The sequence below is a fragment of the Vipera berus genome (assembly GCF_964194415.1).
Source record: "Vipera berus genome assembly, chromosome: 6".
Taxonomy (NCBI): Eukaryota; Metazoa; Chordata; class Lepidosauria; order Squamata; family Viperidae; genus Vipera; species Vipera berus.
In genome coordinates, this window is record NC_138208.1 from 60271036 (window position 1) to 60415214 (window position 144179).

Consider the following 144179-nt stretch of genomic DNA (forward strand, 5'->3'; position numbering starts at 1 on the left):
TTGATTTCCTCTTCTTCCAATAATATTCTCTTTTGCCAATCTTAAATTAATACAGTTCTTATTTAAATAAATAACAATTGAATATAAATATTTTTCTCATGTTTCTGCAAATAATAACCACATCAATATAAAGTTTCTTTTCATTGATCATCTTGATTACCTCATCATAAATCCTGTTTACATTCTTATTTAAATTTGTTTTCCCCACAATATTCAAAACATTCTAACTGGTTAAGATTTTCTCAAAATTAGTTACACTTAAGTATTTAAGTCTTTTTTCTCATACAAGCCACCACATTTTTACATTTCTCATATCTTAAACAAAAATAAGAGAGAGAAAGAGAAAAAGACAAAACAGAGAAAACATTTCTTTTATGTAAACCATCCCAACATTTGCATATTTTTCATGTCAAAAAACCAAACACAAAAGAAAGAAGAAAGAAGGCATACTATGTTACTTGAGGGATTCATCTCTCTTAAACTTACCTTTATTTATATTCAAAATCTTTCTATTTCTTTAACCATATTCAAACAAATGTTTAATTTTTAAATACTCCCTGTATTCCCATCATGTAATTTCTTAATTCTCACTTTAGCCCCTTTTTTGCCCAACATCTTCCCTTTTTAATATGCTTCGATGAATCAAAGAATCTTCCCATAATCTTATAAATGTTGTTGCAGGTACAAAAGACAAAACAGGTAAGATGTTTTAATAGGAAGGTTTCGTCCCTTCATATTCATTGAAAATCTTTTCCTTTTTTTCTTTCTTGATTTTCTTTATTATTTTTTGTCTCTCAAGTTCTTGTAATTCTTCTGGCAAAATCCATTTTGCCAAATCTTTTTTCTTGTCCTCAAACTGGTTTTGTAATCTTAAAGTATAATTTGTCTTTTCCATGTCCAGAGTTTCCTGTAATTTTTTTCCCATCTGGGTTAAGTCATACTTCCTTGTATTGTTAAAGTCCATCTCTCTCCTCTGTCTCGTATTCAGTTACCTGTTTTTTCTGATCACTCTCTATTTTTATTTTCTGAGAATTTTTATGTTGTAAAGTTAAATTGGAGATGTGTTCATTTATGTTTTCAAGGTTATGTTTAATTTCCTCATGGTTTGAAATTGTTGTTTGGATTAGTTGCAACATAGCATAGATCTCCTTCTGGAAAGTATTTGTTTTTTCTTGGTATATTCTTTCTGCAGATCTCTGGTTTTCCATGATAGCCAAAAATCAGGGTTTTCCTTTCTCTGCAAACAGCTTTAGAGTCACAGTTGAGTTAGTATTTGTAATTCAGAAAGGTCAATTTTTTTTAGAGTTTATAATTCTCACTTTATAGAAAGCCCAAGATGTTTTCTTTTTTCACAGCTGTTCTCTGTTATTAAGACATTGAAGGGAGCACCTATGAATCCCAAACTCTTCCTTCCCCCTTCCCCATAACTATTGGCAAATTAGTAGCATTACGGTGGTCCTAAAGACAGTAAGGTTCATAGTTTGACAGGCTGGCTCCCTAAAAGGGAAAAGGTACCTGGGAAACAAAAGGAATACACATTATTGCTTGTTAGTTCCCCCTTGCGTTGGCCCCAGCTTCCAGAGATACTTCCAAATGATCTGCTTATACATGCTGGGCTTTTACCCATCTATCTTCTGACATCGGGTAACCTTCCCATTGGATTAAGTACTGCAACTTTCTTTTGTGGGTTCTAGAATCAAGGTTTTGCTTGACCTCATAGTGTGTTTTCCTTTCTACCACTATTGTGGCTAAGGGTGCTTCCTCTATTGGTCTCATTGTGAACCCCCTGTGTGGCTTCAGTAAGCTGCAATGAAATACTGGGTGCATTTTACCTAACAGCCTTGGTAGTTTTAATTCTACTGTCACTGGGTTTATGACTTTTGCGATAGGGAAAGGACCTATGAACTTTGGTCCTAACTTCTTGCAACTTTGTTTCAACTTAAGATACTTAGTAGACAGATATAGTTTATCTCCTACATGTAATGTCTCCTGTGGAGCTTGTTTCTTACCCGCTTGTTTTTTCTGGCTTTCAGCTGCCTTATTCAAAGCCTTCTTCACATCACTCCAAACACTTCGGAAAGAACACACCCAGTCACTTGGGATGATTGAGGATGGGGGGGGGTTTCTTGTGAGCACTCTGAAATGGGCACAAACTTCACCCATGTGGCTACCTTAAGTGGAGTGAAACCAGCACTACTGTGCACTGTGTTGTTACACACTACTTTTGCAAATGGCAAAAGCTCTGACCAGTTTGTTTGTTGATAATTGACAAAGCAATGCAGGTACTGCTCCACTATTGTGTTAGCTCATTCTGCAGATCCATTCGTACTTGGATGAAAAGCAGAGCTGAGCCCCTGGGAATACTCAATCATCTTTACGAACTCCCTCCAAAACTTAGCGGTAAATTGGACCCCCCAGTCTGAAATGATGCATTTAAGTGCCCCATGTAGCTGGTCCAGCACACACAATGAAATGGGCTTGCTTGGAAAATAGGTCTATCACAGTCCATATTACAGTATTTCCCCCACTTTCTGGTAGCTCCACTATAAAATCCATGGCTATCTCCTCCCAGCGTCTGGTTGGGTCAGCCACCTGCTGCAACAGTCCTGGACTTTTCCCTGGTAACCTTTTGCTGGCTTCACAGACAGCAAGCTCCCCACATAGTCCTCAATGTCCTTCTTCATCTTTGGCCCCCAGAACTGATGATTAGTGAGATGTAGTGTTTTCTGCTGGCTTGGCATTATGGCTGCATTACAGGACTTGCAGTTGCAGATGGTGTGGGATATACATATGTCCCCTTTCCACGCCAACCCCTCCCTCATAGTCAATTCTTTCTGAGGAGCCACAAACCATGTGGCGGTTTGCCGCTCTTGCTTCAGCTGCTGTGCAAATGCATCAGTGTGTGTGGTGTGAGCTTCTCTTTTTCTCCTGCCATCTGTTTGTTGCTTGCCCCACTTGATATCTATCAAGAACAACAGAAATCACCACCTCCTATCAGGTGTTTTTGTATTGGAGCATGAGGGACAGGGCATCATGTAGGAAGTTTTTTCCCTCCTGGGATGTCTTTTAGTTCAAACTCAAACCTTTTGAAATATTGCGCCCATCTAACTTGCTTAGGAGAAAGCTTGCAGGAGGGTTGAGGGCTTCTAAGTTTTTATGGTCAGTCCACACTTCAAACGGGGCTTTGCTTCCCTCCAGGAATTGCCTCCAATTCAGTAGCGCCCACCACACTGCAAAAGCCTCTTTCTTCCACAGCGCCCATCTCCGTTCTGTTTCATTAAGTTTGTGAGATGTGTACACGCATGGATGTAAGTTCCCCTCCCCATTCCGCTGGAAGAGGATGGCTCCCACAGCCACATTACTGGCATCTCCTTGGATCATGAAATGCTCTTTGGGGTTTGGGTGCTTTAGCAAGGGTTCAGCAGCAAACAGCAGCCCCTTGAATTTTTTGAATGCCGCCTGGCACTCCAGAGTCCAGTTCAAGGGCTGATTTGGCTGTGGCTTCTTCCCCCCACCTTTCCAGTTTTCAATAACTCAGGTAAGGCAATCATGACTAAAGAAGGGATAAATTGCCGGTAAAAGTTTGCAGAACTCAGGAAGCTCTGCAGCTGATAACCTTTTCAGTACTTGTCGTACGAGTTTCACATGCTCGTCCATGGTCTCAGTGTAAATGATGATGTCATCAAGATACACTAGAACCCCCTTATAAAGATGCTCATGCAGCACTTCATTTATGAGTTGCATGAATACAGCAGGGGCTCCTTGTAGTCCAAATGGCATAACTTTGAATTGGTAGCTACAAGGGGGCAGTTGAAGGCTGTCTTCTATCGTCACCTTCCTTGATCCTCACTCAGTAGTATGTGTCCCTCAGGTCCAATTTCTTGAACACTTTTCCTGTGGCTAAATGGCCTAGAGAATGTTCTTCATAAGAGGGAGAAGATACATGTACTCCACACACACACTGTTGATCCCACGAAAATCCATGGATAATGTCAGCGACCCATCTTCCTTTCTTTAAATAGCACAGGGGCCACTATTCGGGATTTTTCTGCTTGAATAAACTCCCTTGCTAAATTTTTGTCAATGTACTCCCTCAGCTCCTTCATCCTTCAGAGTCATGGAGTACATCTTTGGCTTAGGAAGTTTTGCCCTGGGCAGGATCTCAATAGCAGAGTCTGTGGGGCAGTGAGGGGGTAGGACATCACACTTCTCACTGAATGCTTCCATGAGGTCTCGATACTCCCTCGGGATGGACTGCTGCTCTTCTCTCTCCTCCAATGCTCCCTGCTGCATTCAGGGTCTTTGACTTTGACTTTGAGGGGGTCGGTTCTGGGGAAGCCATCCAAGGGTTTGACGCTGGACACATCACTACCCAGTGTCCCTCTTGGCCGCAGCAAAAGCACATGATAAGAGTGTGGTCGGACAGTCTTGCAGGAACAGCCATTGGCTAATTTCTCCCCAGCATATGCTTCTCCTGGCTCTTCTTCGATTGTAGTCTGAAGCTCTTGCAGTCCTTGTATACTGCAAGGTCTAGCTCTATGGTGGTGACTATACTAAGCCAGGCTAGGAACATGTGAAATAGATCGTGGCTCAGCCCTTCTTGGAAGTACTGGGTCAAGAGCTGCTCTGGCTAGTGCCTCAGCTTCCCCGCAATCCTCCTGAAGTCTCTAATGTATTCAATCACAGGTCTACACCCCTGCTTGACCTTCTGAACCTCTACCTCCACCCATTGGATCTATGCGGAGTCCCCGAATCAGTCTCTGAAACCACAGAGAAATGTGTCTGGGTCTGCCAGCCCAGGGGCACCTTCATCATGGAGAATTATTACCCACTCCTCCGCCTCTCCTTCAAGGTTGGCCACCATGACTTCCACTTGGCCCTTGTCATCAGGATAGTCTTCTCCATGTTGGTCAAGGTGGGTCCAGACTTGATTGAGGAACAACGCCAGCTCCTTGGGGTTTCCCTCAAATGTTGCCCTGGCTCTTCTCCACAAACCTCTAGGCTGCTAAACTTCTGCCTCAGTTGCTTCACAAACTGGCTGCTGCACCTTGGCAAGGAGCACTCCTTAGGGGCTGTTCACTTCGAGGTTCCTTGCTCCCACCACTCCAGCTCTCTGCCCAATTCAGGCTAAGGACAGTACAATGAGAATTCGGCTTCGGAGGCTCTCTGTAACTCCTCTCACCACTTTTCCAAATCAGGCCAGTTGAACGTCACTGCTCCACCCATCAATTCCAGGGTCGGGGTTGGCTCCTCACGTTCAACTTGCTTCTTAGGACGTGTCGAGGCCAGTGGGGTTACAAAGCTGCTTTCAGCCCCAGCCAGAGTCTCGCTGGTCAATCCCGACCCGGCTCCAACCAGCTTCTCTATTTCAGGCATCTTTTCCTAAGTCTTCACCATCCCTGTGGAGGCCTCCAGAAAGGCATAGGGGCTCCAAACTTCCACTACTCTTTCTGTGAATATATAATTATTTTTCTGATAATATAGACATTAACTCTCTAATTAAAACTCTCAAAAGAGTCAATATCCATGTGCCCAAATTAGCTGACCTCCCAATCCTTTTTTTCTCTCTTACCTACCCATAGGTAAGAAATGGGCTCTAAGAACTCTGTAATCTTATTGTAAAGAACATTAGGTAAAGGTAAAGGTTCCCCCGCACATGTGTGCTAGTCGTTTCCAACTCTAGGGGCCGGTGCTCATCTCCATTTCAAAGCTGAAGAGCCAGCACTTGTCCGAGGACGTCTCCGTGGTCATGTGGCTGGCATGACTAGACGCCAAAAGCGCACGGAACGCTGTTACCTTCCCACTGTAGTGGTCCCTATTTTTCTACTTGCATTTTTATGTGCTTTCGAACTGCTAGGTTGGCAGAAGCTGGGACGAGTAACAGGCGCTCACTCTGTTATGCGGCACTTGGGATTCGACCCACCAAACTGCCGACCCTCTGACCGACAAGCTCAACGTCCTAACCCACTGAGCCACCGCGTCCCTTACAAAAGAACATTAATAGTCATCAATTACAATAAATCCAAACTTTTAGATTTTTCCAAGAAAAGACAATGGCATAGGTGCATAATTGATTCTTATAAACTAGAGCAAGTTCAATGTTTTAAATATTTGGAAATACTCTTTCAGGTTCCTAGGACACTACCATCTCTGAATAATTCTGCCACATCCCAGTGACAATTAAATTGTTTATTGCTAAAATAAAGTTGCTCAGCTATTTTATGTTATATAATTTGGTCCCTTCACAAATCTATGGGCATATGAAATTGTTTAATTGAGCTTCCTTAGAACTCCTTTTGTTTCTTCAAAATGTGACCCTAATGCAGTTCTGAGGCTTTTTCCAAGATTTTATCTTCATGGCTCTGAATCCTGTTTGATCCTAATGGGCTGTTACCTCTGCTGTTTACAAAAAGTAACTGATCTTATTGGTAACAAACGTGTATGAAGAAATTATGCAATCTCAGTCTTTCTTCATAAAATATAGGTCAATCAACCCTTATGGGAACCAAATCAGTGGTGAAGCAATAAACTAGAACACTGATCATCAGAATAACCTCACCTTCCTGAATGTCATCATCAAATGTTAAGATTACTGCAAGCCTTCTATTGTGGGGTATTTATACTGTCTGACACTGAGTAAATATACATGGTCTTTTTCTAGAGCCCATGTTAATGCTTTTCCTTCTGTGTGTTGTGGGGAAGGTAGATTTCATGAGCTCCTTATTCTTAGAAACTTGCACTTGTGTCTGTAAAGAGGTAGAAACACTTGGTCAAATGTTCTTACAGTGTCCCTTATATGAAGATACACTTTACCATGTTCAATTATTTCCATTTTTGGGGGTCATATAGATCGATTTTATGTTCAATATCCTTTAAAAGATGTTAACTATATACTCACATTCTAAATTGCTAAATGCCTTTACTGAGTTACAGAACTGCACAAACCTTTGTTTTGATGCGTCGTCCTATCATTTTATAATTTTCTAGGTAATGGATTTGCTATAGCAATCTATTAATTTTGTCTTATTTATAATACAGGTCAAAGTCAAAAGGTCAAATTTTAATTTCCAATTTCTTTTTGCTAAATCTCACAGGCATTTTGTATGTGTTTGGTGAATAAACAGTTCAAGCTACTATTCAGAATGAAGATCTTGATGGAGCATGCTCTTTGGTGCTCTGCTTCAAGACTTCAATCATTTAGCATCGACAGGATTTTCAGTTCATCTTGACCTCACAAAGGTGATCCAAGGAGAAGAGGACTTGTCAGAAAGGAAAAAAAAATTCATCCATCATCTGTCTCTATTGATATTCCAATAAAAAACTTGAATTAGTTTACCGTAGAATTAAAAAAGTAGTTTAAATCATTGGTAAAAGCATATATTAAACAAAATGCAAATACAATAAAAATAGCATAGGTAAACCAACAATAGGGAAGCTAAAAATATAAGAATGGCATTAACACATTTCCCATAAAGAAAAACTGCCACACATCCTTAATCCATACTCATTCCTTTTCCTATCCCATTTAATCTTACTTATGCTATTTTTCTCAAAAACAGTTCATAAAGGATTTCTCTTTCTCCTCAATTAAGAATTGCTGGTGCAGATGCTCATTAACTTAGAACCATTTGTTTAGTGACCGTTTGAAGTTAGAATGGCACTGAAAAAACGGAATTATGACTGTTTTTCACATTTACAACCTTTGCAGCATCCCCATGGTAACGTGATCAAAATTTGGACATTTGCTCATATTTATGATGGTTTCAGTGTCCTAGGGGTAATATGATCACCTTTGGTGACTTTCTGACAAGCAAAGTCATTGGGGAAGCAAGATTCACTTAACAACCATGTTACTAACTTAATAACTGCAGCAGTACATTTAACAACTGTGGCAAGAAAGATAAAATATCACTTTTTTCAGTGCAATGGCAACTTCAAACAATCACTAAAAGAACGGTTGTAAGTCGAGGAGTACCTTTATACAGTTCTGATAGTCACACTGGAATTAAATAATATGTGTGTTCAGGTGTGTGTGAATGTATATATGAATATACATTCTGTGTTTTTTTTAAAAAAAACAGCATTAATCATAATCATAATAATAAAGTTGGAAGGTACCTTGGAGGTCATTTAGTCCAACCCTCTGCTCAGGCAGGAAACCCTATACCATTTCAGACAAATGGCTGTCCGGTCTCTTCTTAAAAACTTCCACTGTTGGAGCATTCAGAGCTTCTGGAGGCAGGTTGTTCCACTGATTAATTGTTCTGTCAGGAAATTTCTCCTTAGTTCTAGGTTGCTTCTCTCTTTGGTTAGTTTCCATCCATTGCTTCTTGTCCTGCCTTCAGGAGCTTTGGAGAATAGCTTGACTCCCTCTTCTTTGTGGCAGCCCCTAAGATATTGGAACACTGCTATCATGTCACCCCTCGTCCTTCTCTTCATTAAACTAGACATACTCAATTCCAGCAACCATTCCTTATGTGTTTTAACCTCCAGTCGCCTAATCATCTTTATTGCTCTTCTCTGTACTCTTTCTACAATCAACATCTTTTTTACATCGTGGTGGCCAAAACTGGATGCAGTATTCCAAGTGTGGCCTTACCAAGGCGTTGTATTAACACTTCACGGTATTAACACTTCACGTTATCTTGATTCTATCCCTCTGTTAATGCAGCCTAACATTGTGTTGGCTTTTGTGGCAGCTGCAGCACACTGCTGGCTCTTATTTAAGTGATTGTCCACTAGGACTCTGAGATCCATTTCACAGTTGCTACTATTGAGCAAGGTACCACCTACTATACCTTGGTTTTTCCTTGCCTAAATGTAGAACCTTATTTTTTTCACCATTGAATTTCATTTTGTTAGATAGCGCCCAGTGTTCAAGTCTGTCAAGATACTTCTGTATCTTAAGCCTATCTTCTGGAAAGTTGGCTATTCCTGCCAGCTTGATGTCATCTGCAAATTTGATGAATACCCCATTTATCCCCTTATCCAAATCATTGATGAAGATGTTGAAGAGCACTGGGCCCAAAACAGAGCCCTGGGGCACTCCACTACACACTTCCCTCCATGTAGATGTAGTTCCATTGAGGACCACACGCTGAGTATGGCTGGTCAGCCAGCTACGAATCTATCTGGTGGTGATGCTGTCTAACTCACATTTTTCTATCTTATCAAGTAGTAGGTTGTGGTCTACTTTATCAAATGTCTTACCGAAGTCCAAGTAAATTATATCCACAACATTCCTCTGGTCCACTAATTTTGTCACCTGGTCAAAGAATGCAATAAGATTTGTCTGGCATGATCTGTTTTTGACAAACCCATGTTGCCTTTTGGTAACGACTTTCTAGGTATTTGCTGATTTGTTGCTTGATTATCTTTTCCAAGATCTGCCCAGGTATTGAATTCAAGCTGATAGGTCTGTAGTTTCCTGGATCCATTTTTCCCCCCCTTTTTTGAAGATGGGAACTACATCAGCTTTTTCCCAGTCCTCTGGTAGTTCCCCAGTGCTCCAGGATCTTTGAAAGATATAGTTCAGTGTTTCTGAGATCACATCTGCCAGTTCCTTCAGAACCTTGGGGTATAATCCATCTGGTCCTGGTGATTTGAACTCATCTTGTGTGGACAGGTGCTCACTTACCATTTTCTTGCCTATCTTAACTTGTGTTTCTATTCTGTTTTTTACAGTACTGATTTTGATAGGTTGGACTGTTTTTCCCCCTTTGTGTAAATATGGATGCAAATAGAATTGGAAAATGCAGAAGAGGACAACCAAAATTATTAGAGGTGGTTTTAATATCTTCTTTATGAGAAAGGCCTAGAAGGATTGGGATTTTTTGGGGAAAAAGGAGTATTGTTGTGATTCAGGGTCAGCCTGTGGGTTCGGCAGTTGGGTCGGACGACTCAGAGGAGGAGGAGGGGGGTGTTGAAGACCTTGCTGAGGGGGTTGAAGATCTTGCTGATGAGAGCCCTCAGCCAGGCCCCTCCCACTTGGTCACCACGGAGACCCAGCTGCGTGAGCCTGACAGCGTGGATGAAGATGACCCACAGCTGGCCCTGTTCAAGGACGCCCGACGCAGGAGGCAGTCAATTAGGAGTAAACAGAGGAAGGCAGTGGGGCTCCTTGGAAGGAGGCAGAGAGAAGCCACGCCCTGAACTCTATATAAGGGGAATGTGTTGGAGGGCTGGTTTGCTGAAGGCAACCGCTTGGATAGTTCCTGTTTCTTAAAGCTCCTGTTTCTTGGTTTGTCTTGTTCCGTTTGTTTTTGTAGCAATAAATTTGGCAGGCGTAATTTCAGCCTCTTGCCTTCTTGTAAAAGGGGTTGTCCCTGCCTTTTCTGCAGGGCCGGTAGCAGGCTGGTACAGAACAAGTATAACAGAGAATAATGATTGAAAGACATAAAATAATGCATAGCATGGAGAAAGTAGACAGGGAAACAGTTTTTTTTCTGTCACAGATCATTAGGACCAGGATCATCCAATTAAAAGCAAATTGAAAATTGAAAAAGAACCACTTCTTTACACAGTGCATAATTTTTAACATGCCACCACAAAATATAGTGATAGCCACTAACTTGGATGACTTCACAAGGAGATTTGATAAATTCATGGAGGATAGGTGTATTGAGGGCTATTGATCTTGCAGATCCTATGTTACTTGCATGTCTGATCCAGCAAGATTGCTCTTATATAACAAGAAGGTATAATACATGTACAAGATTTCATGTTATAGAAAAGAAAAGAAAGCATTACATCTATTTTAAATTAACGTCCAGTTTATAAAACCAAGAAGAGGGGGAAGCTACACCTAAGGAAAAAAGCTTCAGGGGGAGGATGGGCTGTGATAGAGAAGTCATGAGCTACTAACAGACTTTGAAATGTTCACTTCCATTCAAAGTGTGGGAAGAATCCAGAGAAAGAAATATTTTGGGAAATATTAAAAAGGCAGAATATATTTCCCCAAAGGAATAATGGAGAAGATCTTTTAAAAAAAGACAGAAACCAGCCCCCCAAAATCAGCCCAGTCCCCTAGGCAGAAGCCAGCTTTCAGAAATGAAAATTCAATAATCCCTTCAGAAAGGTTGGAGCCTTCCAGCTAGAAACTGAAGAAATTAGGAAGACAAAGACCCTTAAGATCTACATACTCTACCCAAACTTTAAGGACAGGAGACATAATAGGATTATCCTACCAATACCAAAAGGGCACACTCAGACTCAGGTCAAAGTACATGACACAGGAAATACAAAGCTTCAGGAAAGAACCTCAAGAGCCATGGGTCAGTTGTTTTTCCAGAGTCATTTTTCTGTCTGGCTCTCCTCTTCAATAAACTGCAACCTTCTTTCTAAAGCAGTCTCCATTTTGATTATTCCCAGTTTGGACTGGACCCTGGTGAAGATTTTTCCCTCAACAATTGCTTTGTTTATTTTGAGAAGAGGAATTCATTACAACATAGGCAGCATCTAATTCTTTTTAGGATGCAAAGAACTAAGGGGCTGAAAGTTGTTAAAACATCTCTAGGGGCAGCAGGCCACTCAAGGCAGAGCAGATAGTACATCTTTTTCATATGTGTTGTCCTCCTAAGAATATTTTGCTTTGGTTTGTGTTGGGATTCTTTTGAGCAGCAATGTAACATAAGCATTTGACTAGTGATAACACAATAGGTTCCAGTAGCTACTAGTCTCCCTTTAATCTCTCTGTCTCTTCAGTAGAATACTTGCCTTGGTTATTGGATGATAGCAGGGAACTATGTCAGCTTAATCCTCTATTAAGAAACCTACCATAAGTTATTAGGATGCTTACAGCAAATCATTCCATCATTAATGTCCTTATACACATCTTTGTTACATTTGCATCTGGAGTAATATATACAGTTCCCTGATTCATCGTACTATATTCTCTACATTATTTATTACAAATGTTTTAGTCACTGGGTCTGCATTAGTTCCTCCATTAATTGTTTTAATTTGTGTTGTAGGCCTCATCTTCTATAAGAATATTTACCAGCTATAAACTTGTGCACAATGGACCCTTGATCTTACACCAGGAGTATTTACATCTTCCATAATCTTTTTATTGTTTGTAATTTCTGCTGCTGACATTTAAATGCTGGTCTGCATGTATGAATCTAATTCAATATTTCGCAGGCAACATCGTGAGCCAATTAATGCTCACTTTTAGAAGATCAGTAGGAGAGTGTGAAATGTTTTAATCTAATCAGAGCCCTTCTCCTGAGCTATTTATTTATTTAGCATATGGCAAAAATGTTAAAAAGCACATCACAATTACAACACCATCATGTATTGAATATGTAAATAGTCTACCTTTAAATTTATAAATAGAATAAATAGTTTCATATTTGAGCTATCAGTGGAATGGAGTAACAAAATTGCTGACCCTCCTCTATGATCCATGCTTTTCTAAATTTCTATTTTGGAAAACTCATCAGTGACTGGTTTATGATAGATTATAAAAATAATAAAAATAAATTGTAAGTTTCTAAAGTTTATATTGTGCTATGGCACCAGTACTTTTGTTACTTTCAAAAGCCCTTGTATAATTTGCAAAGTAGTGTGTGAGCAGTTTTGCAAATAAATGTTTTCCCAGCAGTTGTGACCATGATTATATATTGCTAAAGATTTGGGAAGGGAGGGGAAAGATAAACAATGCATACCTGAAAAGAGAAGCTCTGTTAATAGAACACTAAACCTCTGTTGAGAGAGAGGAAGGGAAAAAGGTTTATTGCAGCAGAGTGTAATGTCTGAGCTAAAATGTGGCAAGAATTCAAAATAAACAGGAATAAACAAGTCCAGAAATTGTCATAAAAATACTCAAAAATACTCAAAAACTGTCAGTATATGATAGTATCTGTAATAAATTACGATGACATCAAAATGGCAAGTTTGTGATATCAAACAAATGCTGCAGTTGCATATTTGTATTGTATCTGACACAAGTACATAAAGCACAGCATTTGTGATTTATGACATGTGTTGTCATTCACAGTTCAATAGATGTTCACATTTTGTGTAACTTAATATGGTGTTATAAAAATAATTACATTATTCAGTAGTTGTAGCTTTGACTGATCTACTAATACATTTCCCTTTCATAAAGTTTTATAAAAAGGAGTACTTTTTTCATGGAATTTTATTCCCTTCTGTTTGTGAACATGCTCCTTGGTTCTTGGACAGGCCCTTATGGCTTTAAATAATTGCTGCCATAGAGAAATGTTAGTTTCTCGGGACTTACTTTCTTCCCACATCAAAAAGAAAAAAGTGGGTGGTAGGCAAATCAATTTGCTAAATGTTGTCTTCTAAATCCCATTCCTAGTTCTGAATTGGTATCAAACCCAATACAGTTTGCTGCCTGAAGCAGAGCTCCCACATGCCCTTCCTTTAGAGCCATGGTGGCGAACCTATGGCATTTATGCAAAAAAAAGGTTCAATCAATCAATCAATTTCAACTTCTCGCAGGGGGAAAAAAGATCTTGCAAAGTTGGAATTGATTGATTGAACTTTTTAGTCCCACCCAGTCTGCCGTTACCACCGCAGCCACACCCACCCAATGGGACATGCCTACCCAATTGGCCATGCCCACCCATTGGCCACACCCACCCAATGGGCCATGCCCACCCAGCACCCGACGATACATAAGTGGGTTTTGGGTTGCAGTTTGGGCACTCGGTCTCTAAAAGGTTTGCCATCACTGCTTTAGAGCATTGCTAATGATCTGTTCACCTACCAGCCCATCCTTCAAAGCGGATCCTTTCATCCTACTACATAACAGAGTTACCAGTTAATTGGCTGAAAAATATACTTTACCTGTTCACATATACACAGAGACGCTTTCTGTAGTAGGTCTGTAGTAGGCTATTAGATTTGAAAAAATGACTTATCCAGTCAATCTGAGGTTTTTTTTTCTTGCTTAGCTTAGATCAAGCACTGATTGTTTGAATGGTTAGATAGGAAAATTAAACAAAAAGACTACAATATTTTCTATTAAATTTTAATTGGTGGCAAGTAAGTATCCTTTGTTTTTAGATTTGGGTTATGAGTATTGTCTCTTCTGGATAGTGAATGTAGGGTTATTCCTATCGTGCAAAGAGTATGCAAAATCTTTATCTTAAAATAACATAATTATATAAATTTACTCTATGCCAAAAATCAGATGTGAAGAATCAGCAAAGAAGTTGCAGCAGTTTTCAAGTTATAAATGTCACTCTAAATATCCCACAACTCCTAATCATTTATGTCTCTTTCTGCTCCATACGTGTTTATCAGCATCATATAATTAAACTCCTTTCAGAAAGCTTAAGAATTTCCTGTTTTAATAGGAAAGAGAGTAGACACTGGTAGAAAAGCAAAATTGGCTGGTGACAAGTTTTTCCAATCCTAACTGTATATTGCACTTCAGATTGTATTGTATACTGCATTTCTTAAAGTGGCACATGGAAATGACATGCCAAAAGTGCTACAAGAATGTGGCAATAGAAAGGTACAATTATTGCATGCTCTTGCAATGTATTGTAATAATTTTATATCATATAGTTTGTCTCATGACTTTGCATTTATATAACAAACAACAGGACTGCCTGCCAAAATAATACATTAAACTAGCATTTCTTGAAGTCTTCTAAAATATTAAATTATCCTTTAGTGATTGAGTAAGGATGAAAGCATAAGCATGTTTTATAAATGCATTCAGCAGTAGATATACTTTCAAGTAAAGATTTTTAATCTTCAGGGTGGAGACAGAATTGTTTTTTGCTAGATTCCTGCTGTATTTTAAGAGATATATGAGAAGATCCTTCACATCCCCTTTTATATCAATTCTAGTATTTCTGAATTGAAAACATAGCTATTGTTATAAATGATATCTTGCAATGTTTCTGTCTTTTAGTGGCAGTCATTAAAAACATCACTGTGTCCGTCCCCCTGTGCGGTGGAGAAAGAGAAATTTATAGGACTAATACAAATACTTAGTCAACACAGTTGCTACTGATTCATGTTTTGAGATGGAGAGGAGGAAGATTAAACACGTATCTCCTATTTTCAGTTCTCATCATGTTAGGTTCATCCAAATATTTTTGGTCTTCCTCCTGCTCTGAAACCAATCATAGTTCCTTTATATATACTGTATTTTCCAATTTAATTTTTCATTCATTCTGTATATATCCAAACCACCTCAGTGTACTTTTTACATATTTATCACCTATGTTTATTCTTTACTCTAACACTTCCTGTTTTTACTATATATATTTCTTAAGTACTGTATCAGATTTCTACAGGATATTCTTAAAACATCTAATTGTCACTTCTATCAATAAATATTTATTTCTTGTAGCAGGGGTATTCCACACCCCAGATTCAAACCAGAAAGGTCTTTTGGAATGGTAATTAATACCTTCCAAAGATATATTTATGTAGAACTATTGAAAATTCAAAAGGGTTTAGGAATTTTAAGCATCACTGTATAAAACTGCATATGGCCCAGCAAAAACTAAGCTTCTCAGTTTTGAATTCATTCTGATAACTCACTTCAAAGATGATGAAAATGGTGCTGGTGGCAAATAAAACATAGAAACATAGTAGAGTGGACAATATGGTTAAAAAAATTGCATCCAAAAGCAGTAATGAATAACAAAGACTGACACTGTTCTAATTTGTAAGGTTTATGCAAAGTATACACTCACACCCAAGAATTATATGTGTACCAAATGTAAACTAATAGAAACACTTGAGGAAAACATTAAAAGTCTAATGGAAAAATTTCTTAAACCACAGAAAAAACAAAGATTGGAGACCAGCATACAGCATGATCTAAAAATCAGTAAGGTTTGTTTGATTGGAATGGCTTAAAGGCATTTGTAATAAATAAAACATTCCATGAAATATTAGTCATTGTTGCAAATCTTTTTTCACTTCTCACCAGGTAATCACATCAATGCATAGGCCCATGGAGACCAATAAAACATGACTAAATTAGTGCAGGGCTTTTCAACCTTTTCACCTATTGTACCACTTTTAGGATATGGCAACATCCGAGTACCACCAGTCGCCTAGCAAGGTGTCAAAAACAAAAAAAGGAAAAAAGTGATGAAGTACAGGTAGTCCTCGACTGAGAACAGTTCACTTAGTGACTGATGTTACAATGGCACTGAAAAAAGTATCCTCGAAGCCACAGCCAAGCAAGACACCTGCCCGCCCAGTGGCGCTCTTCCTCCTGTCCGAGGTTTTCATTGTTGTGAGCATTTCTGTGGAGGATTAGCAGCAAGGGTGGGGTGGGGGGTGTTTGGTTTTTATTCCCCGCATCTGCTGGGTGGTTGCAGCAGGTTTTGGTCACTTCACATGAGCCTAGGACACTGTGACCATCATAAATATGAATCGGTTGCCAAGCATCTGAATGTAAATCACAAGACCCTGGAGATGCTGCAACATTCCAGCAGATCGGCGCTTCTTCTGGGCTTAATAGACGCATTGGGATCAGCGCTGAGCTCCAGCTGGATCCTGGCGCTGATCCTGGCGCTTCTGCTGAACCCTGACAGCCCTGCAACTCCAGCTATCTGTCGCTCAGGCTTGTGCAGTGCTGCCACCGGTTCAGCTCATTCCCCTCCCTCGCTACCACTTTTCTAGGATGGTTGCATACCACCTGCCAGGTGCCAATGTACCACAGGTGATACCGTACCACTGGTTGAAAAGCCCTGAATTAGTGGATCAGGAAAATGCTATGGATATAATTTATTGGACTTCAGTAAGACATTTGATGAAATAGACCAAACGTACTACTTGATAAGATAGAAAAATGTGGATTAGACATCACCACATGGATTAGTTATTGGCTGACCAAATATATTCAATGTGTAGTTCTTAATGGAACTGCATCTATATGGAGTGTAGTTTGCAGTGGGGTACCTCAAGGCTCTGTCTTAGGCCCAGTACTTTTCAATGTCTTCACAAACATTTTAGGTGAAGGGATAAAAGGGGAATACATCAAATTTGCAGATGACACCAAGTTTGCAAGAATAGCCAATACTCCAGAAGATAGTCTCAAGATACAGAAGGATCTCAATAGACTTGAACATTGATCCCATCTAACAAAATACAATTCAGTGGTGAGAAAAGAAAGGTTCTACATTTAGGCAAGAAAAGCCAATATAGAATATACAGTAAAGAATAGGTGTACCTGGCTCTCTGGTAGTAACTGAAAAGAATCTTGGAGTCCTAGTGGAGAATCACTTAAATATGAGTCTGCAGTGTGCTGCAGCTGCCAAAAAAAGCTAACATAGTCCTAGGATGCATTAACAGAGGGATAAAAGCAAGATCACATGGAGTGTTAGTACCACTTTTAGTGCCTTGGTAAGACTACACTTGAAATATTGCATCCAGTTTTGGTTGCTCTAATATAAAAAGATGTTGAGACTCTAGAAAGAGTATAGAGAACAGCAACAAAGATGATTAGGGGACTACAAATTAAAACATGAAGAATGATTGCAGGAATTGGCTATGTCTAGTTTAATGAAAAGAAGGATAGGAATGACATGATAGTAGTATTCTTGTATCTAATGGGCTACCACAAAGAAGAAGGGGTCAACCTATTCTCCAAAGCAGAACAAGAAACAATGAATGGAAATTAATCAAGGAGAGAACCAACCTAGAAATAAGAAGAAATTTTATAATAGTTAAAACAATCATTGGAAACAGCTTGCCCTCAGAAGTTGTGGCACTCCATCACTGGAGGTTTCTAACCAGAGATTCAATAGCTATTTTTCTGAAATGGTATAGGGTCTCCTGCTGGAGCAGAGTGTTGGACTGGAAGACCTCCATGGTCCCTTCTATCTATATTCTATTCTGCTCTGTTCTACTCTACTCTACTCTACTCTATTTTTTCTTTTTCCTTTTGAATGGGAAGAACATTCAGCATCAGCAGGTCACAATTCTTTGTTTTCCTTTTATTTCTACTTAGAGCACAACATTCTTTTCTCTGCTTTCCCCTTCAAAGAACCCTACCCGTGGCACAGTGTCTTCAAACCTTCTGCAATATTAGCTAGGCCTTCAGCTAGGCCTACTTCCTGTGAGAAAGGCACCAGATAGAGTGGAGCAGCTAGTCTCTCATGGCCAGAGAAGCATGATTTCTTCATAAGCCACCCATCCTAACAGTAAGTGAAACATTGCCTTACAGTTGATCTTCTACTGGGAAAAGTGCCTGAAGAAGTGGAAATCTCTCATCTTTGTTTCTACCTACGAAAGAAAAGGATGCAGACAGTAATAAATTCCAGCTGGTACTGATTTGGCATTATTCAGAATGCTTCCAATAGAAGCTCAGTATTTGGTCTGAGAAGAATTCATGCATTTATTGAAATATTGTCATTATGACAGACAATTTCAGTAACCTGGTAAACCAAATAAGCACATCTTTAGAAAGGTAAATGGAAAAGCATCTTATGCAAGCCAAATCACCAGGTAATAAGGACCTCAAGATGAAAACAGAGTTGTCTGTAGCATTAGATCTATTTCACCGTCTTTTAAAATGCAAACTATTTCCTGTGGTTTCTGGTTGTGGGCTTGGAATCAGAGAATGCCATATTTTAGCAAATGGTGAATGGCAATGTGTAAACCTTGAATATCAGATTTGATCTCCCAAAGTGACTAATTCTGGATTTCATTCCTGTGAAGAGTCAGATTATTGTTACATAGAAAAGTAACTATAAGCCAAAGGATCCTGTTTAGAGGAATTATGTTCTTTCTTTAATAATGTTTAAGCTAAACCAACAGATGGTCCTGTGAATGAGTAAAAAGATGCCAAAGGAATATTATTGCCTCTAATATAATAATAATAATAATAATAATAATAATAATAATAATAATAATAATAATAATAATAATAATAATAATAATAATAATAATAATAAAGTTGGAAGGGACCTTGGAGGTCATCTAGTCCAACCCCCTGCTCAGGCAGGAAACCTTATACCATTTCAGGCAAATGGCTGTCCAGTCTCTTCTTAAAAACTTCCAGTGTTGGAGCATTCACCACCTCTGGAGGCAGGTTGTTCCACTGGTTAATTGTTCTAACTGTCAGGAAGTTTCTGGAGCAGAGTGTTGGACTGGAAGACCTCCAAGGTCCCTTCTATCTATATTCTATTCTGCTCTGTTCTACTCTACTCTACTCTACTCTATTTTTTCTTTTTCTTTTTGAATGGGAAGAACATTCAGCATCAGCAGGTCACAATTCTTTGTTTTCCTTTTATTTCTCCTGACATATAGTTGAGTGGTGCCGTAGATATAGCATCAGGTATGTATCCAACATTGTATTAGAGAAAAGTGAGCACTATGTTCCTGAATTTAAGATTTCTATATTTCACTTTTCGTTATAAGTGGGTTTATTTTGTCTTCTGTGCATAAATATATTTTCCTTCTATATTAATTGCGAACTTATGTTTAAGGAAGGGAGTGGGACAGGTAGAACCTTTGCATAAGAAAGAGGTACCCTGAAACTTACCTCTTGAGCCATTGTTGAATTGATATAGGTTTAACAGACACTGCTGCAGTGGATTTATATTAAACTTGCTTTAAGTTAAGCAGTGTGTTAATTGCAAAAGGAGGTGAATAATGTGACAGTAAAAGGAAAGGAATGATGAGCTCTCCAAGTATTGATATATGATCTGAAAGAAATTTACACCACTCAATCAAACAGCTGTTTGGAAAATTTTCCAAGCATAATTCTATCATAGTTGCTGCCCAACTTTAATGCCCACTATATTTTTAGAAATACACAATCTAGAAATATTAATATATATGTCTGTGAATGTTCCTACTTCTATAAATATATAGTTTTCTATACACTGTATCTGTTGATATAGAGGTAAATTCTTAAATGACTTCAGCGTTCATTAGATTTTTGAAATGAGAGACAAGATTACATTTTTATTCAGCAATATTCATTTTCTGGAAAGGAAATGGATCTGATAATTCAAACATAAAAAATACATATAGTTTATCAATAGTGGGCTGACGTATATGACAGATTCAGGTATTTTACTGGATTTCTGTTCAGGAAAGAACTAATGATAAAGGCAAAGAGGGAGCAGGCAATGATTGTGGTTCAGTGCTCACATGAATGTTCCAGTCACGTCCTGGAAGTCTAAACATGGAATTAAACTCTGACGTTAATTTCTCAGTGGCTCTTTCTTTTCCAGTTACCTATTCATTATTAACTTTGGTGAAATCCAATAGTAATATACCCACCGTGGGAGTGAGATTTCCATATATGAATGTTTTCTGTGTGCATTTCATTTTATGGTAACTTTTAACTTTTATTGCTTGTTAGCTTCTTTTTTCTTTATTTTTATTGCTTTGATGTGGAGAAAGAAAGAAAAAGGAGAAAGAGGGGAAAAAAGGAAAGAAAAAGAAAAAAAGCAAGGTCATTTTTATACTACATGTTAGATTGGAGGAGCATATAAATCCGACAAATAAATTATATATCTATCTAAAAATAAATCTTTTATCATATGTGTATGCAGGTGTGTGAATGTATACATGAATATACATTCTGTGGTTTTTTAAAAAAACAGCATTAAACCTTGTACACACAGAATAATAGCAATTGGGTTCTTTTGTTAGGCTGATAAAACAAATACATATCATTAAATGAGAAATGTACATTTGGTTGGTACTTTTTCCATTGTAAAGTGTTTTTTTTAAACTAGGCTTCAGATTCAATGAATACATAGTTCAACATATATTAATGCCTCCCAAATTTTTGCTATATAATTCACATTCACATCTTTCAATCATGTTACTCTTTCCAAACCATATTAAGAAGTTTACAGATAAAACAGTAGTGAAGCAGGTCCATATCATATGAATAAGCATACTCCAATTTACAGTACTCTTTCAGTGTAATGAATTTAATAGACAATTCTTTTTAAACATTTGCTGAAGTGGGTAACAAATACGAAAATGTTTTGTTAATAAAATTCATGTGTAATCATTGAAGTTAATAAGAGGCGTTTTAACTTTTTATTCCAGTGTTCTTGCAAATAATTTATATCCATGTTAACGGTATCTTTTAACTGCTTTTAAAAATGCTGTAAATTTAGAATAATCCAAAACATATTTTAATGTTGATGGTAATTCAAAAGTTTTAGCAATTACTAATATATCTGGACTGAAATTGTAAAATCAAAAGATATTTTAATTAATTATACTATTCTGCAGTTTTAGAACAATCCAAATTCCTTTGGCAATAACTCAAGTAGTTTGAAAATGTGATTGACATAAGCTGATCTAAAGTATTAATAACCCTATTAGCCCATGGGTAGGTGGGAATATTTAATATCTTTTTCCACATGCTAATTGGTATTTTAACTACCATTTTATATTTATATTAGTCTGAGATTATCAGTTTGAAATATTTATATCTACAAATATTGTTCCTTTGGAATAAATATTCAAATACCAAACAAAGCTCTAACTTTTACAGATTAACACCTTTAAGGGCATAGGCTTTTACATTTTCACTTCCTGTGATATATTGATGGCTAACAATTTTAATGTGCAGTTTTCAATGGTGAGTATAGAACAGGGGTGTCAAACTTGTCACGTCACGTGACGTGTTGCGATGTATCACGACTTTTTTCCCCTGGCTGGAGCTGGGGTAGGTCTGGCTTCTGCATGACGTATCCAGCCTGTGGGCCGGCACTTTGACACCCCTGGTATAGAAGGACATATTTCAATAAATAAATTCAATAAATTAATGATGTTATCTCCATATAAAGAACATAGCCAGTTATTTACTATTTCTGCAAATCAACACAAATGCCTCAACTACAGGCCACTATTATATTATATAAACAGTATTAGGTTTTTTTTTAACTTAGTGGTGCTATCAGTAAGTATTGTGTATGTATGTATGTATATCCTGAATTGGGTTTTATTTGGATGGGTGTGTGTGTTGGAAATGAGGAGAGAGAATAAGGACAGAAGAAACTATAGGAAAATAGAAAATTACAAGTGGATGAGGAGGAGAAGGATATATAAATGTTATATGTATATGTATAAATGCATATGATACATACTGTATATACAATTAATTATACATATACATATACATACATACATACATACATACATACATACATACATACACACACACACACATACATATACATGACCTTATATAAAATATAAAATAAACAAAGGACAACTGCACTATATACATCACTGGTACTAAAAATTCCTTTCTGTCTATTAGTACTGACTAGAAAGGATGCATATCTACTGCACCTACATCAATTTTGGGGGAAGGAAGACTTTCATCTTTATGATCTCTACAAAATCACATTTTAAATATTTACATAATAGACACATGTCCTCATTTAGTGACTGACTCAACTGGTCACAGTTGTTGCTAAATGAGGACTACGTGTATCTATGACAGTACTTGTTGAATCCCAGAGAGCCATTTGGAAGATAGCAATTTTCATCTCATAAATTATTTTAGCATGTTATCATTTATTATTTTGTGCCATTTTAAAATGAGGAAAGAAGGAATGTGATAGATAGTTGGGGTTCTATCTCCTAAAAGCAATTGTGTGCTTCTGCAAAAGCAACTTGTGCTGTGTTTCTCTATAGCACCACTGCATTGAAATGCCTTTCATTGCTGCTCTTGTTCTCTCTCTTTCTCTCTGTATATACAGTATGTATATTTTGCTTTGAAAAAGGGGAATTTAGAGATAAAGGACTAAAAGTGAAAGGGATTTTGTCTCAAGTGCATAACAATGGTTACAATCTGGAGGAAGGCTAAGTAGGCATATTATCACAGACAGACTTCCCAACTACCGCTAAGATTGTGTTTCAGCTCAGTATGGAACAGTGCCAGTTTATATTACTTACTGCAGAATCTGGAATGGTTGAGAAATAGTATGGATGCAAGAAGAAGACAAGATAGGAAAATGGAAGGAGACATATGAAATGGAGACTTTTTAAGAACGAATGGGGAAAAGCAGGAACTATGGCCAGGAGCTATACCTTGTGTGATTCTGGCCAAGAGGAAAAAGTAGGCAAATACTGTAGAAATCATGCTGGTCAAAGAATGTGGACAGCCACACAGTTTAAATCGTACCAGAGATATAGTTTTAGTGACTATGCCTGCTGTGCCTAAGGAAGTGTCACCATTTAGACACCAGTCAGTAGGCAAAATGAGAAAGGCAGAGACCAGCATGAGGAGCAGCAGAAATAGTAATGGAAAATTAGCAGGTATTGTTAATTTTCATCTAGGAGGCTAGAGCAGGGGTTTTCAACTTTTTCACCCATTGTACCACTTTTAGGATATGGCAACATCCGAGTACCACCAGTCCCCTAGCAAGGTGTCAAAAACTTGATGACCAAAAAAAAAAAGGAAAAAAGTGGTCAAGTACAGGTAGTCCTCGACTTACAATAGTTCTCTTAGTAACTGTTCGAAGTTACAATGGCACTGAAAAAAGTGCCCCCCAAGCCACAGCCAAGCAAGACACCTGCCTGCCTGCCTGGCGGCGGTCTTCCTCCTGTCCAAGGTTTTCATTGTTGTGAGCATTTCTGTTGAGGATTGGCAATGGGGCTGAGGTGGGGTGTCATTTGGTTTTTATTCCCTCCCCCTCTGCTGGGTGGTTGCAGCAGGTTTTGGTCACTTCTCCTGACCCTGGGACACTGTGACCATCATAAATATGAATCAGTTTCCAAGCATCTGAATGTAAATCACAAGACCATGGAGATGCTGCAACATTCCAGCTGATTGGCGCTTCTTCTGGGCTCAGCAGAAGCACCAGAATCAGTGCCGAGCTCCAGCTGGAGCCTGGTGCTGATCTTGGCGCTTCCGCTGAGCCCTGACAGCCCTGCAGCTGCAGCCATCTCTCGCTCTGGCTTGTGCGGTGCTACCACATTCCCCTCCCCCGCTACCACTTTTCTAGGATGGTCGCGTACCACCTGCTAGGTGCCAATGTACCACAGGTGGTACCCGTACCACTTGTTGAAAAGCCTGGGGCTAGAGTACAAGAAACCACATAAGAAACAATAAGAACACAAAGAACTGTCTTTGTGAACTGACCACACAAGAAGGCAAATAAGCATGAATGGATAACATTTTGCATCATCTAAAATATGAATTCCTGTTTGTGTGGTCAGATTAAGGGATAGGTTAGCTACAGTGTATAGTATTCCAGCCATACAGTGGCATCCCTCTCTTAACTGCTTGACTTTATTGCCAGAGTGACAGTTTGCAAATTATTTTTTGCTGAGGCTGGATCTTGGGAATTCATGACCACTATTACAATGATGGGCCTGCTTCAGGTTATTATGGGCCTCCCTCAAACAGGAAGCTACATATTAGATATAGTAATATATTGAAATAGGTGAGTTGCAATCTGTGGGTGGAAGGCATTTCTATTGGCTCTTATCATGGGCAGATTATTTTTTTATAACTATAAAGTGCCGGAACTATCAATCTCTGAGGCTGGGGGAATGTCTGCCTCACATGTCTGGTATACATTATGAACTTCAAAGGGCACTTAGTAAATTTCACAATATTTTGCCAGAGAGCTGTTACGCCCGTAGTCAAAATCTGGAATACAAAAGACATGGAAGTACCTGATACAATTATTCCCAGATAATCTTCTCTTTTTTTGCTGATCCCAGGGGCTCCTTGGTATACAGATTCTGGAAGGCAGTCAACAATGGAAAATTTCTAAGTTCCAAGGAAACATCCACAACAGTGAGTTATAGCAGAAAAACAATTGTTGCCAGTCTTGTTCTCTATTACCTCAAAAAAGTAGGGAATTATCAACAGTTTTTCCCAGGATGGGAATAGGATAGGTCAACTTTGTCTGGAGAAAGCAGTCCCAAAAATATTTTGGTGCCAACTATATAGGACTTTTTAAGTTAAGCACTTTGAGTTATATCCGGAAAGCTACTGCAAGCAGTGCAGGGCCCACAGTAATATGTTTCTAGCAACTATGATCAGTGAATAGTGGGACTACCATATTTTTGTACCACCTGAAGTTTTTGAGTGAACTTCTGAGGTAATTCCATTTAGACTGCATTTCTGTATTCTATCTGGCTTGATGAGAGCCTGATTTAACACGGCAAGATCCTCCCACTTTTACCTAAAAAGGACTACCTGGTACATTAGATACCTACAGCAGTTGTGAGTCCAAGAGGAACAGGTCATGGACCTATTTCTTTGATGGCAGTGCTTCTTTGAGACACAACATGGAAACTGACATAAAGCCCCAGAAAACAAACAGCAACTCCATCTTGCTTGAGTTCAGTGTAAGAGTACATTGATATAAGAAAGTTCTGAGAATGTGGGGGTATTAATAGGTTTGAAAGGAATGTATATATAATGGTATTTTATTGCAGTTTTGGTTTTGATTATTTTCCCAGTTGTAAATCTTAGAGTGGGTCCAACCATAAGCATCAATGTTACAACAACTAAATGCAAAAATAATGGATATGACCTATTTCTAAAGCTTTCTTGTACTTAAGAAAGTTTTAGAAATATGTCCTATCTTTTAGTTTTATATTATCATTGCCATAATTTTAAAACAGCTATATTTCTCACAACAATTTTCAAGTAGAATAGTTTTCTCCTGAATAACATTGTTACATCCCAATCCACAATCTTTACTCTTTGAAACAAGAATCATTGCTTTTTAAATGTTATTGTAAAAATGTGCACAGGGGGAACACTTTTTTTGAGTCTTGGAAGAACTCAAGGGCTTAGCTTTTAAATAAGTAGAACAGCAGGCCCAATATCAGTATCACTCAATAAGAGGTGGTAACGATAATTCTATACCGGAGAGAATTAGGATAGTAAATGTTACCTGAGGAACTGTCTTCTTCCAGTTGCTTCTACCTGGTCAGTTCAGTCTAGCAGGATGGCTATGTCCCATCAGCTGAAGAATGTTGTCTGGCAGGACCAAGAGATGTATTGTCTTTGCTGTAGTCCCTGCCCTCTGGAACATTTTCCCTCCAGAAATTAGGATGGTCCCGACCCTGCTGAACTTTCAGAAGGCATTGAAGACCTAGCTATGTACTTGCACCTGGGATCCTGAGTATGTGTAAGGCTACCATTTCCTGGTTATGTTGACACCAACAGATTATAATGTTGCTCAGCTGCTATTTGAATTTAATTTCTTTCTTGCATTGTGTTTTAACTGTTTTTATTGTTTTTATGATTTTTCCACTGCCCAGAGTCATTGGTTTGAGATGGGTGGCTATACAAATTGAATTAATAAACAAACCCAAAAGCGAGTAACCAAACTACTTTACTATCTACAACACACATTAAACATATGGATTTGGTAACTTAAGGGGCAGCTAAACACCATCTACCATCCTGTTACACAATCTTCCAGACATACAAGCTTGCATTTGGAGGGTGTTAAACTCATCTGGAAAAGCACCGACCTGGAGCAGATTAGGGTCTTTCAAATGTACAAAGTTGTCATGGGTGGGAGGAAACAGAAATGAAAATGACCTGCTGAGCTGGCAAAAAAGCAATTTAGAAAAGATGATGATAGTTAGCAAACTATGCAGTAATTTTGCTTCTGAAGATTTGCAGTTTCCTGGGTATGCTGAAAGAGTTCCTGGATGATGAGAAGATCAGCATGGCTTTAAAGGAAGCCCACAATCTTGAAGGGGAGAAAAGGATTTCTCTTTAGCCATGAAAGATTCCCAGATAAAACATAATTAAAGCCCTTGATTGACTCTAAGAAGGTGACTTTAGTTATAATTGCACACATACCGGTAGCTGTACTTTAACAATAGATGCCATGACATAGTAGCAGATGTGTGCCTCTTGAAGGCAGAGATAAAACTGGACTTGGATTGTCATGAATGCTTTTTATTTCTTGATTATGTGCCCACCCTCTTTTTCTAACCTAAATAAATTTAAAGAATACAGCTATAAATCAAGTTGCTATATTCCAGCCTGTCTTTGTGGGCTAGGAAAAAAGATGGGGATTTGTTTGCTTAAGCTAAATGCTGCTTATGTGATTAGCCTTGAAGCCTGAAAGAAACCATTTTTTTCTGTATTTCAGTATTACAAATAAATAAAAAATAGTAATTCGCAAGGAGGTCTCTGTGTGCTGTAGTTTGTCTAATTAGATCTTGGGAAATTATACACACACATACACATGACGTTGAATATGCTGAGTATGGCTTAGTATTAGTCATAAATAATTTCCTTAAAGAATGCCTAACAAATAATGTAGCAAACAGTATAATAATGTTTTAATTTAGATTTGCTTGTCCTAATCCCTTAGTAAGGTTTGGTCTGGATTTGTTTTTGTTTGAGTAAATGAAAAAAGTAAAAGATACATAATAGCCAAATTGGGGGTGGAAACTTAGCTCACATGTGGCACAAGTTTTGTTTGGTTAAATATCTTCCCATAGGGCAGGGGTGTCAAGCTGCTGGCCCGCGGGCTGGTTTCATCATACCGAAGCTGTGCCCACCCCATTGCTGGCAATGCAAAAGGAGTCGCCATACGTCACGTCACATGATGTGGCAAGCTTGACACCTGTGCCATAGGGAATGAAAACAAAGCCAGAGTAGCAGGGACACCATACTTTATGGTCTCTCCTGTTATTACGTCTATGTTGGAAGGCCAGAAAGGAGTCAACCATTTCCTACCTGAATTGGATTGCATGTCAGATTGTGATTAAGGTAAGATCATTTAAGTTAATTAACGTGGGCTGTAATTAAAGAAGTCTACTTTGATCATAGTCCGAGTCCAGAGTCAGGTTCAGATGATACGTTAAGCCAGACCAAATGGCTTTGCATGTTGTGTGACCACACTAATTGATACTTCACCTTAATCAGATTGTTTCACTGAATAGCAGTGAAGTTAATTGAAGGACATCTGTAAGAAAACAGGTGGTGTTTAAAAATATGCTAAAATGAAAAGTCTAATTAAAGGATTGATAACAGGATTCAGCTGAGCATTTTTAAACTGACAGAAAATGAGAGAGGAAGTCTTTAGATTACTGTTTAATAGTCCTTTTCTAACAAATTCTATGTTTATTTGGAAAAACCTCGCAAAAAAAGAGAAAACCTTTCTCTGTCCTCTGTCCTCCCCTCTTAATATGTGCATATTTTCTCTTATTTTGCACTGAAAGTTTATACTGAGTGTGACCTTCTGTTCTATAGTGCTGGCCTCCACAGTTCCCCCCCAAAGCTGCTGTTTTATATTTAGTGTGTCAGAAGGTGACATGTCTTAAAGTAACAAGAAATGATTACCTCAATTTACTTTTTCTTCTTGCTTGTACCACTTTTTCAAGTGTGGCTCCTGGTACACCACTGAAAGATTAAGTGCTGCCCTTAGCCTGAAATAATTTGTATACCCATGTACTATAGAGCTATTAAATATTATTGGAAAATGCTGTTGTCTCTGTTTTCCGCTTAGCATCAGTGCCACTAGCCAATACAGTACAAGAATGTCACTTAGTAAATAGCAAATTGAAGCTGTTTGCTTTTTTCTTTCCTTGGTTCATTTCTACATTTTCTGTTGAGGACAAATCTCTTTGCAGTCTTTTTTGATGGCAACATTCCACAGATAGACCTGAGCCTTGGAATTTAGAACCCTGGTATGTACATGACTTTAGTCCTTCTGGTAGCAGCAGATTGGTTTTCATGTATCTTTGACCTTCAAAAAAATCCACCTTTTATTGTCATTTATATGCCTTCTGCACTGTTACAATAGTTGTTACAGCAACTATTCTAGTCATCTAACATGTTCTGCTGATTTTAATATGTTCTCCGATTCTCTTTGTCCAATTCTTCCTACCCCTCAATGTTTACCGATGTTGACTGCTACAGTAATCTAGACTTACTCTTGAAGATGGGAGGAGACATAGACACAGTAAAATGTTTCCCTTAATTATGATGACTTTTGGGGGCTTTTTCTTTCTATTTTTCCTTCATCCACTTTTGAATTACTGTTTTTTTCATAATTATTTTTTTTCTAGTGCAAATGTGTTTTGTGTGTATTATTTACATCAACATATTTTGCTAGCATTTCTTCTTGTGATCCTTTGTTACTCTTGCAGATATGTGTTTGAATAAGAGCCTTTTCCCCCCTCCCCTTTCCTTTTTTAAAAAATCCTCCCTGCTCCATCCTGCAGTGAAGTCACAATCCAGTGTTTGTAGACTTCGTGTGATGTCACAGAATCAGTCTTGTGACTTCACTTGCAGTCTCAAACAGAAGGTGCAAGACGGTTTAGAAGAGAGGGGAGGAAAAAAAAAAAGCACGTCTTCCTTTGCCCTCACTCTCTTCCGTCGTAAATCCAGGAGCTGAGATAAATCGGGTGGGGAGAAGCAGCAGGAAAAACAGCTGAGAATGATGCCTGAAAACAGGTACAGTAGAACTGGTTTTACGTTCGGCTTCTGGTTGGAAGTTCCAGTTGCCCCGCAGAGGCCAGATTTTGCAGACCATGCGCACGTGGGGGAGGGGGGTGGTGCTGCTGGGGGTAATGTGTGTGTGTGTGCGCGCGTGTCACCCAGTGACGCTCTGGCTGTACGGTGCCATCGGCTGCAGGGTGTTTGTGTGTGTGTGAGAGAGAGAGAGAGAGAGAGAGAGTGCGCGCACGGGGAAGAAGGCAGTGAGCGATGGCAGGCGAGCGAGCCGCTTTAGACCATTTCTCAGAAGCAGGCAGCTAGCGTCCTATTGGGCTGGCCGCGACGAGCCTCCTCCTTGTCCGTTGCAAAAGGCCGCAGCTGCTCGCTGCAGTCTGTCTTGCGGCTTTGCGCATGTGACAAAAATGGGTTATTGCGCTTGGGCGCCTCTTAGGTTGATGTCGTATTTTCTGTTTTACTTTTGCTTTGCAGGCTACTTAGGGCCAGGGTGGCAACAATTTGCCAAAAGCAAAGAGAACACAGGGAAAGAGAGGGGGTCATATTCCTCAAATCTTCGGTTTGGGGAGAGGGGGGTGATGATTTGGGTGTGTGTGTGTGTGTGTCTGTGTGTGTGATGATTCTTTGGCGATAAAGCAAAAAAAAACCAACACCATTCGTTCTCCATCTTTTGACTGACGACATTATAATAGCAATGCGGATGCATTAGCAGCAGCGGCAACTGCCATCAAGGCACATTCGGTTTCCCTCCCCTGCCGGCGGGTGCGTTTGCTTAAGCTTTCACCGCCCCTCCTCGTTTTTAGCTCCGTTTTTTGTCATTTGTAACAAGAAGAGGTTTGGATTTGCACGGACAGCAGATGGGTGGCTTACCCTGAGCGTTCTAGTAATAACCAGACTCAGATAAGAGAATCAAACCACAGGCATTTAAGGGACACAGCAAGGTGTGTGTGCGTGTGCGTGTGTGTGTTCTTTTGGGGTTGCCTAGAAAAAAACCGTCATTTTCTATTACCATTTTGTGCTTTGCTTGAGAAAGACGGAGAGGGAGCACAAGGCGGAAGGATGCGCTACGTTCTTTTATCTCTCCGCATCTGCTAAAGGCATGGCTCCGGAGGAAGGATTTTAAAGGCTAGTGTTTCAGTGAAGGGGGCTCTCCTGAAGAGGACCCTGTCCTTTCTTAACATCTAGGAAGGTGTTTACTGATAAAAAAAAATAGTCGTGTTGTTGATTTTCATACTAATCTGTCAATATTTTGTGCTTTATCTTCATAACATCCAGAAAGTCACTCTGTCCTTTTGTTTGCTTCCTGGTAACAGGCCATAGGGACGCGGTGGCTCAGTGGGTTAGGACGCTGAGCTTGTCGATCGGAAGGTCGGCAGTTTGGCGGGTCGAATCCCGAGTGCCGCATAACAGAGTGAGCGCCTGTTACTCGTCCCAGCTTCTGCCAACCTAGCAGTTCGAATGCAAGTAGAAAAATAGGGACCACTGCGGTGGGAAGGTAACAGCGTTCCGTGCGCCTTTGGCGTCTAGTCATGCCGGCCACATGACCACGGAGACGTCCTCGGACAAGCGCTGGCTCTTCGGCTTTGAAACGGAGATGAGCACCGGCCCCTAGAGTCGGAAACGACTAGCACGCATGTGCGGGGGAACCTTTACCTTTACCTTTACCTTTAACAGGCCAAAAAAGAAAAAAGAAAAAAGAAAAAATAGGATAGCAGCTGGGATGACTTTGGTTTTAACTAGATTGAAGTGAGATCCTCCAGGATAACTGATTTCTGGCTGTCCTTACTCTGCCACTTATTATTCTTCCTTTAATATTTTCTGCAATTTTGCCAGTATATTGAAGATTGATGCAGAAAGACAGCTTTGCCAGCATTGACCTGGTTTTTAAGGGCAAATAATATTCATTGCATAAACTTAACTCAAGGTAGTAATATTGATGATAGGGGATTCCAAATAAATAGAGAGGTCTTATGTGGATCCCAGACTTGCCTGGAAGTTACTTTCAAACTGAGTCTAATTTTAGTTCCAAATGTATGAATGACAGAACAAGAGGCATTGTGGGGTAATGAAAACAGTGATTCTGAATTATGGGTTGCCTACATATTTTAGTCCAAAAGTGGAGCCATCATAATATAGTACTTGATACTATCATACTGAGTTAGTGCATTGTCATCTGAATCTCTCTGAATCATTACAGCAGAAAGATGGAGATGCAAGTTTTCTATGATAGCATATATTGTAAGTTAAATGTTATCTATCCTTTCAGACTTTAAACATCTTCCTTTAGAAACCCTTAAAGCAGGAATCCCCAATCTGTGGCCCACTATCAGGCCGTGGCCTAATTGCCATTAGGCTGCATGAGTGGCTGGCCAGTGCATGTTCACAACCCCACTCATGCGTGCCTTGTTGCAGGTGCTCGTGCCCGACTTGTGCGAGCCTCGTTGCAAGTGATTGTGGCCCCGCTCGCTCAAGCCTCATTGTGGGTGATTGCTGTCTCACGTGAGGTCCCATAAACATTGCAGGTGGGCGTGCATGCACACACACATGCACCTGCCCCATGCATAAAATCATCCTTCCCCCCCTCCCCTTGCTCCAGGCCACCAACCCAGAAAGGTTGACAAACTCTGCCCTAGATCAGGGCTTTTCAACCAGTGGTATGGGTACCACCTGTGGTACATTGGCACCTGGCAGGCGGCACACGACCATCCCAGAAAAGGGATAGTGGGGGAGGGAAATAAACTGAACCAGTGGCAGCACTGCACAAGCCTGAGCGAGAGATAGCTGGAGCTGCAGGGCTGTCAGGGCTCAGTGGAAGCACCAGGATCAGTGCCGCTTTCCAGCTGATCGGTGCTTCGGGGCTGTCAGGGATCAGTGGAAGCGCCAGGATCAGCGCCAGGCTCCAGCTGGAGCTCCGCCCTGATCCTGGAGCTTCTGAGCCTAGAAGAAGCACCGATCAGCTAGAATATTGCAGCATCTCCAAGGTCTTGTGATTTACATTCAGATGCTGGGCAACTGATTCATATTTATGATGGTCACAGTGTCCCAGGGTCATGTGAAGTGACCAAAACCTGCTGCAATCACCCAGCAGATGGGGGGGGAATAAAAACCAAACTCCCACCCTCCACCCCTGCTGCCACTCCTCAACAGAAATGCTCACAACAATGAAAACCTCGGACAGGAGGAAGAGCGCGGCCGGGCGGGCTGGCAGGTGTCTTGCTCGGCTGTGGCTTGGGGGGCTTAGTACTCCTGCCGAAAGTTCCAACCATTGCAACCTCTTGTGGTCATGTGATTGAAGTTTGGGCACTTGGCAGTGTGCCTGTCTTTACAACAGGGGTGTCAAACTGCCAGCCCACTGGCCAGATGCATCATGGCAAAACCGCGCCCACCCCATTGCCAGCAATGGAAAAAACGTTGCGATACGTCACAAAACGTCATGTGATGTTGCTAGTTTGACACCCCTGCTTTACAACAATGAGGATTGCAACACACACACACACACACACACACACTGCAGCATGGGTCAGGAGGCCTCAACCGGGTAAGCCCAATGGTGCACAAAAACCTGCTGCAAGCCAGAAATCCTCAGCCAGCTAAGTCCAGTAGCATGTGGGCCTCCTGCCTCTCCACTACTACTCACATGAACTTTTAATGTCATAACTTGTCGACAGACTTAAACATAGTCCCAACTGGGAAACTGTGGTGATCCTAGCCCAAGCCAAGTCCAAAAATGCTATGTAATTTCTAGAAGCCTGGTACTCTTACAAATTAGCCATCACTAGACACATAGACATAATACCTAGATATTATGCAAAAGAGACAATCAACAAGCCAAAAAGGAAACAAAAAGATCAAAACACCTCCCCACCAGCAGTCAGCACCCATATGAACATAAATTAACACCAAGATTAACATCAGGCCAACAGTCAAGAAGTAAACAATAGCTCAATCAAGGAATTGCCAAACAAGTTAACAATAAACAGCCCAACCAAAGAACCTCCAAGATCACTGCCACCCAACACTCACAGGGCAAGCCACTAGAATATAAACTGAGAGTAAACCCCACTCCTTACTACCAGGTTTCCCCGAAAATAAGCTAGGCTTATTTTCGGGGTAGGCCTTACTTTTGGGGAAACGGTAGCATTGAGATGTTACCTACTTTGGGTAATGAAACATCGGCAAGAAAACAACCAAACTGAAGAGAGCACCCAGGACCCATCATTCCCATGAAGCCTGGCCTACTCCCTCCCCCACCACCACTTGCCCCTCTGCTCCACCATACCCAAGCAGGTAACCTTTTTATGCAGCTGCTAACAAGTTCACGCAGCCAATGCAAGACTCAGCTAGAAAGCTACAAAGGCAAATCTATATTTAAATAATATATCTAAAATATATCTAACAAACCAAGAGAATGTATTATTTTCCCATATTAGCTTTACAAAAGAGGTGGTTAAAGGTTTAAAGAATTTTGTCAGAAAGGACGAAGAAAAAATGAAAAGAAATTAAGTTCTAGGACATTATTTGAAAGAAGTTCAAAATTGTTACAGAGGAAGGAATATAAGGTTGGTTTATTTGTTTGTAGTTAAAATAGATGTAGCTTTAATGGAGTTTGCTGACATAAAGACTGAAACAACAAAGCTTTTAAAGATTTGTTTATAGATAAGGGATGGAATACGGGAGGAGGATATAATTTGTTGCATTTTAAAAGGAAATAATGAGTTACTAAAATGTTTATACTTGTGATGAAGAAGGAAGTAATTTCTTTGTCTTTTGTTTTTCTTTAGTATATTCTTATTTTCTGTTTTACTTACTTTTTTCTTTTCTGTACCTTGTGTTTTTCTTTTTTCCTCTTCATTTTATATTTGTATTGTAATGGTGATTTTTAATAAAATTACTATTAAAAAGTTCCAGTAGATTAGTTAGACAAAACTTTCCCTTAGTGCAGCCATATTGAGTATGTCAGAGCAAGGTCTGGATCTCCAAATTTTGGGTAATATTACATTTTATAAAAGTTTCCACTTTCTTCCTCAGGACAAATCTTAAACTGAAGGGCCCTGTAATTTCCCAGATCTCCCTGTGAGCCATTCTGAAATTGGCGTTATGCCTGTCACCTTCCAGTCCTCAACTTCAAAGGTGGAGGGTAGAGGCAGACTACCTATTCTAGTTAGGAGTACACAATGTTAGCTTTAATGGGTGGATGCCATCAGGGTCTGGTGATTGGTTGATGCCCAGTTTTGTCAATAAGGCCTAGTACTTTTCTCGTCACCATTATATGGCTCAGGGATCTGCCCCAATTTTTCTCCTGTGAAGAAAGAAATGAGGAATTTGTTCAGCTTCTCTGCAATTTCCTTTTCTCCTCTTAACATGCCCTTGACTCCATCCAGAAAACCAATGATCTCCCTGACAGGTTGCTGCTTCTAATGTATTTGAAAAATCTTTTATCATCCATCTTCACAGCATGGATTTTCTTTTTGCCTCCCTTGCGAACTCTGTGCATTTATTTGGCCAGAGTTTATGTTTCCTTTTGTGTTCTTCATTAGACCGGGCTTTCTACTTTCTTAATGTATGTGGAGATTCTCAACCATTCACATCATGGTTGTCCGAAAAGTGCTTTTCAAAAGACAACTTGACTTTCTTGGTTTTTTTCCTTGAAAATGTTTCACTTCTCATCCAAAAAGGTGAGAACTGAAGAGGCTTCAGTTTTCAGCAGTCCAGTTGCCTTTTGAAAAGCACTTTTGCCACACTTTCTTAATGCTTTCTTTTGCAATGCTGGTAAACCATGCAGGCCTCTTCTTGGACTTTGGGGCTATTTTCCTAAAAAAAAACCAAAAAAACCCCAACCCGCTATTATTGTGGTTTTAAACCACAGTAAAGGTTATGGAATGAGTTTGCACTTTCAACCTTTCCTTTGATTTTTCTTTTTTACTAGTCTTCTTGATGTTGTTCTGAACCAGCCTGCTACCGGCCTTGCAATAAGGCAAACCCCTGTTCAAACAGTAGAGACTGGAGAGCGTCTAAGGCTGGAAAGCGTCTGCCAAGATTTATTACTCAAACAACAGAACAAGAAACAAAAACACTGGAACTTGAATCCTCAAACGGAAGGGTTGCTTTCAGCAACCAGCCCTTCCCCAAACACTCCTTTTATTTAGAGTTCAGGGCGTGGCCTCCCTGTGCCTCCTCCCGAGGAGTCCCACAGCCTTTCTCTGTTTGTTCCTGCTCGACTGCCTCCTGCGTCGGGCGTCCTTGAACAGGGCCAGCTGTGGGTCATCATCCTCCGCACTATCGGGCTCACGCAGCTGAGAAGAGGGCCCCGGCTGGGGGCTCTGCGAAGCCTCCAAGCCATCATCAGCCAGTTCGTCTTCCACACCCTCCTCCTCCCCCTCATCTGAGTCATCCGAGACATCTGAGCCGGCTGCCGGACCCACAGGCTGGCCCTGAGTCACAACAGATGTTGAGGTTCCCTTTTTTGAAGTCAAATAATAACTATGTGGAACGTGTATAGGTTATTGCTTCTTTGTATATTAATTTTATTGCATCATGATTACTATTCCCAATTAGATGGACTACATAAATATCCTACAACCAACTGGTCCAGTGCAGTCATTTATAGTATCTTTAGAATTTTACTTGTCAAGGTTTAAATATATATTCACTCAGTCAATTGGGTACCGTATATACTTGAGTATAAGCCGACTCGAGTATAAGCCGAGACCCCCAATTTCACCCCCAAAAACTGGGAAAAGTTGTTGACTCGAGTATAAGCCGATCCGCCGTTCTGCATGCCTCGGAGGCTGGATCCGCGCTCTGCAAGCCTCTGGGATCCTGGGAGGCCTAATGCAAGCACCAGCCCGCCTGCCTCAGGTCTCCCCCACCCCCAGATACTGGGCTTCAGCACAGCTGGCTGTCTTGCCAAAGAGAAACATCTGGGAAGGAAAACCCTGTCTTACCTCTTTCCCAATTCTGCCTCTGCCCTTCCTCCTACCAAGGTGTTCTGGGACTAGTTCCCTAGCCTTTTGGAGCTTTTGGTGTTCGCCCATCAGCTGTCTACGGGGAGGCAACAAAGCTGCCTCTCTAGGCTTTGAGAAAAGGCCCCTTGCACAAAAGGCAGCTTCAGGACGAGCTTCCAAAAACCCTTTCCTTCCTTAACGCCCTCCCCACCTTCCCCCAGAAAGCCATATTTCTTTTTTTTTTATTGAAATTTTTTATTGAAGTTACAATATTATCCCCTCCCCAACCCACCCCAGAACCCCTCCCCCTCCCCCATATTTCTTCAATAACAAAAACATAAAAAGCTGGTTGGGATGTACTCGCTGATTTCCCCCCCCCCTTTTTTTTAGATGCTAAAACTAAACTCTCCCTCTGCCTTCCAACCAATATCCCTTTTTAAAATCTTACCTTGGCTCCAGATGGAAGAGTAGAGGAACTAAGCTAGTAAGGAGAGAATTTTTTTCTGCAACTTTTTACTCCTGAAGTAGTAGTAGTAGTAATAGTAGTAGTAGGAATAATAATAATAAATCCCTAAAAGTTGTGCCAGAAAATGGAGGACGCTGGGTCTTTGCAAGTTTTAGCTGTCTGTCAGACTGCCTGAAAAGGGCGGCCTTCAGGCAGCCAGGCGGACAGCTAAAGCTTGCAAAGACCCAGCGTCCTCCATTTTCTGGCATAACCTTCGGAGATTACTTTAAAAAAAAACAACAAAAAAAACCTTCAGAGGAAAAACAGCTGCAGAAACATTTTGTCTCCTTGCTGGCTTGGTTCATCTACTCTTCAGCCAGGAGGGAGTCCAAGGCCTAGAGAAGGAGAGCTTTGCAGCATCCCTATGGACAGCTGATGGGCAGACAGCTGAAAGAAGCAGGCAGGCAGGGCGCGGAGGAACGGAGACCTGCAGGTCTCGGACTGCGGTGGCTTGGGAGAGGTGCGCGCGATCCCGGAAGCACCAAAGCCTCGGCCGCGCACAAGTCCTCGGTAAGTTTTTTTGTTGACTGGAGTATAAGCCGAAGTGGAATTTTTCAGCCCAAAAAGTGGGCTGAAAAATTCGGCTTATACTCAAGTATATACGGTAATTGAAATCTAGAATTACAAGTCATGTTTTTGGGGATGCTTCTCTGATTTCCTTCTTCATTTCCAGATCTTATTGAACATCTTGGTTAGGGGACAATCATACAACCCCAGTGTTAAGCCTATTTTCTGACTTGAGGTTTCTACCCAGAGCAATTCCACAATTGGTGTGCTCTAAGGAATTAACCGTAGCTTTCAAACTAGTGGCTGAATTTCTCCAATAGACCGAGCCAAAATCAAACAAATCTTCTAATAGCACAGTGTATGAACCCATCTTCCTTTTAATTAATCATATGGGAAAGTAGAAAGACGTTTGGAGTTCTCTTCTCAGTAATAAATGTTGTAACTTTAAAAAAATGCTTTGCTGTTGCAGACCTAATTAAACAGTAGCATTTTGAGTTCTTAGCTAGTGTACCAGAATTATAGAACACAGCATTGTATCAGTTTAAGTGCATGTTGAAGACAGCTAGGTCTTTTCCACAATGTTAGGAAGCTTTGTTAGTGCAAAATGTTTCAGTTAACATAAATTCTATGACTACAACTGTTCAAGTCTCCATAATAAATTTAAGTTTAGTCACAACCTATCTCATTTAAGTCAATGGAAAAGAGATGGTTGAAAAAACTCATGGAATTGCCTGTTTATTTTATTAGGAGATTTTTAAATTTTAAAAGTTCCATTACTTTTTTACAGGCTTAGAGCTCTTCTTCATAGCAATGTTAATGTGTTTTTCTCCCAACCTCTGAGTCAGGAAGAGTATAGCCCAGGGGTAGGCAACCTTGGTTCTGGGACTTGAAGTCCACGAGTCATAAAAGAGCCAAGGTTCCCTACCCCTGGTATAGCCACATAAATTGTGCTGCCCCCATAGTCTGCTATTGTATACAGGTAGTCCTCAACTTACAACCGTAATGGAGCCTGCCTATCACAGTCATAAAACTGATCACCCACATGACTAAATACAATCTTATGATTTTTTTGTGGCAATAGTTAAGTAAACAGAATGGTCACTATCGGCCAGTTTTGCCAAAAAACTGAGGTAAATGCTGGTTTTCAGCAAAAACATCAAAACCAGGTTCATGTCACTTTGGGATGCTGCAAACGGCTGTAAATGTGGACTGGTTGCCAAGTGTCCAAAGTGCAATCATGTGACTGTGTGTGGGGGGGGGAGGGTGGCAGTCAGAACTTCAGAGTTGAGTGCTAAGTATCCACAAGGAGTTCCATTGTAATTTCAAAACAACCAGTCATGAGTTGAGGACTTAAGCAATATAGCCAGGGAGTGTTGGTGCCTTCAAAGTAATTGGGGGTGTGTGTGGGGGTGTTTTAGGGCAGCAATTAGGTGATTTCCTATTATTTTTTCCAATCATACCCAGTGTTACCTACCCTTAGGAAAACTAGCATCAACCACTTTCCTAGAGGTGGACAGGCAGGACAGCCATATTATTTTAGTTAGTCATTATTATTAATTACTTCATTCCTCTTCTAACAGGCTACCAATTTCATATGAGATCATTAGTCTATGAATATTTCATAAGTTATGCGTTTAGCAGGCATTTGGATTACAAGTGGGCCTTGACTTACAATCGGTCACTTAACGGAAGTTTGAAGTTATTGCAGACCCCCTAAAAGTTACTAACAACCCAGTCTTGAATTTATGGTTGCTGTAGTACCACCACATTCATTCACCCTTACAGCTGACCACAGAGATGCTGCAGCATCACTCTGCAACTATTTCTTTTCCCCACACACACCGGCTCCTGCTGGCCTTAGGCCTGATTCCTACCCCCACCAGGTCCTGCACACCCCTCCTAACTCAATTTTTGAAGAGCTCTGAAGCCTTCCATAGCAATGGAGTGGGTTGCTTTGTCATTTTGCTGTAGGGTGGGATTCTAGAATTGTGCTGTGCAGCCCAGGGATAGGCTGCTCCATTTTGTCATCTTAATGTGGTTGCACAGTGCTACAAAAGCTTTCTACAGCTTTTGGAAGCTTTCCTTATACTGTGCAACCTCCACTTTATGACCCGCATTTTGAATTGAATTGAATTGAATTGAATTTATTAAATTTATATGCCGCCCTTCTCCCTAAGGACTCAGGGCAGCTCACAACAATAAAAAGTTAAAAAACATAAAATACAAAATTTAAAAAAGAATTAAACCATAAATGTAATAAATACATACGGTAACAATTAACCCAATAAAACCAAATTTAAAACTATAGACAGTCCAGGCCCGATTGTTGGAACATCCATGTCTTCAGGTCACGGCGGAAGGACCGAAGGTCAGGGGCCATCTGCAGCTCCGGAGGCAACTCATTCCAGAGGGTCGGCACGCCCACAGAGAATGCTCTCCCCCTGGGGGCCACCAGCCAACATTGCTTAGCCAACGGAAGCCCGAGGAGGCTGACTCTGTGGGAGCAAACCGGGCGATGGGAGGTTGACAATGGCAGCAGGTGGTCTTGCAAGTACCCCGGGCCTAAGCCATGTAGGGCTTTAAAGGTAATTACCAGCACCTTGAATTGCACCCAGAGGGCAACCGGAAGCTAATGCAGCTCACGCAGGAGTGGTGTAACATGGGAGTATTGAGAAACTCCCATAAGCACCTGCGCGGCCGCATTCTGCACCAGCTGAAGCCTCCGGGTGCACGTCAAGGGCAGCCCCATGTAGAGAGCATTGCAGTAATCCAGGCGAGAAGTGACAAGGGCGTGGGTGACCATGCATAGGGCATCTTGGTCCAAAAAGGGGCGCAACTGGCGCACCAGGCGAACCTGTGCAAAGGACCCCTGGTCACAGCAATTAGATGATCCTCCAAGTTAAGCCGTGAATCCAGGAGGACACCCAAGTTGCGGGCCCTTTCTGAGGGGGGCAATACCTTCCCCCCATTAAAAGAAATGGAACTTGTTGGACAATATGAGATGCCGGTATCCACAGCCACTCGGTCTTGGAGGGGTTCAGCCTGAGCCTGTTCCTTCCCATCCAGACCCGCACCGCCTCCAGGCACCGGGACATCACATCAAGGGCATCACTGGGTTGGCTCGGGGTGGAGATGAACAACTGGGTATCATCCGCATATTGGTGATACCTCACCCCAAGCCACAGATGATCTCACCCAGCGGCTTCATATAGATGTTAAACAGGAGGGGGGAGAGAACCGACCCCTGAGGCACCCCACAAGTGAGGGGCCTCAGGGTAGATCTCTGCCCCCCTGCCAATACAAACTGCGAGCGGCCCGAGAGGTAGGAGGAGAACCACCGTAGAATAGTGCCTCCCACTACTAACCCCCCAAGCCGTCGCAGCAGGATACCGTTTAGCAATTGCATTGGGGAGAGCAGGAATGGAAAGTTTGTTAACTGAGATGCTTCACAACAACCATCACGACATGACTAATGGGCAGGCTCCATTATGGTTGTATCTGGAGTACTACTTGTACTTGTAGCATCCCTGTCCTTTCTCTTCCTTTGCTCTTACTCAAGAAGATGCATTGCAGGCAGTCCCAGTAGGAGAAACAAAAGGACATAATTTTCCCCTTTGCAGGGCCTTTTCCTCTCCTTTCCTTACAAAATTGCATATGCTGGGACCCTTCACAGAGAGAAAAGTAACAAAATCAACTTATAAAATTGGGGTGGGAGTTCCAGATGATACCCTTACGTGTTTCAGAGTGCAAAATATGTTTGGAGAATTGTGGGATTGTAGCAGTTAGCAAAGTGCTTCTTGAGTTATCAGGAACCTTCACAGGCAAAAGCGTACTGAGAATAGTAAGAGTCACACAGTAACCACACAGATACACTGAGTTGTGATAAACAGAAAAATACTTTACTATTAGGTGTAAAACCCCTTCATGGATTACTGCCTTGTCGTGGCGAAGGGGCTTGCGTAATTCAATGAAGCTATGAGCTATGCCGTGCAGGGCCACCCAAGATGGACAGGTCATAGCCGAGAGTTCTGACAAAACGTGATCCACTGGAGAAGGAAATGGCAACCCACTCCAGTATCTTTGCCATGAAAACCCCATGGACAGTACCAAAAGGCAAAACGATATGACGCTGGAAGATGAGCCCCTCAGGTCGGAAGGCGTCCAATATGCTACTGAGGAAGAGCAGAGGGCTAGTACTAGTAGCGCCAGAAAGAATGAAGCGACTGGGCCAAAGCCGAAAGGACGCTCAGCTGTGGATGTGTCTGGTGGTGAAAGGAAAGGAACGCTTTTGCCTGTGAAGGTTCCTGATAACTCAAGAAGCACTTTGCTAACTGCTACAATCCCACAATTCTCCAAACATATTTTGCACTCTGAAACACGTAAGGGTATCAGTGAAAGTTGGACCATAAGAAAGGCTGAGCGCCAAAGAATTGAGGCCTTTGAACTCTGGTGCTGGAGAAGACTCCTGCGAGTCCCTTGGACTGCAAGGCGATCAAACCGGTCAGTCCTAGAGGAGATCAATCCTGACTGCTTTTTAGAAGGCCAGATCCTGAAGCTAAAACTCAAATACTTTGGCCACCTAATGAGAAGGAAGGACTCACTGGAGAAGAGCCTAATGCTGGGAAAGATCGAGGGCAATAGAAGAAGGGGACGACAGAGAATGAGGTGGCTGGATGGAGTCACTGAAGCAGTAGGCGTGAGCTTAAATGGACTCCAGAAGATGGTAGAAGACAGGAAGGCCTGGAGGAATGTTGTCCATAGGGTCGCGATGAGTCGGACACGACTTCGCAGCTAACAACAACAACAACATTAGGTGTAAAAACAAAAACACAATCTGAATAAACAGCCCAGGTCATACACGAATAACAACAGATAAGCAACAGCAACAGTCCAGAGAGTATCCAAAATACAATGTCTTCTTACTGGTCTGAAGGTCAAGTACACAGTTCCTAAGGTTTAAGACAGTAGTAAGCCAAAAAGCAAAAACAATGAGAGCAAAACCTAGCTCCCTCTTATGGCCGTTGGAAAAACTTACACACCCATTGGCCAATTAGCACCTTAAGGTTATAACATCATGGTTTATATATTTCCAACCCAACCAGGTAGGCTATAACCATATGCCTAACAGTAGCTTTAGTGTGTCTTAAATGAGCAACTGGTTAGCAGGTATTTTTTGGCATACTGTAGGGGAAAAAAAATCTCCCTTTCCACTTGGGTTGCAATATGCTTCTGATTTAGTGACTGTGAGTTTGTGTGTGTGTGTGTGTGTGTGTGTGTGTGTGTGTGTGTGTCTGTCTGTCTGTCTGTCTGTCTGTCTGTCTGTCTGTCTGTCTCTGTGTCTGTATGTATGTGTTGTTCAGGACTGCTATTGTTGAACTTTGTCAGTGTGCATGCAAGGCTTGACTGTAGAAAATTAATCTGAATGATCTCTAGATGGCAGCATTTATTAAATTTAATAGGACGATCTCTTGAAAGACTGACACTCCTAATTCTGCCACAAAAATAGGTGTGGTCTGTTTAGAAAACTTTTCTCTTTTCCCAGTTATCTAGCCATTACAGATAGTCCTCGACTTACAACAGTTCATTTAGTGACCATTTGAAGTTACAAAAGCACTGAAAAAAGTGACTTATGAATTATGAGATCCAAGTCTTTTCTGAATTAGAAAAGCAGTCAGGGAGTTAATCTGTATTTGGATCCACACTGTAGTAACTGCTTTGCGGGGAGGGGCGAGGAAGGTAGGTGCCTCCAGCCATAAAGAGGTGGTAATAATCTTCCTTCTCAAAGGCTGTCCTTGGACCCAACTGTTTTAGGTAATTACTGCCTTGTGTCCAGTCTTCCCCTTTTGGGGAACATTGTTGAGAAAGTAATTGGAGTGCACTATAGAGAACCCTGGAGGAAGCAGATTATCTGGATCCATTTCAGGCAGGTATTTAGTACATATAAGTCTTGGTTTTGCTTGTAGATAAGCTGTGGTGGAGTTAGGATGGAGTCGGTGCATCTTGATCTCAGTGGCTTTTGCTTTTCATACCACCAACCGTGGTATCCTTCTGGATCAGCTTCTGGAATTGGGAATGGGAGGTACTGTTTTACAGTGGTTGACTTATTTCAGGGCCAGTTCCAGTTGTATTGGTTTGAGGAGAGGTTATTCCCTAGCTCCATTCTCTGTGTGGTGCCATAGGGTTTGACTCTGTCCCTTTGTATTCAATATCTACATTAAAATGATGGGTGAAGTCAATGGCTTAACTGTTGTAATGCATACTACATTAGATTGACCTTGAAGACCACTTGGAAGCTTCAGCTGGTCCTGGTAAGCAATTATGTGGATGCCTTGGTATGTCCATGTAATACCTATGTTCTCAGAGCTGATTTTAGCCTTACAAGGTAGTCCAGACAAGGAGCACAACCAGGAATACTTAGAAGGTACCCCTCATATCCTTCACTATCCTGGAAATTAGGCAGGGCTCCTTCTAACCTAATTGTTCTCCCAGACTTTCGCCTAGGATGGTTGTTACCCTTTTGATGGATGTTGTTGGTAAGATGTTTTGGAGTTTGCCATCTTACTCTTCTTTTCTTTTGTGTTGAGTCTGGTTTGTTGGCTGTTGTTTCTCTATTTTCTCTGTGAGCTACCCAGAGTCAGGAGTTGGGCAAAATGTATGCTCTTTTGGTGTGATACCTAGATAAGAATTTTGAATTATAATCCTCGTTTATAAAAGGAATTGCCCCATGTGGATGCTATATTTGATTATGTACTAACTAAAATTCAGATTTATGCTAAGAGGCAGCTAAATAACTACAGTAGGCTTTTATTACTGGAAAACATATCTAGTAGTTGTCTCTAGTCTAGTTTGTGCCCTTCAAATATTGTCTGTAAAATGTCCACTCTTTAAGCAGAACTTTAAATATCAGTAATATAAACACTTCCTTTATTATGCATTCCAAATGCACCCAAGTGATCAGCTGTTCCTTCAGAATATAATTATACAGCTATTTCCAAGTAGCAAGTTATGAGATACTACAATACAGTCAAACAATGTATCTTATAAGGCAGACTGAATAACAAAAGCTTTTAAAATCTAATAATAGATTGGCTTTAAATAATGGAAAGATTCATTAGAGGATCCTACTACTATTAAGGGACGCGGTGGCTCAGTGGGTTAGGACGCTGAGCTTGTCGATCAGAAGGTCGGCAGTTTGGCGGGTCGAATCCCGAGTGCCGCGTAGCAGAGTGAGCGTCTGTTACTCGTCCCAGCTTCTGCCCACCTAGCAGTTCGAAAGCACGTAAAAATGCAAGTAGAAAAAGAGGGACCACTCCGGTGGGAAGGTAACAGCGTTCCATGCGCCTTTGGCGTCTAGTCATGCCGGCCACATGACCACGGAGACGTCCTCGGACAAGCGCTGGCTCTTCGGCTTTGAAACGGAGATGAGCACCGGCCCCTAGAGTCGGAAACGACTAGCACGCATGTGCGGGGGAACCTTTACCTTTTACCTTACTAGTATTATTTTATCTGATGTAGCTGATAACCCATATTTTCATGCTGTAAAACACTTCAGTTGGTGAATCAACAACTCAAATTGCTCTTAAGAGAAACTAGTTGTGTTTTCTCCCATAATCGGTGGACAATATTAGATGTATTTCTGAACCACTGGCTTAAATCCCACATGAACATTTCAATTCTTGCCTAGTTTATATAATTCACATTTAAATTATCAAACTACCTAAGGGGGAAAAAGTGTTACATTTAAGTGTAGGATGAACATGTGACCCAGGAAAAGAGCCTTTTTTTTACATGGCACCTTCCATCTGAAACATCAGTTCCGCCAGAGATTAGACTTGCTCTGATCCTTCTGGCCTTTCATAAGGCCTGGTGCCCCAAATGTGTGGTTAAGTGTTATCATGTGTTAATTATGTGTTGGGTGTTTTTTTTTATCTCAACTGCCATATATGTTATTTACTGATTTATTGTAAAACCCAATGTTTCATTTTAAATCATTATTAGCTATCCAGGCATTTCAGATTGGCTTACATGCACTCTATAAACTAAATGAGTAAATATATAAAGAGATGATAGATAGATAGATAGATAGATAGATAGATAGATAGATAGATAGATAGATAGATAGATAGATCGATCAATAACTTCATTGTTGTTACAGACCCTGATTATGGAACAAGGCAGTACCTACCCCTGTTACATTTTAGCAAGAGGCCTGAAAGTACAGTTAATCCTCAACTGATGACCACAATTGAGCTCAGAGTTTATGTTGCTAAGTAAAACATTTGTTAAGTGAGTTTTGCCCATTTTACGACTTTTCTTGCCACTGTTGTTAAATGAATCATTGCAAGTGTTAAGTTAGTAACAGGGTTGTTAAGTGAATCTGACTTTCCCATTGGCTTTGGAAAAAGAGGCATAAGTCACTTTTTTCAGTGGCATGTTACTTTGAATGGTCACTAAATGAACTGTTATAAGTCAAGGACTATCTATATTCATTTTATTCATATCTTTAGAGTTTTTAATAATTTGTATTATGTGTGTTTGTAAGTTACCTAGTCCATTAATGAAAATGAGTGGCATATAGCTTTTTAAAATAAATAGAATATTGTAGATATGAATGGAAATATTATTACAAAATATATTGTGCTTTCAGCAGTTGTTCCAATGTACCATTTAAGTCACTTGATTTTTTTAAAATTAGAATATTACCATTGCTTGTGGGTTTCTATTCAGTTCAGGTATGATTTCAGGAGAAAGCTGATTGCTCAGCTTCTGTGAAACTCTCACAACAGAGAATTTCTTTTTCCCCGTTCCTCACTAAAGGAAATAAACATGAAGTCTGGTTGTACCTTTAAGACTAACCAAGTTTATATAACAACAACAATGATGATGATGATGTTGGAAGGGATTTGGAGGTCATCTAATCCAATCCCCTGCTCAGGCAGGAAACCCTATACCCAGTGCTTTTTTTGTAAAAGAAAAAGGTGCCAGAACTCACACATGTCATACAACCCGCCTTGCCTACGCTACAAGGTTCCATCCTAAAAAGGTGCCGGAACTCCGTTCTGAGCGTTCTATGAGAAAAAAAGCCCTGCCTATACCATTTCAAACAAATGGCTGTCGAGTCTCTTCTTTAAAACTTCCAGTGTTGGAGCATTCACAGCTTCTGGAGGCAGGTTGTTTCACTGATTAATTGATCTAACCGTCAGGAAATTTCTCCTTAGTTCTAGGTTGTTTCTCTCTTTGGTTAGTTTCTATCCGTTGTTTCTTGTCCTGCCTTCAGGTGCTTTGGAGAATAGCTTGACTCCCTCTTCTTTGTGGCAGCCCCTGAGATATTGGAACATTTAGATTTAGATTTTATTAGATTTATATACCGCCCTTTCCCGAAGGACTCAGGGCGGTTTACAGGGCATTTTAAAATCACATCAATATAAAATACAAAGTTAAAAGAGAATTAAAAGATTAAATTATCCCTGAAAATAAAACCCCAGTTAAAATTCTCAGCCTGCTATCATGTCACCCCTCATCTTTCTCTTCATTAAACTAGATATACCCAATTCCAGCAACTGCTCCTTATATGTTTTAGCCCCCAGTCCCCTAATCATCTTTGTTGCTCTTCTCTGTACTCTTTCTTAGAGTCTCAACATCTTTTTTACATTGTGGTGACCAAAACTGGATGCAGTATTCCAAGTGTGGCCTTACCAAGGCATTGTCCTTCACGTGATCTTGATTCTGTCCCTCTGTTAATGCAGCCTAGCACTGTGTTGGCTTTTTTGGCAGCTGCAGCACACTCTTGGCTCATATTTAAGTGATTGTCCACCAGGACTCCGAGATCCCTCTCACAGTTACTACTATTGAGCAAGGTACCACCTATACTATACATGGGCATTTGATTTTTCTTTCCTAAATGTAGAATCTTACTTTTTTCACCATTCAATTTCATTTTGTTAGATACCGCCCAATGTTCAAATCTGTCAAGATCCTTCTGTATCTTAAGTCTTATCTTCTGGAGTGTTGGCTATTCCTGCCAGCTTGGTGTCGTCTGCAAATTTGATAAGTTCCCCATTTATCCCCTCATCCAAATAATTGATGAAGATGTTGAAGAGCACTGGGCCCAAAACAGAGCCCTGGGGCACCCCACTACACACTTCCCTCCATGTAGATGTGGTTCCATGGAGGACTACACGCTGAGTACGGCCGGTCAGCCAGCTACGAATCCATCTGGTGGTGACGCTGTCTAGCCCACATTTTTCTATCTTTTCAAATAGTAGGTTGTGGTCTACTTTATCAAATGCCTTACTGAAGTCCAAGTAAATTATATCCACAGCATTCCTCTGGTCCACTAATTTTGTCACCTGGTCAAAGAATGCAGTAAGATTTGTCTGGCATGATCTGTTTTTAACAAACCCATGTTGGCTTTTGGTAATGACTTTGTTTGCCTCTAGGTGTTCACTGATTTGTTGTTCGATTATCTTTTCCAGGATCTTCCCAGGTATTGAGGTCAGACTGATAGGTCTGTAGTTTCCTGGATCCATTTTTTTCCCTTTTTTGAAAATGGGAACTACATTAGCCCTTTTCCAGTTCTCTGAAGTTCCCCAGTGCTCCAGGATCTTTGAAAGATAGTTCAGTGGTTCTGAGATCATATCTGCCAGCTCCTTCAGAACCTTGGTCCTGGTGATTTGAACTCATCTAGGGTGGACAGGTGCTCACTTACCATTTTCTTGCCTATCTAACTTGTGTTTCTAATCTGTTTTTATGGTACTGATTTTGATAGGTTGGACTGTTTTTCCCTTTGTGTAAAGACAGATGCAAAAATTGAGTAGTTCTGCTTTCTCTATGTTGCTTGTCACCTTCTTGCCACTTTTTCCTACTAGTGGACCAATCATCTCCTTAACCTTTTTCTTGTTTTTTACATGTTGAAAGAAGCTTTTTTTGTTATTTTTGACTTTTGTTGCAAACCTTAGTTTATGTTGAGCCTTAGCTTTCCTCACTTTTCTTTGCAAGTCATAAGGTAGTGTGTGAGTTAGTGTGAGCTACTGCTCAGTTTCTGTTTATTTTCTTGTCACAGATTAACAAAACCTTTCATCCACTCTCCCTGATGGAGTTATTCTGCTCTAAAATTATATTTAAGATAACCATGACTTGATTACTTTTGCTTTTTAAAAAAGCTTAAATCTCCAAAACAATGTTTGCATAAAAACATATTGTAATTAAGCATACCTTTAAAAGAGACAGTATAAAAAGATGAAGTATTCATAATAATAACATTTTTGTATACTGCCAACTAGGGATGCTACTAATGATTTCGATAATGGAGATTTATTGACTTAGTGCCCTCTTTTGCCATTCTGAGGACAATTTTTGCCAGGTAACTATAAATCTTGGGTGAAAAAATTATTGCTGGTCTGGCAACTGTTCGAGAAGAGAAAGTTTCTCATTTCAACTTGTGATACTTTTTTTGGTGTGTGTTCAAGTTAGCCAGTATCTATCTAGTGGTATTTGTTACTCTAATACCAATCATGTGATTAAAGAAAAAAGGAAATTAGGATAGAAAAAAAATGTAGTATCACCCCTTCTGCACATTATCGTAGTTACGAAGCATAAAATGTAGTGTGTTTCTATACACCTCTCCTTTGTATGAAATTGCTAAGTCACTAGGTAAATTAATATTTTGTTTTATAACCCTCAGATTCTGACAACAAAATTACAAATGACTGATTACATGAATTATGCTTGCAGTTTTTTCTTCAAGCTAAACCTATTCATAATAAACACATTCCTGGAAACATAAAAAATATCCCAGAAACAAATTCCTAAAACAAAGCTCAAAGAACTTATTCAGTCCTAAAACTTGCAAAACAGAAAAACAAAAAACGAAGCACTCAGCAGGGTATTTACTGTAGTTTACTCCACGCATGATGCAATACAGGTACTAGGTTGTGATTTTCTTCTTTGGGTCTTAGGTCTTGATCTCCCATATTGTTATTATTGAGTGATCCAAATTCATGAACCATTACAGGTCCTACACAGATATTACTAGTCCTTCTGCTATTAAGGAAATTCTGATTTTATTCTTTTGGAGATATTTTGATCAATTATGCTAACTTAATCATTATATTGTACAATCATATTTATCATGATCTTAGTACATGTTTTGGAGAGATTCCTTTTACATATTAATGAATGAATGAACCTTTATTGTCAAAGTACAACATGTATACATTGAGATTGGCTGAGCCTCCCTTCATGCTTCCCCCCCCACACACACACAACTCACAGTGACAACAAACTCATCATCTTATTACACCATGTGAGCCAATTGCACAACACACCGGCCTCACAAGTCTATCATACATAAAGCTATTTCCCGTTCAAGAGCCTGACAGCCCATGACAGAAGCTGTTCTTCAGCCTGTTGGTATGGCTGGCTATACTCCTGTATCTCTTACCCGATGGTAGGAGAGTAAAGAGCTACTGACCAGGGTGTGAGTCGTCACTAATAACTAAGTTATTAGCAAACTATGCATCTCGGGAATTTGAAATGTTGGTGTATTAGGCCTGTTTTTCAAATAATTTGTGCTGTTTAAACAAAACACTGCATAATGTATGCAGTTTACCATGGGACCAATCTTATAAAGTTTACTGGTCTGAATAAATAATTCTAGGATTAGGATACAAGTATAAAAAATATTCTGATGGTAGAATGTTTTCTGCAGGTCTTGCTTAGTGGACAGAATGAAAAGCTGGGTTTGCCTCACGAAAATTCCTGAAACTTCTCAAAATAGTTTCAAAATAGGACCTCAGCAAAATGTGTTTTTATCATGAATACTGTAATATAGTCCTCACTTAATGACCAATCGCTTAACAACGGTTTGAGATTACAACAGATCCCCAGAACGTATCTATGACCCAGTTCTGGAGTGCTAACAGACAGACAGACAGACAGACACACACACACACACACACACCCATCCATGCAGTCACATGACTGCACTTTTGATGCTTAGCAATTGGCTCCCTTTTACAGCCAATTGAAGCATTCCATGGTCATCTAACACAATTTACATTTCCAGAAAAAAATGCTCATAGCAATGTATCGACTTACTTAATGACCATGGTGTTCATTTAATGACTGGCACATTCTCTTTAGCACCGGGGTGTTCAGTTAACTACTGGTACTACTGCAAAACAGGTTGTAAAATCAGGTCAGTCACATGAGTGCTTCAACTTATGACCATCATGACTTACAACAGAAAGTCCAGACTCCATTATGGTGCTAAGTCAAGGAATAACTCTGTATACTCATATCTGCCAAAAAGGTGTTACCTGATTCCTTTTCATTTTTAACTACTGTATCATATATTATTACAGGTCCCCTATAACTTGTACATCAACTTTCCAATTGAAAAGCTACCATTATGGACAAAGTTCTAAGTTTAGATCTTAGGGAAGACAGTATATTTGGTACATCAATAATAATTAACGTTCACAGTTGTTGTTAGTTGCAAAGTCGTGTCCGACCCCTCGCGACCCCATGGACAACGTTCCTCCAGACCTTCCTGTCCTCTATCATCTTCTGGAGTCCATTTAGGCTCACGCCTACTGCTTCAGTGACTCCATCCAGCCACCTCGTTCTCTGTCCGTCCCCTTCTTCTCTTGCCCTCAACCTTTCCCAGCATTAGGCTCTTCTCCAGTGAGTCCTTCCTTCTCACTAGGTGGCCAAAGTATTTGAGTTTCAAACGTTCACAGTAAATGTTTGCAAAATAGAAACTTGGAAATGTGAGTGGCCTCCAAGAACATGTCCCATTTGTACACCAGCCTTTTTCAGTGTAACTGTCCATTGCTATTTTCCATAGTTGTATGTATGTATGTTGAACTTAGCAAAAGAATACTGTAATACCTTATTTGGCCGCATACTTCTGAGGGCATCCAACAAATCCCAAAGTTTACCTTCCTGTGGTTTCAAATGTAGGTTAGATGAACCACACATTTTAATGTTCTGTTCACAACTTCTCGGTGGTGTGAAGTTATTGAGTGGGAAGCAGCAATTTCAGCTATATAATTCTTGTCCACACTTGCAGCTTCATTCTCTAAAGCCGTCGTTGAAAGCTTTGCTTTCAAGCAATTCCGCGCGGAATAGAAAACGAAAAGCATTACAGCCTTAAGGTATCTGCAGAGGCGACAAAATGCCACGTTTTCACAGCGTTTCGTGACAAGCAACTACTAGCACGACTTGTAAGCTTTACTGACTGAGGCGCGCTTAACTGGCGCTGCCTCTTTAAATCCTTGATCTAGAGCAGGGGTAGGCAACCTCGGCTCTTTTATGACTCGTGGACTTCAACTCCCAGAATTCCTGAGCCAGCATAGCTGGCTCAGGAATTCTGGGAGTTGAAGTCCATGAGTCATAAAAGAGCCGAGGTTGCCTACCCCTGCTCTAGAGGGAGGTGCCTGCCGCTGACTTTTTTTATGCGCCTCTGAGGCACGCACGAACGCATGCACGCACAACTCCACCCCTGCATCGCCCGCTGTCTTGTACTCCTCCTCCCTTTTGCGCGCGCTGTCCCGTCCCGCCGTCATTGGCTGGGCTTTGTCAGCTGACCCCGTGTTATTTCCTGCGTGTGTGTGTCTGTGTGAGCGGAGAATGGGGAGACAAACCTTCGGTCTGTTACTGCGGAGCCGCTTCCGGACAGAAGCAGATCCCTGCAGCCCCACGCGCCACTGAAAAAAATCTTGTCCACTCCGCGCTCCCCTCTGGGGGGAGCGGGGAGGAGAACGAGGCTTGGGTAATGACTTCCATACGTTTCAAGCCGTCCTGCGGGCCTTGATGGAAGGGGCGGGGTGGGAGAAGGAGACGGTGCCAGGCAGTTTCTGGGCCTCAGCATCGGTGTTCTTCCCCCAGCCTGTATAGATGCCTGGACCAGAAACGCGGGCTACTAAGAGAAGGGAACACTTCGAGTGGATCGGAAGTGGGGAGACAGCAGAAAAGTCCTTTATTTCGGCTAAATCCGCCCCTCGGGAGTTCCTTTACAGACCTTTCAGTTCCCTGTCATACTTCCGTGCTTGGTTCCTTAACGTATGTACATCTCTAGGGAAGAAAGGTGTCTTGAGAGGAAAGTATAATGAAGGGATTCAAGGATTTCATGGGGGAGAAGGAATAGTAAAATAGCGTTCCTTTCAATAGTTGGGTCTCATTACTCTTCCTAATCTTTTTTTTCCCCCTAAGGCAATAGTCCTAGTCTGAATGCACCAATTGTAAATGAAGCACTTGTATTGTACTTCTGTAGAAATATTTGTGGATGTTTTTATAACGGCATTTGCTGATTATTAGTTAAAAATACTAACTTCAAAAATAGTTTACTGACGTAAATTAAAGTAAAGTTACCCCCTCACATTTAGTTGCTTACCTGAGCCATTATAACTACAGATTTGGTTTTTTTTCAGACTGTTCTGCATTGTTCGAACTAATAATATATTCCATGACTTTTGACACTACCACCAATCTGCCTAAGATGAGTCCTATTAAAGATTTAATGATTTAGTGTTGATACAGCAGAAAATATAGAGATACAGTTGGATGAGGGTTCATGAATGGTAAAATAGCTTTTAGGTGGTAGATGTTTGTGTACGCAGTTTTTTATGAGATTTAATAGCAATGGCACTTAGATTTATATACAGCTTCACAGTGCTTTACAGCCCTCTCTAGGCAGTTTACAGAGTCAGCATATGGCCCCCAACAATCTGGGTCCTCATTTTACCAACTTTGGAAGGGTGGAAGGCTGAGTCAATCTGGAGCTGGTGAGAATTGAACCCCTGGCAGTTGGCAGACTTAGCCTGCAGTACTGCATTCTAACCATTGCACCATCATGGCTGCTGCTGCTATTGTTGCTGTTGTTGCTGTTGTTGTTATTGCTTCACTTTATAAAATTATAAAAATATTATATATGCTCTCTTTGGTGAAGTAATATAACACTTTAATTGTACATACTGTAATTATATAATTGAGAACATACCGGTAATTGACAATGGCAGATTGTCCTAACCAAAGTGTGACTTCAGTTTCTGTTCAGCCATTAAGCTGTGTTAGTGGTATGTTTGCCATAACTATCTTGCAGTGGTTATATTTGGTGATTATAGTTGAACTATGTACATTGAATTTTTTAATGAAAAGCAGAATATCTACAACCTACGTATCATATATATAATGCTGCAGTTTTTGTTGAACTGACTCTACTTAATCTTGCATGATGATGTCTTCAGCAGTTTGCTTGGTACTTTTTCCCTTAGTCACATCATCTTCCAAATTCCTGACCTGTAGCATGTGGCGCCTTCCAAAAATTACTTTTTCCTTCCCTTTTGGATTTTGAGTTACCGAAAACGATATAACATGCTTCACATTTTCCATCTAAGTAAGAAAGTCTGTGAATCCATTAAGGTCCAGAATCAATTTGTAAAGGAAGAAGACACTACAGTACTCTTGGGGACCTAGAGGGTCAGCCTCCTGGGGAGGAGGCTGAATCACAATATCATTATCAGTAGTTTACACTTTTGCCACATTGAGAGGTGTCCATTACTTCCATGTTGCCTATTCCCAGTTCGCTTAATAGGTTTCAGTTAGACTGAAACCTGTTAAGGTTTGTCTTTGTTCTAGAATCTAGATAAAGAAATAGCAGAGACAGCAGGACTAAGAATCAGCTCATATAGTAGCTATAAACAACCTTGATCCCCAGTGGCAGTGTTAGTTATGTATTTTGACACCACTGTTATGGAAAGTGTGTTCTTGTCAGAAATATTGTTGCTATCATCACTGAGAGGCTAAGTACCTAGCTTAAAACTAGAGACTGCAAATCAGAGGAGGCTGAGAAGTAATTGTGGTGAGATTGTTGCTGTTCTAAGTATATGTAGAGAATGATAAAATTCATATTTGCTGCAATTACGTAGCTGCAGGTGGTTTTTATTTTAACATGTGAGGTTGGTTATGTTTTTGTGCATGTCCGTGCTTTGACTTATTGTTGATTCCTGGTGACTGCTTGGACAAATTCCTGCAATTTTTTTGGCAAGGTTTCAGAAATAGTTTGCCATTGCTTGCTTCCTAGGGCTGAGAGAGAGTGGGCAAAGGTCACTCTCAGCTGGCTTTGTGCCAAAAGCAGGCTTCTAATTTCTAGCCTGCAGTTCTAACCACTATGCCAGACTGGGTCTTGGAAGTTGGTTCATAGCCACCTCTTAAATTTTCTTAGAAAATATATGTTGCTGGATATTTTTTATTTGTACTTTTTCATCTGAATAATAACATATTTGTTTGTATTTTCTGGGTTTTCTCCTGTGTAGAGTGAATTCCTGTTTAATAGATCACTTTTATTCATTGCGGTACTTTTAAGATATTTTCTCTGATGTTTTAGTTACTATATAACTCCGTAGTCTGTAAATTATTTTTACTATTATATGTAGTATTTGACTTACGACCATAGTTGGACTGCAATCTCAGTTGTTGAGGAAAGCAGTGATTAATGAAATACCCATGTAAGTGTTTCACACAATGACCATAATCACAAAACTCCCTGTTGCAGTTGTTAAGCAGTGTCCCAGACCATTAAATGGATGGAGCGAAGGGCTGCTTGCTGGCAGGATTTCAGCTTCATGTGAATTTGAAATCTTCCTGGCAGGCAGCCTTTTCACTTTCAAACATTCCTGCAGCCCATCAAAGGGTTTCTTCCATGCACAGAAGGGAAATCCTTCATGGGACTTCAGGAATGGAGCTGAAATCTTCATGATTTTGACCCCATTCCTGGAGCTCACCAAGGGATTTGCGTTCCCCTTCATCCTCTTTTTGCGTCCTTCTCTGCTGGCTTCCCCATTGACTTTCTAATGACTTAGCAACCAGTTTTAAATGCAAGCCAATTACCAAGCACCTGAAATACAGTCATGTGAGGTAGGGTGATGTTTTATGACAGCCAGGTGGTAAAACACTCTTTTTGAGGCTCTTAGCTCTGGATTGTTGAGGACTACCTGTATGTGAACGAATCGAAAACTGGAATTTCATATTTGCAACATTTCCACTAAAATTTGGCCGACCTATTTCACAACAGTGGCACATACCGTATTTTCCGGCGTATAAGACAACTTTTTAACCCATGAAAATCATCTCAAAAGTTGGGGGGTCGTCTTATACGCCCAGTCGTCTTATACGCCGGAAAATCAGCGAGCCCGGGAAGGCATGCCCTCCCCTCTCACTGTGGAGGAAGCAGGGCAGGCTGGCGTCTGGCGGGAGCCAGCAGGGCAGTCCTGCGCACGCGCGCGCTCCCCGACTGTTAAGGAGCACTCCTTAGCAGCCGGGGAGTGCGCGCGTGTGCAGGACTGCCCTGCCGGCTCCCGCCTGACGCTCTTCCCTCCTTAGGAGCCGGGGAGCGATGCTGCCTCAAGAGGGAAGAGCGTCGGGCGGGAGCCGGCAGGGCAGTCCTGCACACGTGCGCACTCCCCGGCTGCTAAGGACTGCTTCCTCCACAGTGAGAGGGGAGGGCATGCCTTCCCGGGCTTGCTGATTTTCCGGCGTATAAGACGAAAAATCTTGAAAATCCTCTCAAAAGTTGGGGGGTCGTCTTATACGCCCAGTCGTCTTATACGCCGGAAAATATGGTAATCAACTCAGGCATGTTTTGTTTGCTCAGTATGGACCAGATCTTTTGGTTACTTCTAAGAAACCTGAAGTGCTTTTGTTTTTGATGGGAGTTGATGTCTAAAACTTAATCCACATTATATTTCTATCAAAAACTAAAGAATAATTCCAGAGTTGATATAATGGCATTTACAGTTTGGGTTTAAAGTATTGAATGTTATATAGTGATTGCTGGTCTTAAAGATAATTAAATTGGTTTCAGTGGATTCCAGTTTAAAATTGATTCATTAAAGGTTTGCCATGTAATTTGGTTGTCAATGTAAAAAATATGAGGAGTCATTGACTCATATGATTTGGTCTTGTTAGTCATTGACATTTTTTTGAAATGACATTAATATATGTGACTAAATTTGTAGAGAAATCTTTTAATGTTAAAGATGTTAATGTGTTGAATTATTCCATATTCACATATATACACACAAGTGTGTGTGTATCTAATGCAGCAACATGGTGGAGATTTTAATAAGTAATTTAAGAATGAAACTGTAAAATAAATGATATTTTTGTTCAGTTTTTTTACCAGTTACAATTATTTATTGCTGTTGTTGCAATATAGAGGGGTTTTTTTTTGCATGCATGCATAGATGATGTACTAGATCTTTTTGCTGACATGATACGCCCAAAACAGTGCTATCAGAGAGGTCTGAAATGGTATGAGAATGATGACATAAGCTTATATTTTGAGAATGGACCATCCCAAACAATAGGAGTCAGTGTGGTCAATATTATAGAGTACTTGTTTAATATTATAGGGTACAAGTACTAATAAAAGTGAATCACTTTTATTAAACTGCATTAAATTATGATACTGCAATAACTTTTGTTCAAAAATGAAAATTGTACAATAGTAACTTGAACAGTATTTTCTTTTTTGCATATTCATTTTTACCTTTTTTGCTGGATGTTTGAAGCTTATATGGAGATTAGGATCTTTACCATTTAGCATATTACTTTATTTCTTGGTTTGGTGTATTTCAATTTCCCCCTCATTTTATATATGATTTAAAATTGAGGAAGAGGAAGGACGGTATGTGTGTGTCTCTATAGCGGGTTTAGTTGTGCATTCCAGGAACTTGAATAATAATAAAAGAGCTCTTACATGTTTTTAAAAATATAACCTCTTCCATGTGTATCCAATAATTTTTCAAGTGTGACTCTGAAAGGCCTTTTGATAAAGGGAATAACCTTTGGTTTTTGATAATTTATAGTTATTCCTCTATACAGCAATAGACCAAGGGATGAAAATTATCTTTGCTGAAGCTAGTTAAGATTATTGAGGTATTTGCAACATTGTTCGCATAAAGAAATATTGCAGTGGATAAACCTTCCAGTTTAGGAGATGAATGTTTTTTTAAATCAAAATTGGCCAATATATTGATCTGGAATTTATCCACATGTTCTATCTCTAAAGGGACGCGGTGGCTCAGTGGGTTAGGACGCTGAGCTTGTCGATCGGAAGGTCAGCAGTTTGGCGGGTCGAATCCCGAGTGCCGCGTAGCAGAGTGAGCGCCTGTTACTCGTCCCAGCTTCTGCCCACCTAGCAGTTCGAAAGCATGTAAAAATGCAAGTAGAAAAATAGGGACCACTGCGGTGGGAAGGTAACAGCGTTCCGTGCGCCTTTGGCGTCTAGTCATGCCGGCCACATGACCACGGAGATGTCCTCGGACAAGCGCTGGCTCTTCGGCTATGAAACGGAGATGAGCACCGGCCCCTAGAGTCGGAAACGACTAGCACACATGTGCGGGGGAACCTTTACCTTTACCTTACCTCTATCTCTAATTTGTTTTGTTGTCCCTTTCTTTCTGGCTTGGTGTTACAGTTTACACATCACACTAACTTTTGTATTCTGATTTGTCATAGCATGTGAGGTAAGCTAGGGAGATTTCCCTAGATTCTTAGAAGCTAAGTATACTTTTCTTCTGATTTCTCTTCATCAATTGTAATCAGTTCCTTCTAGTCCCTGTCTTCCACTTTTCTTCTTTTTTCCTTTCTTTTCCTTTCTCAAGTTTTATTTTTTTTAAAATCTCACCTTTATTATTGCTCTCCTTCCTGCACCTTCTATTCCACCTTTTTGTTCCTCCAGGGAAAACAGTGTCACTGATAATAGACTATTGGGAGAATGGTAAAAAGTGTTTTTCCTCCCAGTGGCAACAGTGATAAAAGCAGCCATATTAAACTGACACTTCAATAAACAGTAGTAACTGGAAGAATATCATCATTTAAAGCAGTAACGTAAAAAAGTCAATAGTAGCCTCTAGTTGTATTGGATGAAGTAGATCAGTGTGTATGTGTGAGGGGAGTAGTAGTGATGTTTAGAGTTCATATTTTTTACTTGCAAAAAGTGTGATCTGTGTATTGCCTGATTAGGAATATTAAAATCTCAAGCAATCTTGTTGCTTTTATCTTCTTACTGCTGAATTTTTAAAATAAAATTATGCAGTCCGTTGTAACTTTAGGAAGTATTATTTATTTGTGCAAGCAAGTGTTTTACCTCTAGTCTTAGCTGCTTATAAGAATTCAAATACATTATTTCAACAATGAAACATTTAATGAAGATAATTGGAACTGGAATTTATTTCACTCAAAAAGTAAATATGACTGAATCTACATATTCTTGCTGGGTAGTATAACTGATAGACGGGCAGTCTAGGTAGTCCTCAACTTAAGCCCACAGCTGTGACCAAAATTGTTTCTGCTGATATTTCTCAAGGCAGTTTTTAAGTAACTCATTCCTGATTTTGCAACACTTTTTGCCATGTTTGTTAAGCAAATCACTGCACTTAACTGAATTACATAGTCAGTTCCCCCATTGACTTTCCTTGTCAGACGCAAGGTGGGAAGGTCACAAATGGTGATCCCGGGATACTACAACTGTCATCAGTACATGCCGTTTTCCAAGCGCTTGTGGCACAGTGGTTAGAATGCAGTACTGTAGGCTGACTCCTGGCTACCAGCAGTTTGGCAATTCGAGTCTCATTGGCTCAAGGTTGACTCAGCCTTCCATCCTTCTGAGGTCTGTAAAATGAGGACCCAGATTGTTGGGGACAGTATGCTGACTCTGTAAACCACGTAGAGAGGGCTGTAAAGCACTGTGAAGTGATATATAAGTATGTGCTACTGCTATTGCTCAAATTTTGATCACACGCCATTGTGTTAATAGATTTGTTAATATATTCTTGTGTAGTAAGGGTGAGCTTAATTCCAACTAACTATATCCATTCAAAGTTATTGGCAAAATTACTTAAGAGTTTGTTTTAGGATATTTTCTTTACTGTTTTACTCTTGCCTGAGTATATGTCATTAAATCATTTCAACTGTTAGTTACCACATAGGCAGATTTTCAACACTATGATCTTCCCTAACTTGGTTTTTCCAATTTACCAGTGGAGCACCCGTTGTCGCTGTAACCAAGTCCATTCATTTTGCTACTGGTCATCTTCTTCTCTTTCCTTCCACCTTTCCTAGCATTGGAACTTTCTCAAGAGAACTACATCTTTGCATAATGTACCCAAAGTAGGTTAATTTCAGCTTAGTCATTTGTGCTTTAAGTGAGAATTCAGCATTTATTTGTTTGATAACCCATTTGCTTATTTTCTTGCCTCTCCATGCTATTCTTGGGAGTCCTCTCCAGCACCAGCTTTCAGAAACATATATTCTGTTTTATTATAGTCAACAGCTCTGGAATTGTCAAGTATCTCCCATCCAAGTGTTAACGATCTTAGTTTCTAGAAGCAGCCAAGCTTGGTTAAGTTCTGGTCCCTAAAGATTGTTGACGAAGTAAATTAATTAGTTTATTCAGTTACTTATTTGACGATTGATTTGGTTTCACTAGCAAGTCTTAGAACAATGTAATTGTTTAATACTTGCTTCAACTTTTGGTGATTTAAAACAAATTATAGTTTTTGATGAACATATGCTTAAATCATTCATATGATTTCATATATTTGAAGATAGACATAACTATAGTAAATACAAAGTCATTTGTTGTTGTTAGTTGCGAAGTCGTGTCCGACCCATCGCGACCCTATGGACAATGTTCCTCCAGGCCTTCCTGTCCTCTACCATCTTCTGGAGTCCATTTAAGCTCACGCCTACTGCTTCAGTGACTCCATCCAGCCACCTCATTCTTTGTCGTCCCCTTCTTCCATTGCCCTCAATCTTTCCCAGCATTAGGCTCTTCTCCAGTGAGTCCTTCCTTCTCATTAGGTGGCCAAAGGATTTGAGTTTTAGCTTCAGGATCTGGCCTTCTAAAGAGCAGTCAGGGTTGATCTCCTCTAGGACTGACCGGTTTGATCGCCTTGCAGTCCAAGGAACTCGCAGGAGTCGTCTCCAGCACCATAGTTCAAAGGCTTCAATTCTTTGGCGCTCAGCCTTTCTTATGGTCCAACTTTCACTGCCATACATTGCAACTGGGAAGACCATAGCCTTGACTATACGCACTTTTGTTGACAGGGTGATGTCTCTGCTTTTTAGTGTGCTGTCTAGATTTGCCATGGCTTTCCTCCCGAGGAGCAAGCGTCTTTTAAATTCTTGGCTACAGTCCCCATCTGCAGTGATCTTGGAGCCCAGGAAAATAAAATCTGTCACTACCTCCATTTCTTCCCCATCTATTTGCCAGGAATTGAGAGCGCCAGATGCCGTGATCTTGGTTTTCTTAATGTTTAGTTTCAACCCAAGTTTTGCACTCTCCTTCTTCACTCGCAACAAGAGGCTCTTTAGTTCCTCTTCACTTTCTGCCATTAGAGTGGTATCATCTGCATATCTTAGGTTGTTGATGTTTCTTCCGGCAATCTTAATTCCAACTTTTGATTCATCTAGCCCTGCCTTTCTCATGATGTGCTCTGCATATAAGTTAAATAGGCAAGGCGACAGTATACAGCCTTGCCGGATTCCTTTCCCAATTTTGAACCAATCAGTGGTTCTGTGTCCAGTTCTCACTGTTGCTTCTTGGCCCGCATATAGGTTTCTCAAGAGACAAATAAGATGGTCTGGTATGCCCATCTCTTTAAGGACTTGCCACAGTTTGTTATGATCCACACAATCAAAGGCTTTAGCATAGTCAATGAAGCAGAAGTAGATGTTTTTCTGGAACTCTCTAGCTTTCTCCATGATCCAGCGTATGTTAGCAATTTGATCTCTAGTTCCTCTGCCTCTTCGAAATCCTGCCTGTACGTCTGGTAGTTCTCGATCCACATACTGCTGGAGTCTAGCTTGTAGAATTTTAAGCATAACTTTACTAGCATGAGAAATGAGTGCAATGGTGCGATAGTTTGAACATTCTTTGGCACTGCCTTTCTTTGGAATTGGAATGTAAACTGATCTTTTCCAATCCTGTGGCCACTGTTGAGTTTTCCAAATTTGCTGGCAAATTGAGTGTAGCACTTTTACTGCATCGTCTTTTAAGATTTTGAATAGCTCAGCTGGAATACTGTCACCTCCACTAGCTTTGTTGTTGCTCAGCTTTTCTAAGGCCCACTTCACTTCACATTCTAGGATGTCATAGGGAAGGAATTTTGGGAGTATCCAGCTATTTTACATTAAATTTGTTTTGCTTAAATTTAAATTTGATTTACATGTTCCACTTTTTATATTCAGATTTTTAACTGTGCTAGATGCATGAATGTGCACAAATATTAATATTGGTGCTTATGTGATATTATTTGAATTTTGGGACAGTGGGAAAATGGGAATATAGCAATCTTTCATAAAATCCAAAAGCACCATTGGTGACTTCTCACTTGTGATTTTAAGTTATGCTCAACTTATTGATTATTTTTCTGAAGCTGAAATTGTCTTCATAGAACATGGTATTTGCTTCTTGATTAATATTGATGTACATTTTGTATTTTTCACATCACAGATACTTGTGTTTTCAAATCAGATAAATATTTTAAAACTATTTCAAAGTTTCTCCAGTTCAAATATCCTTTGGTGTGACATATTATTGTAAGCAATATAGAACTGCTGTTGGGGCTGGGGTCATCTTGGTATCTGTCACAGCAGCACTAACATGGAGTAGGTGGAAAATTACTAATAAAAACATTCTTATAAAATGTTCTTATAAAATACAGTCATTGGCATCCTGTCCTATTTTTATAACAGAAATTCATGCTCTTAGTTTTCTGAGGGGAAAACAATACTAGGTCAGTTAGTTGAAAATATGTACATTTCTGTGACTTAGGGGACGGGAACTGTTTTGCTCATTTATTTATCTTTTTTTCTCTTTCAGGCAGGCTGTTAAGCTGTCAATACGCAGCTGAACAGCATGCAGTCCTTTCGGGAGCAGAGCAGTTACCACGGAAACCAACAGAACTACCCACAGGAAGTACATGGTACATCCCGGCTAGAGGAATTTAGCACTCGCCAGCAAGCTCAGATGTTTCAGAGCTTTGGAGGAGGTAGCAGCACTAGTGGACGCCGTGAAGCAACAGGAAACTCTGCATCTATGGGTAGTGAAAGCTCTGGACATCAGAGTTATCAAGGTTTCAGAAAAGAAGCAGGAGAATTCTATTATATGGCTTCCGGTAAGGATCCTGTAGCCGGAGGAGGACAACAGCTTCCTCAGCGTAGGCCTTCTGGACCAGTACAGAGCTATGGACCACCCCAAGGCAGCAGCTTTGGGAGTCAGTATGGAAGTGAAAGTCACGTGACCCAGTTTCAAACACAACATTCATCACTTAGTGGAGTAACACATTATCAGCAGGACTATACTGGTCCTTTTTCGCCTAGCACTGCTCAGTACCAGCAGCCAACATCTAGCCAACAACAGCAACAAGTGCAGCAAATAAGGCAGCAGCTTTATCAATCTCATCAGCCTTTACCACAGGCCTCTAACCAATCTGCCTCTAACACGCCTCATTTGCAGTCAATTCAACGCCCTTCAAATCTGCCTTCATCTGCTTCTAGCTATCCGTTAAGAATAGGTCAGTATAGTCAGCACTATCAGCCTCCTGTTTCTTCCTCTTCTTCATTTCCTTCTTCACAACGGTTTGGTCAATCTGGACAGAACTATGATGGTAATTATACTGTGAATACTGGTTCACAGTATGAAGGACATGCTGTTGGTTCAAGTGCACAAGCTTATGGGACTCAGTCAACTTACAGCTTTCAGACACAGCCAATGAAAAACTTTGAGCAGTCAAAGTTGACCCAAGGGAGTCAACAGGCACAAGGACAGGGACAACAGTCACAACAACAGCAGGCTTCTTCACAACATGTAATGCAGTATTCAAATACTACTTCCAAACTGTCTCTTCAAAGTCAAGTGGGGCAATACAATCAAGCTGAGGTCCCTGTAAGATCACCCATGCAATTCCATCAGAATTTTAGTCCCATATCTAACCCGTCACCAGCTGCCTCTGTGGTTCAGTCTCCAAGCTGCAGTTCCACACCATCTCCTCTCATGCCAAGTGCTGAGAATCTTCAATGTGGACAAAGCAACATTCCAGTAGCATCTAGAAACCGCATTTTACAAATGATGCCTCAGCTTAGTCCAACACCATCCATGATGCCAAGCCCCAGTGCTCAGAGTGCAGGATTCAAAGGATTTGGGCTTGAAGGCTTGCAGGAAAAACGACTTACAGATCCAGGACTAAGCAGTTTAAGTGCCCTGAGTAGTCAAGTAGCTAATCTACCCAATACAGTTCAGCACATGTTACTCTCAGATGCTTTGGTGCCTCAGAAGAAAAGCTCAAAAAAATCATCAAAAAAACCAGAGAGCTGCACAAACTCAGAAGGTTCCTCTCAGGCAGAGGAACAGCTTAAGTCTCCACTAGCAGAGTCCATTGATGGTGGTTGTTCCAGTAGTTCAGAAGATCAAGGAGAAAGGGTGAGACAATTGAGTGGTCAGAGCACCAGTTCTGACACCACTTATAAGGGGGGTAATTTAGAAAAAACTCAGTCATCACCAGCACCGCCATCTCAGAATGAACCTGCAAAAATCACTACCAGCTCTGCAGTTGAAGAAGAAGCGGCCTCCCCTCCTGATGGAAAAGAAGCCTTGATTTCTGTGGAGGTCCCCCCAAAGATCAATGAAAAGACAGTTGGCGTGATAGTCTCCAGAGAAGCTATGTCAGGAAGAGTGGAAAAATCAAGTGGACAGGATAAATCCCAGCAAGATGATACTTCTACAAGTGATCAAGTACTGCCATCTGCCTCTGCAGTGAAAGAGACTAGTCTTGTAGGAGCGCAGCAAGAGCCACAAGGTGGAAATAAAGGGAGCAGAACTGGGGACAGCACCACTAATCATAATGAAGATGGAAATAATCCACCTGGTCATGCTGCTATTGGCTCTAGCTTTTCAAGCAGAACAGAGCCTTCTAAATCCCCTGGTAGTTTGAGGTACAGCTTCAAAGATAGTATTGGGGTTAATATGCAAAAAAATTCTGGTACCTTTTCACAATATCCTTCAGGTCAGGATAAAGGGGAATTTTCAGTGCATAGTGAGCGAAAGGGCAGGAATGAAAAATTTCCCAGTCTGTTGCAGGAAGTTCTACAAGGCTATCACCATCATCCTGACAGGAGATATTCTAGAAATGCCCAAGATCAGCATGGAATCAGTGGAAGTTTAGAAAGTAGCATGAGACCCAATGTTCTGGTTAATCAAACAAATGAACTGAGTAACAGAGGTCTTTTAAATAAAAGTATTGGATCTCTTATGGAAAGTTCACACTGGGGACACTGGGATAGAAAATTAAGCGGCAGTACAGCTGAGATGAAACAGATAAATTTGGTAGACTATCCTATGCCTAGAAAATTTGACTTAGATTCTACAGCTCATGAAGGTGGAGGAGTCTCTGAGAGAAGATCAGTTATTTGTGATATATCACCTTTGAGGCAGATTGCTAGAGATTCCGGGCCACATTCTGGAGGGCATATGAGTGCTGATGGCAGGAGTGGAAGAAGTGACCGCCTGACTTCTGGTTTAAATCAATCAGTCATCCTCCCTGGTGGCCTTGTAGCCATAGAAGCCAAGCTAAAGTCTCACAGTGGGCAGATTAAGGAGGAGGATTTTGAACCTAAGACCTCTGCCAATGTTAACAACAAAAAATCGGGAGATCATTGTCACCATGCCAGTTTTAAACATGAATCTTACCGAGGGAATGCTAGTCCTGGAGCTGCAACATTTGATTCTGCATCGGACTACCTGCTACAACAGGATAGCCGAACAACACAGATGAGACGAGGACCTAGCAGAATAGGAAGCAGCCGGGAAGGAATGAGAGGTAAATCTCCCTCTCAATTTCACGATCTGGCAGAAAAGTTAAAGATGTCACCTGGAAGAAACAGAGGCCCGGGGACAGATCTTCACCAGATGAATCCACATATGGTGCTTTCTGACAGGGTCAACCGAAGTTCCTTACATACTTCTTTCTCTTCAAATTCTGAAAGTTCATCTTTGGCTTCAGCATATCATGGTAATTCTCGATCCCATGTTTATGGTGATCCTAATCAAGGACTGAATTCTCAGTATCACTATAAAAGACAGCTATACCATCAACAGCAAGAAGATTATAAAGATTGGAGTAGCAGCTCTGCTCAGGGTGTGATTGCTGCAGCTCAGCATAGGCAGGAAACGGCTAGAAAGAGCCCAAGACAGCAACAATTCTTAGATAGAGTAAGGAGTCCTTTAAAAAATGACAAGGATGGCATGATGTATCTCCATTCTGGTTCTTACCATGATGCGGGGTGCCAAGAAACCAGCCGTTGTTTATTGGGGGGTGAAAGCACTCTTCAGAATAAGTGTGTGGAAATTAAACACATGAATCAAAAGATCCAGCAACATGAATCAGGTTGGGATCTTTCCCGTCAGGTAACCCCTGGAAAGAGCAGTGGCTCTCTAGGGACAAGTCAGAAGAGATTTATTTCACAAAATAGTGATGCACATAGGCGTGATGATGTTGGTGATGTACTTAAATCTGCTAATGCCATGGTAAGAATTCCTGGCCAAGAAGATCAGTCTCCTCAAAATCCTTTAATAATGAGAAGGCGAGTCCGCTCATTCATTTCTCCTATTCCAAGCAAGAGGCAGTTGCAGGAAATGAAAACTAGTGGCATTGATGACAAAGGACGCGTGCTCCCTTCATCAAAGGATGGAGTTGATAAAACTCTCAATTCTTATGCCCATTCCTCTCAAAACCAAGATGTTGGTAGATCATTCTCAAAAGGAGAATCATCTAGGAATCTTCCAAGTCCTGATAATAGAAACTGTTCTGGTGTTTCCATCACAAGCCCAGCTAAAACAAAAATTCTTCCCCCACGAAAGGGTCGTGGATTAAAGTTGGAAGCTATTGTTCAAAAAATCACCTCTCCCAGTGTTAGGAGGAGTGCATCTTCAAATTGTGCTGAGGCTGGTGCAGATGCAGTCACTCTTGATGACATTCTGTCCCTGAAGAGTGGCCGCCCAGACAGTGGGAATGTGGCCAATCATGAGATAGAAGCAGAAAATATAAAAGAAGAAGTTGTGTTAGATCGAGAAATTCAAGTACTGCCCAATGAAATTTCTCGGACAATATCTTCTGAAGATTGGCATGATGATGGAGATGAGATTGTGAAAAAAGAGGTTTCTGACCATGCCACTGTTGGCAAAGACGGTTCAATGCCTGTCTTGATTCCAGCATCTTCACAGAAATCTGTTGGTCAAGTAAGAATTGATGGATCTGTAAGTTTTTCTGAATCAAAATCAATTCCCCCAACCAATATTTTGGCTCCTGAAACAAGTGCAAAACCAGAAGAAAAAGATGGAGGTACAATTACGACACCCAAGCCAGATCCTTTTCCTCCAAAGGGATATTTTCCTTCTGGTAAGAAAAAGGGAAGACCTATCGGTAGTGTAAACAAGCAAAAGAAGCAACAACAATTACCACTTCCATTAGTGCCAGAAGCAGTGCAGCTATCAGAGGAGGCAGTAGATGGTGAACCAAAACCTAAGAGACAGCGAAGAGAGAGGAGGAAAACTACAGCACAGCCACGAAAACGGAAACCAAGACGAGCTGCTCCCATTGTGGAGCCTCAAGAACCAGAAATCAAACTAAAATATGCTATTCAATCTCTTGATAAAACTGATACTAGGAATAAATCTTTTTTCCCTTACATTCATGTGGTAAACAAATGTGAGCTGGGTGCTGTATGCACAATAATTAATGCAGAGGAAGAAGAGCAGAATAAATTGATGAGGGGTCGAAAAGGACAGAGATCATCAACGCCACCTCCTAGCAATGCTGAGAGTAAAGTACTGCCTATTTCCTCTTTTATGCTACAAGGCCCTGTTGTAACAGAGTCATCTATTATGGGCCATCTTGTCTGTTGCCTTTGTGGCAAATGGGCCAGCTATCGCAACATGGGTGATCTCTTTGGACCTTTCTATCCACAAGATTATGCAGCCACACTGCCTAAGAATCCCCCTCCTAAGAAGTCCACAGAGATGCAAAACAAGATCAAAGTACGACATAAAAGTCTTTCTAATGGTTCCAAGACTGACACAGAGGAAGAAGAGGAGGAGCAACAGCAAAAAGAACAGAGAAGCCTGGCTGCCCACCCACGTTTTAAAAGACGACATCGCTCTGAGGACTGTGCTGGGGCTTCTCGGTCACTTTCAAGAGGTGCTGCTTGTAAAAAAACAACCATGGAGGGTGGCAGTGTTGGTGAAAATACTTCCTCAGACTCTAAACCCCCCATACCTACTTCTGAAGGTGGTCCTGAGTTGGAGCTACAAATTCCTGAACTACCTCTTGATAGCAATGAATTTTGGGTCCATGAGGGCTGTATTCTCTGGGCCAATGGGATTTACCTAGTCTGTGGCAGGCTTTATGGGCTGCAAGAAGCTGTGGAAATAGCTAAAGAGATGGTGAGTATTCTAATATATACACAATCTAATGTCTCTTTTACAAATGTCATGATATTTATTGCATTCTGATTTTCTTTTGCCATGTCTTAAACATATTTGTCCCACTGTAATTTTATGGATTCTTTATGTGAGCAAATATCGTAATTTTACATCATTCAGAATTATTTTGGATTGAAATTCATAGAATCATTGTATGCTGTGATAATTGTTTTCCTATTAGGCTATACATTTCCTTAAACAAATGCAGGGCTTAATGCTTGTAAAAGATAACATTTCATTTTGGACAGGTTGAATTTTTGTTCATATGATATGATAATGATATGTCCATGTACTGTACAGGTAGTCCTCATCTTACAACCACAATTGGACCCAAAGTTTCTGTTGCTAAGTGAGACAAGTGATTTTTGCCCCATTTTATGACCTTTCTTGCCATAATAGTTAAGTGAATCACTGCAGTTGTTAAGTTAGTAACATGGTTGTTAAATGAATCTGGCTTCCTCATTGACTTTGCTTGTCAGAAGGTCAAAAATGGGGATCGCATGACCCCAGGACACTGCAACCGTCATAAATATGAGTCAGTTGCCAAAAGTCTGAATTTTGATCCTGTGACTATGGGGATGCTGCAGTGGCCATAAGTGTGAAAAATGATCATGTCACCTTTTTCAGTGCCGTAACTTTGAACAGTCACTAAATGAACTGTTGTAAGTCAAGGACTACCTATACTCAAAAAAGGTATAGATATGATTGCCTTCTTCCAAGATATTTTTTTCACTTCTTAGTCTACCTTGCAGCTCTGTAATTTCTTGGTAGTCTTACATCTTAATAATAAGCAGGACTGGTCCTATTTAGTTTAGATCAGCCAAATTTAGTTAATGGGAATCACTTAACTGGTCTTAATAATCTGATATACAAAGAAGCATTTGTTGTTGGCATATTAAAACATCTTCATTATTTCTCAGACTGGTAAATCTGTGAAAGAAGTACATTTTAAAAGATAAAGTTTAGATCAAATATAAGGATTAGAAGGAAAAGCAAATTATTTGCCAGAAGATACCTTTAGATTGTTAACAAAATTATTCAACTATCTTCTATATAATGCTAACATTTCAGGGTAATTTTGCATTTTTAATTACTTGAAATTAAGCTTGGATGACTTTGTGAGTCTGTGTGTATACAGCCACATGCTTTATCTTCTCCAGAGGGTTGGGTTTTTTTTTAAATTCCATATGTTCATTGATCTGCAGAAGATAGACTTTATTAGCTTTGTTCCTTGCAGAAATACTTTTTTCAGATTCTAGATCTAACAGATATTAGCCAAGGTGGAAGAGAGAATATATTTAAAAATCACATAATGCAAATAACTTCTGACATCTTGACATAATAAAGGCAAACTTGTAAGGACTTCTGAACTCTTGTGCTGTGAAGCTGTTGTTTTCCACAGAAGGTGAATGGGAGGTCATTGTGCCAATTGCTGTAGCTGTTTCTTGGTTTGTCTAGATAATTTATGCTTTAGAAGCAAATAGATTTTTGTTGCATGTTTTAAGAGGTCTTAAGACATCTTAACAGATTGCTAAGTAATTTCTTCCATTCCTACTCAGACATTTTTGTCTGAGGGAAGTTAGATTTAGTATTTTCCGGCGTATAAGATGACTTTTTAAGCCATGAAAATCACCTCAAAAGTTGGGGGGTCGTCTTATACGCCGGGTCGTCTTATACGCTGGGAAAAAAAACCTTCGGATCTTTTCTCTTTTCTGCTGGGCGGCGGGATCGCTGGGTGAATGGAGGTAGGCATGGCGACCCGTGGTAAAGCGGCTGACGGCGAACGGATGATGGAGGGCAAACTCTCGTCAGCTTCTGGGGCGGCTACTGCAGCTGCCGCCGTTGCTCTCTCTAGGACTGGCCATGCTAGCGCCTCCAATGCTGGCTGACAGGTCCCCGATGAGAGGAGCGGGACTAGCCCGCGCCCGTCGTCTCGGGCAGCCGCTGCCGGGGGTGACTTTGTCGTCCTTCCCCAGCAACAGGAAGTTTTCTTGAGTCCCTTGCCGCCGCCACGGCCGCCACCTCTTCGCAGAAACACGACTCCCGCTCGGCTGGAGCCCTGGGCTGAATGGAGGCAGGCGATGGCGACCCGTGGTTAAGCGGCCGACGGCGAACGGGTGATGGAAGGCAAACTCTCGTCAGCTCCTGGGGTGGCTACTGCAGCCGCCGCCGTTGCTCTCTCTAGGACTGGCCATGCTGGCGCCTCCAATGCTTGGCTGTCAGGTCCCCGACGAGAGGACGGGCAGGCGGTCCCCAGAGGCGCCCCACTCGACCGTAGGAAGGGAGAGCCTTTGCTCCCGCCGAGGCACCGCCTGACTCGCGCCAACCAGAAGAATTGCTTGCCCGGTCACGGAGTGCAGAACTGAGAGCAGCAGCGCAGCAGGCGAGAGAGCTCAGAGAAAATAAGGCGAGGCGCCCCTTTGGCGGGAAAGGAGCAAAGCTGGGCCAATCACAGAGCAGGCGGAGCAGGGAAACGGAGCAGGGAGGAAAGGGAGCTTGATTTAAAAGGCGAGGCAGGTGTGACGTGGGCGTGGAGACGTTCCGTTAGAAATACCATAACGGAGGAGGCTCCGGGTGCTTTCCCGGATCAGAACGTGCGAACTGAGGGTGCCACTACAGTCCTCGTGTTTCCCAGGGTTGCCCGTCATGCCAGACATTCCCTATAGCCCGATTCTTTAGCTCCCCACATTCCTTAATTCGAGCGAATTTTGTCGGTGCTCCGTGGAGAAACAATATGCAAATGCCGTTTATTTAACTGCGCAAAATTTGGGGGAAACCTTGGTATTTGGGAACGAAAAGGCTTAAGACTTTTCATTTCTGTTTTATGCATGGGCTGGGTGGGTCACGAAGTTTACCTCTTTTATTTTAGCAACATCGTGGCACTTATAAAAAAAGGGTACTAAAAGAGTTGTTAATATGCAGATTGTGTGCCAGGAAGTGAAATATTGAGTTATTTCTTTCGCTTCTGTGTACCGTAAATATGCATAGAATCTGCATCTCCTCCTACTGGGGTGAATTCTCAATGAAGCACATTAGAGCTACCGGTACTTTATAAAACTGGGATTCTTTACCTTTGTTATAAGGCAGGGTTCCTCAAAGTCTTCAGCTTATTGACTCCCAAACACTCCTGTGACAAATTGCATACTACCGCTCAGATCGTCTTGGAGACAGGGAGGGCTGGGCAGGCAGGGAGGGAGAGCTGACCCACCCAATCCAAGCAGATTTTGTATGCAGGAAATACATTGCTTGTTGTGATTGGCTGGTTGTTTTATACTGGGAATGGTGATTCTGAGGGAAGGTAGTCTTGTCTGGTGAGCAGATACATGTGGTGGTGAATACAGTACAGCACAGCACCAGTATCTGTACTTGTTCATACAACTGGCTAACAGTCAAGGCCCCATCATGGCTCCACCAGTAAGAAGAAAGAAATATGAAGCCAGTTTCAAACTTAAAGTTGTAAAGTTTGCCATAGAACATAATAACTGTGCTGCTGCAAGACAATATGGAGTAACAGAAAAGATGGTTCAGGACTGGAAAGCAAATGAAAAAGCATTAAAGAGTATGCCAAGGGGTAAGTGTGCATTAAGAAGAGGCACTCCACATTGGCCAGAACTTGAAAAACATGTAATAGACATGGTGAATGAGCATCGCCAAAGCGGTTATATAGTGACAAGAAATAAAATATGTTTGTTTGCACTTCAGTGGGCCAAATCTAACCCAGATCACAGCAAAAGATTTAAGGCCACTGTATCCTGGTATACTAGATTCTTGGAAAGGCATAATCTGGTACTGAGGCAAAAGACAAAAATTTCACAAAAATTACCTGCAGATCTTGATGCCAAAGTAATTAGTTTCCATCGATACGTAATACAACAGCGCAATAAACATGGCTATGCGTTAAGTAGTATCGGAAATATGGATGAAACCCCAATGAGTTTTGATATGGTTGGAAATAAAACTGTCCATCCAAAAGGTGAAAAAACAATTTTAATTAAAACAACAGGACATGAGAAGTCCAATTTTACAGTGGTACTAGCATGCACAGCTGATGGCGCCAGACTGAAACCAATGATTATTTTTAAAAGAAAAACAATGCCAAAACTCAAGTTCCCTGTTGGTTGTTTTGTACATGTGAATGAAAAAGGCTGGATGGATGAAGAAGGGGTAAAGCTATGGCTTGATAATGTATGGAGCAGGCGACCAGGTGGACTTATTCAAAAACGTAGTCTACTGATGTGGGATATGTTCAGGGCTCATTTAACTCCCAGCACCAAGCAAAGGCTGGCAAGAATGAACACAGATGCGGCAGTTATTCCTGCAGGATTGACATCGTTGGTACAGCCACTGGATGTGTGCCTAAATAAGCCATTTAAAGATCGCATTCGTGAACAGTGGAATGAGTGGATGGTTAGCGGCGAAAAGTCATTCACAAAAGGAGGAAACATGCGTACTCCACAGTTGGATGTTTTGTGCAAGTTTGTCATAAAAGCGTGGAATGATATTGATGCAGAAACAGTAATCAAGTCTTTCAAGAAGTGTGGCATATCAAATTCATTAGATGGTATGGAGGACGACTACTTGTGGCAAGATGAAGAGGAAGCCGAAGCTGAGACCACACCATCTGATACGGAATTAGATCCATACGATGACTGCCTTACAAGTGTATCACAAGATGTCATTGATGTACTAATGAAATCAGATGATGAAGAGGAGGATTTTGAAGGCTTTTAAAGGGAAACTGTCACGCCAGCAAATCCTGTAAAAATAGCTTGGAGTTACGATGGGCGTTGCTGACTCGCCAGGGACTTGCCCGGCACTTGCTCTCTCTCTATTGTTTGTTATCTTCCTCCTATCATCATCAGTTCCAGTTTGGTTGACAGCTTAGAAAACAAACAGCATGGCAGCTCCCATGGGTTTATTGTCTTTATCCTTCCTTTCAGCTTTAGAGTGAATTAGGAAAAGTTTAATCCACTTGCACTGTTTTATGTTTACATGTTTGATGACAAACAGCCTTATGTTTATAAGTGACAGTTTTCCTACTAAGCACCTGCATGTCATAAGCATTTGATAAAATTACCATATTAAAATCAAATCTGATGTTTTTTAATTTTTATTTGGTGTGCGTTGGAAGAGGGGTAGTCTTATACGGTGAGTATAGCCCAAACCCTATAATTTAACAGGAAAAGTAGGGGGTCGTCTTATACGCCGGGTCGTCTTATACGCCAGAAAATACGGTACTGATTTGTGTGGCATCTTGCTTAATTATATTTTTTTTGTTATTTTAAATTTATTTATTTATTCATCAATTTTCTATGGCCACCCTTCTCGCAAAACAAGTGGTACTGGGCGGCGTACAACATGGCTAAAAACTATACATACAAATGTTTTGTTATTATTATGGTTTATTGCAGTCAGCTGGCTGTTTAGATTGGATTTGCATCTATTGAGTCCTTCCCAAGGAGCTGAGATAGAAGATGTATTTTGATGATGTCAAAGGTATTGAAGGATGTAAGCTGTTCCAAGTAAAGCTGCTTTTGCATTTGACTGATGGTCAAGGTTATAAGAGAAAAATTATGCAAAGACCAGATGTTAATAACAATGCAACTACCTCAGTATCTCACCAGTCCCCTGGGTTACCCAGACCTGGTGGCACAACCAAATTTTGAGGACTTTCTAGAAAATCATCCTGGATGGAGTCAGCCTCATTTCATTAAATATAATGTCTAGCAATTATTGCTCCTTTCATTCATGTATGTATGTAAATCAGCACTGAAAGTGTAATATTAATAATTATGGAATGTACGTTCATGACAGATAGCCAAAGGTCTACTGCTTGATATCTTTAATTGTGGTAAGGTTCATGCTTACTAGTAGAAACTGCTAAATTCATATTGGAAAATTGAATTGTCATTGCTGTTTTTCCTACAATACAAAGATTGAGAAACTTCTATCTATCTGAAGACTAAATAATTCTATCCTTTCAGAAATGGGTTAGTGCAGTGGAATTTAGGTTATTACTATTTTCAGTATTTTCACTGTTGTCAGTAAGAGACAAAATTGAGGAGAAAAGCAGAATGCCATGAAAAATGAAGAAAGTAATTCAAAGTCAGAAGTTACTGATGAAGACAAATAATAATTTAAACAGTAGATGCAACTGCATTTGTATTTGCATTATCGGGAGACACTGAATTTCCACAAATTAGTCAAATTATAAAAGTTGGAGATAGCCACAGAAAGAAGCCAGCTCATTCATATAAGAGCCTTGGTGGAGCAGTGGGCTGATGCCTCCTTAAGTAACACCAGCTGCCTGCAATTAGTGCAGGTTCGCATCCCACCAGGCTCAAGGTTGACTCAGCCTTCCATCCTTCCGAGGTAGGTAAAATGAGGACCCAGATTGTTGGGGGCAATTAAGCTGACTTTGTAATAATGCTGCTTGGGGTGTGTGTGAAAGCCCTAATAAGCAGGCATATACATAGAATGAAGGCTACTGCTAAGTTTGTAAAAGCCGCCCTGAGTCTTCGGAGAAGGGCGGGATATAAATGTAATAAAAATAAAAAAAATAAAAAAAAATATTGGAAAACATCGCTGGACTTGTGGACTGCTGGAAAAAATCCTGTTCCTTATGTATTTGTAGCATTCTCCATATAAATAAATTTCTAAAAATGCTAAGATATAATTTTTTACATATTTACTTTGCACAATACCTGGTAAATTTTGTGTGTCTAAAAACTTTTACACTGATACAATTGTATGCTAATAGTCAAATGAAAGCTGCTCTCACCTTTTCTCATATATTATTGAAGATGTTTTTTTTAATCCATGGGAATTATTTGATTGTTTAAGCATTCACTTACACATCCATTTAAGCATATAATATCTTTTTCTTCTGTTGAGCCATATCAAATTCTTGGAGAGTGCCTGGACAAGCCCCTGCAGTTTCTTGGCAAGGTCTTTCAGAAATGATTTGCCATTGTCCTTTTCCTAAGGCTGAGAGAAAGTGACTGGCCCATAGTCACCCAATAGGCTTTATGCCTAAGGTGGGACTAGAACTCATGGTCTCCTGGTTTCTAGCCTGATACCTTAACCATGACACCAAACCAGCTCTGAAGCATGTAATAGTATGGCTTTAATCAAGTAGCAAAAGAAAAAGATTAATTTAAAGTACTTTTTAATTTTTTTTGCATTATTTGTAAATAATGCACATTCTTAAAATTAAAACACTTTGGAGACTGGACTGTTTTCTGGACTATCCTTGGACTATTTCAAGCACTCATCTATCATTGCACACATGTTCTCAGGTTTTCCAAAATTCTGTAGTCATCCACCCACCTTAGAAGTGATGATATCAATTTGGGTAATGTTTTCCTTGATTCTTGTCTTCTCTGGTGATGTTGTGTCTGTTTTAGCAGACTTAAAAGCTCCAGTGGTTGGAGCTTACTACTTGAAAAAAAGTTTGGGGTTCTCTAGACTAGAAGGATAAAGTTGATGTTCTTTTGTACCTGATCTTCTTCAAAAATGAGACCAGAATTTCTTTTTGTCGTTATTTTCTACTAGGACTCTGTCAATAATATTCCAAAATTCTGTTTCTCTCTCCAAAAAAGGACTTAGTAAGATCATTACTGATGATCTACCTCCCAAAGAGTTGCTGCAATGTGAGATGAACAGCATATAAATTTAATAAATAAATAGTTATTTATGAAGTTCATTTTGTTTCCTGTTGACTCCATCTTTGGTTATTTTGAATGCAAACTTTTAACTTGTAGTAGGCAATAAAAGCCAATAAAAGTAAGCAATAAAAGCCAGTTTAGTAAAAAAAAAATCAGCAGGCTTGTACTCACAGAAATTCTATTTAATACATGCCTAACGCTTAAAAGTAAAATAATTAAAATATACTAAGTCAGGCATTCCATGGTGTCTTATAAAGTATTGGATTTTATTGGAAAGTTATTGTGCAACTTCCTGCTGTGTGCCAGTTACATCCTTTTCTGGATAGAATAGCTCTCCAGTCCTTCATGCCCTGCTCATCTGCCATTTGGACTATTGCAGTGCATTCTACATAGGGCTACCCTTGAAAAGTATCTAGAAGATTCAGCCAATTCAGAATGTAGACAGAGGAACATGAAGTTGTGGGGTTGGTTAGCACCCTGAAAGCCCTCCCCATGCTTTTTAATGAATTTTTAACAGTGCTTGCCTTTGTGTATGTGTGTATTGTTTTGTTTTGTTTTTAACAATGTATTTGTACACCATTCAGAGTCCCTCTTTGATGGAGATGGGTGGTTTTAAAATTCGGTAAATAAATAAATTTGTTGAATACACTATATTAACCTGTTATTTGGCAAAAAGATTCCTCAAGAGGATCAGTAGTATAAAAAAATCCATGTTGATTTTTTTATAAACACAAAAAATAGTTTGTTGTTGGCTTCTGGTTTGCGTGCATGTCGCCAGCGGACGTACAGAAAGAGCCCTCTTCCCGCTGTCTGAAGGGTCGAAAGTCACCCTGGAGGGGCAACCACTGTGAGGAGGCCCTCCTTGTGATCACAGAAGGGAGGCAGCCCTCCGTTTGATCTGGAGCAGCTTCTCTGGCCCAAAGAAGAAGAGATTGGCCATTAAGATGGCCGATCATTAAGCCATTCCCTGCCGAAAGCCAAAAGCATTATCAAGCACAACGAAGCAATCTGGAGGATTCGGGTGAGACCTTACCTTTCTTATTCCCCTAACTACTTTCCTGTGCGACCTTTTTGAGAATCTCCTCCCCCTCTTTTGAAAGATCGGCGACTGCTTACTTGGGGAACAAAAATTTTAAAGCCTTAAAAGAAACCAAATGACTAAGCTAAAAAATTAAGCAACATTATTTGTACTTTTGGAATTCCTGGGCTATTAAAAAGCTTTTATTTCTGCGGGGACTACTACCCTATTTTCTGCTTAAGCTGTGAAAGAAGAGGAAAAAAAAATTGATTAATTGGATAAAAGCCTCATATTAGTCTGGAAAAAGATTTTACATCTTATTTTATATGCTATTGTGGCAAAACCTGGTATAGCAAGTAAGCCTTTTCTTTATTGTGAGAGCTGGCTGAAACACAGATTTATCTTTGACACTATTTTTAAAGATAAGAATTGGGAACACCTGGCATTGAAAACAATCTCTAGGAATAGTGGAAGTGGACACTCACTGACTCTTATTAAAATAGCCTCCACGAAAGACCTACCTGTAAACATCAAAGAAATGGAGGATTATATTCCACCACTCACCGTATTTTCCGGCGTATAAGACGACCCGGCGTATAAGACGACCCCTGACTTTTGAGAAGATTTTTAAGATTTTTCATCTTATACGCCGGAAAATATTTACATGCCAGTTGCCAAGTGTCTGACACAAGCCCGATTCAGATTCAGCCCCGTCTGATGCAAATGGTGCAAAGCCACGCGCTCTTCCAGGCCAGACTCTGCAAACAGCACGCCAGAAGCCGCAACCACCGCAGGAACTCTTGAGTCCCCGCCTTTCGGCAGCCTGCACAGCCAAGCGCGATTCGGCTTTGAGATAGAATTTGCAGACGGAGCAGCCGCCGCGTCTGGAGCCAAGCCCCGCCCAGGAGACGGTTGGCCAGGCGGGCCCGGAAGATGCACTAGAGAGCCGGGCTTGGGGCGGTTAGCTGGCAGCCATGCCAAGGCCGGCTAGCAAGGGCCGCTGCATGGTCTGCGGGCAAGAGGGGCGCCAAGTACCGCTGTTCCGCACTCCATGACCAGGCAAGCGATTCTTCCGGTCGGCGCGGGTAAGGCGGTGCCTCGGCAGGAGCAAAGGTGCTCCCTTCCTACGGGCGTGACATTCAGCGGGGCCCCTCTTCGCAGCACGCCACATGGGCCTCACCCTCACCCGTCTCCCCATGGACGCGCCTCCCTCGCTACGGAAGCCACCCCCACCATCCCTGCACGCCTGCCTTCCGCGCGTCGGCTACTTCCTCAGACCGTCCGACGCTGCCATGGAGATCTCCCGGCAGCTGGCCAGTGCGCGCACGTGCAGGACAACTCTGCCGGTTCTTGCCCGGTGCCAGCGGGCTCCGCGGCGTCCATCCGGGCTGCAACGTGCCTAGACACGGTGTGGGCTGGGAAGTTTGGCGCCGACATGCTGGCTGGGAGGCGGCTTCGGAGCGCGTTGCCGGGGACTGCAGATCAGAGAGGTGAATATTTCCGGCGTATAAGACGACCCGGCGTATAAGACGACCCCCAACTTTTGAGACTATTTTCGTGGGTTAAAAAGTCGTCTTATACGCCGGAAAATACGGTAACTATAAACTACTTGAAACAATTCTGGCACTGACTGAGCAAATGAAAGCCAGACTGCAAAATAAATCTGACAGCTTAAATCTACCAAATGAAACTTTGACTTTAAATGATGAATTGACAATCCAAAAACAAATAGAAGAAGAGGAAATTAACATCAAAATAGGAGACCCTAAAGAACAACAATCTATTGAGAACCTTGATGCCCAAATCTTGATTTTAATTATAAAACCTACAATTCAAAAAACAATAGAAGCCGAAGAAAGCAACACTAAGACGGAAGATACCAAAGGCTCTCAAATACAGTATGTTGAGAACCTAGCCAACCAAATAATAACTATAACACTGATCATCACCTCTTACCTAAGCCAGATGGAATTGGAAGAAGAAGAAGACCAGACTGAACTAATGACATCTATACCATACCAAACATCGAGAATTGATCCATTAAAGCAACATCTCAATGATTACAAAGGGGACACTTTCTTTGCAAAACTGACAATTGGATGGTCTCCCTGGATTCAAACTGTATGTAGGAAGGGAGACACATTTGAGAATCTAAAGGCACCGATATGGAAGCCTGATTGGCATAAAATGAAGGCGAGAGTTAGATTAAAAAACTTGGACTTGTCTTTCTGTTCTGTTTCATGTAATGATAGAGCTTAAAATTTATTTTAATGGGCTAAGGAGAATCTAAAAGATATAAACTGATTCTATCCTTAGGTTTTAGATTTTTAAGGGAAAGCAAAATTAGCTGTCAGAATATAACTTTGAATTATATTATAGAATTTGGAATGATATAATAAAAAACATTAGTTTAATAATTGATGAACAAGATGATAAATAGAATATAATTGTTGTAATGATATAGCTTAAAATTTCTCTTAATGAGCTAAGGGGAACCTTTAAAAGATAAACTGATTTTATATTTGATTTCTAGACTTCTATGGGAAGAATTGATTTATATTATAGAATCTGCAAAGATAGAACAAAAGATATTTTTTCAGTAATTGGTGAACTATTAAGATAAACAGAATATACTTGTATAAAATAAGAATGCACTGAAATGAACAATGTATGTATTTTAGACAGGATAATTACTATATAATGAAATGGGGAAAATGTGGGTTACCCGAAAATTAAGTTTTCTTCTATATATTACAGGCTACTTTGAAATATTCTATTGCAATTAAGTAAAATTCAAAAACAGGACATGGATATATATATATAAGTGAAAATATATTGAAAATTGTTCTAATTGATTGTGTCAATTAGAAATGTATTAATTTGATTAATTTGATTATGTTATCATAACTAAGGGAATCGGAAAGGGAATTCTTGTTGATGTAACGAGCTATCTACAGAAGATTTTGTTATTTGCTATTGTTTACTTTTAACTAGGGATGCGGTGGCTCAGTGGGTTAGGACGCTAAGCTTGTCGATCAGAAGGTCGGCAGTTTGGCGGGTCGAACCCTGAGTGCCGCGTAACAGAGTGAGCGCCTGTTACTCATCCCAGCTTCTGCCAACCTAGCAGTTCAAAAGCACGTAAAAATGCAAGTAGAAAAATAGGGACCACTACAGTGGGAAGGTAACAGCATTCCGTGTGCCTTTGGCATCTGGTCATGCTGGCCACATGACCACGAAGACGTCTTTGGACAAGTGCTGGCTCTTTGGCTTTGAAATGGAGATGAGCACCGGCCCCTAGAGTTGGAAATGACTAGCACGCATGTGCAGGGTAACCTTTACCTTTACCTTACTTTTAACTACCCAACCACCGTATTGCTTCACAAATACCTGGATGTAAAATTAAAAAAATTAATAAAACTTGTATTAAAAAATAGTTTGTTTGTTGTTAGTTGCAAAGTTGTGTCTGACCCATCGCGGACCCCATGGACAACGTTTTACAGCCTTTCTTATGGTCCAGCTTTCACAGCCATACATTGCAACTGGGGAGACCATAACCTTGACTATATGCACTTTTGTTGACAGGGTGATGTCTCTGCTTTTTAGTGTGCTGTCTAGATATTGCTTTTTAGTGTGCTGGCTTTCCTCCTCAGGATCAAGTGTCTTTTAATTTCTTGGCTACAGTCCCCATCTGCGGTGATCTTAGAGCCCAGGAAAATAAAATCTGTCACTACCTCCATTTCTTCCCCATCTATTTGCCAGCAATTGCGAGGGCCAGATGCTATGATCTTGGTTTTCTTAATGTTAAGTTTCAAGCCAACTTTTGCACTCTCCTTCTTTACCCGCAACAAGAGGCTCTTTAGTTCCTCTTCACTTTCTGCCATTAGAGTGGTATCATCTCCATATCTTAGGTTGTTGATATTTCTCCCGGCAATCTTAATTCCAACTTTTGATTCATCTAGCCCTGCCTTTCTCATGATGTGCTCTGCATATAAGTTAAATAGGTAGGGCGACAGTTTACAGCCTTGCCAGACTCCTTTCCCAATTTTGAACAAATCAGTGGTTTTGTGTCCAGTTCTCACTGTTGCTTCTTGACCCGCATATAGATTTTTAAAGAGACAAATAAGATGGTCTGGTACTCCCATCTCTTTAAGAACTTGCCACAGTTTGTTGTGATCCACACAATCAAATGCTTTAGTATAGTCAATGAAGCAGAAGTAGATGTTTTTCTGGAACTCTCTAGCTTTCTCCATGATCCAGCGTATGTTGGCAATTTGATCTCTAGTTCCTCTGCCTCTTCGAAATCCTGCCTGTACTGGTAGTTCTCGATTCACATACTGCTGGAGTCTAGCTTGTAGGATTTTAAGCGTAACTTTACTAGCATGTGAAATGAGTCCAAAATAGTTAGGAAATCATTAAGATAGAATAGAATAGAATAGAATAGAATAGAATAGAATAGAATAGAATAGAATAGAATAGAATAGAATAGAATAGAATAGAATAGAATAGAATAGAATAGAATAGAATAACAGAGTTGGAAGGGACTTTGAAGGTCTTCTAATCCAACCCCCTGCTCAGGTAGGAAACCCTATACTGTTTCAGACAAATGGTTGTCCAATTTCTTCATTAAAAGCTGCAGTGTTGGAACATTCACAAATTCTGGAGGCAAGTTCCACTAGTTAATTGTTCTTTTTTTAATGTTTTATTGATTTATAAAATTCCAATCTTTAGAGCTTATTAAACAACATGTTGTTTGGATTTACATATTTAACATTAATGTCTTCAATATAAATCTATTCAGTACTGTATAATCCAGTATTTTTTCCTTGATCTTCCTTTCTTCCCCATATTTTTTCCTTTTTCCCCTGGTTAAACAATTACAATTCTTAGTACTATTGGATGTTTTCAAAATTAGATATAGACACATCTTCATTATATTTTACTAATATTATAGAAATAATATCAATTCATAAGTCAATATCCTGTTTTTCATGCTCTTATTAAAGTTTGATATCCCATCAATATTTACAGTATGATTTTCTCAATATTAATTACATTTATATAACTAAAAAAATTATTCATACCAATCCTCTTATTTTCAAATTTCTCATATCAAAAGAAGAAAAATAATTAGCTATTTTAATTCTAAATCATATCTTCCATTAAAAAAATCTAGTTATATCTAAGGGTCATCCTTTCTTTTAATCATATTCAAACAGGTATATTAAACAGATAGTGCCCCCTCTGATAGATCAAATCGTCCATTTTTAAAGTCTAACTCTCAGTTTCTTTCTTTGCCAAGTAGCTTTCCAGGCCAAGGCAATTAAATCGCCCAAAAGTTTTCTTTCTATTTTTGTGCAAACTGCTTGGCATGAGAAAGGCAATTTAGGTAGAGTATTTTTTTTTGGGGGGGGGAACCCTGCCCATCCACATTCCCTAGACATTTCCCCTACCCGGTCTATGTTCCATTTTCTAGAATCTTCTTCCTTGTCCTCAGGTGTATTTTGGAGAAGGAAGTAAGGGATCTTTTGTATTTTCATTGTTATAGGTAGGTCTTGCAATATTTTATTTGTATATGGCAGTCCATATTTTCTTTCTCCTATCTCCTCCATCTTTAGATCCATTTCTTCTGCTACATCCTCTGATTTCTGGTTTATTTGTTCAGACTTTGTAGTCATTGTCTGGGATCTTTCCAGTTGTGGCTTCAGTTTGGAGATTTGGCCCTTTATATCATCTAGATTCTAGGTCACTGATGGCGAACCTTTTAGAGACCGAGTGCCCAAACCACAACCCAAAACCCACTTATTTATTGCAAAGTGCCAGGGGCGCATCAGCATTATGGTGCCTTGGGGGGGGCAGTCCCGTCTCTGGCACGCAAAAACCAGGGGCGTAAAAATGGGCCACTCTGCTGCAAGGCACTGCACCACGCAAGAACTGGGCAAGGCTAGTGAGTATCACGCCGTCACTAGCCCCGTCCCATTTGCAGCATGTGCTTGCTTGCGGCAGCGTGCGCGCGTGCACGAATGTAAAATGGTTCCCCCTCCCTTCCAGTCCACCAATCGACAATGGTTGCTGACCTCTGCTCTACCATCTCTACTCGAGCTTGCTAGTCGGCCGCTTCGCCTCCTTTGTGCTGGGCGGGGCTCCTGCTCCGGGCGGCAGTGGAGGCCTGATGGACCTGCTGCTGGTTGTGACAGTGCACGTGCCAACAGAGAAGGCTCTGAGTGCCGCCTCTGGCATGCGTGCCATAGGTTCGCCACCACTGTTCTAGGTTATTTTTAGTCTCATTATGGTTTCTTTTTATGTCCTCTTTTTGTGCAACAATTATTTGACGAATTTGCTGTAACAGAGAGAGTATTTCCTTCTGAAAGGTATTTGTTTTTTCTTGAGGCATCATTCCTAGAAATCCTTGGTATTACCAGTCTCAGTAAGGGTGGAACAAAATTTCCTCTAGTTTTCTGGTCTTTATATATAGCCTTTATAATACAGTCCTAATAGCAATATTTTATGGTAATCCTTTGTCTCAAGTATCCTGAAAACTATCAGTCCGGCAAGGTTGTAATCCACAATGTTCCAAGTGTTCAAAATGCTCACCCTCCTTTTCTTTCTCTTTTTAAAGTCTGTATGCGAGCCATCTTCTAGGCTTATTTGCACTTTCAAAAAAAATCTGTTTTGCTGCTTTGATTTTCTGTGCTAATTCCTCCTTCTCTAATATATTTAATTTATGTTTTACTAATTCCATTTGATTTTTAAGATTTGGTTTTTGCAGTTCTCTCTGTAGTTCTAGTTCTAATCTTTTATATTCTTCTTCCAACCCCTTTTGTTTTTGCTTTTTCTCCTTGGTTTTTCTTCCTATATAAGAGATGGCTAATCCTCTAAAATATGCTTTGGCAGTATCCCATACATTTTGCAAGGACGTTTCTCCATTTTTATTCTCTTTAAAAAAGAAATCCATTTTTTTTCTCCATTCTTTGTATAAACTCCTTGTCTTTTAATATAGACTGTTTTAATGTCCATCTTAGTTTTCTTATTTGTCCTTTCCATTTAACTTTTATTGGGTTATGGTCTGCCCAGGTATTCGGCTCCAATTCTATTTCCTTTATATTTTCTTGTAGCTCCGATGACATCTATATCATGTCAATTCTCGACCATGATTTGTGCCTATTAGAGTAGAAAGTATACTGTTTTTTCTCTGGTTTTAATTCTCTCCATAAATCTTATATTGCTATTTCTTCCACCATTTTTAAAAAAAGTTCTCCTATTTTTTTATTTATTTTACTACTTTTATAGTTCAATTTTACATCAACAATTGTACTGAAGTCTCCCACAATACAAATATTATATTCCATTTCTAAAATTTTCTTGTGTAAGAAAGAAAAGAAGTTGGTGCAAAGATTGAGAGATGAGACTGGTACTATTCAATACCAAAATGAAGCTAATAAAAAAAAAAGGAATTTTATGAAAAATTATATAGCCAAGAGAAAATATCAGAAGATAAAATAAAATACCTGGAAAAAGCTAAATTACCAAAAATGTCTGAAGAAGTGAAGACCATGCTGAATGAAAGAATAACAATGATGGAGCTAACAGAAGCAATTAGGAGACAAAAAAATAATAAAACACCTGGGCCGGATGGCCTGCTGGCAGAATTTTATAAGCACTTACAAGACACATTAGGCCAGGGGTGTCAAACTCAGTTTCATTGAGGGCCGCATCAGCATTGCGGTTGCCCTCAAGGGGCCGGGTGGGTGTGGTCTGGGTGGGCGTGGCTAGAGTGTGTATGGCCTACTGGGTGGGCATGGCCAGCTCTACATCGTTTGCATCAAGGGTGCCTATGGGGGCCTGGGCAGGAGTGGGACAGATCTGAGGGTCTCTGGCAGGAGGAGGGTCTCTGGGCCAGGGCCAAGGCAGTGGGGGCCGTTCCCTCACTGTTTCCAGGGTGGCTTCGCGGGCCACATGAAACCACTTCGCGGGCCGTATCCGGCCCCCGGGCCTTGTGTTTGACATGTCTGCATTAGGCCTATCTATGCTCGAAGTCTATAATGAAGCATTGTCAGAAGCAAAGATAACTAAAACATGGATGGAAGTGAATATAACACTGATACCCAAAGAAGATTCAGATTTATTACAAATAAAAAACTATAGGCCAATATCATTGTTAAATGTAGATTATAAAATCTACATTTCAATAATAGCAGAGAAACTGAAAAGGTTTTTAAATGATTTTATACATGTAGATCAGAATGGATTTCTACCTAAGAGGCAAATTAAAAATAATATGCAGATGATTTCGAATACATTGGAATACTTTGAGATGCATCCTGGAAAGCAAATGGCACTGATCTTCCTTGACGCACAGAAGCATTTGACAATGTGAATTGGCAGTTTATGTTTTTACAATTAAAGTATATGGACTTTGGAGAGAAATTTATTAATACGATTAAGGCAATATACCATAAACAAACAACAAAGGTGATTATAAATGGGGACTTAACAGAAAACTTTCATATAACTAAGGATACAAGGCAAGGATGTTCTCTGTCGTCATTGTTATTTAGTAAATACTGATAGTTACACAATGTGGGAAATTCTATTTTTAATAATATGACTGCTACTTCCTAGTATATGATTGTATTTTGATATTATGAATGTGATGATTATTATATTCTAATACTTTTATAACTAGACAACACACTGTTCAATACAGAAATGGATTTTTTGAGATAATAATTTAAAAAAATGCTCAACCTCCTTGCAGCCAGATGTATTCAAAAGTTAATTTTGTCTTTCTCTCCCACTAGCTCATTAGGTATTTATAGTCCAAGAAGGTCTGGATGATAAATATGCCAAATTATTTTCCTTTATTGCCAGCTGTACCAAGCAGCCAAGGAGCTAGTTATGGTGCTGTACTCAAATCCACCACTAGATGTTAGTCAAAGTCTATTTTCCACTCTTAAAACAAAGGGTTGATTTCTTATATTTCTTATATTTCACCTCAATAATTTTTTTAAAAGAGAAAATTTAATTATCTCAGTTCTCAGATTTATCAAAATGGTAGCTTTGTATTACTTTCACTTCAGTATTGTGTATTTCTGTCCCCCATAACAAATTTAAAACACCGCTTCTATTCACATCCGGAGGTTTGTATGGGAGCCTTTCCCAGGAAATTCAGTTGTAAAATAGTAAAGAAAGGATCAATATTCTCACCCAGTCCAAACATGCTATTTATGATGTGCTAATTAAAGCTTTGTTCTTCGGTTGTCAGCAGCTAATGGCCAGCTGCAGAGGTGTGGCCAGTCTTCCCCCTGCTGGTTTAGAGTGCTCTCCTTGGATCGAACGGAGAGACCGCCATCTCTGTGATTGACAAGGTACCCCTCCTTATTCATCGCCTCTTTGGGGTGACTTTAGGCCCTTTTCAGGGCCCCCAGCAGGGCAAAATCAGGCGGGAAAGGCAGAGCTCTGCCTTCCTACGTCCCATCTCGTCGTGATGCAAAGCTGGAAGTCTGGTTAATTGTTCTAACTCAGGAAATTTCTTCTTAGTTCTAGGTTGTTTCTCTCCTTGATTAGTTTCCATCAGTTGCTTCTTGTCCTGCCCTCAAGTGCTTTGTAGAATAGCTTGACTTCCTCTTCTTTGTGGCAACCTCTGAGATATTGGAACACTGCTATCATGTCACCCATAGTCCTTCTCTTCATTAAACTAGACATACCCAATCCCAGCCACAGTTCTTAATATGTTTTAGCCTCCAGTCCCCTAATCATCTTTGTTGCTGTCTTTGCATTCAGTCTAAGAAACCCTGGTTGAAGACCATCCTTAAATAAGCTTATTAGATGACTTTGGGCCAATTGCTGTTTGTCAACCCAGTCTACTTTGCTAATGGCTGTTGGAAAAGATAGAGTTACTTATGTTACTTTGAACTCATGAAGTAATATTACAAATAAATTAATATGTAAATAAAGCAAATGCCAGCATAATTTCTTAGTTATGTAACTTATAATGAAACTGCTAGGATGAAAATAGGTTATGCATGCATGTTGCTTTCTGGACTTAAGGAACCATAAAGATTTCCAAGATGGGTCAGCTGTGGTTAATATTTATTACACTATATATATGATCTTTAAAAAAGGAATAAGCAAAAAGCTCTACTGTATATTGGATCTATTAGAGTTATGGAGTGTTTCAGATTCATTATCAAAAAGCTGCTTCAAATTGCAAAACTAGTTCTCATCTCTTTAAATGTGTCTTTATATGTTTGTCCTCTGCAGTTGTTGTATAATGTTAAAAAAAGACATGGCATATTGCCCATTTTAAAAAGAGTGGTGTTAATATGGGGGTTTGGTTAGTTATATCCCTCTTCTGTACTGTCTACACCTGACCTTTGCCATCTTTTTCGTCCTGCTGCTGGCCCAGGATCCAGATGCTTTGCAAGGGTGCAGGCCTGGGATGTGCACATGACAGGGCAACACAGCCTTGTCTGCAAAGGGAGCTTGCCAGGCCCAGCCATGGAGGAAGCAGTGGGAGAAACAGTGGGATCCCCATTAGTGGGCGAAGCTGGAGAGCTGCCAGAAGCTCCCTAGGCAAAGTTGGAGTCTGTGTGGAAAGTGCTGTTCTGGGTGGTGGCACAACTGGAGGAAGTAGAGGGGTGCAGGCTTTTCAAGGCACAGCACACATCCTGCAGCTCATGTTGGAAGCACTCCTGGGAAGCCTTGCCCTGAAACTGCCTCTGGCGAAACCTCACCAACAGAGGCTCTGCAGGAGGCACTTCCAGAGGCAAGTCTTTGCAAGGGAAGCTGTTGCTTTTTGCTTTTTTTTCTTTTGTAGCCAAAGCCTAGCCCAGCCTTACCAAAGAGTGCAACACAAAGGGACTTAATGTGTGCATCATGGCTCTGGAGCTTCTTTTGGTATCTTTTTTTCTTCCCAACATACTTGGTCAGTGGTGGGAACAAGAAGACAGAGAAATTCATCTGGGGCAGAAGAGCGCAGGGTAGCAGGAATCATATTGTTGTAGGCTACTGAATATTACTTAGGGAGCTGTGAGTTTGATATGGAAAAAAATACTGGTGCTATAGAGTGCAACAGTTAGCATCTCCATTTGCAGCACAAATGAAAACATTTTAAATTCAATCAATAAATTATGTTTTTCATTTTAGATACACTGTTTTTATAAAATGCATTATCCATATCATAATGTATTCAGAAAGGGTCACCTCAGATGATAAAAATAAGTTCTGGATATATTTCAGTTTTTCCTAAAATTGGTTTTAATGAAGAAAGGAATCAACAATTCTTTCCCCAGGTTTTATTCATTGCTTCCAACTTATCCATTGTTTTCCAGCTGAAAAAATTTCATTGCTAAATTTTGTAACCATGATAAATACAAATATTCTTCCTTGACATTTGCAGATAAATAAAATAGCGGTGCTGCTTCCATACTGACACAAGCACTAGCAAGTATCCTCACTAGCAGTATATGGAATTGTTAGAGGAGGTCATGCAACTCATCTAATATAGTAGGCAGTGGATACTTGTCCCTGATTAAAATCAATGGTATTTCTGAAGTAGAGCTATTTGTTTGATGTATAAAGAATATTAGGTATGGGACAAAGGTTAGGATGCTTTAAACAAATCCTTTCAGTCAAAGTCAGAGAGTATTTTGTGTGGAAATTTGTGCCCCATAGTTTATTGAGAAAAGCAAATGGTCTCTGGTTCCAGAACTGGAGAGATTGAAGCTATTATGTTGTCAGGAAACCATGGAAAACAGCAATAGCTGTCAAATTGCAGACTTATTTGAGGGTAGGGAAGCTGGAAGAAGCAACAGATGAGCTGTCCTTGGTACAGTTTGTGGAACTGCAGTTCAGTAGGAATTACTTTTGAATGGATAGATGACAGTAATTTTAATAATACAGCAACTTGAGTAGACCATTCAAAGAAAAATATAAATCTCTGTACTTTTTTTTATCAAAGTCTAGATAGTTTTTTTAAGTAAAGGATAAAAAGTTAGGAAACACAAATAACAACTCTGCAATTTTGAATACATTTTGGGAAGGTTGAAGAAAGTTAGGTTATTGGTATGTTTGAAGTATTTCCAAAACAAAAGCTAGTGAATTGAAAATGTATTGGCTATGCAATAGAAATGTTTTCTAATAATTCATTAATAAACTGGGATTAGGCACTTAGTTCTCCTGAAGCACAAATTATTTATTACGTGTATAGTTAGCAAGTAATAAAACTTTAGTGCTTTGAACTCAACACTTATCCCTTGCGCCTGATGTTAATAAATTCAAAAGAAACAAGGTTACAAATTTAATTTTAATTAATTTTAATTTTAATTCCATTTATATCCCGCCCTTCTCCGAAGACTCAGGGCGGCTTACAAGCTTAGCAGTAGCCTTCATTCTATGTATATGCCTGCTTATTAGGGCTTTCACACACACCCCAAGCGGCAGTATTACAAAGTCAGCTTAATTGCCCCCAACAATCTGGGTCCTCATTTTACTTACCTCGGAAGGATGGAAGGCTGAGTCAACCTTGAGCCTGGTGGGATGCGAACCTGCACTAATTGCAGGCAGCTGGTGTTACTTAAGGAGGCATCAGCCCACTGCTCCACCAAGGCTCCTTGGTGTTAATTTTAATGCCTAAAATATATAAATTGTAATATTTAAGTTACATAAAATATATCTATGTAGCAGAAATATGAACTGCCAAGGTCTGGCAGATGTAACACGCTTACTGCACAAAATCTAGCCATATGCCATGTAATAAATAGCAATTCATCTATAAGTAGCATCTGCCATAGGTCAAATCTAAGCAATCAGGATAACTGCTGATCAGAGAGGGGATAAATCTTATTTGAATGTCTGTATAAATGGAACAATGAACAAGTACATATTCTGTGGTTTCCATCTCTCCAGAATCACAGGGGCGGAGCCTTTCAGCCAAGGCTATCTTTTATATTTGTCAACCAAAACTACAGAAGGAGAGTATGACATTGGATGAGGGAGAAAGCTTTCCTATGGCTTTGTGAGCTAGCTAGCAGAAAAGACTATTTATTTAGTATTTGCTGATGATAGTAAGGCACAGGAACTGGAGCCCCAGAGCACAGTGTGCAGAGAGTATCATTAAGTCGTGTGGATTTCAGGTAATTGGTTTTGTGCATTATCCCTTGAAGATAGTCTAGATTAGAACAGGGCTTTTCAACCGGTGGTATGTGTACCACCGGTGGTACTTTGGCGCCTGGCAGGTGGTATGCGACCGTCCTAGAGAAGTGGCGGCAGGAGGGAGAAGAATGAGCTGAAGTGGCGGCAGTGCCTCACAAGCCTGAGGGAGAGACAGCTGGAGTTGTAGGGCTGTCAAGGCTCGAGAGAGGCACCAGGATCAGTACCAGGCTCCAGCTGATCAGCGTTTCCGGGAGCTGGAGGTGCACTGAAGAGAAAAGGAGGGGGGAGAGAGAGGAGAGGATATAAAAGGTTTTGGTGGGAAAGGGCCAACGAGGGGCTGCCCTGCTCCGCCCCCTGGGTGCGCGAAGAGGTGGTAAGCGCCCAGCATCCCTGCTGACCATTGAGAAAGGAAAAAGGCAAGAGAAGCGCTCGCTGCCTTCTCTCTGCATCCCAGGGGATGGGGCAGAGAAAGCATGGGGGCCCTCACTGGCTCCAGGGCTCCCTGTGGATCTAAGGCTGAGCACATTCTGGTTTTGATGGCCCACACCAGTAGATCAGCGCCACGCCCACTTGCTGACCTAGCCTCGCAGCCACCAGGCTTCCCTTTCACCAGGACTGCACCTGCCTCTGTGGGATAGCTACGGCCGGCGGCAGCATGGCCACTGGCAACATTGGCAATCTCTCCCCCTCATGCCATCCCTTCCTGAACGCAGAGGAAGGAAAGAGAAGCAGGGAAAGAAGGAAGGAGCTGGGAAAGGGACTGCCTTCTGAGCACTTCGCAGGTGCATTTTTTAAAGCTGCCCGAGGCTCCAGGCAGAAGTTTCCCATTTTGAGCCCTCCCCTCCCCCCATCTATGTCTCTATGCCTGAAGGGCCTCTGCGTGGCTCTCAGCTCGCCTCTCCCAGACCTGCGCTTGTGTGTGTGTGTGCGCGCACATGTGAGGGGGGGTTCTCACTCCTTGCAGCCCCACACTGTGATATTGGGGAGGAAAAGAACGGGAGAGGTAAGAGAAGCTGCGATGGGAGCTTCTTGCAGCCTTCCAAGGGGCTGGGGGTAGGAGCTGAGGGGTGCAGGGCTCGATGCGATCAGCGGCACATTGAGAAAAAGAAACAAGGACTCCAAAAAAACCCAGTTTTCATTAGTTGGCAGCCTGCCATCGCAGAAGGTCTCTGTTGAGGGTGCAGGGCTGCAAGGGGTGAGACCTCCGGGCGCGTGTGCACGCACGCACACACACACGTACGCGGGTCTGGGAGAGGTGAGCTGAGAGCCACGCAAAGGCAACGAAAGGGGGGAGGAATCAAAATGTGAAGCCTCTGCCCACCACTGCCTGCCTGCTGCCACCTCTGCCCGGAGCCTCTGGTAGTTTAAAAAAAAACAACAGGGTAGGAAGAAAGGAAGGCAGGCAACTTGGTTGGAAATGCTCCAGTTCGAAGGAGAAAGCAATTTTGTGTTCTGTTTTGTCAGAGACAGAACTTTGTTGGCAATCCAAGTTAACATTGGTATTCTTAAATTGTGAGCTCTTAGGAAAGTATATCTTCCTTGTTTGTTGCTAACAGCCATTTCTAGTGGGGAAAACAGGACAAAGCAGAGTGGGGAAAATATTTTCTTGCTATATTTCCAGTCTGAATTAGACCAAGGCAGGGTCCCTACAAGAGAGCCCTTTTAAGGATTAGATATTAATAGAAAAGCAACTAACCTACCTCTGTTCATAAACACTAAAGCTGTTGCACATAAAAAACAGAGGAGCTCTGATCAACTATCACAGCCACCATTTTGACAGTTTTCCTGTACTGTTATCTGTAGACGCCCCCACTAAATGGAAGCATGGGATAAACAGCCTGGTTTGTTCTCAATCTTTTAAGTGGCCACAAACTACTAGCAAAAGTGGCATTTGATCACAAGGCAAGGAGGATCAAGAAATGTTTCCCCTTTTGCATTTGAGCATCCAAGAAGGGACAGGAAAGGAGAAAGGGAAAGAGGAAAGACAAAGAAAAAGAAGGAAAAAAGGGAGGGAAGGAAGGAAGGAAGGAAGGAAGGAAAGAAAGAAAGAAATTATAATAAGAGGGAGGGAGAGTCTGAGGGAAGTCCTGCCATAGCACTTGGCCACGACCAGCCCTGCTGCCTTTTTGCCATCCCCTTGTTCCCTCCTCCTGACTCTCCTGGTGGTCTCCAATCCTATAGCTGAGGATGCTTTGGTTACAAAGCTGGCTCCTTGCATGGAGAGGGAGTGAGCCTCCCTCTGACCCACACATTTTGCCCTCCTGCACACACCATGAGCCTAGACTGCTGGGGGTCCTCCACGTTGCCGGAGAGCAAAGGAACCACCACCAAAGAAATTAAAAATGGTACTTTTTTCCTTTATTTTTTTTTACAGTTTGTAACATTTTATTAGATTATGGAATAAAATACAAAAATACAAAAGCAAATAGTAGGACACAGTGGGGAGGAAAAAAAGAAAAAAAAGTGAGGAGAAGGGGAAAGGAAAAGGCATTGATTTCCGACTTCCTCTGTTGCAGTAGAATGAAGCATTAACATCAAACCTCAACTTTTTACTTTTCCATAATATTATAAACTAGCCATTTCTATAAGCAACAAATTAAGCAGCGAAATCCAAAATCCCCCCCCCTTTTTTTCAGTCATCAAGTTTTTGACACCTTGCTAAGCACTGGTGGTACTCGAATATTGTCATATCCTAAAAGTGGTACAATCTGTGAAAAGGTTGAAAAGCCCTGGTCTAGAACAGGGGTGTCAAACTCAATTTCATTGAGGGCCACATTAGCATTGTGGTTGCCCTCGGGGGGCCGGGTGGGTATGGCCAGGGTGGGCATGGCCTACTGGGTGGGCGTGGCTGGAGTGCGTATGGCCTACTGGGTGGGCATGGCCAGCTCTACATCATTGGCATCAAGGGTGCCTATGGGGGCCTGGGCAGGAGTGAGACAGATCTGGGGGTCTCTGGCAGAAGGAGGGTCTCTGGGCCAGGGCCAAGGCAGCGGGGGCTGTTCCCTCACTGTTTCCAGGATGGCTTCGGGGGCCACATGAAACCACTTCGCGGGCCGGATCCGGCCCCCGGGCCTTGTGTTTGACATGTCTGGTCTAGAAGGATACCGTGGTCCATAGTTTTGAACTATTTTGTTTCATTGAATGAATGATAGCAAACTGGGAAGGGGAAAAAAGAAAATGTATCTACTGTTCCCATCATATCAAGGTTGGGTCACCAATGTTTTTCATACGTAATGATGGAAGGCTCCCTATTAATAGCTCCACTACTTCACAGAAAACATAATGAACAGGCTCAATCGCCAAACAAGCCTTTTTTCCACTGATGATCAAAATCACTACAAAGCTAGCAATTATTTATCATAAGCAAATGGGAGAAATTCTGGAGGGCAGAAATGCTATCATCTTAGAAGTAAGGTTTCCAAGTTTCTATTGGAATTATCTCTTCAGAAAGAAGGAGAACCACTGTAGGACAGTGTCCCTCAGTCCAGTCCCTCAGAGATGGTCTAGAACAGGGGTTCCCAACCGGGGGTGTGAGATGATATTCCAGGGGATGTGAAAACGTGGGTTTAAAAGTTTCAAAATTATAGTGTATATGCATAATTTGTTGCTGTTATTCTGAACTTTTGTAAGGGGTGCAAGAATATATCAGAAACGTTCTAGGGGTGTAGGGTATAGAAAAGGTTGGGAACCACTGGTCTAGAAGAATACCATGGTCAATGATATTGAACACTGCTAAGAGAACAAGAAGGACCAGGAGGGTTCAAATCCCCTAACTCTCTCTACACATCATCCAAGACCACAATCAAGGCAATTTCTGTGTTATGAAGCACCCCGCCCCTTAGCATCGTGAATCTTCTCATTGTGGAATTGTGGATATCCAGACAGCATTCTTTGAACAATAATAAAGGAATATGAGTAATTCAAATATTTGCGTTGTTACTTTTTTGTGACAATTATTTAGTAATTACAATATTTCTTGAATTGTAGTTTAAGGGAAAGCATATAATAGTTACATTTAAATCAACATATACTAAGTGAGTGTCCTGGGGAAAAGTAATGATAGGACACCATAATTTAAAAGATTCTTGTTACCTCCCACCTGATCTAGAGATGGATCCACAAGGAAATAGAGGTGATTTGATGTTTTAAAGAAAAAAGTATGATGAACTTAGTGACTCAACAGGTGAAATTTTACATAATGGCTTACGTAAATAGTTTTTTTATATAAGCTAGTATCTATATTTCCTTTTTTTTTTCAGAAATGTTCTCATTGCCAGGAACCAGGAGCCACCTTAGGCTGCTACAACAAAGGCTGCTCTTTCCGGTATCATTATCCATGTGCCATTGATGCAGGTAAAAAAAATGAAGTTACTGATATGAAAATATGAGAAGACGGAGGGAGGGAGGGAGAGAGAGAAAGTTGTTTGCTGCTAAAGTGACACAGAATGACTTACAAAGACAAAAATAAAGAACATGGTATGCTATATAAAGAACATGGCATGTTATATAAGAAATTACAAATATTTATGAAAAACTGTTCATTTTAAAGTATTACTTAAAATGTAACAGTGAAGATTAAAACATGACAGTATTTTATATAGAAATAGGTCTTCTTCCAGATATAAAGGCAGAATTTTGTGAATCTGTGCCTTTCCCCTTCCTCATATGAAAAAAGCTAAAATATAATTTTGTATTAGTATTTTAATCATAAGGGCATTGTCCTACCAGAAATAAAACCGTATCCCCAAACTATATCTTACATTTGTGGATTCTTATCCAACTTGTAAATATGATTGGAACATTAAAAAATAATTGAATAGTTGATGGAATCTGTTGCGAATTGCTATCTGCAGTAACAACTATATATTTATTAGATTTATATACTGCTTTTCCTGTAGGAGCCTGCAATTTACGTATCTTTCCCTCCAGTTTTATTTCCATAAGAACCCTCTGAGGTAGTTTGGACTGAGAGACAAAATCTGACCCAAGAACACTGCCCCCACGGCTGAAGTTGACTTAAACATGAAACTCGACAAGCCTAATTTTTCCACTTCATAACCAGCACACTGAAACTTGGAATTAATGATACCCAAGTTATTTCATTTGCAGAGAAGATTCAGTAGGATAATTGTGTTTGGAATATTGACATTTACAGTCAAGAAGAATTAAAGGATTTAATTATTTTAGAAATTCTGTTTAGAAAGCTGGTCTAGGAGGAAATAGTGTTTAACACTAATTGGTTTTTCTACAATCCTAAACTGGCATTTTCAGTTTAGGTATCTTGGCTTTGCAAAAAATTAGAAAATGCTCTTTTTTTAAAATAAATATTTTTAAACATTTCATGCTAGCCTGTAGAAGTGTTTTTTTGATTCATCATTAATTTAAACTTTTTCTACTAATAGATTATTATTTATTAGTCATTTATTAAAAAGTGAGTCAGCCTTTAATTCAAGCAACTAATTGCTGCTAATTGGAGTCATGGGGAAAAAGTTTTAGGAAAAAATGGTTTCCTAGAAAAAATAGAGTTTTTAAAGGAAAAGTATTTGAACAAATCATCCATGTGAAAGAAAAAATGTGTACTGAAATTGAAAACAATCAGGGTAGGAAAAAAGTTTCTGATAATGACCTATTTGCTGGCTTTTTAAAAATGATGTTTGAACTAGAAAGATTGTTGTGCTGATCAGATTTATTTTATAATTGTCCATGCTTCAAAATACTTGAGTTTCCATCACTTTTTAAATTATAATAATATTCTGGGACAGGGAGAATGTAATAAATACCTTTGAAGATTCCAGTTTAGTGAAAACTCTTTATGTGTATGATATCATACTGCAAACTACAGAATCATTTAGTATCTCTAATGTTATGTTTTGAAATTAGCTACCAACTGAAAGAAATTTTATCTTAATAAACTTTTTGTTACTTTTGCCATCTTTCTTTTTACAGCTGAAAGCAAATATATAGCATATATTTTATAATAATGAAGCAAAGCTGAGCCAGGATCAGAGAGGTTATATATTTTTATTTGCCAGGTTCATGCTGACTTATAACTTTTCCAAAAGATTCCAACAGCAGTAAGGTATAATTAAATCACATAATTATATGTGATATATCACATGCTTTTTTTTTTGAATCACCATGAAAATTGCCTGGTGGTTGTAAGGTTTTGCAAGGACTGCCTCCATTCCATAAGTCTACTAGCATTAGATTCAGCTCAGCCTAGAGAACAGGTGGGAAAAAATTATATACAAATCTTTAAAGCTTGATCTGAAAGTGTATTTTGAGAAAAGAATGCCTAAGATACTCATTTTTATTGTTGCATGTTTGAGCATGGAATCTGACTATTTAAAAAAAAACCTTCTGTCACAGCATTGAAGTGGGGGGGGAGATCTATTTGTAAAGTTCTGTTTGACCTAACAAAGTATATTTAAGGGGAGAGGTGAATTACTGGCTGAGTTCACACATAATGCTTAACCAAGGTTTTTTAAGTTTAAATAGGCTATAATGGTTGGTTTGCACATTGAAGTGAAGTTATAATGGGTTGGTTCATGTATACCAAGCCAAAAGTAACATCAGACTGTGTTTCAGAATTGTATATGAACCGGTCTAGTCAGTTAGCACATTGGTTAATATAATTAGCTTGAATGTATGCTTACCATGGTTTTAGAGATGCACATTTCCCCTCTAAATGTTACTTTTTACTATGCTGCAGTTATTTTATAGGTGAAGAAAAACATTCAGTGCCATAGTTAAATATTCCTTTAAGATTTCTTCCTGCAGGTTGTGAAATTGTTTGGTTCCATTTGATCTTAGACATACTCTGATATTTTGTTATCTTCTCTTCTAGATTGTTTACTAAATGAAGATAATTTCTCAGTGAGGTGCCCCAAGCACAAGGTAACTAAATTGTTGCCCTTTCTTGGATTCAGGATTAAATGTTGCCTTATAATGCTTGCTAAAAATATACTTCCATAATCCCAAAGATGCTTTTCACAAAGCAGCTGGACTTTCTTGCTTTTCTTTGAAGATGTTTGACTTATCCAAGAAGCTTCTTCAGCACATGCTTGGTTAATAATGTTTTTTTAATATAAAATATATACTTGGAATTTCTTTTTCTTATCTCAGAAAATAGATTTGTTGATGACCAGCTTTCTGTCATGGTGAATGAAATCTATAATATTATGAGAGAATAAACTTAATTTGCCAAGTTGAGAGGTTCTGTATATGATTTAAAAACCATTTGACACATATAGTCATGGCCGAAATTGTTGGCACCCCAGAAATTTTTCCAGAAAATCAAGTATTTCTCACAGAAAGGTATTGCAGGAACACATGTTTTGCTATACACAGGTTTATTCCCTTTGTGTGTATTGGAACACAACAAAAAAAGGGAGGAAAAAAAGCAAATTGGACATAATGTCAAACAAAACTCCAAAAATGGGCTGGACAAAATTATTGGCACCCTTTCAAAATTGTGGATAAATAAGATTGTTTCAAGCATGTGATGCTCCTTTAAACTCACCTGGGGCAAGTAAAAGGTGTGGGCAATATAAAAATCACACCTGAAAGCAGATAAAAAGGAGAGAAGTTCACTTAAGTCTTTGCATTGTGTGTCTGTGTGTGCCACACGAAGCATGGACAACAGAAAGAGGAGAAGAGAACTGTCTGAGGATTTTGAGAACCAAAATTGTGGACAAATATCAACAATCTCAAGGTTACAAGTCCATCTCCAGAGATCTAGATTTGCCTTTGTCCACAGTGCGCAACATTATCAAGAAGTTTGCAACCCATGGCACTTTAGCTAATCTCCCTGGTCGTGGACGGAAGAGAAAAATTGATGAAATGTTGCAACGCAGGATAGTCCGGATGGTGGATAAGCAGCCCCAAACAAGTTCCAAAGGAATGCAAGCTGTCCTGCAGGCTCAGGGAGCATCACTGTCAGCACGAACTATCCGTCGACATTTAAATGAAATGAAACGCTATGGCAGGAGACCCAGGAGGACCCCACTGCTGACACAGAGACATAAAAAAGCAAGATTACAGTTTGCCAAAATGTACTTGAGTAACCCAAAATCCTTCTGGGAAAACGTCTTGTGGATAGATGAGACCAAGATAGAGCTTTTTGGTAAAGCACATCATTCTACTGTTTACCGAAAATGAAATGAGGCCTACAAAGAAAAGAACACAGTACCTACAGTGAAATATGGTGGAGGTTCAATGATGTTTTGGGGTTGTTTTGCTTCCTCTGGCACTGGGTGCCTTGAATGTGTGCAAGGCATCATGAAATCTGAGGATTACCAAAGGATTTTGGGTCGCACTGTAGAGCCCAGTGTCAGAAAGCTAGGTTTGCATCCGAGATCTTGGGTCTTCCAGCAGGACAATGACCTCAAACATACGTCAAAAAGCACCCAGAAATGGATGGCAAGAAAGCTCTGGAGAGTTCTGAAGTGGCCAGCAATGAGTCCAGATCTGAATACCATTGAACACCTGTGGAGAGATCTTAAAATTGCTGTTGGGAAAAGGCGCCCTTCCAATAAGAGAGACCTGGAGCAGTTTGCAAAGGAAGAGTGGTCCAAAATTCTGGGTGAGAGGTGTAAGAAGCTTATTGATGGTTATAGGAAGCGACTGATTTCAGTTATTTTTTCCAAAGGGTGTGCAACCAAATATTAAGTTAAGGGTGCCAATAATTTTGTCCGGCCCATTTTTGGAGTTTTGTTTGACATTATGTCCAATTTGCTTTTTTTCCTCCCTTTTTTGTTGTGTTCCAATACACACAAAGGGAATAAACCTGTGTATAGCAAAACATGTGTTCCTGCAATACCTTTCTGTGAGAAATACTTGATTTTCTGGAAAACTTTCTGGGGTGCCAACAATTTCGGCCATGACTGTATAATATTAACTCTTATAAAACTACTATTGTTACACAAAATTGATAATTTTCCAATAAGAATGGAATTTTTGAAGCAAATTAGTACATTTTCAGGGTAAATTAGAAAATACTGTAACATACTACGAAGTAGAGATTTTCTTGAAACTTGGTAAGAAATTATCGTTTAGCTTGAGCAGTTATTGATATTGGTGTTGAAAGAACATTTTCCATTTGTAAACATACACCGTTTCACTGAGCAGTTACAAAAATTTTGCTCCATACTTTAAAAATCAAATCTGTATCATAATACCATGCTGAATTATTTGTTGCAGTAAGACTGCATTTTCTAATTTTGCACTATTTTGCTGAGTTATCCAGAATATTCAATGCCTTATCTCCTAATACAATAGCTTGTAAACTTATACCATCTTATGCTAAAGATCTGAACAGAGTTTGAAATTTGCATTCATTTTCACTAATTTGCTTGAAAGTGCTTGTTTCATTAATTTGTTTGAAAAAATAAGATATTGTCTGAGTTTTTTGCCAATATCAATATTTACTTTTTTCTGGTTTTGCTCATGACTGAAATATCATGGAACCCAATTTGTTCCAGTGGAATGCTAAGGTGTTTGTGCTTTTTACAAGAATGTCCTACTAAAAAAAAGTCTTGCTGTTTTAAAGTGGAAAAGAGGGTTGCTGTTTTAAAATAGAGTTATAATTCAAAATAACTGAGAGGGAGAAGATTATTGTTAAAAGATATTAATGTTTATGTCATAAATGAATTATCCACAAAATGAAACTATTTCCAGTTTTATGTCCCTGAATTAAATAGCAAAATTGAATATTTTGTTCTTGAGGCAAGCAAAAAGTAATTTCAGGATATTCAGGAGGAAGTTACAAAAAATGGAGCTTTAGTGTTTGATTTGTAAGAGCGCATTAAAGTTTGCTGTTGAAGATTTGAGACTGCAGTCAGTTCAACAAAATCGCTAAAATCTGTTTTTTTAAATTTATTTATTTTATTTATTAATTTAATTTGTATACCGCCCTTCTCCCGAAGGACTCAGTTTTTCAATTTTAATGTTAATCTTTACTGAAATAATGTATTCTAATTCCATGATTTTCAAAAATACCAAATGCTGTCTTGCAGAGATCTTGCCTGAAAAATCTATTTATTTCTAAAACTGATAGTGGTACTGGTGCTGCTTTTTATCTCTTTCATGCTCTATATATTCTTTTTCTCTTTCTCTTTCTCTTTCATCTTACCTTGGTGTATTGGACAACAGCCCCTCCTCCCTTGCTCTCTTCCCCCCTTGCAGAACAAGATGGTGAAAGGCAGCTTCAGCACAGAGCAGTCGGAGCGGGGGTGAGGGGGGAAGTGTGTTCGTGGGAATGAAAATAAAGGCAAGCACAGGTGAGTGGAGGGAAAGACACTGAGTTGCCCCTCCTCCCTTTTCTCCAGTTTAAGGGAGAAATAGGCATATATCTTAACTTGCAGTTTATTTCTTTAGGGTGCTGGTCATCTAATTATTTCATAATTAATAGTTGTATACATTAGTTTGGGACAACAGTGACTTTGGGACTTTGCTTCAGTATCCTGAACTATTGCCTTATTTATTTTTGCTAACACAAATAATTGTTTGAAGAATAAATGTAGATTTGAGAAAACATCAAATCATCTGCTTTTTTAATTGACAGAAAACAAAGCAGTTTCAGCAAGGTAGTTCATGCAGTTCAACAGTACTTGAATTATAGAAAGGTAACTCAGCTAACTAACTGGATATTTAGGAAGCAGCCTTTATGGCATATCATCTAAGTCACAGTTTGGTGTTTTGGACTTGAATCCTTGTCAAGAAACAGAAGGCTGGTGAAGACCATTCAGAATCTGATTTTTTGCTGATTTTTTTCTGCCCCCTGCTCTTCAAATAGATCTATTACTATTAACAACTCTGTAGAAACAATCCCTGAAAAGAGAGAGGGTAAAGGTAGATAGGGCTCTAGATATTACTTTTACTTAAAATTTAATTTTAATAATAAATATTAATGTCACATGAAAGCTACCTTGATGGGATTTGTATAATAAAAATGGGGTTACATAATTGCAATAAATAAATTATATCTCTCCAAAGAGTTTGTCTGTGCTTAGAAAATACTGAGAATTGTTGTTGTTGTTAGCTGCGAAGTCGTGTCCGACTCATCATGACCCTATGAGTGCAATGGTGCGATAGTTTGAACATTCTTTGGCACTGCCTTTCTTTGGAATTGGAATGTAAACTGATCTTTTCCAATCCTGTGGCCACTGTTGAGTTTTCCAAATTTGCTGGCAAATTGAGTGTAGCACTTTTACTGCATCGTCTTTTAAGATTTTGAATAGCTCAGCTGGAATACTGTCACCTCCACTAGCTTTGTTGTTGCTCAGCTTTTCTAAGACCCACTTCACTTCACATTCTAGGATGTCTGGCTCGAGGTCAGTGACCACCTCATTGTGATTATCAGGGTCATTAAGCTCATTCTTGTATAGTTCTTCTGTGTAATTTTGCCACCTCTTCTTAATCTCTTCTGCCTCTGTGGTCCCTGCCATTTTGGTCCTTTATCATGCCCATTTTTGCATGAAACGTTCCCTTCATCTCTCCAATTTTCTTGAAAAGATCTCTGGTCCTCCCTATTCTGTTGTTTTCTTCTATTTCTTTGTACTGTTCATTTAAGAAGGCATTCTTATCTCTTCTAGCTATTCTCTGGAATTCTTCATTCAATTGGGCGTATCTTTCTTTTTCTCCCTTGCCTTTCGCTTCCCTCCTTTCCTCAGCTATTTGCAAAGCTTCCTCAGACAGCCATTTTGCTTTCTTGCATTTCTTTTTCTTTGGGATGGTTTTGGTTGCTACCTCTTGTACAATGTTGCGAACCTCTGTCCATAGTTTTTCAGGCACTCTGTCTATCAGATCTAATTCCTTAAATCTATTTGTCACCTCTACTGTATATTCAACAGGGAGATGATTTAATTCATACCTGAGTGGCCTAGTGCTTTTCCCTACTTTCTTGAGTTTAAGCCTAAACTTTGCAATGAGAAGCTCATGGTCTGAGCCACAGTCAGTTCCTGGTCTTGTTTTTACTGACTATATAGAGCTTCTCCATCTTTGGCTGCAGAGCATATAGTCAATCTGATTTCTGTGTTGACCGTCTGGTGTTGTCCATGTGTAGAGCCGTCTCTTGGGTTGTTGGCAAAGAGTGTTTGCTATGACCATCGTATTCTCTTGACAAAATTCTATCAGCCTGTGCCCTGCTTCATTTTGTACTCCAAGTCCAAACTTGCCTGTTATTCCGGTTATCTTTTGGCTTCCAATCCCACATGATGATAAGGACATCATTTTTGGGTGTTAATTCTATAAGGTGCTGTAGGGCTTCATAGAACTGGTCAATTTCATCCTCTTCAGCACTGGTGGTTGGGGCATAAACTTGGACTACTGTGATATTGAATGATTTGCCTTGGATTTGAACTGAGATCATTCTGTCATTTTGAGGATTGTATCCCAGTATTGCTTTTCCTACTCTTTTATTGACTATGAAGGCTACTCCATTTCTTCCAAGGGATTCTTGCCCGCAGTAGTATACCTGATGGTCATCTGAATTAAATTCACCCATTCCTGTCCATTTTAGTTCGCTGATACCTAAGATGTCAATGTTTAGTCTTGTCATCTCTTTTTTGACCACGTCCAGCTTTCCTTGATTCATGGATCTTACATTCCAGGTTCCTATGGAGAATATTACAGCATCGGACTTTCCTTTCACCACCAGACAAATCCACAGCTGAGCGTCCTTTCGGCTTTGGCCCAGTCGCTTCATTCTTTCTGGCGCTACTAGTACTAGCCCTCTGCTCTTCCCCAGTAGCATATTGGACGCCTTCCGACCTGAGGGGCTCATCTTCCAACGTCATATCGTTTTGCCTTTTGGTACTGTCCATAGGGTTTTCATGGCAAAGATACTGGAGTGGGTTGCCATTTCCTTCTCCAGTGGATCACGTTTTGTCAGAACTCTCTGCTATGACCTTTCTGTCTTGGGTGGCCCTGCACGGCATAGCTTATAGCTTCATGGAATTACGCAAGCCCCTTCGCCACGACAAGGCAGTAATCCATGAAGGGGACTGAGAATAAAGGCCTGCAATCATCTTTCACAATGGTATATGATTTAGCTTAGTAAACCCAGAAGCTGTATTTTTTTATGGATAGTTTAATATTGATTTCTTACTTTTTTCTGTCCATGCAATAGGAAAAAAGTAGCTGCTTCCCAGTTAAATCATCACTGGAGATAATTTAAAATTTTCTTGGCAGGCCTCTTCTTTCTTCAGAAAAAGAATCATTACAATAGGCTGCCAGCTGCCAGGCTGAAACTACTGATACACTATCCAGCTGGGAAGATCTACCTGTGATTTCTTTCCTTAGCCCACAGGTCTGCAACCCGCGGCTCCAGAGCCGCATGTGGCTCTTTCAGCCATCTCCTGCGGCTCCCAGTCCTCTGCCATGTGCAGTCAAAAAAAAAGTGGGACTAAAAAAGTTCAACCAATCAATTCAAATATGCAGGGTAGGTGCATATCTCGCCTTGGCTCCACTCTTCAGTCAAACCCTGTTTTGCGCATGCTTGCATGTATGCGCATGCGCACATATTTTTTGCGGCTCCCAGTTTTTCATTTTGTGAGGGAACCGGTTCCGAGTGGCTCTTTCACTGTTTCAGGTTGCTGACCCCTGCCTTAGCCCAACTAGAAAACTGAAAAGGAAAGTGTTTTATCTCCTCCTGGCAGAGCCCAGAAATGCAAAACCTAACAAACCATGCATCCCTCTTGAAATACAAGGGTTGGCTATGTGACTTTGCAATATTGCATCTGAAGGTTTTAATTATTTCCTTCTAAAATGGATGATGCCAAGTCTATATATAAGATATAGATATAAAAGGGAGTTAATTGAAAATATAAAGAAAGCAAGAAAAGGCAACAGTCTCTCTCTCACACACACACACTAACGTATCTCCAAATCAAAATAATCCAGCCTAGGTTATATATTTATTTATTACTCCTTGTACTTAACACATATTCATTGCATTGTAAAAAAAAAAGATAGTTGGGAAGAGAGCATCTAAATAATCTGCTTATATGTAGCTTTCCTCTTCTTCCTCCTCCTCCTCCTCCTCCTCCTCCTCCTCCTCCTCCTCCTCCTCCTCCTCCTCCTCCTCTTTCTATGAGCACTTTACAAATGTGTGGATTTTGAAGAGACTATTGCTTTGTCCAGTTAAATATAGCACTCTTATGTGTCTTGGTCTGATCATCAAATTAAAAATTATATATCTTAAATCTGACCTGAGAATTACAAAGGCGCAGTCTAGTTTTCACCAGTTCTACTTTTGTATGAATGGGATTCTATAGGAGAGATAGGGGAAGCAAAGCTGAATTCCATCTATTCAAGTCTCTCAGCATAGGGATAATTAATCTGTTGTTTTATATAACTATTAAGGGATTTTTCCCCCCGCCCCCCAGTAAGTAGACAGCTAAGGAAATCTAGTACAAGAAATGGGTTTTGATTCATGATACATACTTACTGTAGGTGTATCTTCATTTTGATGTCATTTCTAATGCAAATTGGTATGTTTCATTCTTTAGAAGTTCTGGTAATTGAAGTCTCTAAAATGTTGTTAAAACCTTACATTGCAGACATTCATTGATTTTTGGCAGCAGCAGAGAAATAAGAGTAGCAATTTTGCAATTTATCTAGATACAGTGATCCAAATCTACTAATGACATTTGTGCACATATTTATTGGTTCTCTCCTCTTCCAAATCTGGATTAAATTCCTGGCTTCCAAAAAGCTCTCACAATTTTTTTTCAGTTGAAACAATAGGAATAGGAAACTACTAAACTGCAGAAAAAAGTGCCGTGTGCACAACTGGACAAAAATTAATGAGTGAGAATAGTACATTTCCAATTTTTTGTGTCTGAATCATACGCAATATGATTAAATTAATAAATGCATTAAAAAAATTGTTACAAGTTTTATTTTAACTTGATATTTTCCAGGTGTTTTTTATTTTTAATTCACATTCAGCTTTCTCAGTGAAAAATTAAGAGCCAATACTTTGAGAAGATACTGTATAGTGAAGATTGATTTAGTTGATTAGTTAAATTGGATAAACATCACATTAGTTTGCAGGGGATTTTGAATCAGGTTTCCTAAGACTGGTGCCTTCAAGATGTGTAGTATGGCTAACTAGGGAATGATAGTCATTGTAATCAAACTATCTGGAAGAGACCAGGTTACATAGGATTGAATTAAATAGACATTAACTAATTGTGTGATTTATTCCTTTAGTTGTTGTATATAGTCCAGCTCCTGTAAAGGGGGATATTTTGGCTGTTAAATAGTTTCTATGAGCTTTGATACAAAAAATATTTATTTTATGTATAATGTTATTTGGTAAATTATAGATATGAATGTAGTCTGTGCATACAATGTGGCTAAGCAGTATGCATAAGCAGATGCATAGTGCTTAGCTATAATGTGATATATTTGTTCTGGACTTCATATGATTGCAAAATCATCTATTATGGTTTTATCTTACATGCTGAATGTACTATACCTTGTTTATGGGATCGTTTTTAGGGAGGAAAGCAGGTCAGTTTTCATGGGCCTGATGGAGGCATTTAGTATTTATGCAGATCAATTGGAGCGGTACTTTACATTCAAGGCAGTAGAACTAAACAGGTAAATCATTATTGTGACATCAATAATAAATGATAACACAAAAAGTTAAAATTAAATAGACCATAAACAGCAAACAGACTTGAGAAACTGGAATTTGTACATATAAAGAGAAGGCAACAAATATAACTAAGGGTAGTCCTTTTTTTTAATCCCATTTATATCCTGCCCTTCTCCAAAGACTCAGGGCGGCTTATCAATGTGCTTAGCAATAGCCTTCATTCTATGTATATGCCTGCTTATTAGGGCTTTCATACACCCCCCAAGCGGCATTATTACAAAGTCAGCTTATTGCCCCCAACAATCTGGGTCCTCATTTTATCTACCTCGGAAGGATGGAAGGCTGAGTCAACCTTGAGCCTGGTGGGACTCGAACCTGCACTAATTGCAGGCAGCTGGTGTTACTTAAGGAGGCATTAGCCCACTGCTCCACCAAGGTCCTTGGTAGTCCTATAGTTATTGGGACTAGAATTTCCATCACTAAATGAAACAGTCATTAGGCAGAAATAGCACATGACCATGCTACTTAGCAACAGGAGTTCCAGTAGTCTCAGTTATAGTCATTAGTCCAGGACTGCGTCATTGTTAGGAAGGACCTCTCACTTCTTCTGCCTTGTCACACTCACCAGCACTTCAAATCCCCTGCCAACTACCTATCTTCCCCCCACTACAGTTGGGCCACCTTGTACTCTGCTGCCTATTCTTACCACGCCCTCACGTTGAAAAATGTTGGTCCTTCATGAGGCTTTGCAAGAAGGCTGGATCAGGAGTGAGCAGATGGCCTGTGGGTCAGTTCTGTTGGTGCTGGGTTCACTGCTGAAGACCACAGGCCAAGTTTCCAGAAGCACTTCCAACACAACTGCAGTGTGCACAGTATATCAAGTCCTCATCACTCCACTTCCCTCAGTTCTGCTGCCATCCCAAATAGTGCCTCCTGAACAGCCTTCACCTTTGCTTGGGAGCTGGTGCCACTTCTCCTGACTTATCTGGTGGCAGAGAGTACCATACCTTACCATCCCATTCTGCTGCGCCCTCCCCAACTGGGCCTCTAAGCTCTGCTTGCCACATGCATCCCAAGACTACATTTTTGCCCAATGCCTGGATTCCCAGGCTAGCAGCAGGAGGAAGAAAATAGCAAAGGTCAGCTGGGGAAACAGTGCGGGGGGGGGGGAAGTATGGGTATGTGTCAGTGCAGGGTGGTCAAAAAGGCAGAAATGGAGGGGGAGGTAAGGAAGTCAGGGGAGTTGAAATACTCCTGCCGTTGTAAGTCTGAGCAGATTGCCAAGCATGCAAATTTTGATTGCCTGACTGTGGAGATGCTGCAGTAGCCAGAACTTGCAAGACCAGTTTTAACAACCATTTGTTTAGCACTGCCATAATTTCAAACGTTTGCTGAACAAATGATCAATAAATGAGGACACCCTGTAATGATTTGTATTCAATTTAGTACATAGGTATTTAGCTATATATGTGTCCTATAAAAGCAGTACTTAAGACCTTGATAGGGATGGAGTCCTATACAATATAATGAAAACGAAACGCAAATGGGACTATTGCTCTGAACTGGATTCAAGAATGGAAAAAGAGAACAGTAAAAAATGCTGTGTATTTCACATCTCTTATACTTTATTATACTTCTGTTTTTATATTCTGAATTATTCCAGAAAGAACAGAAAAATCAATAACTATGAATGCCAGTCATTCTTTTCTTTTATTTTTATTTTTCTGAAATTATTACAATTCTGCTTAATTTCAGTAATCAGCTTTTTCAATTAGAGAAATATATTTGGTCTGGGAGTGAGTTTCTGATATGTAAAAGGTCTGAAAATTATTGAGAAAGAGTCAAGAATAAGTACTGAATAAATAACCATAAAAGAAGTATGATGAATTAATTTGGTTAGAGAGAAGGAATGATTATTGAGTTGCAGAACAAATATATGCAGGAAAAGTAAAAAGACTGAGAGGAAAGGGAAGACCAAGAGAATTGTTATTGAATTATCCTATGAAGTCCACAAAAGAAGAGGTGAGAAGAATACAAAGCATTATATAAATTAATATATTGATTTGGTCAAAGACATGAATAAATAGACTTATACAGAGATAAAATGAAAGAAGTTGATATAAATTAGTTTTATCTATATTTCCTTTGTTTTTCTCATACCTTTAATTTCTTTTGCTCACTACTACTCACTTTTTTGCTTGCACTTTGATAACATCTAACATTTATGTTCTCAACAAACTGCACAGGATCATTTATATAGAAATGTACACGGGCATTCCCATTCCAACCAATATATCTCTGATCTCAGCACCATCTCTCTAATATAATTATCTACGAATATATTAAACAATTAAGGCATGGGTATAACAAATTCTTGATGAATCATTTGCTAAGTATTTAATTTATTCTCATTTGTAGCTCAGGGCTGACATGAGGGGTCCTTGGTGCTCTCTTTTTTCTTGCAGAACTTTCATTACTCCAAATAGTAACATCATCGGTGCTAAAATGACTAGCACTGATGATGTTACCTAGTTTGGGTAATGAAACCTCTGCAAGAAAACAGCAAGCTCAGAGAACACCAAGGACCTCCTCCTCAATTTATTCTCACATATGCTTTCATCATATTCCTCTTACTGTATTCTGTAATCAACCTTCACCACAATACTGGCTATGTACATTTCTCAATTACTGCTAAAAGGCAGAAATCTGACAGGCACATATTTGATGTCAAGCTGCACCTCCTAGGTCAGGGATGTCAAACTGCCAGCCCACGGGCCGGTTTCATCATATGGAAGCCGTGCCCACCCCATTGCCGGCAATGGAAAAAAAGTTGTGAAATGTCACAACACATCACGTGACATGGCGAGTTTGACACCCCTGCCCTAGGTTATTGTTGCTTTCCTTATTCTTTCAACCATAATTCTGCCAAGCTGTTCCCAGGCACAGTTAACAAATGAATTCTAATGTAGCTTTTGTCTTCTTTTTCTCTGTGTATGAGAGAACAATAAAAGCATATTACTGTCAGAGAGCATTTTTATTCTTTTTTGCCCACTTCCAATTTTTTATTTCTGTCAGAACAACTGCAGTTTCTATGTCTTTTAACATTCATCTTCCCTTTGCTTTGACTACATTTTTACAGCCATCTTTTCCTTTCTGTTCTTTATACAGTATCCCTTCACTCTTCCAGTCTATTCATATTCTCATCTATGTAATTTCACCAAGCATGTTTTTTATTTTTCCCATTTCAGTAACTTTACAGACCTCTGTGACTCTGTCATATAGTTAGTCACCTCTTTCATCCCAATCTACTTCACAGGATTGTTATGAGACAAAGTTGATGCCTACTTGTTTATGCTCCTGGAGAAAAGATGGGATACCAATCAAATAATCATTTTTGCTGTGCTTCAGTTTCCAAAACTGCCTTCTTATAACCACTTTCCATTCAGCTTATTGGACAATTAATTTATTTTCTAATAATTTTTCATGCAGGTCTTATACTGTTAATATTCTATTTTCATTGTTTTTTCCCCTCGTTCTACTTTTGAAAGTATGAAATAAAGCTCTGTGTCACATTCAGAAGCTTTTACCATCCTTGTATCCTTTGCTAATTGTTCCAGTCTTTTATCTTAAATCAATCATAGTCGGATAAATATTCTATTTGCCATAGAATTTAAATATGGTGTGCTTAAATCATCTGTTTTCTGTAGTTTCTTTTTGTTTCCATCTCTCCATTCATGCCACCTAATAGAATAACGTTTCCCCCCTGATCGCTGTATTCAGAATGTTGAGCAAACTTTTTTCCCAAAAAATTCATCAATGGTTCTTTGATTATCACCTTACACTGGAGCATTTTTAACATGTTTTCAGAGTGAAACTTCTACCTCCACTTGTAGCTGATATTCAACTCCATTTCATAGGATCAGACTATCTTCATTTATTATATCCTTCCCCTTTCTCTAACAATTTATCCACATTTCTTTCATAGTCTTTGCCAAACTCTCAAATTATCAAAAAAGATCCTATGGAATATTGGACGTCACTGGCCGACAAGATTTCCAATAGCAATTTTTTTGTTGTCAAGATACCAATCAGATACCAATCTTAGTCATACCAATGCAACATGCAGTTTTGGCACAGTTTTGACATCAGTTTTGGACTACATGCAATAAGCAGAGCCAAATCCCAGCTTTTCCCCAAGTATGCTCATGTTACTCTATGCAATCTAGGATCTCAAATCTAAAGACTACCTTGCAAATTAATATTCTATTAACCCACCAGGTATCAACTAGGAAGTATACATAATGAACCAACACAGGATCCAGTAACTGAATGATTATGCTACCTTGGTTAAGTTTTAATTGTTTGAAAGGCAGAAGGATGAAAGATGTTTCCCTTCCCTAATGCTTTTTTGAAGATCTATGAAAACGTGGCTCTTCAGAAAAACACTTGAGGATATTTGAAGATTCTTTTCCATGTTACTATTTTACAACAATTTTTTTAAACCCAAGAAAAAAAATATACAAAGAAACATGGAAAAGGAAAACCCAATAATAAAACTTGAGTAAAAAAACCTATTGTGGAAAAACTTTAATGATGCATTCTCCCCTTATTTATTTCCCTAACCACTAACCACACCTAAATATTTGTACTTTATACTAAACATTGAATGTTTGAAAATTACTGCTATTATCTATCTGCTATTACTGCTATTTAAGTCATTTTATCTACTAGTAGTCCTTGACTTACTAACCACTTATTTAGCAACCATTCAAAGTTACAACACGACTGAAAAAAATGACTTACAACCAGTTCTCATACTTAAATGACTTTCATAGCATCCCCAAGGTCATATGATTAAAATTTGAATACTTTACAACCGGCATGTGTCTGTGACGCTTGTAGTGCCCTGGAACCACGAGATCACTATGACCTTCATGATAGCTTCCAATAAAATCAATGGGAGGAAACAGAGTTGCTTAAAGACCTCATGATTTATTTAATAGTTACAGTGATTGCTTAACAACTGTGACAGTTGTTCAATTGTAAATGAGGCACAAATTATTTAACAACCACCTTGCTTAGCAATGGAATTCTGGTCCCAATTATGGTCATAAGTCGAGGACTGTATTACTTTTAATTTGTCTCATGACCCTTTTCCTAAAACCCATATTCCAAATACCTGAATTTGTCTTGCTATGTGAAGTGCAATATTTAAGAGAGCCATTCTTACTTGAATTGTTAAACTTTTATTAAGGTTATACCCTCACCATTTTGCCATTTTACTCTTTCAATTCTGTATCGTAGCCAAGGATTCTTCTTTCTGTTATGCCAAACTTATTCTTGCAGCTATTGGCATGTATCTTAACAAACCATGGTATTTTTCACCTATGTTTTCTGAAATTATACTTAATAAAATAGTTGTGGTCATTTCAAATTTTCTGAATAAGTTGATGTATGTCTTTCTAGTACTTCTGGATTTTCTTATGAGACCATACAATGGAATGTTCTTTCATTGTAGTATTTCCAACATTTACTGATATATGATTTCTCTACTTTGGTAATTATTCACGGAGTTACATATCAATAAAATTTTGTACTATTTTTTCTGAAATTATAGTTTGGAGTAAATTTTAATTGATTTTTTTTCTATCACTCTTCTCCTTGTGTTATTGTGGTTACTTTGAGGTTGTCTTATCTACTTTATCAGATAGTTTTAAATTTGTTCCACTTCATATTGTATTTCAGTAACAATACATGCACACACACATACGCATCCTAATAGGTGATATTTTTTAAAAAAATATGTTATTTGTGAGCTACTTCTAATCTTCAGAAATGCAATGGTGTTTAAGCTAAAGGAAGAAATCTTGTCATTAATGGGATATATAATACCTGGCAATGTTAGTAATATTCTGTTTTTCTCTCTTTACAGGTTAGGCTGTTGAGATAAAAGCGATGGACATTCAAGATTAGTTCGTTTGTTTCCCATTGTGTAGTCGTGTCCCTCTTTTGACAAGCCTACCAATGCCAGCACTTCCTCCATCAATTCTTTCATCACATTTGATTGACAACAACACAGAAAACGAGTCTGAACCAGCTATTTTCATGGACACACTCTTCATAATGACTATGGGTAGGGGAGGGAAAAGAAGAGAAAGTGGGAGAATTAAAGAGGGAGGGATAAAATATATATATAGATAAATATATATATATTAAAAATCTATTTTTAGTCTTGATAGACTTCTTTTAAATGAAAGGTGCGCTATCCCTTTTTATGCATTAAATTCCATTTGTAGGACCCACATAGATTTGAAGTTGCTCATAAACGTGTATTAACTAGAAGTCAGAAAAGGCCTTTACAATGTAATCACTTTTTCTTTCGGAAGGAGTGTTGGAGTTAATGAGCTTTCTTAATCAAACTTGTTTCTCTGCTCCATTTTCCACAATAGAAGATCCAGGTTTTAAAGAATACAAGTTTTTTGTTGCTGGCAAAATTGTCTGCAGGGATGAGAGTGGGAATGAATGGTTGCTGGGTGCTTGTATTTGTGTATGTGTGAATAGCATTTTTTTCTTAAAAAAAAAAAAGAAAAACACTATTTATTTTTATTAAGAAAAGCCTGAGAAGCATCAGAAGACTACTATGTCATGTGGTTTGTGAAATAAAGAGTGTCTTCTACTTGCTTCATATTCAGATACTTTAACCTTATATACATAACTTTGTACCAAAAGGTGGGAGATTGGGGTCATTGTTGGCCACTGACAAATATTCCCAAATCATTCCAAGGAATTGCTGCCTTTTTTGAAGGCAGTCTATATGAGGCTTGCCTACTGGAAAGGGGCATTCAACAGATGTTTGAATGTTGATATAATCAGTGTGTGTTAAGCTGTCCAGGAAAATTCAGTTAGCCCTTCTCTTCTTTTGTTTCCAAAAAGGAGGAAGGGGGAATGTCAATTTAGCAGCCTACACCACATGGTTATTTTTTCTTTGTTTGTACATTGTGTAATTTTAAACATTTGAGTTTTAGAAAACAAAACTTTTTCTCTTGTTAAGGCCTTAAGAAGGGGTTAGTGCATCTTTCACGGATCACTCTGCCATGGGAATAAAATAGCTGTTTCACAAACAGTTTTATATATATATACATATATATATTAAAAAAACTAAAAGGAAAAACCCACAAAAAACCTAATAAACTTCATTTTAACCTAATTTTATCTGTGGAATTTAATGTATTTCACTTTGTGAACAAGCCATTTTTCCACAATTGCTGTTTATAATTTGAATTACTCGTTTTATTATTCGTATTTAAAATGAGTCTTTCCCCATACTTCTTTTGGGATGGATTGAAGACAGATTCTACATTGATGCCAATAAACCTCTAATTTCTTTCATTTAAAATACAGGTGGAGGAACATTCCTGTTTGGTTTTCAAGTGTCCTTTTCTTAGTCCCAACTGAAGTGCAAGCTAGTGTTAGAATATTGGACTAAGATTGGGCAGATGAGTGTTCCAATCCCTGTTCTTTCATGAAGCTTGTTAGATGATTTAAGGCTGTCCTTATCTCTTGTCTCATCACTTCACCCGATTAGTGAGGGAAAGGTTAAGGATATTGCTCTGAGTTCTGGGAGACTTTGCAGAATATAAATATCCTACCACAACTTTTTTAAAAAGGTTCCATGATTCCAAGAGGCAGATACAACTGGAGAGAGAAGTGTTAACCCTCTATGTATGCTGTAATCTCTGCCTGAAATCTCATAATTTAACTTTTTTCTTGTTTTTAAAAGTTATTTGATGCCCCAGATTCTGCTTATGTTTGTAAAAATGATTATTTTGTTTTCTTCTACAGAAAATAGGCCAAGCATCATCACACTTGGCTTTTGTGTGGCACTACTTAATAAAGCAGTGTCCGGAACCAAAACAAAACTGAATTAAAATTCAGTTCATTTAATGAACATTAGATATAGTCAATACTGTTTTTCTTCAAGCTTGTATTTAATAATGTTCATATTTTTAACTGTAATTAACATTTATAGTTTGCAAAAAAACAAAAACCAACCTCTTAAGATACCTGTGGAGTTATTTACCTGAGGTTTTTAGGACCAAATAATGGATTTCTAGTTGTTCTACTTTTATCCATGCAGTACTTCATACACTTTCACCATGTTCTTCCTTTACTTTCTTGACATACATTTTATCTTTTTGTTGCAAGTAATTGCATTTTGCCAAAGTTCCACTAAGGGCAATAATTAAAAAAAACTGTGAAAAGACGAGCCATTACTTAAGTCAACATGCAATTTAGGATCTAAGGATTTTATTACATTAGAATCCTACTGGAGTCACTGCAAATGAATAGATTTTGGTCTAATTTCAAATACAGAATATATTCACAAAAACCAAAATTTCATAAATCCTCTGGAGACTGAAAGAATAACATGTTTGGCAACGAGTAGCAAGTTAATAAAGCTTAGTATGTAACAGTTTTGACTCCAAAATAAAAAAATTCAAATATTTGTCTCCCTGTGGAAGAAAAAATAATGTATTTTTCTTAAAAACTGATTTAAGAAACATTTATATTTTAAAATGTTTGAAGTAAAATTTACAATTCAGCAAAAAAAGGATTTTATTCCTATTTTTATCCCACATGTTGGTCTCAAATACCAAAGCCTATTTATATATTTATTATATTTATATATAAATATTTATTGTATTTAGTAATACTTCCCAATCATATTTGTAGGTTTGGTGCCAAAAGATTTAGGCAAAGCATACTTCAAAAGGAACAGTTCCAATTTTTTTTTTTTAAAAAATTGTTTAGAATCTGAACAACTAGATCAAGAGCTGTACTGATTTTGGGACCGAATACACAAATTTGGAAGAAACATTGAATTAGCTATCAGTTAAATACTCATTTTGACATTTCAAAGTTTGGAAGAAAAAGTATTCAAGAGTGTATCTTCATGAGGCCACCTCAACATTTAGATTGTAAACTGGACAGGGAACTGGCATTCATTTGTTATATAAATTAATGTTAGTGTGTAACATCATCTGATGAAATCAGCATCGTCAGTGCACTGCTCTGAACCAAGAGCGAAAGCATCGTCAGTGCACTGCTCTGAACCAAGAGCGAAAGCTTCATCTTCGATTTTCTCACTTGTCTATTTGAATAGCTTATCTGCTTACTCTTTTCCAAGCTGAAAATATATCTAGCATTCAACATCCCAAGAGGACTTGGCTTCCTGATCACTTATTCTGATTGCCTGTCTCTGGGAATGCCCTGTTTAATACCATTAAAATATTGCACCCAGTACATACCAGATAGATCTTAATAAGCAGATGGATGTATTATTGTGAATGAACCTTCTTCCTAATCTTCAATAAGACAAATGTGGGTTGTTGCCTTGAAAGATGTCTGAAAATCAAAGGTAATAAAAAATACAATAGCAGACGTACACTTTGGAGATCTCATTGCTCTGGGAATGAAAACAATTTCACTAGCTTCCTGTTTGTTACTGAGCACAAATCAAATTGTCTGACAAACCCTGAACAATCGAGTTAAGAAATCTGAAAGTGCCTTTTTTCACATTAAATTACTATAAAGAGCAGCAGTTCTATTATAGGTGTAGTACTAAAAAGGTTTCGTACGCTATACAGTACATGTTTTTTCAGTAATAATATACTAATTATGAAATTCTTGAAGAAAGAATCATTGCCTGCTTACTCTGCTTTTAAAGGGTGGTAAAGTTGTTCTGTATTGCCAGACACTAGAGAGTTGCTGTTTTTTGATGCTGGTGTCCCACTTTATTTTACTGTTTTTGATCTGTTGATACGATTTCTAAATGTAATAAAATTATTAAAAGGTGTTCAATACAGGGTCTAGGAAAAAACCTGCAGGACTCAAACTGAAGACCTCCTTCCAAGTTGACACAAAACCATTAACAGATATAGGTAGTCCTTGACTTATAACCACAACTGAGCCCAACATTTCTGTTGCTAAGTGAGGCAGTTGTTAAGTGAGTTTTGCCCCATTTTGTGATCTTTATTGTCACAGTTAAGTGAATTGCTGCGGTTGTTAAGTCAGTAACACAGTTGTTAAGTGAATCTTACTTCCCCATTGACTTTGCTTGTCAGAAGGTTGCAAAAGGTGATCACATGGCTGGGATACTGCAACCATCATAACTACATGCCAATTACCAAATGTCTCAATTTTGATCATGTGACCATGGGGATGCTACAAAAGTCATAAGTGTGAAAAATGGTCATTAGTCACTTTGTAATTTTGAATAGTCAATAAATGTAAGTTATAAAAAAATGTAAGTTGAGAACTACCTGTGCTCATGGAATATTATCAACAAGGAAGATGTTACCCGGTATGTTGTTGCAAGTTATATCTTTTTTTCCCATTTGCCTTTTTATTCTAAGACATTCCTATTATTTATTAGCCATTTTTATTTATTGCTTTCTGCTTAAAGCTACCTGTGACATGGTCATCAGGTCTACCTTCAGCGTTAGTCCTGGCATGCATTTAGGGGGTGCTGAGGTTAGTGCCAAAATAACAGGACCAAATGGAAATCAAGTTGAATGAACTAAACAATCATTGTTCCCCAGCTGTTCTTATTTTATATTGAATTATATTTCATTTTATATGTCCTCTTATACAGACACTGTTGCCACAATCAAGCTGCTATAGAAAAGCTTGTGCAAGTACAGAATAAAAACGGAAGGGTAAAGAAAAGCGTATTTAAATATTAAATATTAGTAAATGCTGCCATTAGAAACTAAATATGATGTTTTGAATTGGTGTCCTAATGACACTTTTATTGGTAGTCACTGCTGATAAAGAAAGGGTCTAGTGGGCTTGAAATAGATAATCTTGTGTTTATTAATTGATTAACACATGTAAGAGGATAAAAAAAATATTAAAGAGACCATGATTATATCAGTGTGAAATGTAGAGTGATGACTGCATTTATGCAGTTTTCTTGGCAGTGTTATTTATGTCTTCTGGCTTTCTTCCATACTTGTTTTTGACTCCACAATTGAAAAAGCTGGCTGAAGTACTGGGATTTCCAAATAGTCCTTCATTTATATTCTAATACCAGGTCTGACTTGGATCAGCTTTTGAGATAAGATCAGCTAACTGCTGCCACCTGTTGAAACGTGCCAGTGTTACTTAATGTTTATAAAATGTTTATAAAATGTTATGAAAACTTTCCATCCAAAAAGTGCATTGAAGTCACTTTTAAATTGGAATTAAAAACAGCAAGAGGGGTAAAAACAACAGTAAGGTTCAAGAATAGATACAATCCCGTATTTATAAAGCTAATTTAGAATGAAAATGCATCTAGATTTTTCTGACTACATCAAGAAAGCTTCCCCCCCCCAAAAAAAAATGCTGACCACACGAAGCCCTTATAAACAGAAGAACACTGACACTGATATCCCCTAAACTCCGCTGAAGATGTTACCTAGCCTGGTAATGAAATGTTCAGAAACGAACCCACAAGCTCGGAGGACAAACCTCACCCTCATAATCTACATTGTTATCAATAAAGCAAGAATAAGCCTTCTAGTATTCTCTCGCTCTTTCCCTGTTACCAATCTGATCTGTGTTCCTCTTCTATTCTAAAAACTGACTGTTAACTGACATTTTTCTTTTCATTTATGGATCATTTCTAAGTACTGCTCAGTGCAGGATCCATTGAAGACTCTCTAAATTACTGCTGTTGCAGACCTCCATGATGAAAAGCTCACTGCATTGTATTGCAGGCTGTTTTATTGATTGGCAGTTTATAAAGTCAAGAGGTTCCTTCTAGAGCAGGGGTGTCAAACTGCTGGCCTATGCGCCAGATGCGTCATGCGGAAGCCACGCCCACCCCATTGCCGGCAATGGCAAAACCGTCCCGATACATTGCACGACGTCATGTGAACTCGCAAGTTTGACATGTCTGTTCTAGAGTATTTCTAAATAGTTTTAATTCATTGGTTCCTCCCCAACTGGAATCAGAGAAATTCATCCCCTTTTTATGTGGTAACACTGCATATATTTGAAGACTGCTATCATATCACCCTATTAGTTGGTTCATCCATGGACTAAATCTGTTAAGATCCTCTAACTGTTCTTCATAGGGCTTGGATTCCAGAGCTGTCACCCACCCGCCACCCCTTTGAAGTTGCTGAAATTTGCCCTTTTCAAACTGTGATGCCCTGACAGTCCAAGTGGGATTTGAAAGACTGGCATAACTGCTTCCTGTGATTTAGAATCTATGCTTCTGTTAATACATTTCAAAACAGCATTGCCTTTTAGCAACTACATCACACTCAGGTTTAACTTGTGGCCTTGCTTGTCCTTTTTTTGGTATAGCTGTATAGAACAATCTTTTCCTATCTCTGGGCCACAAAGGATGTTTTGAAGAATAAATAAGATTAAATGGGTCTTCAAGCAACAGATGGCATCTTCGGAAAGAGGCAGGTTAATTTTATATTCATCAGTCAATTTCATTTTGAGATGTTTTGCTGAATAACTGAAGAATGTAGCGAAGTGCTTAGGAGCAAGTTGATCATAAAAAAGTTGCATTTTGCTTCTCCTTAAGATAACCTGATTGCAGAATTACTTAACTGGGTGAAGTTGTCTAGAATGTTGAAAAAACACAGCAGTAGTATATGCATTTATGACTGGAGTAAGGATCCTACAGTTCCCTAGCACTGAGTAAATATGGCAAGGGTTGGCAGTATAAGATTACAAATTTGAAAGTAAACTCTGAGTAATAAATTATGTTTACTTCTGCACAAATGTGACCTTATTGTGTAATAAGAAAAATTGGGGTAGATTGAGATATTTAATGCTGTTTTTGGAAGTCTAAGCCCCCAGAGAGTAGGGAACTTATGCAAGTTAAGTGAAGCCATAAGTATGAATGGGACAGAATTCCCAGTTTCTTTTCCCTGATTTTCAAGACTTGTTTGAGACTATTTCCTCTCTGCCTCTTCATCAAACCTATTCTTTTAAAAGAAATATCAATGTTTATAACTTATAATAACTATATCCTTCTCTGCTTCAGACTAGTTAAAAAATATTGCCATTGATTTTCAATACTTATACCTAAAGGTGAATCTAAGAACTGTAAAAGAGATCCCTCAGATAGCCACCCTTGACATATTTTTTTAAATTATGGGATATCTTTTGGACCATTCTTTTTACAAGGCAATGATTTTATGTGAATGTGTATTGTTCAGAAATAATCTGTCATCAATCCTGTGGGGGAAAAACTTAATGATTCTGAAAGTAACATTTGTAACCTTACATTTGTACAAAATAAACATTAAAATTATTATTATTATTATTATTATTTATTTGATTTATATACCGCCCTTCTCCTGGAGGACTCAGGGCGGTGTACAGATACTATATTTTCTTTCTTAAATCTTTTCCTCCTGCTATGTTAATTTTTTCCAATTGACTATTTTTCCTTTCTAACTTTTTTGTTATTCTATATTTTCAGAAAATCTACAATGAAACTAGCAAAGAAGGAGTAAGGAAAGCAGTGAAGCTGACACAAGCATGATTTCCTGTAATTAAGTTTCACTAGATGAAATGGTTTCTTTGAAAAGGAGATATTTGCTTCAGCCCATAAATATAAGCATGTCAGCAAGCAAGTGCCATTTGTTCTTTGCAGTCTGTATTGTTCTTTGCAGTCTGTACTATTGTTGCTAATGCAGAATTTTAAGAATTCATATCCAATAATTTTATTATATTACTACTCTCCAGACAATTTTTATTTGTTTGAATATATGTTTTATGTAATAACAATGAAAATAGACAAATAAAATAATGTATATGAGACATCAAATATTTATCCTTTATGGATAATTGTTTCATTACCAATATGTTGATACTGCATTTTCTCTGTTCCTTTGATTCTTCCCTTTCTTCCACCTCATCCAAAGAACATTTTGTCCAATAAAAGTGGGAATCCAGGTCCCACATATTTGGACAGCAGCAAGTTGAAAAAGGGAATTTCACATTAACCAGTTTTATAAAGGAGAGGTAACTATAGCAGAAATTCCATTCCCATCAATTTTAGGGTATTATATAATTACCTTTCAATCATGAATTAAAAGATTACCGGTAACTTGAAACAAAGGCCCTTCAACTATTTTTCTAAGGCAATGGGAACATTTTGCATCCACTGTATTCTCCAGAGTTGTGAAAGAGAATAGAACAGATTACAGATCACAACTAGCTTCTTCCAATAAATGTCTTAATGTAAACTAGCTTTTTAAAATTAGCTTGTATTAGCAAATCCATGGATGATAAATAAGTGTTGTTAAAAGACACTATCCCATAATGGTACAATGACAGACATACCAAATGTCATACGAGTCATATATAGGTTCCATTTAGATTAAAGACTGATAGACATTGAACAGGCAGAAAAATGTGTTGTCCCCATTATTGATCTATATTCTGCCACAATAAAAATATTAGTAGATGGTATTGTCCTTATTTAAAGAGGCAAGTGGATGAGTTTGTTTTCCGTCTCACCAACACTGGAAAAACCCCATCAGTTTCTTTCTTCCTAACATAAGGTTAGTGGGGTGAAGTGGACATAGAATTATGGATTTAGCTGCCTATTAAGTTGCCTGACTAATATATAGTAAGTACTAAGTACTAATTGTGTATGCTTCATAACCACACATGGAAACTGCAGCTTGTTCAGGTGATAAATGTAGCACTTTTGCATGAGTTCTCAGAGATAATAAAAATTAAAAAATACAGCCACAGGGAACCCCTTATTAAAGGAAGCAGTGGAAAACCTATAATGCAATTTATTGGCTGTAAAGGGGACTGGTGGGGCCCCCGAATTTTAGACTTGCAAGATTGGTGTCGGTATTGCTGGGGAAACCAGAAAGAAATCGCAATCAGATGAATTAAATCTACTTTATTGTAAAGCTACATTGACAGAATCTTGCAAGTCTGAAAGTAAAATTGTTCTCCCCATCTCCTTTACAGACCGAGAAACTAAGGAGAGTCTATTCTCATCCTCTTCCCAGCCCACAATGCAATTGTGAGCTGTGCTGTTTTTTTAATCTGACTGTTCCCTTTGCAGCATCTCTTTGTCTAGTCTCCCAAGGTTTTTCCCCACATACCATTACAATATGTTAACAGATGCTAGGAAGCTCTGTCATTGGATATCACATATAATCTTGTCTATAAAATAATGGCAGATTCAAAGTCAGATTTAACTTCAAACTTGAAAAATACATCAGATATAGAATTTAATTCAACAATTAAAGCATTTTTGTACTACAATTTGATAATGTTCTGCATCTGACATTTGGGGTTCTCTTCATGTAAGGTTTTAAAACAAGTTAATTATAACAATTAAAGCTAGATTTTTCAGTTTATACAGAAACTAATGCAGTATTTTTTTCTTAGTTTTTAGTTTGAAATTCATATTATACTCACTACTATCATTACATAATTTTATTTCAATATTGATTTAAAGTTTTAAGTTGTAAGATTTTCTAATATGTAGAGTTGAATCCTTGTCATCTGAAAATATTTTATCTCATCTCACAATATTTGTAAATCTTTTTTTAAAAAAAACTAACTTTATTAAAATTAAACTTTTATTAAATATTTACTAAATATTTATTGACTAACACAATGTCAAGCTACAAAGATTTTTTTTTTGTTAGGACTACCATACTGCTTCTAGCTTGCCTACAGTTGCAAGGGGGGAGGGAAGAGCTTGGGATCCATAGGTGTTCCCTATCAGTTGAGAGCTGAGGCCGCTGAAGAGATGTTTTGGTGAACCAAAGTTTTCTTCTCATAACAAATGCTTGAAGATTAATTGGACAATGTGACCTGAACTGTAAGAGAGGGGAGAAAAAGTTTTACTCTTTTAATTATGTTTCCTGCCATATTGCCAGAGCTAGCTTTCCTATCATAATGGCATGCCATGTCTAATAAAGTTTACATGAGAGATCAACATGTCTCCGATGATTTACTTCATTGGGCTTTTCAACTGGAACTTGACACACACACATTCTAAATTACAGTTCCAAAACACTGCAGAGCACTAACATAGGTGTCTTTCCTTACTATGATGTTACCAAAATAATAATATATGATGATGTCACCAATGAAAGTGCCACCCTTTTACATTTGCATTGCAACCTCATATGCTGTGGGATGTTATCAGACCTACGTGTCATCAATTCCCTCCCTTTCCCTCCCTCCCCTTGCAAATGCCTACAGCCCTAATATATATTGTATGAAACATGAAGCTTGTATATCTTATTTTACATTGTCTGCAGACATCTGATCAACCACTTCTGTTTAGATAGATTAGATGGACCATTGATCTAATAGAATTTTCATAGTCTTTCAATCCTTGACCAGCCGTTATACCTTTCTAACCAAGCTTCTTTTGATTCATCCCATCCATTTAATTAGAATATGGCTTATTATAATAAGAATCTTCACTTCAAAAGATGGTAATGATTACAGCAATACTCCCAAAGTAGATTTTTATGTTTAAGAAACTAGGAAAATCATGTGAAGTTGTTCTCCATGCTTCTCCTTTTTGTATATACCTGTTGAGAAAGGCAGGAAAGCTGCTTGCTTGACATACTATCCCATTGGAATCTAGGAAAATCTCTGGGTTATATTTGCATGGTTTTATTCACATGTTCATCTTTTTATGCAGTTCTCAGGTTGATCCTAATTAAGGTGCAATTTTCAGTATTTCACATTTGAGAAGATAAAAGGAACTTCTTTTGTTTTAATATTAACATAGGATTGTCTAATTAAGTATCTCTGTGCTGCTTCTCGGAATTCTGCAGTTCTACATTTTTGGACAGTCTTCAGGAAAGTTACGAATATGAAACACAATATCATTATTATAATAGCTTCAAACAATTGTCAAACAAAACAAACAGAGGAGGTATTTTTATTTTATTTGTGTATATTTATTATAGCTACCCAACTCCAATGAACTCTGGGTGGTGTTCAAAGGAAACCCCCCCAAAAAAAGAGATGAAATATAAAACTAGACAGATAGCCCAAACACTAAAATGATCTAAAAGGACACAAATTGGTGGCCCAATTTATTTTGGATGGAATCCTTTGTCATGGGCATGATCTATGATTAATGAGTTGATTTATTCAGCATAAACATGATTGTCAATGTGTTTCAAAATTCATCTGAAATGGGTTGGCTGCCAATAAACCTTTTCCATGTGTTTTGGAGTTCGCCTCCTTAGTTCTTGCAGAAGAGTGCTTAGCCTTTTCTACCTGTATTTTAAAACTAAGGAGAGAAGCATATTCCACTGTAACCTCTTCAAGGATGTAGATAATAACTTTAGAGTTTTCCTTGTTCATATTCCTCTCCAATTTTTTGTGCATCTCCATAAGAACTGCACTGACGACTCTTTTTGCTCTTAGCTCTTGCTGGTTGGGAGATATGTGAGAAAGACCTTGAGAGATGGGGTAAAGCTATGTTGCTTAGGGAAAGGTCAGACTGGCAAACAAGGCTCAGAAGAACCCTCACCATCTAGCTTCTCAGCCTGTAAAGGAAATGCCAGATTTGTACACTTGAAATATTATATTAATCTAGCCCTACAATTAAGTAAGATTATTTATTTATTTATTTATTTATTTATTTATTTATTAGACTTATATACCACCCTTTTCCTGTAGGACTCAGGGCGGTTCACAAGGTTTTTTAAAAACAATACACAAGTTAAAAAAATTAAAAACAATTAAAATGATTACACTAACCTTGAACTAAAACCCCCAATTACAATTAAAATACAATTAAAACCCCAGTTAATACTCTCAGTCCAGGCAAGAAAGCTCGAAGAGCCAGGTCTTCAGGTCCCGGCGGAATGAGCGAAGGTCAGGGGCAGTCTTAAGCTCTACAGGCAGCTGGTTCCAAAGGGCCGGCGCACCCACAGAGAAGGCCCTCCCCCTGGGTATTGTCTACCGGCAATCTTTTACCAGCGGTACCCTGAGAAGACCCTCTCTGTGGGAGTGCACAGGATGAAGGGAGCTTGATGCCGGCAGCAGGTGTTCCCTCAGATATCCCGGACCCAAGCCATTTAGGGCTTTATAGGTTATCACCAGCACCTTGAAACTCACCCGGAGGGCAACCGGAAGCCAATGCAGCTCGCGGAGTAGAGGTGTTACATGGGAGTATCAGGAAACCCCCATCACAACCCACGCAGCTGCATTCTGCAGCTTAGCTCATCTGGTCATGTTTTCTTGTCTGTTCTACTTGGGAAGCTTGACAGGAACCCATTAATCACAGTACCTTACTCACCTAATGAATAAACAAGTATCTTTCCAATTGCTTTGGGTTATTCAATGAGCTTTTGCCATCACACACAAAAGTGGAAAATCGCCAGAAAATTGTCTGTCTTGTCTCCAGCAAAGACACAAGGGTAGACAAAGATGTGACAGTATGTGGGAATGACCTTGTGAGACAGGGTAAAGAGAGGCAGCCAAGGAAATGATTTGTTAAAAGGCAACTCAGTCCTCAACAGGAATATGGGCAGTCTAAGAGACTTGTAAGAGATCCTCCCTAGTTCCTTGAGCTGTAAAGGGAATGGGGAAGAAAGATTTGCAAGATTCTGCTAATATAAAATCTGGCAATCTAGTTTACCTTACCAGGTTGACACAAGGTGCCTGAAAAGTGAACCATATGGACCAGAGTAGAAGGAATCATGTTAGCTAGCAGTTTGGTGCTTTTTGTTTGTTTGGACCACAAAGCAAATGTTTAAATGTTTCAAGGTTTCTAAATTTCACCAGTTGCCTCACCGAAGTCGCTAAGCGTAAATTGAAGAAGTCGATAAATCCCTCATATCTCTTTGTACATACCACAACGCTTCTACCACATATAGATCTCTACGGGTTCCCCCCCCCCCCCAGGTCAGTCTGGCGCACGTCCACCGCATTGATAGTCCCACATCGGGTTATTCAACTTCCGGTTTGAGCGGTTGTTGTTAGCTGCGAAGTCGTGTCCGACCCATCGCGACCCTATGGACAACATTCCTCCAGGCCTTCCTGTCCTCTACCATCTTCTGGAGTCCATTTAAGCTCACGCCTACTGCTTCAGTGACTCCATCCAGCCACCTCATTCTCTGTCGTCCCCTTCTTCTATTGCCCTCGATCTTTCCCAGCATTAGGCTTTTCTCCAGCGAGTCCTTCCTTCTCATTAGGTGGCCAAAGTATTTGAGTTTTAGCTTCAGGATCTGGCCTTCTAAAGAGCAGTCAGGATTGATCTCCTCTAGGACTGACCGGTTTGATCGCCTTGCAGTCCAAGGGACTCGCAGGAGTCTTCTCCAGCACCATAGTTCAAAGGCCTCAATTCTTTGGCGCTCAGCCTTTCTTATGGTCCAACTTTCACTGAATTTACTTTACAACGTTCATCTTAAATTCTCTCAACGCTATTGGTCACTATCCGTAAGTGGGTAGTCCTCTCTTCCAGTCATATAACTAGAGATTAGCCAATCGTCAGTCATCTTTAGGTGAATGTCATACTTTTTAGCCAATAAACACATAGTTAATTAATACTCTCTTACTCTTTGAAGGAAACGATGAGGGCGGGGTTTGTTTATCTGAACAGGAAACATGGCGGTCGCCGGGGCTGGGAAGGTGGCAGGCACAGCTGTAGGAGCCGTAGTAAAACCAATCTTCAGTCGGGATTTGGCTGAAGCCAAACGGCACGTGAGAGAATTATATAGAACTTGGTACCGCGAAATCCCAAATACTGGTGAGGGGCCGTGATTACGTTCGCGATCTCCGCCGTCAAGGTCACAGGGACAGGAAACGTTTAACTTAGTTTGAAAAGGAGCATCGCAGACCGGAGTTGTCCTATGTCTTTCCTCCACGGCTTCTCCGGTCTGAAGATCACAAAGGGGTACTTTTACGTTTTCACGGAAATTCCTTAAATGGAATGGCTACTCTAAATCGCCTCGATGACTAGACGCATAAATAAATAGGAGATAGTTGCTTGGATTAAGTTCATAAAGATGGAAGGACCTAAGAGGTCATTTAGTCCAACCCCTCCATTCTGCAGGATTCACTACTACACCATCCCTGATAGATAATTACTCAGTCAATATTATCGATGTATATAAAGATACGATTTTGTGCATTTGTGATAAGGATTCAGTGCATAATTCAAACTTCTATTGATTAATGGCCTGTTTTTCTGTTATCTTGCCTCATCATCTTTGGTTGCTGGGATTCATTCATAATCATTCATCTTTATATTCATTCTCATTGTTGAACATTCAGTGTATTCTGAATGTAGCCTGAAACTAATTGGAATATCGTGATTCAGAAATAAATGTGTAAATGTTAATTGCTGTTGGCATATAGTACAGTACATTTGTTTGTAGAAAAAAACACATGTGAAATAGTTGCTGTTACAGATAGTTTCATAAATAGCCACAGAGTGGAAAGAAAAACTAAAAATTACCATGTAGATTTAGAAGGCCGCAAGAGTTTCAAATGTATGTACCTTTTAGTTTTTTAAAAAAATCCAATTTTTATTTCATTGTAAATTGTAGTTCCATGTTTTGATCAAACTGATCCTCAAGACAGTTTACTTGAGAATCTCTATAAAAAACTTTGCCTTATAGTTTAAGCTTTTGTATTGTTTTACATTACCTCAAATGATACATAATTTTTGCTTCTGCTTAGAAAATGAAAATAACTCTGCTTTACCCTATAACAAAAATGGGGTTTTTAAACACCTGTAGGCTGTATTTCCACAATACATTATCTAGTATAGTATTTAATATTGGGGCATGGGATGGTTACATGGTGTTGGGAAAGAGTTTTCCTTCTGGAGAATCACTTGTTTAAGTGACCGATAGCTTGAAGATCTAGTTATACATGATAAAATCAGAATAATCATATTTGATAGTGTTTTCTTATTTTCCTGCAGCTTAAATGATTTTTTTCTATTAATTAATTTTTTCACATAACAACCTGTGTAAATTAGTTTCATCAGAAGTGGTGATACCATTGACAACTGATAATGTCCATAGGATTATTTTTCATTCATGATCATTATTTTGCTTCTGGTCTAGTGCATACATACCAGCTGGAGATTACAGTGAAACAGGGGCGTGATAAGGTGCGAGAGTTGTTCATGAAAAATGCCCATGTTACAGATCCCAGAATTATTGATTTGCTTGTTATTAAGGTAAGACAAATAATACTCATTCTATATCCATAGCAGATGTAAGATTAGGGGTGCTATGAAGATAATTATTTTCTCTTTTTATCAAATCTGTGTGAAAATAGAAAGAATGGGAAGTTGTAACATATAGAAAATACCTCTTATTTTTATCAGCTATTTTTGAGTTTTCTTTCTTGAATGCTATTTGGTAATACAGTCTAGGTATGCAGTGTTTATAGCATTCCTATGTTCTACTAAGGAAGTAACTTTTTTAAAAAGATAGTTAAAATTATTCTAGCATAATTGATTTGTGACAATCCCATACTGGCTCCTATTACCTGTAATTGTAGCTTGGCTATATAAGTGCTTAGAAACATGTTGCTTGATAATCTGGTCAAAGACTAGCTAACCAATACAGATGTCAAGTTGCCAGCTTTGAAGTTTCCCAGGTCCTTCCCCTTTTAGAGATAGGGATGACATTTGCTCTCCTTCAGTCTTTTGGAACCTCACCAGAAGTTTCTCAAAAGATTACCTCCACTATTTCTTCAGTATCCTATATGTACTCCATTTTGGAGTCATACATTCAATTAAATTAGCTAAACTTTCTCTCATTAACTCTTTCCGTGTATCCTAAGCTTCAGTTTCCTCCTTCCCCACTAGTACAAATATGATCAGGTAGGGCTCCATTTCTTTCCCGAAAGAAGACAAGATGTCTTATCACTCATTAACAATTCAACATTTGCTTTTCACAATGGGCGCCCTTTCTCCTGAGTTTCCTTTTATTTCTAATATACTGTAGCTATAGAAACATTTTCTGTAGTCTATAAGAAGCTTTAGTTTTTATTAAGTTTGAGCTTTCTTGATGGTGCCTTTGATTACCTTCTATTATCTTTGTATTTTCTCCTCCAATTTCATATATGTCTCTTTTTATCTTCAGCATTTTATAAAACCTGTCTCCTATCAATGCTGGCCTGTTTAGATTTATCTCCTTTCTCCTTGTGGGGATTTTTGTAATTCCATTTTCAGTGTCTTGTTTCATTGAATTTCCCAGCTTTCTGAATCCTTTAAAGATTTGTAGCCATTGAGTCCGACCTATTTTCCTTCAAAGTTTATCAAAATTCAGTCTTCTGATAGGTAGCATTCAGGTCTATCTTCCTCTGGACAATATGATCACTTTTCCTCAATGTGCCAATCACTTGTACTTCTTCAACCAATTCTTCCTTGTTAGTGAGGATAGAGTCCAGGATATCGAACAACCCTTTTACTTTCTCCCACCTTCTGACAAATGGTCAAGAGATGAAAAGACTTTGTTGGGAGTTTTGACTTGGCAGAGTTAAATTCCCATTACATATTAGGATAATTGAAAATCATTCATAACTGAAATCTCTATATCGCACAGGGCCAGGTTATCAGCAGGACTGCATCCCCCTAAAAACATCTACCCAACCTACTAGATCAAATAGGGTTGGGGCATGTTCCTATTCCCTTCCCTTAAACTTTGGCATCTTGTGGGATATAGAAAGCATGTTTTTTCTGTAGTCACCCTGCCTGCAGTTTGGCAGATCTCTACCCCGTTAGCTTTCTGAAAACTTAAAAACTGGCTTTCCCCAAGCGCTGGGATAGAGTAATCCACTGCATGTGAAAGCTTAAATTTGGTATCAGAGTTTTAAAGTCTGTAGTTTTTAATATATGTATATATTACAGGTAGTCTTCAATTTGCAACAACTGAGCCCAAAATTTCTGTTGCTAAGTGAGACAGTTATTAGCAGTTATTCATCCCATTAGGAGTGGGAGGAAGATGGCAAAGATCAGCTAAGGGCAGGAGTGGTGGAGCATAGGACAGCAGGATTACCGGGCAGAGGGCAGAGCAGCTGAAAGGGCAAGGATGGGAGAAGTTGAAGCGTCCCCTACAGCTGTAAATGTGTGTTGGCTGTCAGGTGCCCAAATTTGGATCATGGGACTGCAAGGGAGGTGTAACAGATGTAACCTTGGGGACTGGGTGTATTCATTCAGTGCTGTCATAACTAAATGGCCATGAATGAATGGTTGTTAAGTAAGGAATACCTGCATTGCATGACTCTTTGAAAGAGTAGTCATCTAAAATAGAAAGAGCTCGATCTTCTAACCAGGTGGTTGTACAACAATATCACTTATTCTTTCCTTTTACTCTTAACCAAATGCTATTAGCAATATTTCCACACTGATTAGTGGGTTTCCTGTATATATTAGGGATAACACAACATCTCTTATTATTTCTACTGGATCTGTTCCTTTGAATAACTTGATGTGGGCCCCTTATAAGCAACACTCTGCTATGTTTCAGTGTTGTCTATGACTGCATATTTGTCTTCCTAAGGTCAGATCCCTTGTTCTCTCAGTTTATTTCCCATATTCTATATTTAGTATAGAAACATTTTTATTAGCATATCTATTGCTATCTCCTTTATAGTTATGCAAACTTTGAATCTCCTATTCTTGTCCTGCTTCCTACTTAAGTGTTCTGTTTTCTTGGCCCGTGTCCTTGGTTGCATATTTGGTTCTGGCCTTTTGCCTCTTTCCCTCCACGTTAGTGCCCTCGGGTTTTGTAAGATATGTCCCTTTTCTTCCCAAGCATCCTTCATAAAGGGATCATGGATAGAATCTGGTGATACGATGTGCAAAGCCTACCTACAGAGTACTAAGACTCACACTAAGCTAAGGATCTCTTGCTAGGCACGAGTGGACTGTTGTTGTTTTTTTCTATGAAAAAAAGGACAACTTCCCCCCCAAGATTCACAAGAGGCACTACAGGGTGGGTAGCATTGAACAAAAAAAGGTATTCCTCTGTTTCCTATCAGAGAACTAACAGATTTTATAGCAAATGTCTGATTTCCTAAAGACGGCTTTGAAATTAGATGGGCCATGGGTTACTCACCCATTTTGATCTTCTGAGTATAAAACCTGTTATTATTTTTTTAAAAAATCAGTTATTACCAATTTTTGATAATTTTTTTCCTAAAACTGATTTGACAGGAACTATCACATGGCATATTGGTAATTTAAGTAATAATTGTTCTCTTATTCTTGGTATAGGGAAAAATGGAATTCCAAGAAACAATCAATGTGTGGAAACAAAAGACGCATATAATGAGATTTTTTCATGAGACAGAAACACCACAACCCACGGATTTCCTATCCAAGTTCTACACAGGCCATGATCCTTGAACTAAATCATCAATAGAGAATAATGACTATTTTCTGTTCCAAATAAATGCCTTTTCTTAATATTCTTCAGCAAGAAAGTATTCAAGTAGGCATGCATTATTTATATTGATTCTGAGTAACGTGATATTTCATCCTGGATTCATTTTGCAAAATCTACTTCACTATAGTTAAGTATGTTGTATCACTTCCACTGCAATTAATGTCTTAAATAATATATAACACTGCAATCTAAAAAGTAACATTAAATTTCTGTTTAGTGTATGGTGAGATTCTATTGGATATATATGCAGAAAAGATTTGGGAGAAAAGGAACCAAATGCAATTCAAAACATTACATTCTTAGAAATCCACTGAATTTTTAAATATTTATTTTAGAGGGTACACCACATTCATGTGTTTACTGCCGCAAAATTGTAGCAATATTCCAAATTCTGGAATAAAAATCTCACACTGCTTAAATGTTGGCAGCAGAGATGGAAGTTGCTTATTACAGTTTTTCAAAATTTAGCAACCTACATAATACTTCCATTATACATCCTAATCCTATAATCTTTCTAAGGTATTTCAGCTGTATGTAATAACAAAAACCCAGGTAACTGGAAAAATCTAATAGTTATACAATAGCTGTCTAAGCAGTTACCTTTCACCAAAATTATAATTAAAACTTTCTCAAAGTTCTATAAAAATGTGTATTTATACTGGCAGTATTTATACTGATTCAATTGAATCAAATAGCAAGATTGAGAAGTTGCTTTATGTACTTTTCTATAGGCTTGTAATTTTGTTCCTTTCAGAAAGAAAGCTGACATTCTGTTTTATGTAGTATCAAAGATGGATAGCACAATCCCAAGGATATTAATTTAGCAGGACATCTCAATTCAGTAAAGTATATATTCCCAAAAGGATGAGTACAGCAGCTGAATATATAAAAGAAACACACGAGCCTTGATCTCTAATTGTTAATTTACTATTCAGAGGAATTCTTCATACAGTGAGGGGAAAAATTATTTGATCCCCTGCTGATTTTGTATGTTTGCCCATTGACAAAGAAATGATCAGTCTATAATTTTAATGGTAAGTTTATTTTAACAGTGAGACACAAAATAACAACAAAAAATCCAGAAAAACGCATTTCAAAAGTTATAAATTGATTTGCATTTTAATGAGTGAAATAAGTATTTGATCCCCTATCAATCAGCAAGATTTCTGGCTCCCGGGTGTCTTTTATACAGGTAACGAGCTGAGATTAGGAGCACTCTGAAAGGGAGTGCTCCTAATCTCTGCTTGTTACCTGTATAAAAGACACCTGTCCACAGAAACAATCATTCAATCAGATTCCAAACTCTTTGCCATGGCCAAGACCAAACAGCTGTCCAAGGATGTCAGGGACAAGATTCTAGACCTACACAAGGCTGGAATGGGCTACAAGACTTATCGCCAAGCAGCTTAGTGAGAAGGTGACAACAATTGGTGCGATTATTCGCAAATGGAAGAAACACAATAACTCTCAATCTCCCTCCGTCTGGGGCTCAATACAAGATCTCACCTCGTGGAGTTTCAATGATCATGAGAACGGTGAGGAATCAGTCCAGAACTACATGGGAGGATCTTGTCAATAATCTCAAGGCAGCTGGGACCATAGTCACCAAGAAAACAATTGGTAACACACTATGCCGTGAAGGACTGAAATCCTGCAGCGCCCACAAAGTCCCCCTGCTCAAGAAAGCACATGTACAGGCCCATCTGAAGTTTGCCAATTAACATCTGAATGATTCAGAGGAGAACTGGGTAAAAGTGTTGTGGTTAGATGAGACCAAAATTGAGCTCTTTGTCATCAACTCAACTCACCATGTTTGGAGGAGGAGGAATGCTGCATATGACCCCAAGAACACTATTCCCACCATCAAACATGGAGGTGGAAACATTATGCTTTGGGGGTTTTTTCTGCTAAGGGGCCAGGACAACTTCACTGCATCAAAGGAATGATGGACAGGGCCATGTACTGTCAAATCTTGGGTAAGAACCTCCTTCCCTCAGCCAGGGCATTGAAAATGGGTAATGGATGGGTATTCCAGCATGACAATGACCCACCAACATACAGACAAGGCAACAAAGGAGTGGCTCAAGAGGCAGCACATTATGGTCCTGGAGTGGCCTAGCAGTTTCCAGACCTTAATTCCATAGAAAATCTGTGGAGGGAGCTGAAAGTTCAAGCTACCAAACGTCAGCCTTAAAACCTTAATGACTTGGAGATGATCTGCAAAGAGGAATGGGACAAAATGCCTCCTGAAATATGTGCAAACCTGGTGGCCAACTACAAGAAATGTTTGACCTCTGTGATTGCCAACAAGGGTTTTGCCACCAAGTACTAAGTCATGTTTTGCGAAGGGGTCAAATACTTATTTCACTCATTAAAATGCAAATCAATTTATAACTACTGAAATGTGTTTTTCTGGATTTTTTGTTGTTATTCTGTCTCTCACTTAAAATAAAGCTATTATTACAATTATAGACTGATCCATTTCTTTGTCAGTGGGCAAACATACAAAATCAGCAGGGGATCAAATAATTTCCCCCCCTCACTATTAATTAGGGATCCAGTGTATTCAGAAATAAGGTATACTGTAAACATGCAACAATTATTGAATCAAGACATATATATGTATTTTTAAATAGATATAGCATTTAAACACCCTTGTTTACACATGCACAGAGCAATCCCTGGTACAATGGGTAGTCCAGCTGTCCCCAAAATATGTTCTTTAGACATCTGAGAGGAGCGGTGATTAAACATTCATATCAGAACACTTTATTATGGCTTTGTTCCTCTTACTGCCACATTGTAGACCTGTAAAAAACAAGAAATTTTCCACACTGTGAAACTATTTTGTGATTACAGTGTACGAGTTCTGTGCTATTTGGAACTAGTAAAGCTTAGGACAAGAGACTTGTGCACAATTGGATAACACTTTTAAAATGTGCAACTTGCTCTAAAATGGCATGAGGGAATAATTATTTCCTTGATACTAATTTCTGGAGTGTTATTTCAGCTCAAAAAATAATAGCGTAGACCTGTTTTCTGATTAGGAAACAAAGAATGCATTGGCTGAAATGGAAAAGATTCATATACATATAAATATGCACATCAGAAACACAATACTGTCCCATGATTGCATATACTATTAAATCAAATTTAATGTGTCTTTGGCAAGTATTTAACATAACATATTTTTACTAGCTTACTACAGAATAGAATATCAAGTATGTACAAAGTCTTGGAATATCAATTCCCATCATGCTATAGTTGTTATACAAAGAATACTACTGACATAATTAAAAGTAGGTAAAGCATAAGTTGCATTTGCTTACTTTAGCTTTACTGCCGAACTGAATGCAGAAGATAACAGGAAAAAGAAAGGAAGATATCGGACAGGGGACCATTCATGCTATGATAATGAAAAGATGTTAAGATATGGAAAAGATATAAATGGATGGGTTTCTGTCCCCATCCATTTATATGCACAATTAGATTATAAAGTTGTTTGAAGTTGGCAGCAAGGAGTTTTTAATTCTCAATTGTGTAACCATAAACAATAATCCAGTTTCTTCATCCTAAATCTGCAAATTTATGTGGTCAAAAATACATGAAGGACAAAAATAGATTTTGTTCAGTTCTTTCAATTCTTTCAAATTTATTTTTTATTGGGAGCTATAAGGGTTTTTTTTGTCCTAGACCATGGGTGTCAAACTCTCATCACATGACGTGTTGTGACATATTGTGATTTTACATTGCTGGAGCTGAAGTGGGTGCGGCCTCCGTATGATGCAACTGGCCCGTGGGCTGGCAGTTTAACACCCCTGTCCTAGACCAACTATTCATTTAATCACTTCCCCAAACCTCCTAGCATGCCAGTTAGAGGATACATGCAGCTGTTAACACTGAGAAGGGTTGGGCAGCTATAATTGTACCTATTAGTCATCGTCATCATCATCCTCTGGTACAAAGATATCATGTTCTTCAAGCAAAGCTGCAAAACTTTTGCTGATTTGTGTCCCAACATAGAGAAAGGGAATTACAACGGCAAACACACGGACAAGACCAAATGGCATCTAAAACAATTCATGAGAAGCTGGTTAATATCTCTTCGCACATATTCAAATGCACATGAACAAATTTATAGTTGCCAGAGTATAAGTAGAACTGATGGAAAGAACAAAAAGAATCACGCAGCTGCCTCAGTAAATTTAACTCTTGTCTTATTGTAGTTACTTTCAGGTGCAAGCATTTTTTGAAAATTACCTTCAGAGGAAGAATTTATGAAGAATCCATAGACTGAATTAAGTACCCAGCATCATTAGAATAATATAGTTAATAAAATACATCTTCAGGATGTTTCAAATTACAAACACAGATATCACAGAACACAACTGTATCCGCGTTTAGATGATCTCAGTTTCTATCCCAGTCATCATAACCACCTAGCTCAGGGGTAGGCAACCTCGGCTCTTTTATGACTCATGGACTTCAACTCCCAGAATTCCTGAGTCAGCTCAGTTAATAATAAATAAAATAATAATAATAATAATAATAATAATAATAATAATAATAATAATAATAATAATAATAATAATAATAATAATAATAATAATAATAAAGTTGGAAGGGACCTTGGAGGTCATCTAGTCCAACCCCCTGCTCAGGCAGGAAACCTTATACCATTTCAGGCAAATGGCTGTCCAGTCTCTTCTTAAAAACCTCCAGTGTTGGAGCATTCACCACCTCTGGAGGCAGGTTGTTCCACTGATTAATTGTTCTAACTGTCAGGAAGTTTCTCCTTAGTTCTAGGTTGCTTTTCTCCTTGATCCTTTTCTCCATCCATTGCTTCTTGTCCTGCCTCCCTCTTCTTTGTGGCAGCCCCTGAGATATTGGAACACTGCTATGTCACCCCTCGCCCTTCTCTTCATTAAACTACTACACATACCCAATTCCAGCAACCGTTCCTTATATGTTTTAGCCTCCAGTCCCCCAATCATCTTTGTTGCTCTTCTCTGTACTCTTTCTAGAGTCTCAACATCTTTTTTACATCGTGATGACCAAAACTGGATGCAGTATTCCAGGTGTGGCCTTACCAAGGCATTGTAAAGTGGTATTAGTACTTCACTTGATCTTGATTCTATCCCTCTGTTAATGTTGAAGTCCATGAGTCATAAAAGAGCCGAGATTGCCTACCCCTGACCTAGCTCTTTGATTTTCAACCTACGCGGGGCTTTCGTGTCCCCTCTACATCGGTCTTCCTCGAATCTAACCACTTGTCAGGTGACGCCCAAAGGTGCTTTTTCAAGAGGCTTTTTTTTCTTGAAAAAGCACCTTTGGGACAACCATGACCTGGATGACTGAGAATCTCCATAGACATTGCAGCTGAAGCTGCCGCCGAGTTTTAAAATAACTGCGGCGTGGCATACGGCATTTTCGGGGATGACAGAATAGGAAACCGCTTGCAACAGGATAACGGCGTCCCTGAAATAAGCCGGCCTGCTGAGTATTTGGCCAACCAACTTAAAAGCGTTCCCGTCAATCACGACAAAACAAGATTCATTGGGAAGTTCCAAGTTCCAGTAACATTTTCTCATATTGACTAACGGAGGGGGACCACGACTTCAGCTTTTCAAAAATAATAATAATAATTAATAATAATAATAATAATAATAAATATTAATATTAATAATAATAATATTAATAATAATAATAATAAATATTAATATTAATAATAATAATAATAATAATAATAATAATAATAATAATAATAATAATAATAATAATAATAATAATAATAATAATTGGGGATGTCACTTTCCCCAGCGCTTCTCCGAGAGGAAATAAAATCCTCGCCCTTTAACAACGCGTTATTTCCGCGTCGGCCCCAGCAACTGTTTTATCGCTAGGCAACGAACACTAATATAACCCGCCCTTCCCAATAAGCTACACGCGATTGGCTGACACAACATGCCAATTTACGCCATCCTTGCTAAGCGATTGCTCGGTTTGGTTCCTACCCGTTTCCCCTTTAAAAGCCACGGCTGCCTTTCACACTCACTTACTTTGACGGGTTTAGGCAAGATGGCGCCGGTCCGAGTGACGGTTATATTTCGTGAGGATAAAACGGTTGCTAAGGGCGCCTTCTGGTTGTCGACGGGTCGCAACCTTGCCCAAGAGCCAGCCACTGACCATAACCGCGAAGCCATCTCCTCTAGGCAGCTCCTCCCCTAGGAATCGGACACTTTCTTGATAACCGGAACTAGCGAAAGAATGGGCGGTGTTTTTTCAAACCTCGCGAGATATCAATAGGCGGAAGGAGAGATTTAAATCGCGGTTGTCTGTTTGAATTAGTCTTTTTTTAGGTTTCCGTTTAGATGACATGTTTAAATTCTTCTGGAGCGGCATCGAAAGTTGCCAATAAAAAATAGAATACTTTAGTAACAGAATTTTGTCTTATCTTTGTATCTCTGCTGTCCTCCTGTGATTCGTTGGAGTCTTGTAATTTGGGCTGTCCTGACTTATTTCTCAGTCCATGTCAACCCCCAGACTTAATAGACAGTGAGGGCCTAAAACTATTTTTATTAGAGCAATTGCAGTAACAGAATCTTGCAAGTCTAAATGTGCTTCCCTTTGATCCTGTGAATTGGGGGGATGAATGACCAATGTCTCGGTCATGGATTCAAGTTTATCTGATTGCCTTGGTAAATGATCTTACCTCTGCATTCCAAGGTCCTCTATAAAATTTAAACAGGGTAGGAAAAACACAAGTGGCTCTGGACTCTTCTTATAATAGTGATGGGAAGGAAGACAGATGTGGGCTAAGAATGGAGGCCTCAGCTAAGTTCTGGCATTTATGGTGCAATTATTTTTCTGGAATTGTTTTCTTTGCAGCTTCTGGCCAGATCCAGTCCAAATTAACCCCATACCTCAAAGCAAAGACCTGTTTTCTACTTTGAAGTCAGCTAACCCACACGCTCCTTCTAATGCTTCAAGATCCACTTTCACCCTGTTTCACTCCCCAAATCTCCTTAGAAAATTTCAAAGCCCACTTTGCAGCAGGATATCTGTATCTGACCAATAAATAGATGGTTCCAAAACTGGACATTTAACCAATGCTCCTCACTTCACATGCTTCATGTTCCATACTAAATCTAAGTAGTCATTGTGATGGGAGGTTGAGGCCAGCAAGTCCCTTTTCCTCTGCATAAAGGATTGGTGAAATCCTAGCCACTGAACCTCTGTGATGGTGGTGATGGGTGTATCTAGAAACAAACGAAAGTGTTGTGATTCAGTGTCAGCCTGTGCTCCCAGCAGCTGAGTCCGATGAATCTGAGGAGGAGGAGTGGTTTGGAGAACCTTTGGTGTCAGAGGGAGGCTCTGATGCACTGCAAGACTCTCAGCCTGGACCCTCCAGTCATGTTCCTCATGAGACTCAGCTGTGTGAGTATGAGGTGTTGGACTCAGAAGAGTCACAGCTGAATCTGTTCAGACACTAAAAGCAGAAGGCAATCCAGCAGAGCAGAGCAGAGAAAATCAATGAGGCAACTCAGTGAGAGGAGGAGAAGGCAGTGAGAAGCCACGCCTTGGGACTGATAATAAAAGGGGAAGGTGTAGGCGGGGCTGGTTGCTGAAGGCAACCGTTTGGAGACATTCTAAGAGAAACCTGGTCTGTTCTTGCAACTTCTCTTTACCTCTTGTTTGTTGACTCTTGTTTGATATTTTGATTCATTTATTGAAGGAAATATTTTGTTGCTTTTTTGTTTGAACTGTAAATAAATTTGGGTTGGGTTTTTCCAGCCTATTGACTGTACAAAGGAAAAAGGGGGTTGTCCCTGACACACAAACAGGGCCGGGCGTAGGCTGGAACAGAACAGAAGGCAGAAGTTTCTTTCCAGTGGACGGACTGCCTTTTCAAGAGTGCCAACATTCTTACTGTAAAAAATTCTGTTACAATTCCTCTGATGCTATGGCTGAGCTGAAAAAAGTCAATTTAACCATCAAGCTTAGATAATGGCATGGAAGCTGAACTGATAAAAGCAGATAATTTCACCAAAAATGTATCAAAACTGCAATTTTGGGAATCACTAGAAAATGTGATGGCCTCCCAAGATAAGACTTTGCAAAGATAAAATTATCAGGGATTGCCACATGACAGCATATATGCTATTTCTACCTCTCTTTATCTTATGGGCACAGACTATTGGTTTCTTTTTGGTTTTTTAGAAGTTTTTAGAACCTTTCAACTCTAAAGTAAAAACAGTTCTCCTGATAATTTTAAAAACAAAATATTTATTCATATTTTTGTGTAAATAAAAAACATTCATGAAAATCTGCAATTCATAAATTTGTTTCCAAAGTAGACTTGGATTAAGATAGACTCCCTTCTGGAAACTATAAAGTAAGTGTACGCTATTTTAAAAATAATCAAGTTTGAGCCACACATAATTATGAAATAATATTGTACTTTCCTATTTTGGGTAAAATGCAATTTATAAAACACATTTTATATAACATAATATGCAATATAACATTACCAGAATGTTATAGGTTATTAGCTTTATTATAAAATTTAGCATGCTTTTTATTATTAATAACAGTATTATTGGTTGTGATGAAAAATACTGGAAGAAAAATAATTTCTGGAACCAGGTATACATCAATCCCAATGTAATTCAAACAATTCCCCAAACTTAATTTTACTAATGTGTATCATGGCAATTTAGTTTTATTTCACTGAGCAGTCAAGATAATTCTTTTTCTTTCTGAAGTAATCTTAGATTATTGCAAATGCCCAATAAACAAAGTATGTAACTGATGGCTATTACTAATGCTGTATTAATCTGTAAGGTTCTTGTTTCATTAATTCAATAATTAGCTACATTCAAGGTCATAAATGTAAGCCATTAAATTGTGAATGGGCCCCCCATAATCAGAAAGCAGCAGAATGGTAAATAATGAATGCTTAACACTAAAAAATTAAACTCATATTCACATGAAATTATGTAAGATTGCTTTGGATGACTTCTTGCCATTAATCTGTAGCAATATTATGGATGGAATTTAGAACAAAGTATCAAAAGAAACAAACATAGCTTAGTCTAGTCTTAGAAAACTATTGTATGGAAGTGATACTGAGGATGATTAAATGATCACACATTACATTAACAATTTGAAAGCAGTTGCTGATATTTATTTGGCTTTTTTATCTAGACTGTGTTGCTTTGGTAACCTTACTTGTGCTTTTTCTACCTTTTGTGTTAGTGGAAACAGTCCTCAACGTACGACCACTATTGAGCCCAAAATTCCTGTTGCTAAGTGAGATAGTTAAGTGAGTTTTGTCTCATTTTACAATCTTTCTTGCCACAGTTGTGTAGTGAATCATTGCAGTTAAGTTAGTAACATGGTTGTTAAGTGAATCTTACTTTCCCATTGCTTGTCAGAAAGTCACAAAAAGTGATCATGTGACCCCAGGACACTGCAACCGTCATAAATATGAGTCAGATGCCAAGTGCCTGAATTTTGATCACATGGCCATGGGAATGTTGCAGTGGGGTTGTGTGAAAAACAGTGATACGTCAATTTTTTTCAGTGCTGTTTTCAAGGACTGTCCATATACGAAGTTCCAAAAGATAGAAAAAACAGGTAAGCTCAGCTAAAGGCATATCTAAGGTATGACTACGAATCATATACTGTTCTTATATTTTATGAGGCTGCCCAGTGTTGCATCTGAGTGCATGAGGTGGGACGTTCCTGAACAAAAAAATATATTTTGACTATAAATTCTTGAGGTGGTCGTATGGAAGCAACTTTTCACAGCTTTGTCCTCATTTGCATGAAAATCTAAAATATATGAAATGCCTATAGTTAAAATATAATGTATACATTGTATGATCTGTTTTTGTAATGAACAGAAAGGCAACTCACTACTATATTGTTCCAGCATCTATCAAAATAGCTACAATATACAGATGAAATACAATTAATAGTTGTGTATGGAGAAAAAAGGAGGAAATCATACATGGATTCTTCTCTTGCATGAAGAAGTAGACTTTCTGAAATAAAGGTCTGAAACACTCTTTTGAGCTGATATAGCAGTTTCTTAGAAATATCTTCTTAAATTCTGAATGGTGCATAATTAGGAATATGGTGTTTTTAGAATTCTTGGCAATAAAGTGTAGTGGTAATATATAATAGAAAGCAGACTATTAATCATCCAGTCTGGAAGATGCAATAATGGCTGTTTCTTAGATTTTATCAACTAGGAATAAAACCTGCAAGTAAAATAAGGACTCCTGCCTTGGGCAGAGGTTTGGACTAAAAGACTACCAAGGTCCTTTCCAACCATATGATTCTATAAGCAGAAACCTACCTTATGTCCATTTCGCTCTGTCCTACAAAATGTATTTTCTTCAATGTGTTCCTATTTCTACTGTCTTCTTTCTTTCCATCCACTCTCTTCTCACCTCTGCAATTTCCTGACCGTACCAATTATGCAACTTTGAGAAGCAGGTAGTCTCTGGAGATACAGGACTTTCCTGTGTGGCAGAGGCAAACCCAGCCAACAATGCTCCACCTACAGCACTGCCTGTCGGTTTTCGACGAGGAGGTAAAGGTGGGGGCTTCAGAAATCCTCCACTGAAATCAGAATATGCCATTTCTGCAAGAGTGCAACTATTGTTCCCTGTGGAGTAACCATTCTCCAAGATGACAGGATGCTCTTGAATGGATACCATCATGGGATTTGATAAATGCCTTTTGCGGCCAGAAGACAATTTCTTTGGTGATTTATGGCTAGCAGCTAAGCTCCTCTGAGCCTCTTCCAGCTGTTTCTCTAGTTCCTTAACTACTAGCCTCATATAATCAAAGCTGGCTCGTGAAAGTGCCTTCACCCAAGCCTCCATGGCAACTTGGCAGTCAGCAACCAACACATAAGATTTGCAACCACTGCTATCAAAGCGGATGGCAAAAGCAAATTCCTCAGCAGCTTCACATAGTTCCACGGTGCAGCCCTCTAACACAATGAGACCCAGGGGGTCACAGTTCTCCCGCTCTTCAAAGTAGAACAGCAAGTTGCCCTTGAGAATGAACCAGCGGCGCTGGTAAGAGGTGATATGATGGTTGTGATGATGGCGTTCCATACGCTTGCACAAAAAACCAGTATGATCGGCTGGAGAGTCACATGTGGCATAATGTACCACACTACGTTCATTGAGTTTCATTGTAGTAATCTGCCTTCCAGAACAGAATGAGAGGAAATGTACTGAATTATCACATGATGCATATTATTAATCCAGATAAAACTTAATATAACACTATATACACACATATACACTGCTGCTATAAAATACTGATTGTATGGAGATGGCAGTCACAACCATGCAGGCAAAGGCATGACTCTTTTTATGTGCAGGACTTCATGTCATCATGCACACCACTTTTGACTTTTGACACCCCATTTCCAGTGGATGCTCCTGTCTGCTGTTTAACCTTCCTTCCTAAGGATCTTATTGTGGATATTTATACACTATGGAGCTAGACCATATAACTTCTGACACTAAAATAATAAAAAGCAGGACAAGAAGCAATGGATGGAAACTAGTCAAGGAGAGAAGCAACCTAGAACTAAGGAGAAACTTCCTGACAGTTAGAACAATTAACCAGTGGAACAACCTGCCTCCAGAACTGGTGAATGCTCCAACACTGGAAGTTTTTAAGAAGAGACTGGACAGCCATTTGTCTGAAATGGTATAGGGTTTCCTGCCTTAGCAGGGGGTTGGACTAGATGACCTCCAAGGTCCCTTCCAACTTATTATTATTATTATTATTATAAAAGGGATTCTCTCATTGCTTGTTTAATAAAATGAAAAAATCTTGATCTTTGTCATAACTACATTTATTTGCAACAAATTTCCACCTGCAGTGTAAATGACCATGGATTTTCCTTAAGAGTTTGGGTCCCCCAGGTCCAAGAGTTGGGAGTATTTCCATCCTTGGTCCTGGATGGGTTGGTACTGCCACATTCAGATGAGGTATGTAATCTCAAGGTTTCCCTGGACTCACAGATTCTGAAAATGTTAGTTGTGTCTATTCCTGGACTGTGAAGACTTTCTTATGGTCATTCATACCTTAATAACCTCATGATTGGGCTCTGTAACACACTTTACATGGGGTGCTTTGAAGACCTTCTGGAAGCTTAGTTGAGAATGCAGCAGCAGACATTGGGGCATAGTTTGTTGCACCTACATAAAACTGCTATTTCATGAACTGCACAGGCTCCCAATAGGCTTCTCAGTGGGATTCAAGTTGCTGGTTATCACAGGGGTCCCCCAACCCCTGGTACTAGTCAGTGGCCTGTTGGGAACCGGGCTGCACAGCTGGAGGTGAGCAGCAGGCAAGTGACCTCTTTTCCAGGTCTGTGGAAAAAATGTCTTCCATGAAATCAGATCCTGGTGCCAAAAAGATTGGGAACCACTGGGTTATCACTTTTAAAATCCTACATAGCATAAGACCAAACATCTGCCTGACTCTATGCTCCCATTGGGAAGACATGTTCCAAGTACAACTTACTCCTCATACTTCTCTTTTAAACTTCACCTTCTTGTAGAAAACAGGGGAGCATGCCTTTTTGGTGGTTCCTCCTCTCTCTCTCAATATATGGCAGGCCTCAACTCTGCTCTTCCTAGGCTAAGTCTAAGACCTGCCTTTTCCCCTAAATATTTGGATTCAGCAGCACCCCCTTTTGATTTCTTTTTATAACAATACTGGGCTTGATCACCATTTTATATCTAATATTTAATACAACTCAATTTGAAAAAAACTGGACTCACCTATTGCCCAAACCAGAATGGCCATGGAACACAATGCCCAAGGAGTAGCCAGGAGGGGGATGCCCATACCAGTCTAAAGTGGCCAGTAAGTGCCAGGCTGCTCTCGCTCCTGACTACACCACAAAGGAACAATGGCGAAATGTGGGATTCTACCTAGCTGTGTCAGGAAAAAGTGGAAACACTAATGGTAAGGTTCCCCTAAGGCAGCCTGAGATATGAACAGGGAAACAGATGAAGGCATCATCCTGAACATACAGAGGAAGTTGTTGCAGTTATACACTTATATATGGCACAAGGTCCAAGTAGAAGTGCCACTGCATTGTAAGCAAAAGGCTGCAAGTTTAATTCCTGGCATCTCCAGGTAAAGACAGGAGGACGAACCCAACCCCTGGTTCTACAGCAGCCTTCTCAAACTTGGGCTGACTGTCCAGATCCGTAGAGCCTGCTTTTCCCCAAGTGCCTGGAGAAGACCAAATAGATGGTTTCTTCAGCAAAGTCACTTCCTCATCTCAGGCGGACCCGGAGCATGCAGAGACTAAAAGTTACCCTAGGTCTGGAATTTCCTTTTTTTCCTTTTCTCTCAGAAAGAAAACCCTTCTCGCAATCTTTCAATGTCACAGAGAAAAGGCAGGCTAGTTCAGGGACAGACCTATCCTAAGAAGCTGAAGCGACCCTTATCCATAATCGTACCTTACTCACACCATTACCCAGAACGACGTTAGCTTCGTCTTTTATCTACTCCGCTTTTCTTAAGTAGTCGCGTGTCCTCCTTCCTCTGCTGGACTTCCCTGTTACGGCGTCCTGGTCCTCGGGCAAAACCCGGAGCGCAGGATCATTAGAGCACAAGCAAATCCTGCCTCTATCCGGGGGGAGTTTTTTTCGCAATCCAGATTTTCCAATAGCTTCCCGAGGGGAGGTTTTCCTCTTTTCAGCCCCCCCCTTTTCTCTTGGGGTCCTGAAAGCCAAGTAGGAAAGAAGCAAGCCGTACGCCAACAAGCAGAGGCTTCTCCATCGTTTTTCTGTTCTGCGCGATGGCATCGCTTTTCCTTTAACATAAAAATTGGGTGGGTCATCTCCAAGTCAGCCGAAGTTTTCTCTTCCCAACCCGAAGAATGTTGCTTTTATTTGGGGAACCTGCATTTGAGACATAAGTGATATTCTGATATTTATTTTACTATGCACTACCACTTTTCCTCTAGAAACACATGGTCATGGGTATAGTTCCTCTCTCTCCCATTTTGTTTTCCGACAATACTGAGGAGATCGGTTGGGAGGCGATTTCAAATCACCTGCGAGATTGGTCACTGACTGGCATTTGAATTTAGTGTTCCCCACTCCTCGTCCAACCTCCCCCTAATCTAATGTAACTCCTTGTCTACCACAACGTATCACCTGAAAGAGGCGAGGGGTAACTCCCCATTTAGTGACTACTCATGTCCTACCATATTACGCATGCAGAACCCCAGCTTTCTTTTAAATATGTTAGTTTTATTTTCGGCCACTAGAGGGCATCGCGAGGCCACGAGTACATCTGAACCAGACTGAAGTCAGAAAACAGGATCCATAGGCAATTGCTAGGAGGCGGATTGCT

The 144179-nt window shown here is 39.4% G+C and overlaps 4 protein-coding genes across 11 annotated transcripts; 2 read left to right on the forward strand and 2 right to left on the reverse strand.

Annotated features, from left to right (window-relative positions):
• Positions 1-28847: 28847 nt before the first annotated feature.
• On the forward strand, positions 28848-114775 carry TCF20 (transcription factor 20). 6 transcript variants are annotated; one of them, XM_081330503.1, is made up of 6 exons: positions 28848-29386; positions 62232-67847; positions 93983-94076; positions 96571-96620; positions 99876-100003; positions 111263-114775. In XM_081330503.1, exons 2-5 carry the CDS (start codon positions 62268-62270, stop codon positions 99957-99959), a joined length of 5808 nt encoding a protein of 1935 aa, XP_081186629.1. In that variant the 5' UTR covers positions 28848-29386; positions 62232-62267; the 3' UTR covers positions 99960-100003; positions 111263-114775. The 6 variants fall into 6 exon arrangements, with proteins under 6 accessions (XP_081186629.1, XP_081186628.1, XP_081186632.1 ...); XM_081330502.1 differs by lacking the exon at positions 28848-29386 and adding an exon at positions 51968-52115; XM_081330506.1 differs by lacking the exon at positions 28848-29386 and adding an exon at positions 51968-52115 and having other exon boundaries at positions 99909-100003.
• A 10164-nt stretch (positions 114776-124939) lies between these two features.
• Positions 124940-129828, forward strand: NDUFA6 (NADH:ubiquinone oxidoreductase subunit A6). Its single transcript, XM_081331398.1, has 3 exons — positions 124940-125101; positions 126429-126544; positions 129593-129828. Exons 1-3 carry the CDS (start codon positions 124960-124962, stop codon positions 129722-129724), a joined length of 390 nt encoding a protein of 129 aa, XP_081187524.1. The 5' UTR covers positions 124940-124959; the 3' UTR covers positions 129725-129828.
• A 2519-nt stretch (positions 129829-132347) lies between these two features.
• Positions 132348-136134, reverse strand: SMDT1 (single-pass membrane protein with aspartate rich tail 1). Of its 2 annotated transcripts, XR_014026956.1 has the most exons (4): positions 135824-136134; positions 133694-133834; positions 133094-133170; positions 132348-132572 (listed from the first exon to the last, which is right to left on the reverse strand). XR_014026956.1 is itself a non-coding variant. In XM_081331399.1 (3 exons), the coding sequence occupies exons 1-2, from the start codon at positions 135965-135967 to the stop codon at positions 133697-133699; spliced, it is 282 nt and encodes a 93-aa protein (XP_081187525.1). In that variant the 5' UTR covers positions 135968-136134; the 3' UTR covers positions 132419-132572; positions 133694-133696. The 2 variants fall into 2 exon arrangements, 1 of the variants encoding a protein (XP_081187525.1); XM_081331399.1 differs by lacking the exon at positions 133094-133170 and having other exon boundaries at positions 132419-132572.
• Positions 136135-139446: 3312 nt separating this feature from the next.
• Positions 139447-143511, reverse strand: PHETA2 (PH domain containing endocytic trafficking adaptor 2). Of its 2 annotated transcripts, none has more exons than XM_081330535.1 (2): positions 143279-143511; positions 139447-140993 (listed from the first exon to the last, which is right to left on the reverse strand). In XM_081330535.1, the coding sequence occupies exon 2, from the start codon at positions 140978-140980 to the stop codon at positions 140171-140173; it is 810 nt and encodes a 269-aa protein (XP_081186661.1). In that variant the 5' UTR covers positions 140981-140993; positions 143279-143511; the 3' UTR covers positions 139447-140170. The 2 variants fall into 2 exon arrangements, with proteins under 2 accessions (XP_081186661.1, XP_081186662.1); XM_081330536.1 differs by having other exon boundaries at positions 139447-140989; positions 143279-143488.
• Positions 143512-144179: the final 668 nt, after the last annotated feature.

What these genes read in the sequence shown, in the direction of transcription:
- TCF20 (XM_081330503.1), top strand. Translation starts at nt 62,268, where the DNA reads ATGCAGTCCTTTCGGGAGCAGAGCAGTTACCACGGAAACCAACAGAAC. An exon ending in TGGAAATAGCTAAAGAGATG is followed by an intron (nt 67,848 to 93,982) that starts GTGAGTATTCTA and finishes TTTTTTTTTCAG; the next exon opens with AAATGTTCTCATTGCCAGGA. An exon ending in TCCATGTGCCATTGATGCAG is followed by an intron (nt 94,077 to 96,570) that starts GTAAAAAAAATG and finishes CTTCTCTTCTAG; the next exon opens with ATTGTTTACTAAATGAAGAT.
- NDUFA6 (XM_081331398.1), top strand. Translation starts at nt 124,960, where the DNA reads ATGGCGGTCGCCGGGGCTGGGAAGGTGGCAGGCACAGCTGTAGGAGCC. An exon ending in CCGCGAAATCCCAAATACTG is followed by an intron (nt 125,102 to 126,428) that starts GTGAGGGGCCGT and finishes CTTCTGGTCTAG; the next exon opens with TGCATACATACCAGCTGGAG. An exon ending in TTGATTTGCTTGTTATTAAG is followed by an intron (nt 126,545 to 129,592) that starts GTAAGACAAATA and finishes TTCTTGGTATAG; the next exon opens with GGAAAAATGGAATTCCAAGA.
- SMDT1 (XM_081331399.1), bottom strand. Translation starts at nt 135,967, where the DNA reads ATGGCTTCGCGGTTATGGTCAGTGGCTGGCTCTTGGGCAAGGTTGCGA. An exon ending in TCTTGCCTAAACCCGTCAAA is followed by an intron (nt 133,835 to 135,823) that starts GTAAGTGAGTGT and finishes GAATTGTTTTAG; the next exon opens with ATGCCATTTGGTCTTGTCCG.
- PHETA2 (XM_081330535.1), bottom strand. Translation starts at nt 140,980, where the DNA reads ATGAAACTCAATGAACGTAGTGTGGTACATTATGCCACATGTGACTCT.